Below are 121,896 nucleotides of genomic sequence, written 5' to 3' on the forward strand. Positions count from 1 at the left end.
ATATTTTATTTAATAATTAATAATCTTAAAAATAAGATTAAATTAAAAATTATTATAATCTTTATTAATAATTAGATTATAATGTAAATCTTTATTTAATCTTATTATAATTTTAATTAATATATATTATATATAATTATTAAATTTTTAGATTAAGTTTATAGATTCTAAAAGATTTAAATCTATTAATTTTTAGGATATAAAAATATTATTAATAATAAATATATTAATATATTAATTAAGAAAATAATAGAATTTATAAATAATATTATTTATATATTACTTCTTTTTATTATTATATATATAATTATAGATAAATAAATATTTAAGAAATAAACTTAAGAATAATAGTTTTTTAATTATAAAGATTATATTTATAATTTATTTATTATATTTACTAAAATTATATTCTTATTTTATAAATCTTTATATTATTTAATAAATATAATATTAATTTAGATATATATAAAAAAATTTATCTTATTAATTTATTTAGTAATTATTATTATTTAATAAGATAAGATAATAACTAAGATATTTAATTAAGAAGTTTTTAATTAAAATCTCTTAAATTATTATTATTATAAATATAATAAAATAAATATATAATATATCTTATTTATATATCTTAATTTTACTAAGCTTAGGATTAAGATTTTTAACTTAAATTAAGATCTTAGAGATTAAATAAGATAATTAATAATACTAAAAATAAGTCCTTAAAATAATATTATTTATATTTAGAATATATCTTTTAAGATAGTTTTATTATCTTTTAGAGATATTCTATAATATAATTAATAAAACAATTATTAATATAATCTAAATATATCTCTTAGAGTATTTATAAATCTTAAGATATTATTATTTTACTCTTTTATATTAATTTTAATTATATAAAAATATTATAATTTATTAAGAATAAAATATTATATATAATTAAATATTATAGAGAATATCCTTAATATTTAAATCTATTATTATTAGTCAATTAATCTATTTTTATTAATATTAATAATATATAAATTAGATAGATTATATAATATTAATAAATAATATAGATATATTAATAAGATATAAATAAGAAAATAAGATTATTAAGTATAAAAGAGGATACTTAGAGATTTTAGTATAGAATTTATTTAGTATAATCTTAGTAGGTCCCTATTTATATTATTTATCTTTTTTATTTTATTTATTCTACCTACTAATCCCTAATATTATATAATAATATACTTTATCTTATAATATAGTATTCTAGCTATCTTATAATATCTTACTAATAAATTAGGCTAGGAGTATAAAAGATCTATAAATAAATTTAAAAAACTTTTATATAAATTATTATTTTATATTTATTTTAATATTTTATAAATATATTTAATATATTTTTTTATATAAATAAAAAAATAAAAATATTATCTAAATAAATTATATAAAATATAAAATATATTTTATATAATATTTAATAAATATAATTTTAAAATATTAAGAATATATTAATAAATCTAAATAATATAATTAAATATTTAAAATATTTATATTAAATATAAAATATTATTTTTTAATTTTTTAATATAAAAAAAATAAATATTTTAAGAAGATTTTATAAATATTAGATTTTTTTTATTTTAAGATTTTTATTTAATATTATTATAAAAATTTTAATTTTATTAGAATAATAAATATATTAAATTATAAAAAAATTCTATTTTTTTAAATATATTAATTATAGAATTAATAAATTTATAACTAAAAAAGATTTTTATATTATTTATTAAAAATATATTTTAAAGTTTTTATAATTTTTTAGGAATTCTTTTAAAATTGTTAATTAATTAATATTTTTATTTAATATTTATTTAAAAATCTTTTTAATATAATTATTAATATAAAAATATATAATATATTTTTTATTTTTTGTTTATTTTATAAATTAATAAAAAATAATAATTTTATATTTAAACATCTTAAATTTTTATATTTATTAAAAATTTATAAATAAAAATATAAGATTTTAATTATAATTAAAATTTTTTTTACTATAATATATAATTTCTTTATTAATGAAAATACTTTTTAATTATTTATTAATATAATTAAAATTTTATAAATTTTATAAATTTTAAATATAAGAATTTTATATTTTTTTATAATTTCTAAAATTAATTATAATTAAACTTAATATTTATATAATATATTTTTTTTAAATGTGATTGTTTAATCTAAATCTTTTAAATTTTTAAGTTTTTATTTTTTATATAATTTATATAAATATAATTTAAATTTTTATAATTATAATAATATCCTTTTTTAGATTTTTTAGTCTTATTATTTTTTATAATTATTTTAATATTATTATAAAAATATTATATTATATATTTATTTATATATTTTATTAATTAATTACTTTTCTTAGAATAAGGATTATAAAGATATCTTAGGATAAGAATATCTAAGAATTATATTATTTAAATATTTAATAAGGATATTAGAGATTATTAATAATAAATAAAGAGAGATATTATATAAAAACTATTTATTAAAACTAAAAGATTTTTTTTTCTTTTTTTTTTCTTTTTTTTTATATTAGAATTTTTAGTTATATTATATCTAAATTAATTGATTTTATTTACTTAAGTAATATTATAATATAATTTTAGTATTATTTTTTTTATATATTATTTAATTTATATAATTAAATATTTAATTATATTTTAAGCTAAGATTAATAATAATATTAAAATATAAAAATTAAATAAATAATTATTATTATTATTTATAATAAATTTAAAAAATTAATAAAATAATTAATTTTTTACAAAATCCTATACTAAAAATAAGAATAATATATTATTATTTTTATTAAATTAATTTAGAATAATTATTAAAGTAAATTATTATTATAATAATATCTTAATATATAATTTAGAATTAATTATTTAAAGAGGATCTAAATCTAAATCTAAAATAAATAATTAAGATTATTATTAAAGAATTTAATATTTTTAATAATTTTTTATTATAAATATTATAATTTTATTTTATAAATTATATATATAATCTTAAAAAAAATATATAATTAAATATTATTTTAATTATTTTTTAAAAATATTTATTTTTATTTATATTTTTATTTTTAGATTATAATAAATTAAAATAAATATATTTATTAATAATAATTTTAAATAATTCAATATTTCTTAATATTTATTTATTTATTCTTATTTAATTATTTTTTTTATTAAAATAAAAAAAGATTTTATAATTATATTATAATTCTTAATAAATTTTTAGTAAAAATTATAAAATCTTAAAAATAATTATATTTTTTTTATAATTCTTAATTTTATTTATTCTTAAATAATTTTAATTTTTATTAAATTAATTATAATCTTTTTTATATTAATAATAAATCTAAAAATTTATATTTTTTTAATATAAAATTTATATTTTTATAATATAATTTATAATTAAGTTTTTTTTAATTATTTTAAGTTATTTCTTATATAAATTATATATTATTAATAAACTTTTAAAAATTCTTTAATTTATTTATAATCCTAAGAAATATTATTTTATATTTATATAATCTTTATTTATAATTAATTAAGATTTTATAATTAATTTTTTTTTAAAAAAAATTATATTATATTATTTTATTTTATAATAAGAATTTTAATTAATATTTTTTAATTATTTATTTTATTTTTTTATTAGAAATCTTTAAAAAATTAGGTTTTTTAATTAATATATTTTTTATTTATATTTAATAACTTTTTAGATAATTTTTAGATTTATTAATATATATATTTTAATTTTATAATTTATTAAGATATTTAGTTTAAAAAATAAAAAGTTTATTTTTATTTTTATATTAATTATAAAATTCTAAAATATTTTTTTTTAAATAAATTCTTCTTAATACTAATAATAATTTATTTTATTAAAATATTTAAATAAAAGATTATATTTAAATATAAATTTTTTTTAAATCTTTTTTTATTATATTATTTATTTTTTTAATTATATTAAATTTTTTATTTTTTATTATTAATATTATAATTAGGTTTTTTTTAAATAAATATTTATAAAATAATCTTATTTTTTATAAAAAAAAATCTTTTTTTAATTATTAATTTTAACTTCTTTTTATTGATAATTTTAATTAAAAAATTTAAAAAAATTATTAATATTATTTAATTTTTTTTTAAATAAAATATTTTTTATTAAATTTTTTTTAAATTATAAGAAAAAAAATTTTATTCTTTAGAATATTTTAATATTTAATTTTATTTATTTATTTTAAATATATATTTATAAATTTCTTAAAAATTATAAAATTATTATTTATTTTAAGAATTATTAAATCTTAAAATTTAAAAATTAATTTATTATAAAAATCTTTTTTTAAGATTTTAATTAATATTTTAGATTTTATAATTATTAATATAAAATCTAATAAAAAAATATTAAATTTATCTTTTTTTTATTTTTATCATTATATATTAATATTAAATATTAATATTTTAATTTATGTTTTTATAAATATTTTTAAGATACTTAATTATATTTTTAATATTTTAAAAAAATAAAATAAATTTAAATCTTAATCTAAAAACTAAATATATTTTTATTAATCTTTTTATTTAATTATTTATAAAAATCTTTTAAAATTAAATAAAATTAAAATAATCTATACTAATTTTTAGTTTATTCTAAATCTTAATTTTTTATTATTAAATCTTAGACTCTTTTTATTAAAAAAAAAAATTTATTAATTAATTTATAAGATTTCATAGAAATTCTTTTTAAAATTATATTATTTTATATATAATTATTTATTTAATAAAAGTTTAAATAATTTAGGTTTTTATTTTAGAATTTAAGAATTATTTATTTTTTATTAATTAATTAGATTTTTATACTTTTAAGTTTTTATTAAATTATAATCTTTTTTTAATTTCTAAATTTATAAATTAAATAAATATTATTTAAATAACTCTAAAAAGATTATTTATTTTTTAAATCTTATTTATTATTTTAATAAAATTAATAAAGCTTTCTTTTAGATTTTTATTTATTTATTTTAAGAATTAAGTTAATTTATTAAAATCTTTAATTTTTATTTTAATTTTTTTTTAAATAAATGTTAAATTAAATCTTATAATATTTATATATAAGATTTCTTTTTTAATAAAAATAATAATATATTATTCTTATTTTTATTTTAAAGATTCTATAAAAAATTAATTATTTTATTAATTCTTTAAATTTATTATAAATAATAATTATAATTATTTATTTTATTTATATATTTTAATATTATTATTAATCTAAGCTTAAGATATAATTAAATATTTAGTTATATAGATTAAATAATATAAAAAAATAATAATATTAGAATTATATTATAATATTATTTAAATAAATATAATTAATTAATTTAGATATAATATAACTAAGAATTCTAATATAAAAAAAGAAAAAAAAAAAAAAGAAAAAAAAAAGAAATCTTTTAGTTTTAATAAATAGTTTTTATATAATGTCTCTCTTTATTTATTATTAATAATCTCTAATATCCTTATTAAATATTTAAATAATATTATTCTTAGATATTCTTATTTTAAGATATCTTTAAAATCCTTATTCTAAAAATAATGATTCATTAATAAAATATATAAATAAATATATAATATAATATTATTATAATATTAAGAATAATATAATTTATTAATCTTTTTATTATATATTATATATTATTTTTAGTAATAAATAAATAATATAATTATAAGAATAATTATTATAATTATTAATATATATATTTAATAAAAGATTATATTTTTTACTAAATATATAAATTATATTATAATTATAGATTTAAAAATCTTTTTTAGTATTTTAGTAATAAGATTAGATATTATATATTTAGATTAAAATAATCTACTTTTTTTAGTTTATAAATAATTATAATAAGATCTTTATAAAAAGTGTATAAATAATATTTTAATATTAAATAAATATTAAAAAGAGTTATAATAATTTCTAAAAAACTAAAAATTTTTATTATATATTTTTATATAATATTAAAGAGTCTTAAAAAACTTAATATATTATATAGTATTAATTATTAAATAATAGTTTTAACTTTATTTATAAAGATTTTATTAAATATAAGAATTATATTTAAATAAATAAATCTAGAAATATTATCTAAATTAATATTAAAAAATATTAAAAAAAATATTATTTTAAGATAATATATCTTTTTTTAATAATTATAAATTTATAATTATTAATATAATAATAATATTAATCTTTATAATAAAATCTAATTATTAATTAAGATCTTTTTATTATAAGATCTAAGATTAAAAAGTTTTTTATTAAGCTTCTTAATCTATTATTTATTAATCTTATTATTTATAAATCTTTATATAAAAGATTTATATATTAAACTTAATAAATATAGAAATATAATTAATACTAAATTATTAATCTTAATATAATATATAATATATTATATAATCTATTAATAAGATTATAATTTTTATTAAATTTAATATATTTTATATATTATATATAAATAAAAGATCTTTGAATATTATTATCTTATATTTAATTAAGAGATTAATACTTAAATTATTTATTATATAAATAAGATTATTAATATTATTATTAATATTCTATATTTATATATTTATTAATTATAAGAGATAATATAGATTAAAATTATTAATTATTATATATTAATTAATAATCTTAAGTTATATATTTAATATTATATATAATATAATAAAATCCTTTTTATTTTCTTATATTAATATAGGATTATTATTAAATTTCTTTTAAAAATATATATTATAAATATATAATTTATTTATTATATCTAAATTAAATATTAATATATTAATATCTTTATAATAATACTTAATAAACTAGATCTTAAGATTAATAACCTTAGAGATAAAGAAAAAATATATAATTATATTTCAAATATTTCTTTATATAATATTATAAATATTAATTATAAAAATATATAACATTAATTATCTAAGATCTATAAATAAATCTTTATCTTAGACTCTATTTAATAATATATTTTTAGTTTTTAGATTATTAAGATATTATATTTTTATATCTCTTTTTTTTTAAAAATATATTTTATTATTATATTACTAGATTTATAATAATTAATCTATAAGATTATTAATAATTTATTTATTATATATATAATATATTATAAATAGATATCTTTTATAATAATTATAATTTAGATATATCTTAATTAAGTTTATTCTTAGATTCTTTTTTTATATATTTATTATAATCTTATATTTATATATTAATAGATTTTAGATTAATAAGATTAAGAGAAGTTAATATAATAAAATTATCAAAGATTTTAGAAATATCTAGATTAAAATCTATATTATTATTATTATTAAATAATGATAATATCTTTTATAATACTTAAGTCTTATAAGAAACTAAGTTCTTATAAAAAAAAAAAAGGATTAAGATTATAATCTTAGTTCTTATTAATAATAATATTAATATTAATATATAATAATATTTAGGAAGGCTTCTTGAATAAGTATAATTTATTTAAGATAAGAGTATTATTATAAGAGTATAAGAAGTAATAATAAGAAAAGAAATAATAAAAGATATATAATATATAAAAAAACCTTATATATATAAGATATAAAGTAATTTAAGCTTCTTAGTATAATAAGAATACTCCTATTAATATATAAAATAATTAATAATTACTTAATTAGTATTAATTATAATCTTATTAGATTAAATATATATAATATACTTAGTAATAATATAATTATAAGCTTAAATATACTTCTTAGAGTTATATAATCTTATATAATATATATACTAAGCCTATCTTCTATAATTATAAATAATATAGCTATATATTTAGTAGTAGAAGTATTATTATAGATATTAATTATTATTAAAAAACTAATAATTATAATTCTTATTATTTAGTACTAAGCTTAGTTAAATTACTAAATTAGTTATATTAATAATATTATTATGATATAATAAGATATTATTATTAAAAAGAATAAAGCTAATAAATATCTTAATAAGAGGAATCTTAGACTTAATAATATTATATATATCTTTAATATTATAATTAATATCTTAGATAATATTATTAAGATAATTATATAAATAGTTAGTAATCTTAGTATTAATATTATAGATAATTATTTAAAGATCTTTATATTAAATATATTATAATATAATAATAATATTATTATTAATATTATTTAAGAAGATTATATTATTAATATTAATCTTTCTTATCTAACTAGAGATAAATAAGATATTAGAACTATTATATAATATAATATAATAATCTATTAATTAATATTAGCTAGATAGGATAATAATAATAATAAAGATAATAATTTAGTAGTTAATAATATTCTATAATTTATAAAAGATATTAATCTAAATAATATTTTATTAATTAAACTAGGTTTATAAATACTAAAATTCTATAAAAAGCTTATTATTAATTATCTTTTTTACTAAAGAAATTATAATGTTAAGAAGATTATATAAAACCTTTATAAGAAATAGAAGAATATTATTATTAATAAATAGCTTTAATTACTTAGAGATCTTTAATATATTAATTATAAAAATATAAATATTATAATCTTTAATAAAAGACTAAGATTAATCTATAAAACTTATAATAATAATTAATAAATAATTAATGAATCTTTTTTTCTTTATTTTAATTATTATAAGATATATTAAATATTAAATTTAATATATAATAATTATACAATAATAAATATATAATAAAAATAAGACTAATTAATTTAATAAGAAATAATTATAAATAATCTAATTATTAAATAATATTTAAGATATTATAATTATAATTAATATTTTATATAAAAAAATTAGGAATTAATATTTTATATAAAGAAATTAAGAATTAATATTATAATTATTAAAATAATTAGATTTAATAAATATATTAAAAAAAAATAAAGATTTTTTTAAAATTCTTAAATTAAATTAATAAAATTATTATAATAATAATTCTTAAAAAAAGATCTAAGAAATATAGTTAAAAATCTTAATTAAATATATTAATTATATAAATATTTTTTAAAAATAGATTTAAATATTTTATTATTTAAAAAATTAAAAATTAATATAAAAGTTAAGATTAAAAAAAGGATTATTTTAAAATTAAATCTTTTTTATAATATAAACATAATTAAATTAAATTTTATTAAATAATATATTTATAATAATCTTAATAAAAAATTTATTATATTAAATAATATATTATATATTTTTTTAATCTTAATAATTAAAAAAATTAAAAAAAGATTATAATTTTATATAAATTATTATAAATTAAATATTTTAATAAAATAAGATTTATATTTTTTATTTTTAATAAATAAATTAATAAAATAAATTAAAAAAATAAAATATTAAATTAAATTAAATATTTAATAAAGATTTTATTAAATTAAAATAAATTTTAATTTATAATAAAAATTAATAAATATTTAATTTATATAAAAAATATCTTAGAATAATTAAAAAAAACTAAATTATAAATTATATTATAAAAATATAAATTTTATATTAAAAAAATAAAATTTCTTAGATTTATTATTAATATAAAAAATATTATAATTAATTTAATAAAGGTTAAAATTATTTAATAATAAATAAAATTAGAAATTATAAAAAAAATATAATTATTTTTAGGATTTTATAATTTTTATTAAAAATTTATTAAAAATTATAATATAATTAAAAAATCTATTTTTATTTTAATAAAAGAAATAATTAAATAAAAATAAATAAATAAATATTAAAAAATATTTAATTATTTAAAATCATTATTAATAAATATATTTATTTTAGTTTATTATAATCTAAAAACAAAAATATAAATTAAAATAAATATTTTAAATAAAATAATTAAAATAATATTTTTAAAAATAAAAAAATAAAAAATAATATTTAATTATATATTTTTTAAAATTATATAATTTATAAAATAAATTTATAATATTTATAATAAAAAATTATTAAATATAATTTAAATATTTTAAAAATAATAATTAAATAATTAATAAATTTAATAAATATAATTATTATAAGATTATTATAAAATAATAGAATATTATTAAAAAAAAATATATATATTAATTAATATTTTTTTATAAAAAAATTTAAAAATAAAAAAAAAAAAAAAATAAAATCTTTTTTTAAAAGATTTTAGAATAAATTAATAAAAATAATATTAATTATAATTAATAATAAAATTATTAAATAAAATATAAAATTTAATTTAAGAAAAAAAAATTAGATTTATATAAATCTAACTATATATTAAAAATTATTAATTAAGAAAAAAGATAATTTTTATATATTAAAAAATAAATTATTTTTTTATAATAAGAAATTAATAATATTAAATAAAAAAGAATTTTAAATATAATTATTTACTAAAATTTATAAAATTATAATTATATATATCTAAAAATAAAAGAATTTTATAAAAGAATAATCTATTTTTAATAAAAAAATAACTCTTTTTTAGTAAAAAAATAATCCTTATTTTATTAATTAAAATCTTTATACTTAAGCTTTTATTATTTTTTATTTTTTTTTATTATCTTTTTTTTTCTTTTTCCTAGATTATTTACTTAACCTTCTTTAATTTTATTTAGTAATTTAATTTATATATATTTCTATATTATAATTTATATTTATATAATTATTTTTTTATTATTATTATTATCTTTATTATAATCCTTATTATAATCTTATTCTTATTCTTCTTTTATAAAGGATTAAGAGGATATATTTATATAATTAGATAAATATATTAAGAGTTTTAATTATAAGCTCTATAAAGATATAATATTTAAGATTTAGATAAATAAGGAATATATACAATATATTAGATAGATTATTAATTATAATAAAGGGATTAATTAATAATAAAATATCTAATTATAAGGGATTAAATATCTTATTAAGAGCTTAGGAATTAATTAAATCTATTACTAAAATAGATATAATAAAAGATATATTATCTAATAGAGTAAGATTAGTTATTTTATTAGGATCTAAAACCTAAGTATTAATCTATTAGGCTTTTATTATAAACTTTTAGGTAAGATCTATGATATAAATATATTATATAGGAAATAAAGATAATATGAGAATAATTAATAATAAATATAAATAATAAAAATAAAAGATAATAAAAGATTAAAAAATAATAAAAACTAAGATATAAGAATTTTAATTAATAAAATAAGGATTATTTTTTTATTAAAATAAAATTATTTTTTTACTAAACTCTAAAATAAATAAAATTATAAAATTATTAAATATAAGATTTTATTAATTAAAATAAATAAAAAATATAAAGAAATATATAAATTATTATTAAATCTATTATAAATATAAAGTAATATAAAATAAAAATCTAAGATTATTATAATTATTATTGATTTTAGATTATTTTTAATAATATATTAATATTAATTTTTATTTATTTATAAAAAATAAAAATAAATTTAATAATTATATAATAATTATATATAAAATAATAATAAAAATTATATTTATTTTATATATTAAAAAATTAATATAAAAAAAATAATTAAACTTTTTTTAAAATATATTTATTAATAAATAAGAATATTTTTAATTATAATATTAGATTAAGAATTATAATTTATTTTAATACTTTATAAAAAATTTTAAAAATTTTAAAATTAATATTTATTATTAAATATTTATAAATAAATAAATAAATAAAAATTATAAATTAATATTTAATATAAAAACTTAAATTATATATAATTTATTTTTAAAATAATTAATTAAAATTATTATTAGTTTAAAATTTTATATAATAAGAATATTATTATTTAAAATAAAAAAGAAATATAAATTAAGAATATTTTTTAATTAAAAAAAAATTATATAATAATTAAAAAAATTATATTTAAAAATTATAAAAATAAAGAATTATTTAAAAAAATTAAAAAAATATAAAATTTAATTAAGAAAAATCTAATAAAATATAAAAATAATATAATATTTAGATTAATAAATATTAATAAAAATTTAATTTTAAGATTAAGAATTTTCTTTATTTTTATTAATTAAAAATCTAAAATAAAAAAAATTATTAAAAAAGTCCTTTAATAAATTTATTAATTTATTTAAAATTATTAAATAATTAAATTATTTTTTTAAATTAAACTTATTAAATATAATAGAATTTTATTTTATTTTTATATTAAAAAAATTAAGAAAAATCTATAAAAAAGATTTTTTTTTAATAAAATAAATTGAAAATCTAAAATTATTAACTATTATTAATAAAAAAAAAGAAATTAAAAAGATTCTATATTTTAAAAAAAAAAAATTTAATATAAAATAAAATAAAAAGATTATACTTAATACTTAAATTAATATATTATATTAAATTTTAGGAATATCTAAAAAAAAATAAGAGATTTTTATAATAAATATCTAAGAAAACCTAAATTATTAATATATTTATAAAAATAAATTAAAATAATAAAAATCTAATTTTATATAAATTTAATAATAAATCTATATTTAATTAAGAGATTTAATTAATCTTATTAAAAATATTATATAATAATATTATATTATATATTTATTTATATATTTTATTAATTAATTATTATTTTTAGAATAAAGATTATAAAAATATTTTAAGATAAAAATATTTAAGAATTAGATTATTTAAATATTTCATAAGAATATTAAAGATTATTAATAATAAATATAAAAAAATATTATATAACGATTATTTATTAAAATTAAAGAATTTATTTAAATTTTATTTTCTTTTTATTAGAATTTTTAATCATATTATTATAATAATAAATATCATTTATAAAGACTTTAAAATCTAGATTAAATAAGAATTCTTAGAATATTTTTTTTAAAAAAAATAAGATAATTTTAATATTATATATTAAAAAAAAATCTATATAATAATATTTTATAAAATTATATTAAACTTTAATTAATATTAATTTTAATATTCCTAAGAATATCTTAATATAATATTTTTATAAGAATATTAATCTTAAATTATAATAATAATAAATAGAAATAAATATTTAAATATTTATTTTTAAAAATATTATTTAGAAATTATTTAAATTTAAGATAAAAAAATATTATTTAATTATATTATATATTTATTTATATTTTTTTATTAATATATAAAATAAATTAATCTAAATATTATAGATTTATTAATTATATTAATTTAATTAATTAATTAAAAATAATTAATTATATTTTAAATTAAAAACTAAAATAAATTATTTTTATTAAATTATATTTATTATTAATATAATAAGATTAATTATATTAAATATAAATATTAAATACTATTTATATTAAAAAACTAAAATAATTAATTTAAGATCTTATTAATTATTTAAAAAAAGCTTTTTATATTCTTATTTTAAAAAAAAAAGATCTATTAAATCTTATATTTAATATTAAATTAAGATTATCTATCTAATTAAATAAAATCTAAATTAGATTAATCTTATTTAATATAAGATTTATTAAATATTATAAATAATTTTTTTATATATTTTTTAATAATAATTAAGATAAATAATAATAAAATAAAAATAAAAATAATAATTAATTTTAGATTAATTTATTTTTTTATAATATTATTTATTTTAGAAAAAATAAATTAAAAATCTTAAATCTATATCTTTTTTTATAAATTAAAAATTATATTACTAAATAATAAAAATCTATTAATTTAAGAATTTATATAATTATTAATATAATTATAAGAATAAATTAAATAAATCTATATATAAATTCTTAATTTTATTAATTATAAATTTATTCTTAATTATAATTTTTTATATAACTAAAATTCTTAGTTTAATTAAATAATCTTAATTATAATCTTTTATAATTAATACTAAAAAACTTATTAAATTCTATTGATATATAATATAAAAAATAATAATATCTAAAAAACTATTCTTAATCTTATATTTAGAAAATAAACTTATTATATATTATATAAATTATATATAAAAATTTATTTTTTATTATTTATAATAAAAATTTAATACTAAAAAATAAAAATAAGATTAATATTTTTATATAATAATATTTATATTTAAAAAAGAGTTTAATATAGAAATAATCCTTTTTTAATATAAAAATAACCCTAAATTAATAGAAAAATAACTAGGATTCTATTAGATAAAGTTATATAACTAAATACTTACTATCTTCTAAAAAATAATTTACTATCTTTTTATTCCTTCCTTTCTCCTAGATTACTTACTTAATCTTACTTAATCTTACTTAATCTTACTTAGTAATTTGATTTATATATATTTCAATATTATAATTTATACTTATATAGTTACTTCTCTATTACTATTATAGCTCCTATTATAGCCCTATTCTTATTCCTATCCTTATTCTTATCCCTATCCCTATCCTTCCTCTATAGATACTAATATAGATAATAAAGGTCTTCTTATACTCCTATATTAAATTACTTATCTACTATATCTATTATAACCCCCTATATTACTAAATACTAAGTACTCTTATCTAGATATCTTATATTATATTAATTAATTAAATTATAACTATATAGTTAATACTAGTATAGTAATTCCTATAGAGTATATTAGCTATTCTTTCCTATAAATAAGAAATAGGTTCTTATAATAGATTTAGGTCCTTATATACTAAGACCTTATGGTAAATTAGTCCTATTAGTTAGGACTTAAGACTTATATTTAAACTTAGGATTAAGTTACTTAAACTTAAGATTAAATAATCTAAACTTAGACTTAAACTTTAGACTAAACCTAGACTTAAAGATTAGATTAAGTAACTTAAACTTAGACTTAAACTTAAGACTAAAATAGAGTTAACTAAGTTACTTAAGTAAACTAGTCTTATTAGTTAAGATATAAGATTTATTAATAACTAAATAAGTAGATAGAGTAAATTAATATTATTAATTAGATATATATATATAATAAATAGATAATTAGATATAAGATATAATTTTAAGATAAATATAAATAATTTATTATATTTTTTAATTTATATAATATATTTATAATCTTTTAAATAATAATAAATAATATATTATAAAAAAATTTTAGTTAATATTATTTAATATATCTTAATAATATTCTTATTTTTTTTTAGTTAATTAAAAAATATTATAAATATCTTAATAAGATCTTATTATTATTATATAATTAAGATTTAATTATATAATTTATTAAATATATAATAATTATAAAAAAATTTAAGTTTTATAATTATATTATTAATAATAAATATATTTAATTAATCTTAATAAAAATTAATATTATTAAAAATTAATTAATATTAATAAATATTTATAAAATTAATTAAATTTTTAGCTTAATTATATATTATTATTAATTTATAAAAGGTTTTTTTTAAATAATAATTTTTTTATATAAATTTTTAATAAAATTTAATAAAAAATTATAAAAAAAATATTTTTAATTTATTTTATAGATTATAAATTATTAATTAATATTTATTTAGTTAAAATAAAATCTTATAAAAATCTTTATCTTAATTTAATTAAATTACTCTAAATTATTTATAATTAAAATAAATATATTTAAATAGATCTTAGATATTATTTTTTTCTAAATAAATAAGAATAATTTTTTTTATTTTATTATATTTAATAACTAAAAAATATAAGATATAATATTAAATTATTTAATTTAAAAAAAAAACTTTTTATTATTAAATATATATTATATTTATAAGATTATTTTATTAATAATTAAATAAAAATTTTAATTATTATTAATTATATAAATTTATAATATATATAAATTATTATTATATATTTAAAATATTTTATTTAGTAGATTAAGAAACTTTAAGAATATAATTTAATTATTTAATATTAAAAAGATTTTAAAATAATTATTTTAGATATTATTTTATATTAATTTAATAAATTATTTATATTAAGAATTTAATTATTTTAGTTTCTAAAACTTAAATAATATATTTTATTTTTAAATATAATAATTAAATATATATTTAGATCTTAAAAAAAAATCTAATATTATCTAAATTATTAAATATTATAAGAATTAAAAAAAATCTTAAATATAAAATTATATAATATATAATTATTATTAATATTTAATCTTTTAAATAATAAAATATTAATCTTATTAAATTTTTTTTTATTCTAAATAAGAATTATTAAATTATTATTATAATTAATTATATTATTAAATAATTAATTATAAAATAATCTTAAATATAAAAAAAAAGATTCTTATAAAATTCTTATATAATAATATTTATATAATATTTAATATACTAAAAAAGATTATTTTTAATAATAATCTAAATCTATTATCTAAAATTATTTATTATTATATTTAAATATTATTTATTTAATATTAAATAATTATTTTTTATTATTTATAAATAAATAATAAAATAAAAAATCTAAATAATCTATTAAATTAAATATTAATAAAATATCTTATAAATAAATTAATAAAAATATAAGATCTTTATTTATAATAAATATTCTTTTTTATATAAATTAAGAATTATATAATAATAAATATAAACTTATTTTATTTTATTTATAATATATATTTATATATCTTAAAAAATATTAATAATCTTAAAAAATTTAATAAGAATTATAATATTATTTTTTATTATCTAAATAATATATAAATAAAAATAAATAAATTATTATTTAATTATATTATTTATATTATATATATTTAATATTTATTAATTAAAAAGATTAATTTTAAGAAAAAAGACTAAGTTCTTATATAAAATAAATTAAAAAAAAGTTTAAGAATAAATAATTTATTTTATTTTAAATAATTAAATTATATTTATTTAATATTTATATTTTTAAAAAATCTAATAATTATATTTTTTATAATCTTATTAATAAATCTTATATTATTAAAATAAAAATATTTAATCTTAATAAATTATAAAATTTTATAATATAATAATTTAATCTTTATAAATTTAATATTTAATTTTATATTTAAGTATAACTCTTTTATATAAAATACTAATTATAGCTATAATATCTTAGATATTATTTAGTAGCTAGAATATTATTAATTACTTCTTATTAAGTTAATTAATCTTATTTTTATTATATATTTATTATTATATAGTTATTATATACTAATTCTAGTACTTAATATATCTTATAATAGCTAAAATAAAGATAAAGGGATTAATTAGCTATCTATTAGCTATTAATTATATTATAGAATAATCTTAATCTTCTACTAAAGACTATAATATATATATTTTTATAATTAATATATTAAAGATCTCTAAGTAATAGAAGCTATTTATTAATAATAATTCTCTATTCCTTATAAAGGCTTTATATAACCTCCTTAATATTATAATTTCCCTAGCTAAGAGGATAATTAATAATAAGCTTCTTATAGAACTTTAGTATCTTAAGGCCTAATTTAATTAATAGAGTATAGTATAAATTAATATCTTTTATAAGCTATAGAATACTATTAATTACTAGACTATCTTTATTATTATTATTATCCTATCTAGCTAGTATTAACTAATAGATTATTATATTATATTATATAATAGTTCTAATATCTTATTTATCTTTAGCTAGATAAGAAAGACTAATACTAATAATATTATTCTCTTTAATAATATTAATAATAGTAGTAGTAATATTATATTATAATATATTCTATATAAAGATCTCTAGATAATTATTTATAATACTAAGGCTATATTTATTAATCTCTTTTAAGATTATCTTAATAATATTATTTAGTATACTAATTATAATATTAAAGATATATATAATACTATTAGACCTAAGATTCCTCTTATTAAGATCTTTATTAGTTTTATTCTTCTTAGTAATAATATCTTATTATATTATAATAATATAACTAATATATAATAACTTATTAATCTTAATATTAAATATCTTAATAAGTCTTAGTATACTATCTTTACTCTTAAGGCTTATCTTAAATTATTAATATTTATTATAATAGTATATAGTATACTTCTTAATTTTAAGCCCTCTTTTACTAATATTATTATATATCTCTGATTATAGAATATATATTATATTCTATATAATACTAAGATTATATATCTAGACTAGCTCTTATTAGTTTATAAGATTAAGGAATTATATACTAAAGAATATATTATTACTAAACTTATTCTTAAGGTTAATATTATTGATATTATTAATTTAGTAATTTAATGAAAGCTTAGTACTAAATAATAAGGATTATAATTATTAGTTCTTTAATAATAATTAGTATTTATAATAGTACTTTTATTACTAAATATATAATTATATTACTTATAATTATAAAAGATAGGCTTAGTATATATATTATATATATTTAATTTAATAATATTATTATTAATCTAGTAGTTATTAATTATTTTATATATAAATAAGAGTACTTTTATTATACTAAGAAGCTTAAATTACTCTATATCTTATATATATAAGATCCTCTTATATATTATATGTCCTTTATTATCTTTTCTCTTATTATTCCTTCTTATACTCTTATAATAATACTCTTATCTTAAATAAATTATATTTACTTAGGAAGCCCTCTTAAATATTATTATATATTAATATTATTATTATTATTAATAAAAATTAAGATTATAATCTTAATCCTCTTTTTCTCTTATAAGAATGTAGTTTCTTATTAGAGTTAAATAAAATAAAAAGTATTATTATCTTTTAATAATATTATTCTCAGGAATAATAATAATAATAATATCATAAACTCTAATTTAGATATTTATAAGATCTTTAATAACTTTATTATATTTATTTCTATTTCTCTTAATCTTATTAATCTAGAATCTATTAATATATAGATATAGGATTATAATAAATATATAAAAGAGGAATCTAAGAATAAACTTAGTTAAGATATATCTAAATTATAATTATTATAGAAAATATCTATTTATAATATATTATAAATATAATAAATAAGTTATTAATAATCTTATAGGCTAATTAGTATAAATCTAATAATATAATAATAAAATATCTTTTTAGTAAGAAAGAGATATAAAAATATAATATCTTAATAATCTAAGAGCTAAAGATATATTATTAGATAAAGCCTAAGATAGGGGTTTATTTATAGATCTTAGATAGTTAATTTTATATATTTTTATAATTAATACCTATAGTATTATATAAAAAAATACTTAAAATATAATTATATATTTATTTTTTTATTTCTAAGATTATTAATCCTAAGACTTAGATTATTAAGTATTATAATAAAGATATTAATATATTAATATAAGAAGTAAAAGAAGGATTAGTTATATTATATATAATACTAGATATATATCTTAGGGCTATAGATTAAGATTAATATATAATAATTAGTAATTTTAATCTATATTATTTTTTATAATTAATTAATATATAAATATAGAATATTAATAATAATATTAATAATCTTATTTATATAATAGGTAATTTTAGTCTTAATCTTCTTATAAAATATAAGATAATAATATTTAAAGATCCTATATTTATATATAATATCTAAAATATATTAGATTTAATATAGATTATAATTTTATTAATAGATTATATAATATATTATATTTTATACTAAGATTAATAATTTAGTATTAATTATATTCTTATATTTATTAAGCTTAATATATAAGCTTTTTATACAAAGACTTATAAATAATAGGATTAATAGATAATAAATTAGGAGGTTTAGTAAAAGATTTTTTAATCTTATATTTTATAATAAGATTTAAAAGATCTTAGTTAGATATTAGATATTATTATAAAGATTAATATTATAATAATATTAATAATAGATATAATATATATATTATCTTAAAATAATATTTTTTTTATTATCTTTTAATATTAATTTAGATAATATTTCTAGATTTATTAATTTAGATATAATTCTTATATCTAATAAAATCTCTATAAATAAAATTAAAATTATTATTTAATAATTAATATTATATAATATATTAAATCTTTTAGAGATCCTTAATATTATATAAAAATATATAATAAAAGTTCTTAGCTTTTTAGAAATTATTATAGCTCTTTTTAATACTTATTTAATATTAAGATATTATTTATTGATTTTTTATAATAATCTTATTATTATTATTTATAAATTAAGAAAACTAAATTACTCTAATTTAAATATATAATATCTAATTTTATTATTAAAAATACTAAAAAAGATTTTTAAGTTTATAATTATAATATAATTTATATATTTAATAAAAAAATATAATCTCTTATTAAATATATATATTAAGAATTATAATAATTATTTTTATAATTATATTATTTATTTATTATTAAAAATAATATATAATATATAATAAAAGAATTAATAAATTATATTATTCTTAATACTAAATAATAATAATATATTTTATAATTTATAGAAATATTATATTCTAGAGATTTTTATTAGATTATTAATTAATCTTTTTATAAATTATATCATTATTTTATTATTATAAAAAGATTATTATCTAAATAAGATTATTATTATTAATATTTCTTAAGAATCCTTATTATCTTTAATCTTTTATTTATTCTATAATATTAATCTTATTAATAATATTTATATTATTATACTAAGATACATTCTTATAATAAGATATATTAATAATATTTATATTTTAATATAAGAGTATTATATATAAATAAATTATATAGATCTTATATAATTTTATAAAATAATAAAAAAATAGATCTTATAATATATTTTATCTTATTAATCTCTAAATAGATTAAGAGCTTACTCTTTTAGATTTAATAATAATTTATAATATTAAGATTAAGCTAATAATCTTATTATATTATTTAGATATAATCTTAAATAAAAATCTTATTCTTATAGATCTTATTTAGATACTTAATTTAGTATATATATAATATATATTAAACTAAAAATATTAAGAATAAGATTAATTATATACTTAAGTTTATATAATACTAAATATTATATTATTCTTAACTAAGAGATTATAATTATTAAGTATAATAAGATCTTATATATATAATATTATCTAAATATTATAATTATATATATAGATAAAAATAAGCTTAAGAAATATATTAATATTATTATAATAATATTAATTAGAAATATTTTAGCAATTCTTAATATTATAGATTTAATCTATACTACTAAGTTATATAATATTAAATTAGTCTTAGGTTTATTTAATTATAAAATTATATTTTATTTAATAATTAAAGATCTTAGAGATAAGACTAAACTAAAGATTATTATAATCTTTATTAATAATTAGATTATAATCTAAGCTTTTATTTAGTTTTATTATAGTTTTAGTTAATATATATTATATATAATTACTAAATTATTAGATTAAGTTTATAAACTCTAAAAGATTTAAATTTATTAGTTTTTAGGACATAAAAATATTATTAATAATAAATATATTAATATATTTATTAAAAAAAAAATAAAATCTATAAATAATATTATTTATATATTATTTTTTTTATTATTATATATATAATTATATATAAATAAATATTTAAGGAATAGATTTAAGAATAATAATCTTTTTATTATAAAGATTATATTTATAATTTATTTCTTATATTTATTAAGATTATATTCTTATTCTATAAATCTCTATATTATTTAATAAATATAATATTAATTTAGATATAAACTAAGAAATTAGTATTATTAATATATTTATTTATTATTACTATTTAATAAGATAAGATAGTTACTAAAATACTTAATTAAAAAGTCCTTAACTAAAATCTCTTAGATTATTATTATTATAAATATAATAAGATAAATATATAATATATCTTATTTATATATCTTAATTTTACTAAGTTTAAGACTAAGATCCTAAGCTTAAACTAAGATCTTAAAGATTAGATATAATAATTAATAATACTAAAACTAGTCTTTAAAATTATCTTTTTTATATTTAGAATATATTTTCTAGATTAGTTCTATTATCTTCTAGAAATATTCTATAAAATAATTAATAAAATAGCTATTAATATAATCTAAATATATCTCTTTTAGAGTACCTATAGATCTTAAGATATTATTATTATCTACTCTCTTATATTAATTTTAGTTATATAAGAATATTATAATTTATTAAGAATAAAAGATTATATATAATTAAGTATTATAAGGAATATCCCTAAATATTATAGATTTATTATTTTAATTAGTTAATTAAGCCTAATTCTACTAATATTAATAATATATAAGTTTAATAAATTATATTAATTTATAATAAGTAATATAAATATATTAATAAGATATAAATAAGAAAGAGAGATTATTAGATATAAAAAAAAGATATTTAGAGATTTTAGTATTTAGTTTATTTAGTATAATCTTAATAAGCCTCTTATTTATATTATTTATATTATTTATTTCTTTTATTTTATTTATTTATTCTATCTATTAATCCCTAATATTATATAATAATATAATTTATCTTATAATATAATATTTTAGTTATCTTATAATATCTTATTAATAAATTAGGCTAAAAGCCTAATAGATCTAAAAATAAATTTTTAAAGAAAAAAAAAAGATATTTAATTTTAATATTTAAAAGAACTCTAAAAGATTCTTAATAAAATAAAAATATTTTAATTTATTTATTTTAATCTTTTTATAATTATTTAAAAAAAATAAAAGATTATTTAATATCTAAGAGAATATCTAGATTTAATAAAAAAAAATTATAATTATTAAATATATTCTTATAAAAGATTAAATAATTATAAAAAAAAAGAAAAATTATAATTATTTTATTAATCTTAGATCTTATTAATAATAAGATTATATGAAATAAATAAGATTAAGAAACTAATAATTATAAATTAGAATTAAAAAAATTAAGAATAAATAATTTTATATTAAAAAAGAAATCTTATAATTAAATAATATTATAAATATATAATCTTAATTAATTTAATTTAATAATTTATTTATTATAATTATTTAATAATTATAATTATAATAGATTTTAGTTAATATTTTATATATAAAAAAAAGATATTTTATTATTTTTAATATTATAAATATAAATATTAAATAAATTTTAATTAATATAATTTAAAATATAAAAAAATATATATATTATTAAATATAAAAAAATATAATTAAAATATAATCTATATTATTAATTTAAAAATAGTTAAATAAAAAAAAATTATAATTAAATTCTTATTTATTTATTAATCTTCTTAATCTTATAAAAGATTTTAATAAGAAGATTATTTTTAAAAATATTTATATTTATATTTTTATTAATTTTTAATCTTTTATTCTTATTTTTTAAAAACTTTTTTTTATTTTTTTATAAAATAAAAATAAAAATCTATTTTTTAAATCTTAATTATATTATTAATTATTAGATAATTTATTAAATTTTTTAGAGAATATCTTATTTCTTTTTTAATAAATATAATTAAATTATTAAAAATAAAAATACAAAGATTTATTTTATAAAATAGAATATTATTTATATTTTTTTAGATAATAAAATAATTAAACTTTTTTTTTATTTAATTTTAATAAATTATTAATTTATTATTTTTATTTTTATTTTTTTAGTATTATTATTTTTTTATTATTATCTTTTGAAGATTATTTTATATAAAATAATATAATTTAGATTATTTTTTTTTAGTCTTAATATTTTTTCTTTTTAATAAAATCTTTTTTTTCTTAATTTTTTTATTAATAAATTCTTTTTTTATCCTTTTTTTTTTTTTAGTATTTATCTTAATATAAAAAGATCTAGAATATTTTTTTTTATTATAATAATAATAATATATATAAATATTATATTAATTTAATTAAATTAATTTTATTTATTATTAATCTTAGATTATAAAATATTTTTTATTATTTTTTTTTATAATATTCTTTATTTTTTAGTATTTTTAAAAAATTATTATATTTAAATTTACTTTTAATAAATAAATCTAAGTTTATAATAATATTTAAAAATAAAAATTATATTAATTATTATTTAAATCTTAAATATAATATTAAGGAATTAATAATTATTATTTAAATCTTAAATATAATATTAAGGAATTAATAATTATTATTTAATAATTATTAAATAAATTATTAATATAATTATAATAATTATATAATTATCTAAGAGATAATTAAAAGTTAATTTATTAATTATATATTATAATTTAATTAATTTAAATAATTATAGATTTAATAATATTAATCTATTAATTTATATATTATTATAAATAATTTATAAAAAAGATCTTTTCTAAAATTATATTAAAATAAATTATAAAAAGATTCTTATAAATATTAATATTAATTTATAAACTAAATAATTAAAAATAGATAAAAATCTTTAAATCTTATTTATTTATTTTTAAATAATTAAGATTATAGAGTTTTTTAAGAATTTAGTTAGATTTAATATTATATTAAATAAGAATTATAAGAATTATTATAACTAAGTTATTAATTTTTTTTTAAGTTATTATTTTTATATTTATATATAAATTAGGATTTAATAAAAAAAACTCCAAATTAATTATATAATATAAAAAAAGATTAATATATATAATAATATTATTTATATAAATTAAGATTAATTTATATAAATTATTTATAATAAAAAATAAATCTTAAGCTTATAATTATATTATTATTAAATAAATTAAAAATTTTTAATATTATAATATTAAGATTAAAAAATATATATAAATTATAAAGTTTAAAAAAGAACATAAAAAAATATTATAAGAAATAAAATATAATATAATAAAATTATATTATAAAAATAGAAAAAATATAAGATAATAAATATAATAAAAAAGATTTAAATATTCTTTTATATATTAAATTAAACCTAAAATAATACTCTTAGATATAAAATATATAATAATCTTATTAACTAAAATTAATTAAATAAGATATTCTTTATTAATTATTTATAAATACTCCTAAAATAATTAATTTTTTTATTATTAAAAAGATAATTTCTTAATTATATATAATAATATAATCTTTTATTTTATTTCTTTTTTTTATTTATTATTTATTATAATTATATCTAATTCTTAATATTTATTTTTTATATATAATCTTATTTATATCTTATTTAAGAGGATTTAGATTTTTATTTAGTCTTAAAGAATTATATAAAAATTATTATTTTTTTTAAAAAAATATATTAATAATTCTAAAAGAATAATCTTAGATATAAAGAAATATAAATAAATATAAAAAAATTAAAATAAAAATATCTTAAAATTCTTTTTCTTTTAAAATTTATATATATTTAATTTAATTATTTCTTTTATTTTTAATCTTATATTTATAAATTATAAGAATATAATTATAGCTAATAAAAAAAGATATAATAATAAATAATATCTCTTATATCTAGATTTATTTAATTATAAATAAAAATATCTAAATAAACCTATTATTATCTAAATAGATTTTATTAGATCTAAAAGACTTAGTTATTCTTAATCTATAATATATAAAAATCTATATATTCTTAATTAAATTATATTATATCTAAATTAATTAATTTTATTTATTTATATAATTTTATAATAATTATATTATTTTATTTTTTTTAATTATTTATTATTTAAAAATAATCTTTTTTATAAAATAATAGATTTTATTAAATTTTAATAATATATTATAATTTTAAATTTTTTTTTTAATTTCTTAATAATTATTAAATATATTAATAGATTCTTATCTTAAATATTAATTAAAACTTTTAAAAAAAGCTTAAGATTTAATTTCTTTTATTTTTTTAAGAAAATAAGTTTTTTAAGATTTTAAATAAATATAAAAAAATCTTAGATTTTTATTATTTTTTTATTTTATAAATTTAATTTTATTTTATATATTAGATTTAAAATTAATAATTTTTAAATTAAAATAAAAATCTAGTTTTAGAATAAATCTTATAATTTTTAATAAGATTAATCTTTATCTAAATCTTTTTTAGAAATAAATTTTATTTATTTATTTTTATAATTAAAATTTATATAATTTATATAATTTATTATTTTTATTATTTCTTTTTTAATATTGAAAAAATATATTCTTAAAATATATTTTTAAATTATTTAATTATTTTATTTTTTTTATATTAAGAATTTTATAATAAATATAAATATATTTTTAATCTTAATATTATTATAATAATTAAGATTTTAAGAATTATTTTTTATAATTTTAATAATAGATTATAATCTTAAAAAAAATAAAAAATTTAAATCTTAATTTAATTTGATTAAATCTCTTAATCTTTATTATTAATTAATATTATTATTAGATTTTTATTTTTTATTATTAAACTTATTAGAATTAAGGGATTATTATTATTAGATTATAAGTATAATATATATTATATTATAAGATTAATTAATTAAGGAATATCTTATTAATATTTATTAATAATATAATCTATAACTAATGAATAGGACTTATCTTATTCTCTTTCTTTTATATATTTATTATATATATTACTTCTTTTTATATTATAATATTATACTTATTTATACTAACTACTCTTTTATTAATTATACTTATTATATTTATATATTATTTATATTATTTAAATAACTTAAATCTGTTATTTAAATAAAATAAGAATCTTATATTTATTATAGAATTTAAGCTAAAGTTAGTATTTAATTTATATTATATATATTATATAATAAACTAGAATTTATTTATTCTCTTTTCTAGAAGCTTTTATTCCTTTTATCTCTTTATTCCTTCTTATTAAATCTAATATTAAGCCCTTTTTAATTATATAATATCTATATTTCCTAGTATTATATTATATAATTAAATTATATATTCTTAATTATATATATTATTATATCTTAATATCATATTAAGATTATAAAATAATCTCTCTTTTAAATCTTAATAATTATAAATCTAATATTTATTTAATTTAAAAATTAATCTTAAGACTAAATAAAATAATTCTTTAAGTCTCTTTTTTAAGAGTTTATTCTTTTTAAACTATAATTTAAAACTTATTCTTTTTATTAAATAATATTAATTTAAGATTCTTATTATTAAAAACTAAATCTTTTATTAAAATCTATTTTTTAGATTTTTTTAAAGCTTTTTTCTCTTTTTATTATTCTTCTAAAACTTTTATTCTTTTTTTATTAATCTTTTATTTTTTTTATTATATTATTATTTAATATTAAAAAATTTATTATTTTTATTTCTTATTTATCTTAGTTTTTATAGATTAATAATATTTAGATTATTATTATAAATATAAAAATATAAGATTAAATTAATCTTAATTAGATTCTTATTATTAATTAATTAATTAAAAACCCTAAAATCTTAGATAATAAGCTAAAACTAATTATTTAATCTTTTTTTAGTATTAATCTTTTTAATATAAATATAAACTAATATTTATTTATATCTTTTTATCTAAAAAATTAGATAAATTAATAAATAAAATAATATAAGATTATATATATTAATATAATTATAAATATAATAATAAAGATTTTTATTTTTATAAAAAATATAAAAATTATTAAATATAATATATTATTATATAATATCTTAATTATTTTTAAAAGAATATTTAAATCTATATATTTTTATTATATTTATAAATTTAATCTATAATATAATAAGCTTAAAATATTTTCTTAATCTAATATTATATCTTTTATTATAAAATAATATTTTTTTTTATTTTAAAAATATTAATTTATAGATTCTTAGATAAAATATATCTTAAATAATTATCTTATTTTTTTTATTAATAATATATTAGATATTATTTAATTTTTATATAATAAAGATATATATAAATAAATTATTAATAAATCTAAATATTAATAACTTATTTATTTAATATAAATATTATATTTATAAATTTTTTTCTAAATTAATAAATTAAATTATTAATATAATATTCTAAAAAAAAAGAATAAATAAAATAAATATTTAAAATAATATAATCTAACTAAAAAAGAAATATTATTATAAAAAGAATTTATTTAATAAGAATTATAAATTTAATAATTATTTATATATTAATCTTAATAAAAAATTAAATAAATAAATATTATTATCTAAAATCCTTAAATAATTTAAAAAGATATATAAAAAAAATCCTTAATTAAAAAAAATATTTTATATAATAAAAAAATATATATATAAATAAAATAAATAATAATAATTATATTATTATTATAATTTTATAACTTATTAATTTTATAGAATTTATTAAATCTACTAAGATTCAGATATATAATATTAATATTATAATTTATATTTATAATAATTATATATTTTTTATTAATTATATTTCTTTTATTAATTATATTTATATTAATAATATAAAGATATAAATACTTAAATCTAATATTATATATATATTATTCTCTAAATCTTATAATAATAAATCTTTTTTTTATATAATATTATATATTTTTTAGTTTTTATCTTAATATCTTTTTAATATTTTATAAATATAAAAATAAATTTTATTATTTAGATTATACTAAAATCTTTAAATCTATTAATAAATTATTAATTTATAATATTAAATAAAGATTAAGATTTTATATAATTAAATAAGATAAAAAGATCTCTTTATTTTATATTAATAATATTATTATTTTATTATTTAAATTATTTAAGATTAATATTTAATATATTCTTATTAATAAGATTATTAAGATTATTAATAAAAAATTCTTAAATTAAGTATTAAATTAAATATTAAAATAAGCTTTTATATTAAAAAACTTAGAAAAACTAAATTAGAATCTAAAAAATATTACTAAATTATCTTTTTATTATTTTATATATTATCTTTATTTTAGTTTAATTAATTAAAATATAATATTTAATTTATATAAATCTAAGATTATAATTATATTTTATAATATTTAATATTAATATTTAGGATATATAAATTATAAGATTTTTAAATATTTATAAGATATATTTTTTAATATTATTATTAATATAAAATACTTATTTAAATTTTATAAATCTTATAAATTTACTAAGTTTATTTACTAAATCTTATATTATTTTATATATATTAAGAATAAATTATTTAAATTATTATATTAAGATCTAATTATTATATAAAATAATAATAATAAAATATATTATTTATTTTATTTTATTAATCTTATTATTAAGATATAATTTATATATCTTTTTTCTCTTAAATCTTATTTATTTTATTTTATTAAAAAAATAATTAATCTTATAAAAAAATAATATAATTATAATATTAAAATATTATATATTAATAATAAAATATTAATCTTATTATTTTTATCTAAATTATAATATTTAAATCTTTATATAAAGATTATAATAATAAAAACTCTTAAATAAAATAATTATACTAAATATTATAATATTATAATTATTATAATTATATATATAATATTTATTTAATTTAATCTTTCTAAGGATTTATAATCTAAGATATATATTATTATTATTTATTTATAAAATTATATCTTTTAATATAATTTATAATAAAAAATACTTTTATAAATATTATTTAATCTAATTCCTAAATAAGATTAATCTTTTTATTTATTTATAAAACTTAATTTATCTAATTTTTATATTTTTAATTATAAATTATATATTAAATATAATAATATTAAGTTTAATAAGATTATTTTTTATATAAAAGAATCTTTTAATAAATTAATTAGATTATATAATTAAAAAAATAATAAGATTTTAAGTAATCTTATAATAAAAAAAATAAATATTTTATTTAATAAGATTAATATTCTTAATATAATAAAAAATATATTTAATAATAATAATATTCTTTTTTTAAGAAAAAGACCTAGATTATATCTTTTTTAATATAAAAAATATTATTTAAGATAATATTTTTTTAAAAAATTAATCTAATATATTATTAGATTTCTTATATAAAAATATAAAAAATAATAATAATAATAATTATAATTAAAATAATAATTAAAATAATAATTAAATTAATATTAGATTTAATAATTATTTTATTTTATTTATTAATCTTTTTCTTATTTTTAAAAGATTTAAATATTATTATTCTTTTTAGGATAAGAATATTATATTTAATAAATATTTTTTTATTAATATAAATTATAAGAAACTTTAAGAATATAGAATCTTATTAAAATATTAAAAAAACTATTTTTTTATTATTTTTAATACATATAATATACCTAAAAAGCTTTTAATCTTAAATATCTTAGAGTTTTCATAAAATATTTTTAGATTAAATATTTATTAATTTAATTAAGAATTTAGAATAATTATATAAATTAAATTTAATAAACTCTTTAAGATAAATATATTTAAGAATATTAATCTTAGTATTATATATAATAAATATAAATTAAATTATTTTTTAAGATTTATAAATTAATATTCTAAATATTAATTTATTTCTTAATACTAAATTTATAATTATAAATCTAATAAAAATAATTTATTTATTTAATTTAAAATATATTTATATTTATATAATAATCTCTAAATTCTTAATAAAAAAGATATTTATATATTAATATTAATAATAAATTCTTTTTATATTTTTATTATAATTATAATAATCTTTAATCTTAAGATATTCTAAATAAATATTATTAATATATATTTAAATTCTATAATTTAGAATAAAATATATATTTTTTATTTCTTTAGTTTTAAATATAATAAAATATTAAGATTAAAATATATAATTTATAATTTATATATATTAAATAAGATTTAAAAAAATAATATAAAATATAAGCTTATAAAATTAAGATTAAAACTCTTTTTTAATAATTCTTATATTTATAATAATTATAAATTTATAATTATAATCTTTATTAATAATTTTTTTAATATTTATTATTATTAATATATTAATTATATTTTTAATATTAAATATAAGTTTAAATCTTAATTTAAGATAAAAGATTATAATAAATTAATATAATTTATTAATATTTATAGTATCTAAGATTATATAAATTAATATATATATCTTAATTAATATATATATATATTAAAAAGATTATATTAAGATTCTATTTTAAATCTTATTAAAAAATCTATATATTAATATTTTTTTTTTTTTAATAATCTTATTAATATTATTTAGATAAAATCTTAATTTATTAAAAAATAATAAATAAAAACTAGTTTTATATTTTATATTATTATATAAATTTATCTTAATATTATATTTATAAATTAAAAGATCTTTTAATATTTTATAAAACTTATTAATTATCTAATCTTATATTTATACTAAATAAAAGATTTAAGTCTTATTTTTAAGATAAAAATACTAAATTAAATATTTATAATATTTTTTAATATTTTTTTTATTAATAATCTTAATTATAAAAGCTTAAAAAAATATATCTTTATTTTATTTAAAGATCTTATTAAATAATATATATATAAATAATATATTATTATTATATTAATAACTAAGATTAAACTCTTTTTTATCTTATTTTTTATATATTAATTATACTAAATTAAGTATTTATTTAAGTTTATTAATTTTAATATTAATATTTTTCTTAATTTATAATATAATAATACCTAAATAATTAATTTATTTATATATAAATATTTTAATTATTAGACTAAAATAAAATATATTAATATTTATTATTTTTAGATTTAGTAAGAAATATAAGCTAAGAGATTAATAATTATTTAGATTCTTATTAAGAATATAATTATAAATAAAATAATAAAGACTTATATTTATTAATAATAGAAGAAATTTATTAAATAACTTGGTATATATATTTTTAAGTTAAAAGATTAGATTAAAATAATTTCATATTTTAATCTAAGAGATTATATTAGAATTAAAAAGTTATTATTATTAGATTATAAATATAATATATATTATATTATAAGATTAATTAATTAAGGAATATCTTATTAATACTTATTAATAATATAATCTATTAATTAATATATAAGATTTATCTTATTCTTCTTTTTTTATATATTTATTATATATATTACTTTTTTTTATATTATAATATTTTATTTATTTATACTAATTATTCTTTTATTAATTATAGTTATTATATTTATATATTATTTATATTATTTAAATAACTTAAATCTCTTACTTAAATAAAATAGGAATCTTATATTTATTATAGGATTTAAGCTAAAATTAGTATTCAATTTATATTATATATTTTATATAATAAACTAGAATTTACTTATTCTCCCTTCTAGAAGTCCTTATTCCTTCTATCTCTTTATTCTTTCTTATTAAGTCTAATATTAAGCCCCTTTTAATTATATAACTACTATCCTTCTTAGTATTATACTAAGATTATAGGATAGCCTCTCTTCTAAATCCTAATAAAACTTAAATAAGATATTTTTTAAGAAATATTTAGATTTATCTTAATTATATAAGAATTATTCTTATTTTTATAAATTATTAATTAATTTATTATTATTATATATCTTATTAATTTTTAATTCTTATTTCTATTCTATCTTTTATAAGATATATTTAATAACTATATTAGAGTAAGGTTATTATATTTATTAAGTTTATTAGATTTATCTTATTTAAAACTTAACCTAAGCTTTTAGATATTAATTTAATACTATTTAGCTTTACCCTAATATAGAAGCCCTTATTCCTTCTATTTCTTTATTTATTTTATTAAGTCTGATATTAAACCCCCCTTTAATTATATAACTACTATCCTTCTTAGTATTATATCCCTAACTATATATATTACTATATCTTAGTATTATACTAAGGTTATAGGATAGCCTTTCTTCTAAATCCTAATAGTAGCTATATTATAAAGTATTTTAATTTTTAATATAGTAATTATATATAATATCTAAATATTTAAATAGATTTTTAATAAGGTTATATATATATTAAATTTAAATAATATTTAGTAGTATTTATTACTATTTAAATTTAATATATTATTTTTATATATAGGAAATTACTAGTAATATCATTATTTTAAGTATTTATAAGATATAAAAATTATTTTACTAGATAGTTACCCAAAACTTTAGTATATTATACTAATCAATTAATATTAACTTAAGTTGGAAGAAAAGCTTTATAGCCATATATCTACAGAGCGCACGGACTACATCAATTCACAGCATGTTAGCTCAGGGGAAGAGCGCCGGGCTCATAACCCGGAGGACCCTGGATCGAAACCAGGACATGCTATTCGCAATCTTCTTTTTGCTCTTTGTCCTTTTTGCTCCCTGGATAACCAGGACATGCTATTTGTAGCGTTTCTTTTTTCGCACTTTGTTCTTTTTTACTCTAAATTTAAAAGTTATCTTTATGCTCGGTACTAAGTTAGTTATTTTAATATAATTATTATGATTAATCAGTAAAAATCTTCTTGGTTTATATAGCCAAAATAACCCAATCTAATATTAACCCAGCATGTTAGCTCAGGGGAAGAGCGCCGGGCTCATAACCCGGAGGACCCTGGATCGAAACCAGGACATGCTATTGCAACCTTTCTTTTTTTTTTCCCCTTTTTTGAATTTTTTTTCCTTTATTGTCTTTAAGGATTTAAAGTAGCTTTTTTTTCATACCATTTCAAAATTTAATAGATAGCCTATACCTCGAGCTTCAAAGCCTTGATGGAGCGGTATTTTAATATAAAAATTCGTGCTATACTACTAGTTAACCAATTATTTTGTGCTACCTTATTTTTGAAGTAAAACCACGGCCCTATGCGAGAAAATTGGGTCATTATCTACAAATAGTCTGCCTTTACTTGATAGTATCGTTATGTACTAAGCCCGCCCACCCTAGTGACCTCTTACCTATTCATGCAAACCCGATATTCTTTATTTCTATCTGTAAACATTCACCCCGGATCCTTCGCCATGGCAGCGATGAACATCCCTCCTCACCATATAAGCAGAAGAGTACTGCATTTCCCAGCATCTCAAGATGACTTAGCCATAATTAAGATCATAACTGGTAAAATTTCGAGCCGTATACCTTCCCATGGTCTCCTCGTAGTCTGCATCGGCAAAGGGGCGTACTCCCGTAGAGACTTCATAGATGATGGAATTTGGCACAAAGAGGTCGGTTTTGAAAGTTTGTCGAGACCAAGGAAGAATTTGATATGCATGTAGTGTTTCCTCCTGCGCAAGAGACTCCCATTAATCTATACCCGATCCAGCGAAGTCGCATAATTTGATCGATAAATCATCAGCCACGAGAAAATTGCGCGCATTAATTTCGGAGTGGACCACGCCATCCGTGTAAACAGTAGCAATACCGCCGACAGTATTTTGTGTTTGAAAGCAGCCTTGATGACTTGGTCATGATTGAAGGCACCCTGATTTATACCGACTGGGCCCCCTAAAGCGACTATCCGTCGAAAGGTGCCACCAGGATTCAGGATCACAGGGATTCCATTTATAGCGAGAAGATAATACTTGATGAGCGCACATTTAGAAAGAGCTAACCCGTTACCTGAGGTGAGAATTTAAGACGGATGAAAGTAAGGGGCCTGAATGCTATGGACATATGACCTAAACACATCAGCGCTGTATCCTACTATCATTTACTATGTATATTATACCATTGGCTTAGATTTTGGAAGCATTCTTAAGCGCCCCCGCATAAACTAGTGCTTAAGGCAAACAATATTTGACAGGATAAAGCACTTCTACTGACTTTAATCGAAACATAGGAATTATTCAAAGTCAATGTTGTTCACCTAATCTAGAAGCCAACCTACATCATGTTGAATGTACTATCCGCCGGCTTGACCTGCTACAACGGATCGCGAATTTGGGGTTTAAAAAATACCATGACTCCATCCCTGGCGGTGTATGAAGGTAAGATTCAGGAAGTTAAATCAGCATAGTTCCATAGAGCTCAGTTAAAGACTCGGTCACCCTTTAATATATAGAGCATTTCTTTGATTTAAGGGTAGTGCTTCTTTCTTCCGGAAGCTGAACGGGACATGGTATTGCATCCCCGCTATTTTCTTGTTCGTTCTCTTTTCCCTGGGTGTTTAGAATAGGGTTTTCACGTCTGTTTCAATTTCATAAGCTAGAGTATGTATCTAGAGTTCCAAAACTCCGTCTGAACATGTTAGGCTCGAAAAATACCAAAGATAAATATGTGGTAATAAATGTCTGGATTGATGTGTTTAATTAATTAGAAGACTTTTGGATTATAGTTCCACAGTTGTGAGCCCTTACATAATCCCAGCATGTTAGCTCAGGGGAAGAGCGCCGGGCTCATAACCCGGAGGACCCTGGATCGAAACCAGGACATGCTATTCGCAACCTTTCTTTTTGATTTTTAATTTCTTTTTAAACACACAATCTGCTCCTGATGGATTAAAATATTAATATATGCCGTCCACTGCTTTCACATGTTATCGATGTTCTTTTTGTGCGTGGTCAACCCCAATAAATTACTAATGAAACATGTTTGTCATAGCACACACCACTCTCGGACCGTTTGCACGTCCGACTCCCGAAAGACTTATGACTTGAAATGGGTGCGGACTAGGGCGGTGGCGGTGGGACGTTGTCGAATTTGCCATTTGCTGAACACTACATAGATAAACATGAGGAAGAGCCCTGGAACGCTCAAGGCAGTACACTCAGCGGACACATTCTTCATTCTATACGCCGACGTAACAAGAGCAACACATAAGCACCGGGGGCAAAAATATCTCCGATAGGGGGAATCGAACCCCCGGCTGTCGTGTGAGAGACGACGATGTTAGCCACTACACCATATCGGACTTGTATGCGATTACAAAAAAGCTTTGACTACATATCCCTTTTCAAGGGGCGCTAGCAAAGAAACCCATAAGTGGATCTAGTACAGACGGGGGCCAAGATGGACTAGCAGGGACAGGCGGCGAAGACGCTGTGTAATACAAAACCACCAAATCTGCTGCCACTGAGACGGTAACGGAGAGTCAGAGACGACAGCGCAAATACAACAACGAACGCCATCAATGAAGCAGAAGATGTACGAGCCAAGAACGCTGGCAGTGGGTAAACACGGGGAAGGAAGAAGAAAGCAGGGTATGGGCTTTACTATAGGATTTTACGTGGACCTTGAGGATTAATTACCTGTACGGGTAGCCGCCCAGTCTATTGTCTCCAGTCATTCTTGCGTGGCGTTACTGGCGTACGGACATGTTCTATGCTTCAACGGAAGAGGCGCTTACATTACCACGGCGATGACTAGCTAGGTAGCATTAGGGTGATAGAATATCATCATCATCATCATCGTCATCTATAATTTAAACTGTAGAAAATTAACAGAAGGTGCTAGTCTAAATCAGAGTTCTGTAGGCTATATCTACTACAAGCTATATACTACTATACTAGAGGTTATCAAAGTCTCTACTCAAGCTAATCTTTTATGTTATAAAATAAGGCTTAAATAGTCAATACTATTACCAAACTTTTCCTAAGGCCTACTATTATCTAGACTAGAGTTTGAATTTGCTTAAGTAGTCCGAAGCCAATGCGACAGCCTCATCCACCTTGTCTGTGTTGATCCCATTACCAAGAGAGGTCGATCCCTTACCTCCAGCCTTACCTCCTAGAGCACCTGAGACAACGGCAGCCCAGTCATTTGCCGAGGCACCCTGGTTGCTGAGTTCCTATATTTGATATTGTCAGATTTGAAGAGAAAAAAAAAAAGGTCCAGGTGAACCAAGGAGCGATTGGTCAGATATTTACCTTAGAAACGTGGCAACCGTGAGCAACTCGTGTTTGTTCAGCGTCAACAGCCAAAACATATACGTTCTTGCCTTGCATTTTCGACTTGACGTGGCTGATAGATTCACTGACTGCTTTCGCGCTTGCCGGCATCGGAAGCTTGACAACGAGGCACGATGAAGTCTCATTTTCCGGCGACTGGAAATAAGCAGTGATTGCCTCCACAGCCTTTTTGACTTCTAGCTTTTGCTGGGCCTTCTGGCCATCCAGAACTAGCTTATTGATTGCAATAAACCTTTCCCGGAATCTGGCCTTCTGGACTGCAGAGATCACAAGTTGATTAAGATCGACCTGTACTTGCTTGGCGTCCCGTTCCTTCTCAGGGCCAAGCGGCAACGAGTCCAATCGGTCAAGACGTTTTCCGAATTCCTCTGCGACCCGTTGAACCTCGTGAGCATCCTCACCAGTCACGGCGATGATACGACGGATTCCCTTCGCAATGCCACTTTCTTCCAGAATAACCAGGTCTTTGATATCACCAGTTTTCTGAACATGCGTGCCACCGCAAAATTCAATACTCACCTCTTGCCATCGGGGATCTTGGACGTTTCGCAAGATCTCTTCCAGCTCAACACCGACGGAGACAACACGAACCGGATCGGGGTATGTCTCTCCAAAGACCGCTCTAACGCCAGAGATTTGCTGGGCCGTCGCCAGAGAGACCTCTTGGGAGTACACGGCACAGTTTTGGCGAATATATTCGGTAGCTTTTGCCTCGACTTTCTCCAAGTCGGCGTCCGAGATGGCTGCCTTGTGAGAGAAATCAAAGCGAAGCTTTTCCGCTGCAACAAGAGACCCTTTTTGTTCAATTCCATCTCCCAGGATTTCCCGAAGAGCAAAGTTTAAAATGTGAGTGCCAGTGTGGTTGTTCCGGATGGGCCAACGACGAAGCTCATCGTATTCACAGATTACAGCATCACCCACAGAGAGTGTTCCGTATTTCATGAAGCCGGTGTGAAGGACGTAGCCCGCGTACACTTGAACATCGCCAACTTCGAGCTCAGCCTGTCCATCAATGACAATCTTGCCTGTATCACTTTCCTGACCACCCTGTTCAGCATAGAAGTTGGTGCAATCAAGAATAACCCCAAGCTGCTCTCCATCAGGGGCGGACTTGGTACTATCGTAGAAGGTCTTCCCCTGGTAGATGGCTTTAATGTGAGCAGTGATATTGCCTCGTCCGAACTTGGCTGAATCCTCCGTCTTCTGAACGTCATCCATCTTCTCCAATTTCCCCAGGTCATGAACATCCAGTTTGACTGTATTCGCGGCAGTCTTTTTCTGACCCTTACTAGCCTCCTTGGCTTTCAGGCGTGCTTCTTCAAACTCCACGTCGTCAATAAGAAGGCCGCGTTCTTCGGCCATGATTTGAGTCAGGTCGACCGGGAAGCCAAAGGTATCATATAGCCTCCACACATCGGCACCGTGGAGCTTTTCGTCGCCCTTTGCCTTGGCTTGCTGGGCGTACTGCTCAAATTGACGTTCACCTCTATCCAGTGTTTTGGCGAAAGACAGCTCCTCTTCATCGAGAATCTCCATCACATCCTGTTGCTTTCTCTTTAGTTCCGGGAACATGTCACCGAGTTGGGCCACCACCGTCGGCACCAATTTGGAGAAGAAATTTCCAATGTCCACTTGGAAGTATTTGCGAGCATATCGGGCTCCTCTGCGCAACACTCGGCGAATCACGTATCCACGGCCTTCGTTGTTGGGTATGACACCATCAGAAATTGAGAACATCAAGGTCCTCACGTGGTCAGCTACTACACGATAGGCAGTGTCAATACCATCGGTATCTTCGGCTCCGAAATGTCCGCGGTACTCCCTAGCCCCGGTAACATCCTGAATGGCCTGGAAAATCGGGGTGAAGACGTCGGTATCATAGTTTGAGGACTTATCTTGAAGAATCGAGACTAGTCGCTCGAAGCCCATTCCTGTATCGACATGCTTGCTAGGAAGGGATTGCAGAGACCGATCTGCCTCTCGGTTGTATTGGATGAAAACGTTGTTCCAGATTTCCAGCACATTTGGATCATCCTGATTAACTAGGTGGGCAGCATTACGACCACCAATTCGATCGTAATGAACCTCACTGCATGGTCCACATGGGCCTTGGTCGCCCATTTCCCAGAAATTATCCTTCATGTTGCCAGGAAGGATGTGGGATTCCGGGACACCCACAGACTTCCATAGTTCCTTCGCCTCAAGATCCGGTTCCAGGCCACCTGCCTCACTTCCTTCAAAATAGGTGACGTAGAGACGATCGGGGTCCAGGCCATAAACCTTTGTCAGAAGTGTCCACGAATACGTGATGGCTTCTTTCTTGAAGTAGTCGCCAAAACTCCAGTTACCAAGCATCTCAAAAAAAGTCTGGTTTCAGAAGGTATAAGTGTTGTACAATTTTTTTTAAAAAAACAAAAAGAAGGAGAGTTACTCACATGGTGATAACTGTCCTTGCCCACATCGTCGAGGTCCTGCGTGTACGTTGTTAGTAAAGTTGGGGTTTCTTAGAGTAGTGAGTTTGAAGCGTAGTTACATTGTGTTTTCCACCTGCACGAAGGCACTGTTTGAATAAAAAAGATTAGCAGAGAGATCCTGGTCTGCAGTTATCAATATCAATACCTTTTGCGAATTCACAGCGCGGCGCAGTTTTGCAAAGTCTGACTGGGGATCCACAGTGCCCAGGAAGATCGACTTGAACTGGTTCATTCCAGCATTGGTGAAAAGCAAAGTCGGATCAGACAGGGGAACAACAGGAGAAGAGGGCACTATAATCGTGAGCCATGGTGGCGAGGGGTCAGTTTTTGAAGAAAGGAGGGGTAGTAAAGCTCGTATCGCGGGGTGACTTTTTTACCAAAAGTGTGGCCATTTTGCTTGAAATATTCGAAAAATGTCTCTCGGACACGCTCGGCCGACCAGGTGGAAGTATCAGACGCCATCCTGACAATGGGGGGAGACAAGAGTGTCGAGCGAATACGAACAAAGCGAGGAGGGGAGAAAGGTGGAATCCGCGCGAAAAGATGAGTCAAAGGCATTTCCAGGAACCCGCATCAACGGCTAAAGTGACTGGGCCCCTCCCCCCTCTCTTCTTCTTCTTTCTCTCCTCAACTTGGATCTTATCTTTCAAGGAAAGAGGGAAAAAATCACCAAAATTTCCTCTCAAAAATAATAAAATCAATCACCAAACGACTTCTCAGGTGGGACCAAAAAAAACCCCCAGAAAAATTAAAGAGAGAGAGAGAGAGAGAAAGAAAGAAAGAGACGCGGGAAAAAAGGGGTGGATGGCACTGAGTGATGAGAATCCCCAAGGCAAAAAGCGTTCCGCCGATGGTGATCCAGATGGCGCGCAACCACTAACTAAGAGATTCGGTTCTCTCCAGATCGGTAGGCTTTGCTTTGCTTTCTCTTTCTTTCCCTCTCTTTGAAACCAACCCACGAAAAGAAGAGGCAGGAGAGAAGGAGTTGAATTAGCAAAGAGTTAACATTGGGGCAGATCATGACTCCCGTGCTCGGACCAAACATGACACACCTTCCTATGATTCTGCTATGCTCTTGGACGACACCAAACACACCACCTACATCTATAACCTGGATCATGAATTGGCCGAACCAGACCCACCTGATACCTTGATCCTTCTGCCTCTTGCAGCCAGAATGATCTCGATGCCAAAATCAGTATTATCGTCCAACCCAGCGCAAGGCAAAGAATTAATTCTTTATTCTGAACCGTCCTCCCTGACGCTTCCCAAAGACAAGGATAGCGTGCGCAAAGCAATCATCGAATCGAGAGCCCGGGCTCGCGCATCCAAATCCCAATCTACCACTCACTCAGATGCGGATCAGAACATTCTGCCCACCGACTTGGGTGACCCGATGGATATGGATTTGGATCCATAAGGTCCCATGGTCAAGAGCATCGGGTGTATTTTGGCAGATGCTAATAATCATCACCATGGACCTTACTTAACCACTCATGTAGAGTGGTAGAGTGGTAGAGTGGAAGAGTGACCATAGTAGTATATACCTTACCTCTCTATTCTGGAATAAAACAGAATTGTATATAGATATATTGATTATTGATTATGGTATTAATATGGGGTTATCTTTCCTTTCCTCTTCTCTGATGTCTATCTGTTTTGATATAGCATTTTGCTTTGTATTATGAGCACTTGAGTTGTCAAAGGTCATTTACATTTCTCCACATTGCACAATGGTTACATCTTGATTTGGTTTGTCCCTTGTGGTCCGAGTATGTTCAATCATACGAACCACGTCCAATCCATCAATGACCTGCCCAAAGACAACATGTTTATTGTTCAAAAAAGGCGTAGCAGTCGTTGTGAGAAAGAACTGACAACCATTGGTATTTGGCCCCGAATTCTAAATCCTTTCTTAGCTGATATGAATCTTCAAAATTGGTAAGATAGCTTATTCCGGAAGACTTACAGCCATACTCAAGAGACCTGCACGGTCGTGAGTCAATGCAAAATTTTCGTCTGCAAACTTGGGAGTTCCATAGATGGTACACGATCCTGTCCCGTCCCCATTAATGAAGTCTCCACCTTGGATCATAAAATCCTTGATCTATTGTGCTCAACTTGTCAGTCCATCTGGCTCAAGTCGTAAAACCCAGAGAACATACCACACGGTGGAATTTGCTCCCCTTGTAACCCTGGGGCTGTCCTTTGGCGTTCTTGCTCTCACCCGTGCAAAATTGACGGAAATTCTCAGCGGTGCGCGGGGTCACATGGGCAAAAAGCTCCATTTTCACCCGGCCTAGAGGCTCACCTGTATTGGAAATCAGTAGATGAATTTGGAGAGAAATAACAAAGTATACTTACCCGCAAGGGCTACATCAAAGAACACCACCGGATTGGAGGGATTAATTACCATAGATTCAGCCATGATGGTGAACGGTTGGGGGATAGAATAGTTGGTTACAGATTCCGGGAGTGAAGAGCCTAGGCACGTTTGGTATTGAAATTTCAGGCGATGTATTCAATTTATCAACTCATTTCTTTTCCTCTGTCCGTACTACTATATCATCCCCAGTCAGCTTGACACTAATCTTGTTCATAGGAAAATAAAACACAGCAAACAAATCAAAATAAATCAAAATACAGTATGTATTCTTTTCTGGCCTACAGATAATATACAGCCTTTTCAGCTAGTATTGTATATATTGTATTGTATGTACTATACATATGACCTGTAATCTTCCTTTCTTTTTTTTTATTAGACTTTCGATCAGCTCCCGTGACTCCCCTACCCCCAACCTCCAAGTCCTTTTGATCCGTAATTCCCCTCTTCCACAGCCCTCCTTGGCTCTTGAAACCATTCAAGGTCATTAATTCCCAAAAAAAAAGTCTTCAAACAAATACAATTCAATATCTTTATATATATATTAAAAAAAGGGGGTGTATGGCTAAGTGACAGAAGACCCTTGCCTAACCTGTACAGAGAAATACAGTGACCCTAACGTGGTCGATCCTCCACTGTATTCGCCCTTGTCAAGGTGCTCGCCAGTCTGCTATATGACTCTCAGTGCACACTCTTGAGCTGTGGCTCATCAATTCCTGGCTTTTCCACAAAAGTGGCTATCCTGAACTTTGGGCGGTAATTTGGTTCAGGGATGCTGGAGAACGACATCCTTGATATCAGAGCGAATTACGCCCGCCACCATCCGCATCAATCTACCCCTGTGCAGTTCTTCTTCCTTTCTTCTGATCTTCCTTTTTATTTTATTGAATAAAAAAAAGACAGTAGGAAGGAAAAAATGAACGCAACCGCAACCTCAGCTGCCACTAGTGCAGCGACTACTACGGGTAGCACTGAAACTGGTTCTGGTTCGGCGACCAGCTCGCCTCTTCTGTTTTTTGTTGCCCTTGGATTCGGCGTTGTTTTCACCAATCTATGGTATGTATCTTCTCATTTTGTCTCTTTCTGGATCGATCCTAGCTCCCGCCAGATAGACGTTATGAAGGAACTAAATATTAATGGTAAATTAGGATTATTGTTGGGGTCAAGTATTGTTTTCGGTACAACCAACGAAATCGCCAGCTTCGCAGCGAGGAAACCGGGGAACCCATTGACCTGGTAGCCATGCCTCGACCTCATCGGAGACGACGGGAAAAAAGACTGATGACCATGGACGAAGTCAATGCGAGATTCCCCTTGATGAAATACAAGCTCTGGAGGTCGTCACGCGCCAACCAAGGTCTTCCCACGGAGGGAGGCATCACAGCCCCTAATAGCCGACCGCAGAGCTTGATATATGAGGAAGGGATTGTCTCCGCGGAGATAAATGAATTAACTCCGGCTAGGATGGAACATGAGAGTAATGGCTTCGAAACCCCACATCGTACCTCCGATCCACAGCCTACATCAAATATGAAGTCATTGGAGACTACTCAGCCTACAATTGTTTCTGAAGGAGGTACGGGAGCAGATCTTGCAGAGGAAAAATGGCGGCATAACTTGGCCAATGAAAATATTGACCTGGAGGAAGACGAGGAAAGCGATCATATCCGTAAAGCTGTCCCGCCCGAACAGCTTCCGAATCCAGGTGATTCATGTGCAATCTGTCTGGACGTTATCGAGGACGATGATGATATCCGTGGATTGACCTGTGGACATGCCTTTCATGCCTCGTGTGTGGATCCTTGGTTGACTAGCCGGAGAGCTTGCTGTCCTTTGTGCAAGGCCGATTACTATGTCCCCAAGCCTCGTGCACACACCACTGAAGGAGTCTTGACAGGGGATCGGCAAGGGCGTCGCACGGTATCAAGTCGCAATGAAATCCTACCGAGACCTCCTCGTGCAGCTCAACCTAGAAGCAACCAAACTCATCTATTTCGATTACAGTTAGCTCTTCCGAGGCGTGTTTTTCCAAGTGCGCAGTCGGAACCTCATGTGGAGCCTGCACAACCTGAAGGCCGATTAAATAGCACAGACCGGGACCCAGTGAACGTCACACGACAGCCATATTGGTCACGTTTTTTTCCGATGCGCCTACGTGGATCTTCTTCCAACGCTCATGCAATGCCCTCTCCTGGGACATCGAATGGTTTTGAACAGTCCCGCACCCCAGGCCAACTCGAAGCTGGACTTTGAATTTTTGCACCACGACTTCCATTTACGATTTCTTGGTTTTCTAAATACTTGCATGCTGCTTCAACATCTGGAATGTTTGTCCAGCTCAGCCCGCCATTTCTTTGTTAAATATTGTTTTTTGTATGTAATTTATCGACTCTTGGAGTACCGCCCCTGGGGCATTTATGATTTAACGGCAGCCTTTACCCTCCATTCTCCTCCCCTTCCTTCCCTTGGAGTCCTTAAGAAGCTTCCCGTGAGGAAGCATATGAGGGGGTTCATGAAAGCTGCCTCTGATATATAATGAGGAAAGCGTTCTATGATATCCATCAATTTTGATCAACTCTTAAGGATACTGTCTCCATCACCTACCAGGTATTATCTCCTTGTGACCTTATTAAAGTAACAAAGATTGAATTGATACTCACTGGGCTGCGCATAGCTTCTTTTCACCAGGGTACATATTTAACATTGAAATACCAGTTGACAAATCATCCCACTAAAAGCCTAGTAAAAACCCATTAGAGTCTAGTACATATTTCTACTAGTCAATATTCCTACATATGTATCGCCATGCTCAGGTGCACGGGTATAGCCCTCCCCCTCCCCCTCAATAAGACTTCTAAACCATCTAAAGATATTCGTGGCATGAATAACCTCCTAGACGGCCCTAGGGAGATGGATGTGAAGTATGTATCCATGTGTCGTTATTTTGGTATGAGGTATGGACTAGAAGATCTTACACGTTTGATGAACAAGCAAGAGCATTGGGCAAGGTGGTGGCATTATTTATTGGTAGTGCCCGATTCAGGAAACGCTCAAGTCTGGTCGGAATCGATATAGACATGTGGCAAAGATCGAAGATTTTGGGAGAGCCCAAACCCCCAGTAAGAAAAGTGCAACAACAGGCCTTCAGTAGTATACATGAAAGGTCGGAATCCCCGCAGAGGAACATAAAAAGAAACCGAGAAGCGGAGAGACGGAAAACGCAAGAGATTTGGTTTCATCATGTCTGCGCCTTCGACCCGCCTACTCCAGCTCCAATCACACTAGGTAGCTCTTGCTGGCCCATGCTGAATAGCATGCCAATTGCGGTGCTGACCATAATGACAGCAAAGACACTAACACCGGCAATCAGGAGGAAAGGTGAGCTAATATCCTTTTTCTGGCACGCTGGCCCACCCCACTGAACCTTCTGGGTAGTACCATCCTTTTTCCGCACCATGGTCTGTTGGCATCGGCATGCATAGCAGTTACCGGCGGTTGCATCACTACCAGATCCATACTTCAAATAACAGTACCCATGCCCAGAGCAGTTGTTGGTTGTCTCTGTGCAAGTTGAGTTGGATGCATAGCAGACAGGAGCGAGGTTCGAGTGCAGAGGCAGGTCCCGTGGTGAAAATTGAAGATCATCCTGTGCATCAGAGGGCTCTATCCGTGATGTTTCGCCCCGGCGGGAGATGTTCCCACGGACTTCCGAGCCATACTCCGAGGTGGCAAGCACAGCCGTGGCAACCCAGCTGTCAGTTGAAGATAATTTGGCCAGGTCTTGGAAAATGGACTCCAGAGGTTTGATGTACAGGATTTTATCACTAGATACGGTCTGTTCACAAGAGAAAGAATCAGTGCGCGTTTCTTTCAGTCAAGACAGGGGTATATATACCTTGAACGACAATCGGGAAGCAGTTGTTTTTTGATCCTTGCTCACCCATGTTTCAACCGAATCGATCAGATCAAGAAGATCATGACCGAACAACTTTTGATCACGAGAAAGGACCGGGCTCTTAGAAAGGCAGTCTTTGACGGTCTATGTGCGGCTGTCAGCTAGTACATTCATTGTGTGTGTGTGTGTGTGTGTGTGTGTGTGTGTAACACAGCTTTTTTGCTCGAAGGCCCCCTAGTAGAGTGGTGGGATTTCCATACCGAACTAGACTTCGTCTTGCCATCGTCACCTCTTTGGTAGATGCAGTGGCTCCCTTTACTATCACCTTCCATGATGGATATGAATGATTCGTCGACCAAGTTATTAGAGGCACCGGGGACGAGAAGGTTGGGTACATGCTTCTTGCGCATATTCATGCCTGGTGGGAAAGTTAGCTTTAAATTCTTGAATCCTAACTAACGTATTGGTACCATGCTTACCGGCCTCGACTGGGAGCCCTTCAAGAACAATCAGACTTCTACCAGGTACCTCGTGGTTGCTACCGAACAGAGGCATTTGGGTATCAACAAATTGGTCGAGGTGGTCCACTTCTGCCTCCATGCCGTGAAGAACAGATGCTAGAGATGATTCCACACCCATCTTCAGAGCGAGCTGTGCAAAATCTTCCGATACTGTTACAGATCCTGACTCTAGGTGCCCAGATGGGAACCTGAAGATCGAGACTTCCATCGCATTCGTCCCCAAAGCACCTGTTGCCGCAATGGCAAGGAGCTTGGAGACCCAGTACATTTTGTCGGTTCGTCTAAAACAGCCCGGGCAGGAATTGATTGAAAGGAATATTGTCGCAGTAAGTTTTCTGCGGGTCAGAGAACTGTGTTGATTCCACGTTCAGGGGAAAGACTAGAGCTTCCCGGACTGTCAAGCTACAGGAATCCTCCATCACCGAATACGTGGAGGTCTCCCGATAAGAGATCACGTGGCTGCCCGCCACATGAGCCACGCCTCAAATTATCTCCATCATCATATGTTCCAGGATAGTACATATATTTTGATTATCTCAATATATATCCAATGCTCCAGTTCAGGCACCTATTTCGAAGCCAAGCACGCTATCTTCGCTTCCACTCTGGCCCTCGTGAACGCATCCATACGACCCCGACCGTCCGGCATGTGAGATTCAGACGACCGTGGCTGAGGTGAGTTACATTGACCCTCATCTACATTGACGTGGACACCTTGCTTATAGAATTTTGTCCTCCTAGGTCTTTCGTCACTAAGTGTTTCTGCTACTATGCTGCCTATGAATTATGGCACTCCTTTGTTCTAGTCCGCTTATACGGTGATACTCACGATACCGATGCGCCACCCAAGCCAACAGCAGAAATCACCAATTTGCGCCGCAGTCAGTATGGCGGAGAGGATCTAATGGAAGATGAGGAAGAAACCGGTACACCCTTTTTCATTCCATTGACTTGGTCTTGGTTGGAGGAAGGGGAGCTCTATACTGCTTCAGATCCAGAATGGCAAGAGTTTGTGCAAATATCCAAGGATCAAGGGAAACTCAAGAAATTAAGAAGTATGTGATTATCTGCGGGGTGCGGAGGGTTTGTATAATTTACTGATCATCTCAGATGAACTTGCCGCCATCGTTCGGGACAATGCATCGAGCCAGTTGTCCCAGATACTCGGCAGTCCCCTGTCCTTGACTGGGTTTTGGCTTGTACATCAATTTCCTCACCGTGCTCCTCCAGAATATCTACGGTCTGGGTATGTACTTTTAAACACTTCTTATCTTGGGGTTTACTGATTTGTTTGAATTAGTATCGAGATTTCAGATCATGGTGTGGCTTGGGTTACCAGGCCTGTCGATTCTGAAGTGGGCGATCAGGTACAGACTTATATGAAACCTATTCATGTGGCACTTGCTATCAAGGATGCCTATCTAGTGCTCTTAAAGAGGCAGCTGGCTCGCTTTGGAAACCATGACCCTCTTTCTCTGGAGATTTTGAGCGGACAACGCATTCTATCAAATAACGAGAATCTCAATGCCACCAACCTTCATGAACAGCCCAGCCTACAGCCTGCTGTGTCTGAAGAGCCGTCGGGTAATATCGCCTCAGATGGGGACACTCAGCTCCATCCCTCTTCAATCATATCGTCATTACAACGACTTCCTTTACCTGATCTAAGCCCCGGCTCAGGATTACACCTGGCATCCCTTGCCTTTCGGTTACGATTAAACCAATATCAGGCCATGGCCCCACGAACACCTCTTAGGGGAACTTTCTTCATCTCGGGCCCTGTTGGTCTGAAAGGGCCCAATGGGTTCTGCCGCTTTGAGGTACGTGGTGAATATGACCCTGCCAAGCCTGGATGGCGCACAATTGAGATGGAACTGCGAGATGTAAACCTCAGGAAGCAGAGGCCGCTAGGGGGGCGCTGATTTTTGATTGAATAAATACCCATTCGTTTTTGTTTTTCTGCTTCTTGTTCAGGTCAAGCGATTTAGAGAAAGAAAAAGACCCCATCCACCTACCATCTCTTCCGTTTTCAAATGGAAAAAAAAAAAAAGAAAAGAAAAGAAAAGAAAGAAAGATGCCATCGTCAATTTAAATGAGGCAAAACTCGATATCGGCCGTTTTATGCTCTTCGGAAGCAGATTGATAAGATCGATCTTTGAAGCCTTGGCATGGCGTCCTGTTAAATGCATACTAGTATAGTATACTACTATAGTATACTACTATGTATGTTACCCAGGGGGAAGAAGAAGGAAAGATCTAGATCTCGTCATTGACGCCGAAGCGGGGTAATATGACGCCGCACGCTGTACTTATATATAGACCGAATAAAGTCCGCGTTCCGGATCTCTTCCATCCCGAGGTCACAGCCCACCTTAATACCAGTTGACAAATATTCAAATTTCACCTAGCAAACCATGTCTGTTCCCCCTAAATTTTCAGGGCTCAAACTCTCTGCTGGAACACCCCAGGAGAGCCAGCATACGTTGGAATTGTGTATGTCTCAATCGGTACCCCCTATTAACGAACCAAATTGAGAAGCTTACCAACTTCAATGTTTAGATCTTGACTATGTTTGCCCGGTAAGTTGACTTCTCGAAACAAGGGAAGCACATGTGCATTCATTTTTGACTAAATTTTTTCCCTTTCAGTTCTCTGCTAAGATGTTCAATACCATCTATGCGCTGAGGCCTCAGATTGCTCAGCAATATGGGAATCGGCTCCAGGTAATTCTTCGACAACATATCCAACCATGGCACCCCTCGTCCACGCTCACCCACGAAGCTGGAGCAGCGGTCCTTCGCCTCGCCCCTGAGAGGTTCTGGGATTTCAGTGCCGCCTTGTTTCGGCACCAGACGGAATTCTTTGATATGAGCGTGGTAAATGAAACCCGTAATGCCACATACGGCCGGTTGGCCAAAATTGCCAGTTCTGTCGGTGTGGATGAGGGGAAATTCCTGGATCTGTTGAGGATTCCAGAAGCCCCCAGCAAAGATGGACACCTGAACGTGGGAAACCAGATCACCAACGATCTTAAGTGGATCATCAAAGTGAGCGACAGACCCCCTTCCTCTTCCTCTTTCTCTCGAAAAATCGTCTAATACTAGCCAGACGGATCGAGTGATTGGAGTTCATGTTTCCCCCACTGTCTTCTTTAACGTAAGAAAACCCAACCCAAGCGATTTGCAGAATTGCATGAAATATTGACATCCAGCCCAGGGAGTAGAAGAGCGAGGAATCAGCAGCAGCTTCACGGAGGCTCAATGGGGGGAATGGCTGGCCCAGAACGTGGTTTGACCAATCAAAAGTGGCCTATCTAAGACAGGTTGGGTGGGTTCACCTTTGCGCTTAGATGAAGCACCCTTACCGAGCCCATAGGCACTGGGAAATTTTTGAATCATATCTCATTCCAGAACTTCCATTAAGAAGATGTTGTGGACCCTAGTGAACATACTGGTCGGATGCATGTCCATGTAATAAAACAAAAAAAAAAGAAAAGAAAAGAGATTCATCGCATTTGTGAAGTCCCCCCAGAAAGGGAAGACGGGGAGGAAACATCCGCTCGCTGCGCAACCGAATTCATCATAAGTCTATTGTGCCATTGGGGGTTGGTAATTCAGAGGCCGCCTGAAAAGAGTTAGTTAAAAGGTCAAGGGGAAAGGGATTGTGTGGACAACCGACTTGAATAAGAGAATGTGAGGCTCTGGTTCATGCACCTCATAGTGTTCCCATCCCAAACTCTGGCAACTCTTATATTAGCAACATGGTCAACAGACCGAAATTTTTCAATCACCGTACCTGCGTTATACCCAATGCCCGCCATTCCTCCTCCCACAGCAGTTTCAGAGTCCCTTTCGAGCTGTCAAAGTAGTCTGCGGGGATCTTTTTAAGCATGTTCTTCGGAAGTTGCACATGGCGGTATTCGAACTTGTCATCCGAATATCTACTTATAAGTTAGTGCACCAGCCAAATATTGGTGATAAAGGGCGAAGATTCATGCCTTGCCGAATAATGAATAGAGTCGATAAATTCATCTAGGCGATCGCGCTCCGACTCCAGCAAGAGCCGTGGTTTCTTATTTCTTCTGACCGGATCGATATCCATTGGGAACGGAGGATATTATGAAATGAAGCGTGAGTTGAGGATATGGATTATCTGCTGTGTCTATGGCTTGTAGGTGAGTAAGTCAATGTCAAGTTCTCCGGCGCAAGGTATTCCTGAGTTTTTTTGGGGGGGGGGGGCGATATGTTGAGGATAGGGTTATCTGTTTCTCTCTGGGGTGCTTGGGAAGATTTCCTAGATTGTTGGGATATGAACTCACCGAGATAATTCAGTACCTAGAAGACAAACTGAAGATTGGAGGTTCGTGAAGTGAATATTTTGGAGACACGAACCAGTTTGTTTTGCGGGATTGCGGAAGTGCAAGAGCAGACGGAGATGGAGGGGAAGCGTTGTGGCCTGAGGCGTCAAACTCCGATTGTTCCCCAGGCAGCATATTCCCAGATTAGGTCTAGCTCATACTCTCTGTATTTGATCCCCGTTATTTTGCTTCTTTGCTATTTTTGCCCGGTTGGGTAGGTGGATAATAACGTAGAATATCTGAAAACCTGGACTTCTTTAATTATGCTGAAACGGTTTTGAGACATTCATCTATTGATTCACAATTGACTTGCAAAGAACCACAAAAGAGACATAAGGGCGGGAGGAGAGAATCATTAGTGACCATCATCATCGCTGTATTTATTTTTTTATTCACAGTCAATACGCTGACGCGCCAAATACCACTTACCTAAGACGGCGGGTCCCTTCGGACGATCGCAGCGCGTCTGCACACGTCGAGGTATGAATATCTGGGGCATCCTTTAGTTCTCTTATTTTTCGATTTATTTTTCGATTTATTTTTCGATTTGCTTTTCGAGTTGCGTTATATTCCTCACGAGAGTCTCATTCTAACAATCTACCCCACCTCTGAGATGAGTACCAAACGGCGCGTGGCGACCACAATAGCTTCCCCCGAACTGAAGTTGCGCAGTCAGAAGCGTCGCAAATTATCCGTAAGTCACCTTGATGTCAACAATTCCCGACTGCTGTTATCTACTGTCTTAAAGAGGATGCATTCGCGACATGATACTCGTGATAAGCACTGTGTCCTTGCCACATGGAATGCTCTTTCTTTCATCTATGCTGGTGGCCTGACTCAAGTCGCGACTAGCTGCGCTTCTTATCGCGATGGGTGACTAACTATATTCTCTGCCAGGATGATGATGTCGTGGATCCCGAAGAATCGAACCGTGAATCCTCTGAGCCAGTAGACGAGGCCGAAGCAGACGCTAGCTCCATATCGCAGAATGACGAGGATGAACCCGAGGTGGATTTTGAGGGTGATAGCCTTCAAACAGCCCAAGATAAGATCCTGTTGGAACTATTCAGACTCAAGGATTCCGAGTAAGACCCTGCATGGCCGAGGCTATTAAATTGACTCAAGACTTACCAAGCACTCTGTAGTGGCGAAGAGGTAGCTTATCCGTTTGTCGGCAAACCAGACCGCAACAAGTATCGGGATTATTATGAAGTCATTCACCACCCGGTCTCATTGCGAAGCATCCAAAAAAAAGTGCGCGGCACCGACGGAAGAAAGAAGGGCACCAAAATGACTGCCTTTCCTTCGTGGCTCTCTTTTGAAGAGGAGGTCAGCTACCTTTGGCGAAATGCGCGAGAGTACAACGAGGATGGTAGCGAGATTTCCCTTCTTGCGGGTGTGCTGGAAGTAAGTGTCTCCCCAGAACTTAGAACCTTTCCCTTCTGCTATTTAAGGAAGGTTTAACGAGACTGACAACCGACCAGGATTATTTTCAACAGCGCGTGGCAGAGGCCAAGAAGCTTGTTCCGGATCCCATTCAGGTAGATGGCCACCCCGATTTATCTCGCATCAAGCTGAAAATAGCCTCAAAAATTCCGGAGCTGGGGCCGCAGAGGTTAACCTTGAAGATGGCTGGACAGGTCTTCGAAACACCAAGAGACGATAAAGCGTTGTCTGGGGTCACCGTCGATAGCGATTCTCTAAAAAGACAACAAGAGCTAGTTCGCACTGGGTCCACAAGCCAAGAAATTGACGCACACATGTCACCTCGGACGAGATCTCTTCGCAGAAATTTTGGAAGCCCCAAATCCAGTGCGGCTACCACCCCATCGGCATCTGAGCTACCACAGAGTCTGTCGAATGGCCGAGACAGGGACACAAGTGGTGCCATCAAAGATGAAACACCCTTGACATCATTTCAACGAACAGAGATACGTTCTTCCGCCGGTCCACATGGCAGTTCCTTAGACTCCACAGGTGGAGTGCCCTTCCAAGATGGTATGACATGGCTGGTCAATAATTGAAATTTGGATTAAAAGCAAAGGTTTAGATGCTGACATATTACCAGCCATGATACATCCACCTCCCGAGATATCACCTATGGACTCGCTTTGGAGACGACCAGGTCAAGGTAGAGTCTAATTTCCCTGCCTTCCCCCTGAATTGCTTTCTTTTGTGATTACAACTCGCTGACCAAGAACCCAGATGTTAATTCAGCACTTATTCGGAACGTTCAAATCCTCACGCATCCCTCGTTATCTTTAAACGATGACTTTTGCTTGGACATCCCTCCATCACCCAAAGTGTCACAACAAACTATCACTATTCCTCTACCACCCTCCCATCATTTGTTGACAGTCAAACCCACATTAACGACTGGCACAGTGCAACGGCAGGTAAAGATTGTTGCCCTAATGGGCATGCAACGCCTTCATTCGACTGGAGATGAATCTGCGCTGGCGTATGATATTCAGTTACATCCAGGCACCACTAAGGTCGAATTGGAAGCCATTGCGGGACCAGCCAGGGGAGCTGCTAAATCTGGCCCTCCTGGCTCTGAGGTGGATTATGAACGGGTCACCATCTTCTTTAATTTATTACGATAATTAGCGGATTTATAGGCCAATATCACGATGGGTATAGGATCTGCTTGTCCATATATTAGAACCATTGGTCATTTTGATCTTCATCTTCATACGCATCTTTATTTTTTTACTTCTATTTTCTATTTTCTATTTTCTATTTGCGATTTTCTTTGTTTTTCTAAATCTTTTTTTTTTTTTTACATTTATGTTTTGTAATCTCTTATACCCTGGATTTTATATGCCCCAGTGCCCGTTTACTTGCTTGGGGCATATGTGAACGGGTAAAAAGTTCAGGTGATCAGTGATCAGTCATCTTCGGCTCTTCCCACACCACGTGATACACCGCCACCGCAAAGTTTTCTGCCCTACCCATATGTGGGCAATTTGCTTTTATAAAAAAAAATTTCGACCCGTCCAAACCCCTCTTTCCCACCTTTTTCCATTCCTCCAAATCTACCACCCAAAAATCACAATGGCGGACCTTCCGGTGTACGATGGAGCGATCGGTATCGATCTTGGTATGGCTCATGCAAAAATCCCACAAATCTCAATTTCCCCTCTAACGAAATATGTATAGGCACCACCTACTCTTGCGTTGCCAACTACGAGGGCACCAATGTCGAGATCAGTGCGTCCCTCCTTCCGAAATCCCTGAGATAACTGTGCATACTGACTGAGGATAATTCAGTCGCCAACGACCAGGGTAGCTACACCACCCCGTCTTTCGTTTCCTTCACTGAGAAGGAGCGTTTGATTGGTGAGGCCGCCAAGAACCAGGCTGCTATGAACCCTACCAACACCATCTTCGACATCAAGTGAGTCTTGACTGTTTATCAGAATCCCTCCCACTTTCTTCTTTAGTATAATTTGATCTGACTGAAATTGGAAAGGCGTCTGATTGGTCGTCGTTTCGATGACCCCATTGTCAAGAAGGATGTTGAGTCCTGGCCCTTCAAGGTTGTCGAGCAGGGTGCCAGCCAGCCTGCCGTCGAGGTTCAGTACCTCGGTGAGAGCAAGACCTTCACCCCCCAGGAGATCTCCTCCATGGTCCTCATGAAGGTAAGAAATGATTATCATCTAGAATATTTACGGTCATTTTGCTCACAATTGAGAATAGATGAAGGAAGTTGCCGAGACCAAGCTCGGCAAGAAGGTTGAGAAGGCCGTCATCACTGTGCCCGCTTACTTCAACGACAACCAGCGTCAGGCTACCAAGGATGCCGGTGCCATTGCCGGCCTGAACGTTCTCCGTATCATCAACGAGCCCACCGCTGCTGCTATCGCCTACGGTCTGGGTTCCGGAAAGTCCGACAAGGAGCGCAACGTCCTGATCTACGATCTGGGTGGTGGTACTTTCGATGTCTCCCTTCTGAACATCCAGGGTGGTGTTTTCACCGTCAAGGCTACTGCTGGTGACACTCACCTTGGTGGTCAGGACTTCGACACCAACCTGCTTGACTTCTTCAAGAAGGAGTTCCAGCGCAAGACCGGCAAGGACCTCTCCGGTGACGCCCGTGCCCTTCGTCGCCTGCGTACTGCTTGCGAGCGTGCTAAGCGTACCCTGTCCAACGCCACCCAGACTACCGTTGAGATCGACTCTCTCTTCGATGGCGAGGACTTCAACACTTCCATCACCCGTGCCCGTTTCGAGGACCTTAACGCCAAGGCCTTCTCTGGCACCCTTGACCCCGTTCAGCAGGTCCTCAAGGACTCTGGTATGGAGAAGAAGAAGGTTGACGAGATCGTCCTTGTTGGTGGTTCTACCCGTATTCCCCGTATCCAGAAGCTCCTGAGCGACTTCTTCGACGGCAAGCAGCTCGAGAAGGTAACCTACTCCCCCGTCTCTTTATCTTGAAAGTTTTCTCAGTCGCTAATTTATTATTTTACAGAGCATCAACCCTGATGAGGCCGTTGCCTACGGTGCCGCCGTCCAGGCCGGTATCCTCTCCGGAAAGGCCACCTCCGCTGAGACCCAGGACCTTCTCCTCCTCGACGTTGTCCCCCTTTCCCTCGGTGTTGCCATGGAGGGTAACATCTTCGCCCCTGTCGTCAACCGTGGCCAGACTGTCCCCACCATCAAGAAGCGTACCTTCACCACTGTTGTTGACAACCAGAGCACTGTTCAGTTCCCCGTCTACCAGGGTGAGCGTACCAACTGTGCCGACAACACCTCCCTGGGCGAGTTCACCCTTGCTCCTCTCCCTCCTATGCGTGCCGGTGAGGCTGCTTTGGAGTGTGTCTTCGAGGTCGACGTCAACGGTATCTTGAAGGTCACCGCCACTGAGAAGACCTCTGGCCGTTCCGCCAACATCACCATCTCCAACGCTGTCGGCAAGCTCTCCAGCTACGAGATCGACCAGATGGTTGAGGATGCTGCCAAGTTCAAGTCCAGCGACGAGGCTTTCACCAAGAAGTTCGAGTCCCGCCAGCAGCTTGAGTCTTACATCTCCCGCGTTGAGGAGATTGTCTCCGACCCTGGTATGTCCATGAAGCTCAAGCGTGGCAACAAGGAGAAGATCGAGTCTGCTCTCAGTGACGCTATGGCCCAGTTGGAGATTGAGGACTCCACCCCCGAGGACCTCAAGAAGAAGGAGCTGGCCCTCAAGCGCCTGATCACCAAGGCCATGGCCACCCGCTAAATTTAATCGATGAACATCGGATGGTCAACACTTGTCTATTCCTCCATGTCTCCGGATAGCGTCTGGAGGAGAATCTGCGCCGTATAGATCATAGGCGGTGGGACATTCATGTTGGCCCATGTTTTGGTGTTTAAAGCCGGGCAGACTTTGGGCGCAGTGATTTTTTCTTTTATTATTTGTCTTTTTTTTTTCACTTTGAAAAAGTATGCTTTTTATGTAGACGAAGATCGACGTTGCAAATTTAATGTGTGACGAATCTGTGTTCTGGAATTACATTGTGATTGAGAGTGTATTCATTGTTCTTGGAGTTATTCACAGTACGCAGTAGTAGTAGTTACTAGGTAGTTGCGGGTATTCTGACCAGCCAAACTTTTCTTCTCCTTCACACTTCTTCCACCTCCACAATGTATCGTACCCTCCGTTTATCTTTCGCCTTTTCCCGGCAACAGATGATTAGAAATCCTCGAGTTTCAAGTCCCCAGCCGTTACGCTCTTCCCTTTCCCCCCGTGCCGGAACTTTGCGTGTTCACCTACCTTGTATAAAAAAAAAGACAAGGCAAAGAAAGCCCCGGTAGACACAGAAGCCAATCCCGTGGCTTTGGAGGATCCTTCCGATCTATCCCAACTTCAGGTTGGCATCTCAACAGCTGTTGCTCGCCTGAAAGATGACCTGTCGAAGCTTCGCGCCGGTGGGCGATTCAACACTGCATCGCTCGAAGGGTTGAAAGTCCAATTGAGCAAAGACAGTCATGAATTTGTCAAATTACGTGATTTGGCTCAAGTTGTTCCCAAAGGAGGACGCATGGTGACGATATTGATAGCTGAAGAAGAGGTGAGTTGGGATTTCCTTGAGGGTTAACGTCACTGAGTTTCGCTAAAATTCCCGTCTTGCTTATACAGCATATCAAACCGGTCACATCAGCGATTGTTTCTTCGAATATGTCCTTGACTCCGCAACCAGACCCCCATAACGCTCTTCAACTCAACCTTCCGATCCCACCACCGACCAAGGAAACTCGGGACCAAAGTGTCCAAGCGGCCAAGCAGGCCTTTGAGAAAGCCGCAAGCATGGTCCGGGACTCCAGAGGGGCTATGCACAAGCGTTTGCAAGATTTGCAGAAGAAGAAATTGGCTCGACCGGACGATGTTCGTAAGGCTCATGACCAGATGGAAAAGACGACCGACAAAGGCCAGAAGGAAGTCAAGGATCTATTTGACGCGGCTAGAAAGACATTGGAGCAAATATAAGAATGCTGCTGCATTTGTAATATAGTCATATTTGTAATTCTAGATACAGGAGCGTGGCAAAAAGTGCCACAAAACCTCCATGAGGAGATGGGAAAGCAGAAAAGGAACAAAAAGCGCCAAGATAATTCAGCCAATATAGTACAGACCACTTGCATTTCTCAACTTGCAATTTCTCAACGCTTGACCCGACTGGAGGCCAGTAAGGATTCGACTTTGGCCAAGAACTGTGGCCTCTTGCCCGCAGTCTGGTATGTTCCATTGTTGCGGAGATTCTTTGCTACCTCGCCGAGAACAGCAGGTTGGCCCTGAGCAATCTCCACGCCGGGGTACTTCCCAAGGGCATATGTTTCCAGTAAGATCTTGGAGTCTTGTGTGTTAATGGCACTGAACTCGATATTACGAGGCTCCACAAGATCTCCCTTTTGCTGGGAGATTTTATCTGCGCGAGCCTGGGCCAGTCGCTTGACCTCCTCCAAGGCCTCCATCTTTTCTGCCTCGCTATGAAACAAGACATTTTGGCCCTTCCAAATTCGTCGACCTAGTTCGTAGGGAGGGACATAACCATTCGGGAAGCGGCCACTCAGACTGGTGATTTTTTCTAGAACTGCAGCCGATTGAGCGTTGATATCGGTTGGAAGAGAAGGCCATGTCTGTTGGAGCGTAGAGAAATCGATCTCCCGAGGCTCGTAGCGAACCGGCGTCGGCCGAGCCTTAATCACTTGCTCTTGTTCGATCTTTTCGATACCAGCAGCATTCACATCCTCGCCATCATCTGCTTCCGCCTTCCTTGAGGTTCTAGTTCGCGTTTTCCGTAGACCTTTCTTAGGCGCAGGCTTGAATTTGCCCTGGGGTTGATTTCCACCTCGAGCAGTGCGAAGCCGGGGGTTACGAATGATCTTGGATTGCTCACCACCAGCTTTTGGCGCAGCGAATGCTCTCGCATCTAGAGCTCTGGCGGGGCGAGGTCTGTTCTGCGGTCCGGATCCTGGAGGCTTGTTCGAAGGGCGAGGTTTGTTCTGCGGCCCGGATCCTGGAGGCTTGTTCGAAGGGCGAGGCTTGTTCGGAGGAGTCGTGGGGAGCTTTGGCTTCGACGCAGGTTTGGCTGTCTCTTCAAAATCAAAGTTAGTTCCAAGTGTACCGAAACTCCCCAAGAACAATTTCTGTATATCTATGCAATCGCAAATTTCAAAGGTTGCCGAAGAACATACGCGGTGGTTGACTGTCGCCATCCACGGCGACAGTACGAGAAACAGAGAAGTGGCGAATGGGGGTATTCCACCCCAGACGCACTCTATTGCATTGGCGAGTGAATTGCCTAAGTGGAATCATGGTGCAATGGCTTGGACGCTGTGGTGGGAAAAAGCCAAAACCGACGGGGAAAAGGTTCGGGAACTTGAGACCTTTCCAGGGTCACGTGGGTGGTAGTCTACGCGCGCTATCTTTCTCTCTCTCCCCTCCCCCCTCTCTTCCTCTTCTATGACACTCTCACGCAGCTTGTCTCAGTGCCAAAAATTTAAACGTTATTGAAGTCAAAAATGTTGCGCCGAAAGCCTACTGCGATCACAGTCACATCGGAGGACATCGCCGCTTTTGAAGAGGCGAGGCTTCGCCAATTAGAGGAGAATAAACACCCCGAGCAAGGGAAAGGAAACAACTCCAACTCCAACAAATATGATCCGAATGATGAGTTGAAGCCTCTTCCAGGTGATAAGGCCCGAATTGTTCGATCCCGTGAAGAAAGAATTGGCATTGGCCGACAAGGTTGACAAGACAGCCTACGTGAATCAGCTACATCCTACATTCACAACTGCTGGTCTTAACCCCCTTGCGATCCTCGCATTCTGAACCCCATCGCTTTAAGAACCTCTAACAACAATAACTACAACACCACCACCAACAACAACAATAACGCCTCGCGAGACATACCCTGATGGGCACCTTGCTCTTATTCTTGACCCTGTCCACTGCACGGAATCAGAGCCGACAAGGAGCCCAGACTTCAACATACTTATCAGATTCCCTTCCCTCTTTCTAACGACAAGCTCCCATTCAAAATATGAAACCACTTGATCGTCAAAGTGAGGATGGAAGGAAGGAAGGGGATTTCTACGTGTGGGGCTTTGAGAGAACTTGTTGGACATGTCATCGGAGCCACAATTCCAAAATTGGTTGGTATTCAGACATAACCCATTCAACAAGGCTTTTGAAGCCATAGCTTGTTATGATGTACAAAGAATTTTTGTGTATTCAATCGTCATTTCAATCCACAATGTCTTCGCCGAGGTCATCTTTACCGATAGTTCATTCCGAATCCCAGAGCCATAGTCCAGTGCCAGTACTTGTCCCGTGTGTAGAAGGAGAGGTGGTAAAAGACGAAGAAGAAAAAAGAAGAAAAGGAAGACTCTGAATGCGCGAAAGACTGGAGGGGGAATCAAGAAGAGGAAAGGAGATATTCGTTCAACACAGTAATGCTTCGGTCAATGATGGGCAATGGTTATGAAACGTGGAAGAGAGAAGTGGGACTACCCACGTTGACGTTTGACCATGTTGTCGGCATCCATGTCAACTGAATAATTCCATCGTCGCTTTAGGCCTTGGGGATCATATACGCTTGCCACACTCTGTTGCCAATCACGAGCGCTGAACACGATCGGGGGTGCTTGGAATTGAGGCGGAGAGACTGACTGTGTCGGGGGGAGGGTCACCTTGGACGGCGAGTCGTACTGGATTGGGTACTGGTGATTTACCATGTTTGACATAGGTTGAGCTGGGTTACTCATCTGCATCGGGGGAGAGTTGGCGCTGACGGTAGAGGGATTTACGGAGAAGGCCATATCCCATTGACTGATAGGTTCACTAGGTTAGGGAAGGCATACTTTTAAGTTGCAGGAAGACTTTGGTCACTTACTTGATGATTCGGGTCGGGTCCCAGGTGTTTTCGTCAACTAAAGGCTGGTCGAGGGGGTGGGTGGTCGGTGGTTGATGGGGAACCATGCCAAGGGATTGCAACTGGGAGGATGTGTCGGACTTGGAGTCTTCAGCACCAGCGGAAATCGGAGGAGTAATGGGATGTGTGTTAAAACCCACTCTGGATTGGACATGACTTGACACTTGGCCAAGGTGCGGGTGATAATGCGCATCCATTGGCGGGCTAGGTTGATAGCCTTCCGAGGGACTGCCATATGGGAAGCTTGGCTTAAGCTCAAAGGACCGATTGGTATCAGCGGAGAAGGCCAGCCTTAAAGAATCAATCTGTGCTTGAATTTCCGGCATAGGCCAGGCAGTAGAGCATCGCTCAAGAATACGCATGTGGCGGGTGAAGAATTCCCGAGCATCTGAGTTGAATTCGGGATCGGGAGAGGTGATTGCGACCTAAAGATATCAGAAATAGCTTCGGTCAGATTGCTGTATAAAAGACTTACCAGGTGAAGCATGGTACATGTGAGAATACAATAAATGGCGAAGTTGATCCCCCGCTGCATATACAACAAACCAGATAGTCCAAATCGGTCCAAAATGGCCTCTTGTAAGCGACAAAGGCTCTTAGCCGATGAATAGCACAAGGAGAAGTGTATTTTCCACTCGCCCCCCGCGGCAAAAGATTGAGACGCCTGAAGCTGTGGTCGGTGGAGCAGAATGATCGCCAGATGACAATGAGAATGCATATTGCCCACAAAATGAGAGGGGAGCCACGGAGGAGAGCCATCAGGCGGATAATTGACCTGTAAATCGGGTGGCAGATTGCCAAGCCAATCGGCGAAAAGGGGGTTCTTCTGCACGAACCGAGGATCGGCACCCCAATCTTTTTGCTTTTTGACCTTGTGATAAATATCTGTGATGATGCGAATATGGTGTGCGTTGCGAACAAAGTAGGCATATTGTCGTGAGCGATCAGTCTCATAGGCATCCAGGCCCCTGATGTCTAAAGACGGACGCATGTCCACGGTCAAGGGGTCTACACCATAATCCGAACGACCTGAGCATATCACGTTAGAAACAAGGTAAAGAACAATTGGCTGACTGATACTTACCCTGAGGTGCTCCAATCATCACCTCTACCACCAGAAGAGCCTGCCATATACGAGTTTGAATTAAACATTCGATTGGGCTCAGGTCACAAGGTCGTCCTTCCGCGTGATTACTATAATGTTCGTGGATATCCAAATCTTTAGCCATTGAGACTATTGTTTTGACAGTCTGCCAAGACCGGTAATAATATCCTTTCTTAGGTAACGACTCCCGGGCTTTCAGGAGGAGAAGCATGGCCTGGATTGTGCTGACACGTGGAACATCCATGAAACTCGATTCATGTCCTGCGAGGGGGGCGTAGTCAGCAAAAAGAGTTATGATTCTATGTAAGTTCTCCGACAAACTCACTGTTTGCTAGCGCAAGCCACTGTGCACCCTCCGCAGGCTCCTCTGATAATCGTCCAGCACAGGCAAACAGGGCTTCAAGGAGAAGGGGAGAGATAGAGCGCCGATCATTTTGCCATTGATAGTAGAAATGGGCCCTTGGTATGACAGGCACATAAGGGTGAATCTCATCAAAGTAAATTTTGAAATAGTCCATCACATCCTCATCTGTAGGCATGAGCTCTGGAGGAATTCGAATTGTGGCACCTGCACCTGTGCTAAGCGGCGGTAACCTTTCTTCCGTGTCATCTTGAACAGGTGCATCAGGCTCAATGCGATCCGTTCGTTGTCTTCGGATATAAGGGGCTTAACAATATTAGCGTTTTCAAGTGATTGAATCTTTAAAAAAGCGACTTCATACCGATGCCCGACTCGTCAATTTTCAGTTCACCTAAAACCTCACTGAGGTTCTCCGCTGTGGATGACTCAGTATCTACGAAAACTGCCCGATCTGTCGTCCCGATGGACGATGGCTGGGTCCCCGGGTATATTGAAGCCTGTTGATAGCTTTGAGGTGGTATAACCATGGGAGATGATCGCATGTCGTTGTACATTCCAGATTGACCAGGAGGAACGAACTGGGAGTATATACCCATCCCATCATAATTAGGCAGCCCCCCGAGGGAGGCTTGATTGCCATCTCTGTAGCCTGGAGATACCGAGAATGAATGGTGAGAAGCCTCTTGACCAGAGCTACTCCCCGTCTCGGTGGGATCCATGTCGTGGCCCTCTGGGCCAAATTCCCCTTCCTGTCCGATTGTCGGAGGAACACAGATCAATTTCAATCTAGTGCATGCCGAACATGGCCAGGTATTTGTTGTTGCAGCATCACATTTGATCTTTCTTTTTCGGCAGCCATTGCACGCTCGCATTACTGCTTCAGGTTAACTCGAAAACAGGCTCACAAGACGAATGATACGCTTTACCTTTTAACCTCTTGTGACGATTATGCTCATCAACAAACACGTAATCTATATCAGGACCAGATCAACATCTATTCAATATTGGCCTTTTTTTTTGGTATGCCGGGATTCGGGAAGAATATACTTTTCTGGCCCTCTCGGGGAGGCCCCGTCGGAGGTGCAAATGAGTAGCCCTGCATTTCGAATAAATCTTTTTTTTTTGTTCTTTTTCTTTAAAACAAAAAACCTCTTTCCTTTTCACCCTCTCTTTATTTCTCCACTTGTTGCCTTTTTGGAGATTATTTCCCAGTGATTTCAGAGGGGAAATGGGATGTGGTAGGATTATCCGCCAGGACCGGCCGCGGGATTCGAAAGTTAGAGAAAGAGAGAGAGAGAGAGAGAGAGAGAGAGAGAGAGAGAGAGAGAAAAGCGGATTACACAACAGAACGGGCTCTCTGGAAGATGACCGTGTCTTGTAGTTGAGTCCAGTACAGGTTCAAGGGTGGTATTAGGCGACGCGATTGGTAGGGTATAGCGCAACGTTGTTGCGCCGGCACGTCGATCAACGCACAACTTCAAAGACTTGCGACAGCTTCCACACAACCAGGAAGATTTTCCCCCCGAGTAAAATTGGGGTGCTCGTTAGGAGCCGAAGGTGTCGCAAAGGTCTCCAAAAAAATCGTTCAATCGGCACAGGGATGCGAATGCTTGAAGCAATTGTTCAGGTTAGACGGCGAGATATGCGATCGCATCATGCAGAACCGAGGCCCAGGGGAAAGTTCAAGCTTACAGCAGACACGCTCAAAGCATCATGAAGCATCAAGGTGGAGACATCAGGGGCGCATTTGAAGGGAGGGGGAGAACAGATTGGAAAAGGGCGGAGAGGAAAGCTGAGAGGGGTGCCAAGGTGGTGATGAACATCCAATAGCGCCCGCGTAGTGGATTCGGTGGGTGGAGGCGGACGATCCGGATTCTTGCCTCCTGGAAAATTACTGCGTATGTAGGCGGTAACGGTATTGATGACTAACCTTTACGGTTAAATCCAGCCTTGGAATATACATGAATACACAATATGAGTACTATGATCAACGCCAAGTCCAGTCTTCGAGTCTTGAATAGTTCAATATCGCTTGACCTTTGTATATATAACCTCGGAAGCTTGAAACTTGGACATTCGGAAAACTTATACCTACTACGGAGTGCCTAGGTAGTAAGCGTACGATCATGTATCCGTAATGTATCTGCGTAAACAGCACTACAGCCTGCCTAGTACATACGTTCAAATGTTGTGCTTCGAGGAACAATGAAAACCCACGACAAAAGCACACAAGGAAAAAGAAAAGAGGATAAAGAAAAACCTCGGAAAAACCACGGAACAGTGTACATGTCTCCACATTAGCATTCAATCCATTGAGATTTCGCCATACGGGAGAGGTGGGAGTATACCATGGATCACATTTTCTTAAGGCTTCACCGGAACAATTTAAAAATACAATACCATGCAGGAGAAAAGAAAAATACCATTCCCCTTTTCAATTCTTCACGGTTAAGTTCCGAGGTACAACAAGTACGAATGTATGTATGTGTTTCCTCTCTTCCTTGTCCACTTCTTCTCAAGCTGAAACCGTCGTGTTTTATCATCTTTTCCCCTCTCTGATATAGTTTGAGAGAGAGAAAGAGAGAGAGAGAAAGAGAACTAGTACGGTCACATACCAAGTTGTTTTGAGTGTGCGTAGTTTTGATCCCCCAGGGCGCTAAAGGGGCCAAAAAATCCCAAACTAAGAAGTGGACCCCCCTTAGTTAGGGTTCTGGAAGTACACTACACATAGGCAAGCTGGAACCGCCATGGTTACAAGATAGGTTCCTAAAGTGGAGTTCAGGTACCTGTGCAGAGAGGTCCAGGGCAGTCCATGAAGTCAATTCCCCTCTTGATAACAGCTTATTCCAAGAGAAATGGACAACTCGTCTTAAACAATGCCTTTATCTCTCTCTCTCTCTCTCTCTCTTTTTTTTTTTTTTTTTTTTGGTCGATCCCACTTCTCTGGTTCCCACCAGCCAAGCCTATGAACGGTGATCCGGCAGTCTGGCAAGGCTCTTTTTCTTGTTAAACTCATCCCCTGAGTTGATTAAAGATATGATATAATAATCCATTCAAAATGATGATTAAAGATATTAAACATCCCGAGGGGCTGGGTCTCCGAAAACACTAATAAAATACTGGATTTACCCAGAAATTACCCATACCAGCCCACATCAACTCAGATAGAAATTCCATATAAGCTTGTAATTGCTCCGTGAAGGAAACTTTCGATTATTTTTAATGGGGTTGTCAAAATCTTTTTTTCTCCCCAAAATCCCAGAAACAATGTTTAAAAAGATATTTTCCAAAATCCGGCATGTCGAGTACCAGAAATCTTACTAGTCAACCGTAACAGAGTCTTTACCCAAATAGGAAATGGACCGAGGATCTACCGACAGGCACGTGAGAGAGACGCGATAAGCACCTTTATCGAAAATCTTCCTAAGCTTTTGCCCCTCCTATTAACCCTCTCATATCATGGCGGAGATACAGAATTCCAACCCCACGATCCTGAACGTGGCAGATCTCCCCACTAGGAATCGCTCCACTCTCAAACCAGGAGATCACAACTCTGGCATATTTGCTGCCGTCCCGAATCCCGCTGACTTTCTCTCGTCGGACTCGGAAGATGACGACTTACTGGAGGAGCCAATTGACGAACAAGAGATTTATGGTAAGAGACGAGACTGGCTTTCCTCTCTCACTTTGTAAAAAGAAAATGAAAAAAAAACTCCCCAATTATAAGAAAACAACTCAATCTAATGAAATGGGATATCGTCCCCTCCTTTCTAGACTTGATCAAGTCAATCTCGGATCCAGAGCATCCCCTGTCCCTAGGGGAACTGGCAGTCGTCTCCCTTCCTGATATCTTTATTAAACCAACCCTTCCCAATGTTCCGGATTCACCCCTTCAGACCGTCACTGTTCTGATTACTCCAACAATCACCCATTGCAGTCTTGCCACCGTCATTGGTTTAGGAGTTCGTGTGCGATTAGAACAAGCTCTCCCACCCCGTTTCAGAATCGATGCGCGCATCAAAGAAGGAACCCATAGCACGGGGGATGAGGTGAATAAGCAGCTAGGCGACAAAGAGAGAGTTGCGGCGGCTTTGGAGAATGGGGCCCTGATGCAAGTCATTGCTAAGATGATGGAGACTTGTTAATAAGAGAAACATCTCCGCTCCAACCACCCTAAGCTTATATGAATGTATGTAATATTACTGGCAGTAAGCCGGGAGCCATTGCGGCTGGAGCCCTCGGTCCCGGTTTATAACGAGCCCCATTTTATGAATTAAAAGAATTATCAATTTGGTCCATAACACTTGCATAATTTGTTTTTCTTCTTCCAAAAATGCATCACAATTACAGTAAAATGTAAAATACACACATACGCACCCGACATCCATGGATACTCGTATACATACTAGTACACGTACATGCATACGTTGGTAGAGAGACATAGGGAAAGGGAAAGGGAAAGAGAAAGAGAGCAACATGCACAATAATCAATGACTCCACCCCCCCCAAATTCCCTCCCAGACTTGAGTAAGATTGGTTTCAAATCATGAGTCCAAAACACCACTCTCTTTCAGTCCTTTCCACAGTTCCGGCTCTAGGAACTTGCTGACTGTCACATCCTCTGCTAAACCCTTGCGCCGTCTCGTTTTCAGGACAAAGTCCCGGGCAGTGGCCATGGCCCCGGCCATCTCAAGTGGCTTCAATTGAACATCACGGTCCAGCGGATCTCCAGGTACTACACTCCATTTATCAAACGCAAGACTGACCATGGCCTGGCCTTGGGTATGGATGCGAAGATCCGTCTCGAAACCGAACGAGTCAATCACCGGGATAAGGCCTCGCACGGAGTAGAGGGGGGTTCCGGCAATAGGGCCGTCGGACAAGACGTGGCCTCGCCGGCGTGACAAGACGGTATACACCGAAGCTACCGCATCCGCAGGACCCGTCATGGTGCAGGAATATATCGGCTCCATAAGTCGGGGAGAAGCCATCAAAAATGACGAGTATACAGCCCGACGAGCCGTGGGGATAATCTGGCCTCCGCCACGATAGATGGCTTGATCAGCAAGTGATACATCTGTGAGTTTGAACTTGGTGTTCCGAATGGCTAAATCATTGTCAGTATAGGAATGTAAAATAGGGAGAATGGAGGATGCAAGAATGGCGACTGACGTTCTTCACACAGGGGGCCTTCTCTTGCTCCCCAGCTAAATCCCTGAGTAATGGAGTCTCGGACGGTTCCTAGAAGCTTTTTGTCCACCTGGGAGGGTAATGTGTCGTCCTGGAGAATGTTTGGGCCCATCTCCTCAGGGCCAAATGCCCAGATGCTGCGAGCAGCAAGCTTATCCCAGTCATAATGCTCTTCAAAGTAGCGAGCGACCTTGCGGATCGGATCTTTGATGTTGACCTTGCCACTCTCGATGTCCTCTGCAATTCCCTCGTCCAATGGCTCGGCGATCATTGTTATTTTGTTCTTTTTGTTCGGGGTGATTGAGTAGCACATCATGGCAGAAGTTTCAACCACCGTCTCACAGAAACGGGTGACCGGGTCAGAGACCTTGATCTCCATCTCGGAGTACAACCGCCGAAGATCATGAAGCACACAGTCCATGTATAGTTCACCTGTGCCTAAAACAACGTGCTCACCAGATTCCTCCACTTTTGTGGAGATCAAGGGGTAGCTCTTGTTGATCTTGCGTAAGCCATCCAGCATCTTAGGCAGTTCCGATGGATTGACTGGCTCCACCGCAACCTTAAATACAGACTCAGTCATGTGTCGAATGGGTCTGAAGATATATGGTTCTTCATCATCTTCCAGCTTCTGAGGCACTAGAGTTGCTGTTTTCACAATAGAGTTGTCTACACCTCCAAGCAGAACCCAATTACCTGCGGGAACACCATCAGTAGAGATGTTGTAAGCGGTTTCCGCAATCCAGGTGTCTGAAATAGTCGCGATGACCATGTCTTCCTCATCTTCGGGGGTGTAACCCTCACCGAGAACGCGAACCTGCTGGCCGGGTCTGGCAGTACCACTCATAACCCTTCCAAAGGAGGAGAAGCCCGTGGCATCGGTGGTGCTGAACAATTTCGTGACGTGAATGACGAGAGGTCCATCGTTATCACAAGAAGCCATAGATGACGCAACCTTCGAGTCCAAGGGACCAGTGTAATACCGCTCCAATAGTCTTTGAGACCCATCAACTGGGGAAGGAACGTGCTGGACAACCATGTCCACAAAACCAGTGGGAGGCCCGAAGAATTGCTCACAAACCAGGTTCAGTAGCTCCTTCGCATCGGTCTTCAGTTGGGACGGCTTTAGACTGACACCCACGCTAGCAAGCGTTTCTTTGAGATCTTCGGGGCTCTCACTAAGTGTATGTGAATAGAGCTTGTAAATTGGCTCCAGGACAAACTTGACAAAGGAACGCTTTGAGTTCTCTTCCACGCCCTTGCGGGTAAATTTCCGACTGCGGGGATTATAGAAGATATCTCCCCAAAGTCGAGCAGCGAATTCAGTGGAGTCAAGGCGGGGGTAGGTGTCCGCATACATTCTGGCGAACGACTGCAGAGTGAAGCACCAATTCATTGAACTGGATGCGAAGGCAACGTTGCCCTTCTCCGGGCTCACTCGGCGGCGTTCACCTTGGCCTGGCAAAACGTTCTCGATGATTGTATTGACCTCTTCAATTACATGCTTCAACTTGAAATAGGCATCATTTGGCGGCAGCTTAAGCTCTAGGATAAGGCGATCCATTTTATTGACGACCAGGGTCAGTGGAAGATCCTCCAAGACAGCATGCTTAATGATTTGCTCCGTATTCGCCTGGACGCCCTCCACAATATCGACGATCAGCACGATACCGTCAGCCAAGCGAATTGACGCAGCGACCTCGTCCACAAAGTTCACATGACCGGGAGTATCAATGATGTTGAGAAGATGGGACTTGCCCTTGGTTCCAGGAAGGACTAAGCTCATTGGCGCTGCCTTGACCGAGAGACCACGCTCACGTTCTAGGAAATGCACATCGGTGTATCGAAGCTGTTCTTCCTTGCGCTTGCCTATCCGCTTCTGTAATCGCTCCGTCAGGTCGTGGGTCTGTTTCACGAGCATGTCCATAAACGCGGTCTTGCCATGGTGCAGATGGCCCACAACAGCGACATTTCTGATTTGTTCCGGAAAATTGAGAAGGTCGGACATAAACTCCCGAGAGAAATACACCGGAGGAAGGTCGGTCTCTGCGAGCGCAAATTTCTTCTGCTGAACGGGGGCGATGATCGGCTCAGACAGAGGTTGCGCATCTTCTTCCTGGACCATAGTCTCGACATCGGCGCCGTATACTTGTTGAGCACTTGGGTAGTATTGTTTGTCTTCGTGGAGGATCACGGCATTTGAAGGTCCTTCTGCGATGAGAACTGGGTGAGCATTTCATGATTGGAAGGGGCAAGACTCTTTTTTTTTCTCTTCCATTTCTTCTTTCTTTCTGCTTCTTTTTCCTCTTCTTCTCTCCTGTTCCTCTATGAAGGGCGCAAACTCACCATCGACCTCCATTAATTGCTGATCATTGATCTCCTCATCTTCCTCCTCGTCTCCAAAAGCCTCGTCGAATTTGAAAGCTTGCGGGACCTGGTCATTTTGCTCCTCGTCCGACTCGGCCTCTCCGATGTAATTACCGAACCTGGACAGCAAGTTAATCAAATGAATCAAGGAGAGGGATATGAGTATCTGTAGATGTAGGTATAAAGAAGAACTTACTCGTCGTAGAGGTCGTCCATTGTGGTCGAGAAAGAAGTGGAATATGGGTGACGCGCAAAACTAGAGATCCGCAGCGCCCGATTTGGTGCTGGCGTGACGCCGGAGAAGGAGTTGACTGATCTCTTCCAACTTGGCCCGAGCGTCTCAAGTACTCCCGCCTACACCGTACAGCTCCTCACTCCCCACTATAACCCATAAATCGCCCCTCCATATTTCTTGTTATATATTGCTCTTTTCTCTCCCCCTTTTTTCCCTCTTCTTGTTATTCTTATAATCCCAAAATTCATAATCAAAATGTCTTCCCTTCCCCCCGTTTACATTGTGTCCACCGCCCGTACTCCGGTGGGCTCCTTCCTTGGGTATGTTTATATCTTCCAATCTTCCAATCCTACAGGTGTGACACCAATCTCTAATATCTTTGATCTCGTATAGCTCCCTTTCCGGCCTGACTGCTCCTCAGCTTGGTGCTCATGCCATCAAGGGTATGTTAACTCCCCTACCTGGTTATCTATCATGAGCAACGAGAGCGAAAGAAATACACATGTACCTATATTGACTCACGACAATTATAGCCGCCGTGGAGCGTGCTGAGGGTGTCAATGCCTCTGATGTTCAGGAGGTCTTCTTTGGTAATGTCCTCTCTGCTGGGTAAGCCTCAATCCTCCTCTTTCTTTTGATTTTTTCTTTCTTTCTTTCTTTTTTTTTTTTTTTTTTATGCTTGGTACTAACTCCGGCTCAGTGTTGGACAGAACCCTGCCCGCCAATGTGCCATTGGCGCTGGTCTCCCCGATTCCACCGTCTGCACTACCGTCAACAAGGTCTGCGCTTCTGCCCTGAAGGCAGTCATCCTTGGAGCCCAGACCATTATGACTGGCAACGCTGATATCGTTGTGGCTGGCGGTACCGAGTCCATGTCGAACGCCCCACACTATGTCTCCAACTCCCGTACTGGTACCAAGTTCGGCCACCAGAACCTGGTCGATGGAATCATGAAGGACGGTCTGCAAGATGCCTATGGCAAGCAGGAGCTCATGGGTCTCCAGGCCGAGGAGTGTGCACAGGACTACGAATTCACCCGCCAACAGCAGGATGATTATGCCATTCGTACCTATGAAAAGGCTCAGGCTGCCCAGGCTGCCGGTGCATTTGACTATGAAATCGCTCCCATTGAGCTTCCTGGCTTCCGTGGCAAGCCCGGTGTCACCGTCTCTCAGGATGACGAGCCCAAGAACGTACGTCAATTGTCAAATGAAGCTTTTACTTCTTTCATGTCCCTTGCTAATGCATCGTTGTCACTATAGCTCAACCCCGATAAGCTTCGTAACATGAAGCCCGCTTTCATCCCTGGCACTGGTACCGTGACTGCCCCCAACTCTTCCCCCCTCAACGATGGCGCTGCGGCTGTTGTTCTGGTCTCCGAGGCTAAGGTCAAGGAGCTTGGCCTGAAGCCCATTGCCAAGATCTGTGGCTGGGGTGATGCTGAGCAGCAGCCGAGCAAGTTCACCACTGCCCCCGCTTTGGCGATTCCTAAGGCTCTCAAGCACGCTGGCGTGACCCAGGAGTCTATCGATGCCTTCGAAATCAACGAAGCCTTCAGTGTCGTGGCTCTTGCCAACATGAAGTTGCTTGGTCTTTCTGAAGACAAGGTCAACATCCACGGTGGTGCAGTTGCCATTGGACACCCACTGGGTGCCAGCGGTGCTCGTATCCTGGCTACCCTGATTGGTGTCTTGAAGGCGAAGCAGGGTAAGCTTGGTTGTGTTGGTATCTGCAACGGCGGCGGTGGTGCCAGTGCTCTCGTGATCGAGTCTCTGCTATAAAAGCCATATTTTTAATGATGTACGGATACATATGACATGACTATTGAACTATTGCGAAATACCACTGAACGCAATGTTCGAAATAGATAGTGGAAGTGAATTTTAATCTCCGAATCTCCCACAAATCTTTTTTTAAATGTTGTAAGATGAGAACAAGACTTTCAAGGTTGTGAGATAGTCATCTTTGACGAGAAGGGGCGAATTGGGTATTATATACGTACTACCTGATTCTGAACTTACCAACTTAGTATTATGTATGTACTGTGTAGGAGGAACTTCGACCGCGTATTCAAAAGTCTACTGTAGTCTATCATGTGTACATATATGGTACCTGCACAAGTGGAGCAGTACGATCATTTGAATTGAAGATGAAACATGGAAAAATAATTATACTGAAAGGTTCCAGCTTTCGATGAAAGTTCAATGTTACATTAAGCCCAGAAACGGGACAGAGAGACATCAACATTGCCACTCAGGCAAAAGCCCCGACGAAGGCCATCAACAAAGAACCACATGCAACCGATATACATGCCTCTACACGCCGTCTTCCTTTGAGGGTCTCATAGCTTGGCTCGCTCAAAAAATCTTCCGCAAGGAGCTCCACAAGACCTGCGAAGAGCAGGAGACCAGAGCTGATCGCATTAGTGATACCAACCATGAGTAAGCCCGTCGTACTGGCCGGATCGTAGAGATTATGCAAGACTAAGCCAATGGCCTGACCCAAAGGAGTGGTGGTTCCGTACGCCAGGCACATGAGCCAGGGTTTGGGGGACGAGGGGGAGAAAAGATCGGGGATAAGTGATGCAATGCGTGAGCCCAGCGCAAACCCTTCAAATGTCTGGTGAAAACTAATGGCAATGAGTAGAACAATGAACGAGGTCCCGGTTGCGACACTGAGGGCCATACCAATGAAGATACTATGGAAAAGAATACCGGCTTCCAAGAGGAGACATTGGAGAAGCTGTCGTTGCGGATTCTGCATTGGCAACTCGGAGCCGGACTGCTGTCGAAAGTGACCACTCAGATGCGGTCGGTGTCGATGAAGAGAATGTGACCGGGATCGGACACGAGGTGGGGCATCATCCGTGTATGCATCAAGCTCATCAAGATCAGTGTCCTCATCCTCTTGCTTATCCAGCTGGGAGCTAGCCGAGTGCGGCCGCCCAGATCCTTGAGAAGAAGTAGAAGTAGGTTCTTCAATCTCGGTATGACCACTTTGTCGTACGTTTTCCAAACGAATGTTCCCATGAGATCGTTGCGCCTCCAAACGCGAATAATCTGTGGCATCATGTTCAAAATCACTCAAAGACTCGCGACCAATATCGCTCATCAGAGTATCGTAATCATTGCCATGGACATGCCCTGCACCTTTCATGGCAAAAAACATTTCTACCACCACCACAGCGAAAACGGATATCATGGCCACAAAGCCAGCCATTGCACGGTATGTATGGCTCCAGAATCGAGGGAGACAGGGATCCGTCAAGGAGACAAATGCAGTTGGGAGCAAGTGCACAAACGCTGTCGCGATCAAGACTCCCGTCCCGAAGTGCCTGGAGATGAACAGGAAACGGCGAGGGATCGGAAGACCTGGAAAGCGACGAGCAAGGACCGGAAATGAACATGCTAACGTAGGATGACACTATTAGCCACCCAGTACAGTAGCGGGAAGGAATGACTGGCCCATACCGAATGTACTCAGCCCTAGGATGAGGAAAAGTGCCATAACGTGCAAAGATGTATTATAGACGCCTTGTGACTGGGAGCCACATGAAGGGGTCTCTACTGAATCCAAAGAACCTGTTGCATCTCGTCGTTGCAGCTCGGCTCTTAAATAGGATTCGGGGATCTCTGAGATGGCGGAAAGCGCGCGCTTGAGGTCTATCATTATAATTAAAGGGTTAGTTGTAATCGGATGAATATAGTTCCAAGGTATACTGACTAAGGGACCCTTCGCCGGTATTCTGCCATGCCTGGGCATTCTGCATGTTGTTTGGGGGATTTTAAATGCGGGTGGGTTCCGGCCACATCACCAAATGAGGGAAAAAAGAGATAGGAGGTTTAGCTCCGGGTTTTGAGACAAGGGAAGATTCCGAATGAAGCTTCCTCATGCAATTGAACTTAGTCCGGAAGTTTCCAAGAACACACTTCACCACGATGCAGAAGGTCCCAAAGTCGGGGGAAGCACGACAAAGTGCCTGAGTTTCCTAGCGGAGTGACTCGGGCCACGCGGTACATACAAATCTTATCTCGGCATCTCAGTAACTCCGCAAACCCGCAAAACCGGCATATAGTACAACGTTACTAAGATATTACTAGTAGTATATTCGAAAGATGTTTACGGCCCCAATACATGTAAATAGTAAGAATGTCATGATTTTGAATGGTGTAATCTTAGCTTGATTCTTTTGTATTTATTTATTCTCGCGGATGGGAAAGAATGTAGAACAGTTATATCATCTACTGTTCAGTTTCGTCCAGCCACTTGTGCCCTTTGGTCTTGATGATTGATTATTAACTTCCTCATTTGGCTCGTAGACTCTGGGTGAATGTGTGGCTTTGCTCTCTGGAGCTGATGATTGATGAGGTTCTAAAGTCCCGTCATCCCATTCCTGTTCTTCCAACAACTCCCATTCTGCGCTGGCCATCTCGCCAAGGAGATTGGACTTCAACTTATCCGCAATCTTGGTTGGAGTTGGTAGCTTCCATGTTCGCATGAAATCAGAACCCTCAGATGCACCCAAAAATGAATGAACGGTGCCGTGAGAATAATGCCCGAGCATAGGGAATGATTTCATGCGCTGAATTGTGGTCTGGGGAATATCTTTAACAGGTTTCACCTTGGTCTGCGTGTCCCGCCCGGCGAAAGCCCGCATCAAAGTGGATGTCTGAGCTGGTGGGGCAACCAATAGTTGCCATAGCCCACTTCCAATGTTACAGACTTCTTCCCAAGAGTCGGAAGCTAGGTTGATGCCTTGGGTCCGGCACAGCCATGCAGCGTCCCAAGCAAGGAGTGTGGCACCCTCAAGAAAGAGAGCATAGGTGGCGGGGTCTTCTTTGGCTAGACGTGGGAGAGACTTATCGATGAACAGTGGCCTTGGCCGCGGCTGCGAGCGTGTATCCGTAGACCGGGACCCGGAAGGAGTTGATGAAGGCCGAGAAACCTGGCTTCCCTCTGAGGCTTTATGGGAGTCGTATGATGCGGCGGGGGTATATACGGTTGGATTGGGGTGGTTTCGGTGAGGTAGAGTGATTTCAGCGGGGAGTCTCAGTGAAAGATAATGCGAAACGAGGACTAGGAGTAGGGCAACGTTGGAGAGTGAAGTGGATATCTGAGCTGGTGTGGAACCTGCATAACTGTTAGTATTGAAGAATACAATGATGTAGGGACTATGGAGATCTTTCCATTCATGTCCCGAAGGTCTACAATTGCTAGGCCTCCGAGAACGTAGGTTTGGCTAGCGTCGCTTTTCTTTGCTGCTCTTTGCCGCAAGCCATACAGATGGGCCGCCTCGCGACAGAGGAAAATCCGAGCTTCTGCCGTTTTACTGTGTAATGTGTGCCAGAGATGCTCGGTTCTTTTGGTGGTGTTTTGTAAGCCTGTCAAGATGATAGCCTCCCGCTCCCCAAGTTGGTACTGGGCCGATTCGGCATCAGAACGCCTGCGAGCCAACCGCGCCTTGCGCTCCAAGATATCAGCCCTTTTCGCCTCAATGTCCCCTCTCAGTGTTTCTATATGATGCGTCACATCTTTTTTCCTGGAGACCGAGCCAGCTTGCTGACTTAAGACTGCTTGGAGGGCCCAGCGACGAGAGCTGCTGTGATCAGTTTCAGAGGTTTCTATCTCAGTCTGAAAATGCCGGTTAAGAGAATCACCGTTGGTGACCAAGTTCTCAATCTGATTGCATAGGGTCTGTTTTTCAAGAAGGATCTGGGTGTGTTCGAGGCGCAGCGGATACAAACGATTGCGGGCACATGTCAGGCAGAGAACTGGCAAGCGGGGGTTGGCAGATGTGCATATGTGACAACTCATCGCAGACAGTTGAAGTGATTTAGCTGGAATACCGAGAGTCGCATGTCCATGGTGTGTTGTGGAAGCCACGAGAGCTACCGACAAAAAACCATGGTGTCTAGCAAGAAGATCTCGGGGAAGGGTGCTTGTGATGTCGTCACCTGACGCGGTGTGTGGGCAGCTGTCTGTTTGGCTCAAACCACGCCGGATTATGTTGATAGACATACAATCAATTCCCTGCACACTGCAAAATAACCTAAATGTTTTCAAAATTTCCCCTAATTACTAAGTTGAACTGCTAGGAAGGATTCGTCCAGAAATGGCGTCCGCAGATGATGGACAGGGTCCTGCTTCGCGACCATCAGCAACGGAAGGCCCCCAGCAAACCTGCAGCCCAGAACCAGTCGAGCCCGTCCTTGAAATGGAAGAAATGCTAGTGGCGCGTTTGACACAAGGGTTGGACCATTGTGATTGGGATCAGCTACAAGAAAAATACACCTATGCTATGGATGAGCATAGTCGCGTCGAGGAAAATTTTCGGGTGCAGACTACCAAATTGCTCGATGTAAGGGTATTAATGCATCTGCGATTCTGTTAAACCCACTAATCACCATTCAGGCTTTCACATCATGGTCCCAAACAGCCGTGCTAAAGGACGAGCAGCGGGCCTTGAAGAGGTAAGGTTACACCCAATGAAAACTATAGAATAACGAGTTCTAAAGATCATCTAGATTTAAGACACAGATGGAACACGTCCAGAACTCCGAGGTCAATGTGGAGAATAAGAAGAAACATTGTAAGTGCAAGAGACCTACCTCCTCCTTTACACAAGTGCTGATTACTTGGATCCAATTTGAAGATATGGAAGTGGTGAAAGCATTTCAAAGTGCGCTGGCCTTGCTGAATGAGCAGTCGAGGATTTGAGAATTTGAGAATTTGATCATATTACGAGGTTACGGAACGGTGATTCATCCGCTGTTTGCGAACCCAGGCTCTATTGACTTAATGTGCGCTAGTACATGCTGGGCTATGCATGTCACACTGCGGTTGATAGCTCGAGAAGATGTATTGCATAGATTAACTATTAGACCAACTACGCTTAAGCCCATCAGATAGTAATGACACAAATATTAAGAGGACATATCTTCATTCTCTTCGTAAAAGCAGGCAGCATGGTCATATCATAGCTTCAATCTCGTTCAACCAAACCTCCTTAATCTCCACTGCTGTTGCGGTCAGCTCGACCGGTAATATCTTGCCAGGTTGCATTGAAGCGTCTTCCTGTGTTAGCAATGAGACCTTCTTCCTCAGCCTCCTCGGCGTCTTCGTCAAGTTGTCTCTCGTCCAACTTTGGTGATCGGAAGAGGGACGTGACAAAGACGATAAGATATAGACCTGTGAACAGGTGGAATGGTTAGCAATGAAACGCAGGTATTATGTTCCTAAACAGATTGATATTCGTTGGAATCCATACCAAGAAAGAAGAACTGGGCCCAAAAGAACACAACTCCAAAGAAGGGGAAGTTGAGAGTGATACGGTTGAGAAAAGTGCTCACAACACTTGGGGTACACACTCTCTGCGCGGCGGGATTTTCTGCTAGTTCAGAACATGGCTTGATGAGATCTTTGTGATTAGAGCAATCCGGCTGCTCCAACCGTCCTACCGTAGCCCGGTCACAGAAAGTTTGCGGCCCGAAAGTGGCATATTGTGGAGCAACGACCATGGAAATAGAATAGTTAAGTGCCAGGATGATGAGCATCAACATCGCAGTCGCTAATAGGAGAGCTTGAGGCGAAGTGTGGCCTTTTCGAATTTGGAAGATTCGAATCCAAAGGAAGCGAATTCCGACCACAGCAATACCAGCAACCGAGCTGCAGAACAGTAGAAGTACAAGAGCAGAAAATATGGCGTAATCAACTGGAAAGACTCTGGCGGATCGAACAAGTGCCCAGTTGACCGGGTTGAAGACATTGATATGCCCAAGAATATATCCACAGCGGTGCTTACAGACTGAGTTCTTTGCCTTGTCGATTGCTGTCAACAGCATAGAAACCCATGTGATGAACGCAACCAACAGGAGTAGCAGGCCTCCTAGCAATTTGAAAGGGCGAAATATTGCCTCAATTTTGAACCATGCTCGCATCAACCAACTCCGACCTCCCCTCTGAGTGTCATCAAAAAGACGTTGGCGCCGGATCAATGTTCTCTCATCTCGTGTGAGCGTATCGAGTTCCCTGCGATCTTTAGACGAAAGAAGGTCAGGGTTTCCCCCACACCGCCCTTCAAGCTGTCTCTGTCGCTCTTGATTTGCCTCTAGCTGATGAGCTGTAGAAGCGCGCAGGTTGGGGCTAGAGATTGATGGGGCGGTTTTGATCAGACTGATAGGCAACAGAGCAAGCCCCACTGAGGTATACAAGACATAAAGACAAATACCGAGGGTCATCAATAGACCCAAGGCAAATGTCAAGGCACGCTCGCCATCTAATCTGAGTTAGTTTTGTTATCTGCAGTCCCAGGATACCGATACCGATACATACGGTTCTCTGTCAGCAGGCGCTTGAAGTAATCCAAGTCCGTACCGACCTTGTCTTTGTTGGAAACGGGGACAAAAAATCCAACCAGGAATAGAATTACCACAATCGCAATAAATGACAAGGTGTATTTGAAAGACCCCCAGAGCCGCTGTCCCAGTGTTTGTTCCCCTGTCTCACTGGCTACCTCATCATATTCTTCATACCAGAAGTAAGTGAAAGGGATCACCAGGAGACAGAGCAAGGCATCCAGTGAGTACAATATGTAGTAGATGATTGTCAGCGAGAAAGTGATGTCATCAACAGTATCTTGAGTGGCCCAGTCCTTCCGCTGGCCCAGACGAGATGACGTGGTTGATGATGTGAGTGCAACATCAACAGGAAGTAAAAGCACAGTTGCCAGAAGACAGGTAATGGCAATTATGCAAGTCAAAGTTACAGATGGAGAGCGATCTCGAGGGGTTTGGTAAACATAAATGAACACTGAGGCTACTGCCAGTAGGACTGCAATCACGACTGCATACACAATCCATATCAGTGAGGTTTGGAGGAGCGCCATTGTGGAGACTCCAAGTGAGGAACGTTCCCCCCGTAGGCCGTAGGTACTAGCCTCTAGGGATAGGTCAAACAAAGATGAATCTTAAACCCTTCTCTCTTCGCTTCTGATTCTGTGAATTTTCAACCTAGAGAAATCCCAAAAGAATAATAGGTCAAAGGGGGAAGAAAAAGTGAGTGAGAGAGAGAGAGTGGGAAAGAGTGAATAAACCAGAACCAAGTTGGATTTACATTGTCGTCATAGCTAAACCCGATCAGGTAAACAACACGTGACCCGGAGCTTTGTTTCTGGAGTCCGCCCTGGATGCACATCACTTGACTGCATTCTCGCAGCCATTGAGAGGTTCAAAAAGTCTTTTCTTTCTCTCATATCCCCTACCTTTGCTTTATTTGTTCCTGTGCTGGTGGATTGAAGGTTTATTTTACCATGTGCACTGCGATTTCTGCTTCTGTAAACTGCTGATTGGAGCACTGAAACGTACCTGAATCTTTTTTTCTTTTACAATGCAGTGCTATACAGAGCTTTTGCCTCCAACGGGGGTCACCCATGCACTTGCACTTCCTTTTCTATCAGCCACAGCTAGCAATTTGATTGTGGTGCGATCGTCCCTGCTGCAGGTGTTTTCCCTGGTCAAACCTTTATCGAAGGGCGCCGAGACCCACTTGGCACCTTTCCATTCATCTGGTCCGAAACTGGTCTTGGAAAAAGAGTACGCTCTGCCGGGAACTGTTACAGACGTGAGTCGAGTGAAGATTTTGCATTCTAAGAGTGGTGGAGAGGCCATCCTCTTGGCCGTTCGAAATGCCAAGCTCAGCCTGATTGAATGGGACCCCAAGCGCCATAATCTTTCCACAGTTTCTATCCACTACTATGAAAGAGACGATCTGACTCGAAGCCCCTGGGTACCGGACTTGAGCCGGTGTGGAAGTATACTAAGCGTGGACCCAAGCAGTCGATGTGCAGTCTTCAACTTCGGTGTTCGTAACTTGGCCATCTTGCCTTTCCACCAGGCAGGGGATGACCTTGTCATGGATGGCTATGACTCTGAGCTGGATGGTGAACTGCGTGCTCAAGCATCGGATGGAGCAACAGGGCTGGAGAAGAGCAAGGAACGCTCTGCACATCCCACTCCTTATGCCGCTTCATTTGTTCTACCTTTGACAGCTCTTGACCCCTCATTGTTGCACCCTGTCAGTCTGCAATTTCTCTACGAATACAGAGAACCAACATTTGGCATCTTATATTCTCAAATTGCAAACTCCAACGCCCTTGTTCACGAAAGAAAAGATGTGATGTTTTACACCGTCTTCACGCTAGATCTAGAGCAACGGGCGTCGACAACCCTCCTCTCAGTCTCCCGGCTTCCAAGCGACTTATTCAAGGTTGTAGCACTGCCGCCTCCTGTAGGAGGGGCTTTGCTCATCGGCTCCAATGAAATTGTGCATGTGGACCAGGCGGGCAAAACAAGTGCAGTTGGGGTGAATGAATTCTCCCGCCAAGTTTCCTCCTTTTCTATGAGTGATCAATCCGATCTAGGCTTTCGCCTCGAGGGCTGCGTTGTGGAGCGACTGGGAGGTAGTAGTGGTGATCTTCTTCTCGCGCTTGCCTCGGGTGATTTGGCACTGATAAAATTCAAACTGGATGGTCGTTCTGTGTCCGGGATGTCGGTTCATTCATTGCCAGCTTCAGCAGGCGGCGGTATTTTGAAATCGGCTGCTTCATGTTCTACCTGTTTCAATGACGGCAATGTCTTCATCGGTAGCGAAGATGCAGACTCGGTGCTTTTGGGGTGGTCTGACTCGGCTTCTAACAAAAAGACCAGAGTGGAATCGAAGCAAATTGATGATGGTCTCGAAGATGTATCGGATGAGGATCAAATGGAAGATGATGGCTATGAAGATGACCTTTATTCTTCAGTGCCCGAGCGAACTCAAACCAACGCACGCCCGATTTCGGAGAACTCAACACCGGGATTCTATCATCTCCATCTAAATGATCGACTCTCCAGCATCGGTCCTCTCCGAGATATTACCCTGGGCCAAGTTGTTCCGGCTTCGAACGATTCAGGCCCATCGGCTGGCGAAGGAGATTCAGCCGAACTGGAATTGGTTGCGTCTCAAGGTTCGGGCAAGAGTGGTGGTCTCGTTATCATTAACAGGGAACTTGATCCCGTGACGACGATGTCAATGGAAATTGAAGCTGCTGATGGTGTCTGGTCTGCTACCATGACCCAAGGCAAACCAGGCTCTTCCGTCAGTGATTCCGAACGAGATGATACATGCCAATACGTGATCGTCTCACGGCTCACTGGCACAGACAAAGAGGTATCAGAGGTCTTCATGGTGGAGGGAGCCACGTTAAACCCCCTCAAAACCCCAGACTTTAATCCGAGTGAAGATATCACTATTGACATTGGGCTATTAGCCAAGAAATCTCGCCTTGTTCAGGTCTTGCGAAACGAAGTCAGAATTTATGACCGAGGTATGTTCACAACGTTTTCCGTAGATCGATTCCATTGATTGACATGGCATGGCTTTCAGATCTGGGACTAGCACAAATTTATCCCATATGGGACGAAGACACCGACGAGGAGCGTACTGCCGTGAGCGCAAGTTTTGCCGATCCATACCTAGCTATCTTGCGGGATGATGCTTCGCTTTTACTGCTCCAGACAGATGCTAGCGGCGATCTTGACGAGGTGTCACTCTCAGATGAAATGATCAAGTCAAAGTGGCATTCGGGCTGTCTCTATTTTGATAAACACCAATCGTTCAACGCCTTGAACTCAAACTCGAGTGGTACAGAAGGAAACGTGCTTCTTTTCTTGTTAAATAAGGAATATAAGCTCTCGGTTAGTGTTCACAACAGAAAACGAATAATTACGGCCTTCCTAACTGGTTTTTTTTTTTTCACAGATATTCAATCTTCCAGATATGAGATTACTATCGGTCATTGATGGCCTTGACTGTTTGCAACCTGTGCTCTCCGTGGAGCCACCTCGAAGATCAAATGCACGGGAGTCACTGAAAGAAATCTTGACAGCAGACCTTGGTGACTCCTCATTTGTTCAACCATACTTAATTGTACGATATTCGCTACCATTGGCTTTTTGGACCCTTGTACTAACCTAAGAAATCCAGCTTCGAACAAACAATGATGACTTAGTCGTGTACAAGCCCGTCTTCATTCCTTCCGAGGCTGGAAGCGAACAATCAAATGAACTTCAATTTGTCCGAGAACCCCACCATTCTCTTGCGAAGCTCTCCTCAAATCAATTACCCACAGAAGCAGAGAAGCCACTACGTGAAAGATCATTACGAGCTCTGCAGGATGTGTCAGGACTTAGTGCTGTTTTTATGCCCGGTGACTCCAGTAGGTTTATCGTGAAAACTGCGCAAAGTCCACCGCATGTAGTTCGCCTTCGTGGGGAATTTACACGATGGCTAAGTGGGTTTGATTCACCGTCAACTGGTTGCGCAAAGGGCTTCATATATGTGGATTCTGAGGTAAATGTTACATCGTCCCATGATGAGTATATACTCCTACTTACAACCTATGAATAGCATACCATTCGAGCGGGTCAAATCGCCCCGGAAACTCAGTTTGATCATTCATGGATCCTGCGCAAAGTCTCGTTGGGCGAACAAGTGGACTTCCTGACCTATTCCACGGCATCCGAGACATATGTTTTGAGCACCAGCTCTAACGTGGAGTTCAATTTACCTGAAAATGATGAATTACACCCCGAATGGCGCAATGAAGGTTCGATTTCTAGCACTCACCCCCCCCCCTAATTATATTTCTAACTTGATTATAGAAAAATCCTTTCTACCTGAAGTTCCTCAGAGCTTCATCAAAGTTATAAGTCCAAAAACCTGGGAAGTGATCGATAGGTAAGGCCCGAGGATCCAAAATATAAGGCTGATATGTGATCTAACCATGTGTAGCTATCCTTTGGAGCTCGCCGAACATGTGACTGCGGTAAAAAATGTGAATTTAGAGGTGTCAGAGAACACACATGAGCGCAAAGATCTGATCGTGGTGGGGACAGCGATCACCAAGGGTGAGGATATTCCAGCTCGTGGCTGCATCTATGTATTTGAGGTGATTGAAGTGGTCCCCGAGCCCGGTAAGCCTGAGACGGGTCGCAAACTCAAGCTCGTTGGGAAAGAGGTTGTCAAAGGTGCAGTGACCGCCCTGTCTGGCGTTGGTGGTCAGGGCTTTGTGATTGTGGCCCAAGGGCAGAAATGCATGGTGAGAGGCCTTAAAGAGGATGGGAGCCTACTTCCCGTAGCTTTTATGGATATGCAATGCTATGTCAATGTTGCCAAAGAACTCAAAGGCACGGGCATGTGCATACTGGGCGATGCAATCAAGGGCCTTTGGTTTGCAGGCTATTCGGTATGAAACCCCCTTCCTCCACAACAGAGAAACACTGTCAATTGCCTTTGCCCGAACACACGCTAATCCATTCTATACCGTTGTGTAGGAAGAACCGTACAAAATGACGCTCTTCGGAAAAGATCCCGAATATCTGGAAGTTGCGGCTGCAGATTTTCTGCCGGATGGAAACAAGCTCTATATGCTGGTAGCAGATAGTGATTGTAACCTGCACGTGTTGCAGTACGACCCTGAAGGTGTGCTTTGAATATGAATGGGGCTTAAATCATGAATCCATGCTGACATATATACTCCTTGCCAGACCCGAAGTCGTCCAATGGTGATCGACTACTCAACAGGAGCAAATTCTACACAGGCAACTTTGCCTCAACGGTTACCTTGCTTCCCCGCACAGCGGTCTCCTCTGAGCTTGTTGAGTCTGCAGAAGATGAAATGGACGTGGACCTGACGATTTCGACTCACAATGTCCTGATTGCATCTCATAATGGATCTCTGGCTCTGGTGACGACCGTCGCCGAAGAATGCTATCGTCGGCTGTCTGCTCTGCAGTCACAATTGACAAACACAATTGAACATCCCGGTGGACTGAACCCTCGAGCGTTCCGAGCCGTTGAAAGTGATGGTGCTTCTGGCCGAGGAATGGTTGATGGAACGTTGCTTCGGCAGTGGCTGAGTTTGGGGAAACAGCGTCAGGCGGATTTCGCGGCTCGGGTTGGGGCGACTGAGTGGGAGATCCGGGCCGATCTAGAAGCTATCGGTGGAGACGGACTGGGGTACTTGTAGGTGTCTACATGTATAAGTCTCCCAACATTGAAGGCGCCAGAGATATTTTGCAAAGCTGTCGGGATCATCAACTGGGGCGGGAAAAAAAACTGGAAATTTTGTAATGTTTAGACAAGTTCATTCAATGTTTCCCCTCTACCAGTGTGCATCATCAAATCGTATCAATTGATCCATGAATATAGAGATATATTTTAAAATATCCAACATGTCCAAGTATGTGTTTACACAGTATATAAATGTCCAGAATGCACGTGTACATGTGCACATGTGTATGTATTTACATTAGCAAAACATTGAAGTTTCCATACGGCCTACACCTACAGTAATTCCAAAGTTGTAGGGCGTATCGTATGGGAACTTTTTGCTCTATAAGTGTCCAGGTATCAATACATACCATGTATGTAGTATATATATGTAGCATATTTTTTAAGAAAACTTGGAAGAAATAAATTGAACATGACGTGCCATCAATATACCTGAGATAGATAGCTCTTGGGGCCAAATCCGCAGGGTAAATCCAGGTTGAGCGGCAGTAAGTATAGCAGCGTAACATCATAACACGATGGGATATAACCAGAAATCACAAACCAGATCCATAAATCAAAAACCACTTGATGTGCCAAAAAGAAAGAAAAGACTCAAGCAAACCCAATCCATATCCCGACATGGCTTTCTTTGATTGGGTTCAATCTTTTTTCTTTTCAAGTCGAGGATCGTGGTTTCAAAACTCCACAGGATCACTGAAAAGCGCCATTAACCGGGTACCACAAAACAAGTCCATCAAGACTCCCAAAAGCCAAAAAAAACTCCTCACACGCCACAATTGCCAAAGCTTGCACCGGGGGACTTGCAAGATCCAAAAAAAAAACTAAACAAACAAAGATAATGGTACCACACCACGAAAACTAAAGTATGCCGAGTCCCGAGATCAAACATCAATCCCATAGTCACGACATATCAGCATAGACTGAGCACATGACGCCTACTTCTCCAGTTGCATGAAATAGCAGAGATGGATGATAAACAAGAAGGCAAGGAAGAAGAAACGAAAGACAGAAAAAGAAAAAACACTCTAGAACAGATGGTAAAGAAAGAAGCAGGAACTGGAAATCGGTTACCCCCTTCCGGCAAATGCAAATGCGACCCAAGTTGAAGCCCCAAAGAACAAAACACCCGCACTCTAGTGCCAATGCACCTGGAAAGATTAGAAGACATCCTCGGCGGCAAAATAACGCTTGCTGCGACCTCTGGATGCCACAAACTTCATTTCAGGCATGTTGGTATGATGTACTACATGGGGGCGGTAGACGGCGTCGACGGGTGCCTGCCAGTCATCCAACCCCAGTGGGAAGTATTCGTAGAGAAAATCGGTGCCCTCATTAGGAAATGGCAGTGAGGACACAAATTGTTGGGGTAAATTGGCCGTCTCCAACAATGGGACGGATGAAGTGACACTCCGAGATGGGGTCTGAGAGATGTTATGAGAGAGCTTACGCATCTTGGCCGGTGGCGCAGTATGATCCATAGCTCCAGGTTGTTGTTGAGGTAAGTCATTGGGATATGGGGTGGTCATGATCTTCTGATCTAGCTGGAGACCTGCATCGCCTCCGTCGTCTTCGTCTAAAAGAGACAGGTTGATAGGGGCAGAGGCGGTGGCGGTTGTACCACTGACCCGGCGCTGTTGACCGAGCTGAGAAAGTTGCTCGGGACTGGAATGAGGGAAGAGAGGCTGGTGATGGGATATTACGGAGTTAGAGACGGCATGGGGCATCGGGGTCCAATCCGGGGTGGCTTGGGGCTGTTGCATGATCGTGGGGGGTGGAACCGAGGTGGTCTCAGGGGAGCTGCTCTGGACCGTGGTCGATGGAGCCTTGGCCTTGGCTGGGGTGACACTAGCCCGGCGGGGTACAGACTCGCTGGTTGGGGTGCGGTTGAGGGCCGCTGAGTTGGCCTGATTCTTTCGTGATGCCGCAGCGCTTCCACTGAGAGGAAGGTCCTTTCGGGACTGGAAGTTACGTGGACTACGACCCCGAACGATAACGGGGCCCGACTGCACCTCCGAGATGGAGATCTTGGCGCCAGTGGACAAGGTTGCGACTACTTTGAGTCTAACGACAAAATGTTGCTGCAACTCCTTGCGGCGACCATTGTTAGCCGTAGCCACCCGAAATTGGAGACGTTTCCAAGCGATGGGAAAGGTGGCGTAGTCCGTATCTAGATCCTGGCCCGCCATGATATCCAGTGGGATCGCTTGAGGCTCTTTCTCAACCTTGGCAGCCCCGTTATTGTGATCCTCGATGGCACTTCCAGCGTTGGCTGCCGCGGCAGAGGGGGTCTTCCAAGGCACGGAGATGATCTTGACGGGATTCCCTTCGACGGATTCCGTGGCCGAGACGGTGAGTTCCTGGGCCAATATCGGGATGCGATCGCCATTATCTGTCATTATGTAGCGCATGCCTCGTGGTAAGGTGACGGAGCCAGTGATTTGAAATAGATTACGACGGTAGCAGGTCAACTCGGCTCCCTGCTGCGGTGGGGCATTGTCGGAGGGCGATGTGGTATAGGGTGACTCGGCCAAAAAAAACATCCCATGCAACTGGGCAGAGACGGATAAAGATGTCCGTCGCATGGAGTAATCGAGCAAGGTAAAATGATAGACGGGAAGTGAGAAGCTTAACAATTTATTGTTGTGATCGATGGAAGCGTCCTGTGGTTGCTCCGGTGGGATAGGATCAAACGAAGGAACCATGTCGGTGAAAGGGTCCCCATCGTATCCCGAGGAGAAGCGCTCCAACGCGGGCGGAACATTGGAACGTGAAAGTCCACCTTGGGCGAAGGCAAGATCATCCCCACTGTATGGATGAATTTTAGTTAGTTTTTATTTCAATGGTCCTTTTGTTTTCGTTTCTTCTTTTATGGGGGAGGGGGAGGAGAAGGAGGGGAAGGGCTTAAGGCGGTTTCTCTCATCCTTTTCCTTTCCTTTGCCTCCTTTTTCTTCTTCTCCAGCGGTGCGAATCAAGGTATAAGATTTACCTAACAAAAGTCTCAGAGTCAAAGTTGGAACGGTGGTCGGGAAGATCGAGGCCTGACATGGCATTCAGATAGTCGGTGCCCTGCAGATTGCCGAGGGATAGCGGACTCGCCAGATAAGGCGGCATAGCCATGGTATCGAAGCCCTCCATGGCGGGCAAATAGAAGATAGGACTCACACGGGAAAAGAAGAGAAGAAAGAAGGTCAAGGGGAATGGAATGTCGGTTTGAGAAGAGGGAAGAGGAGAGAGATGCGAACGGATTCGGGGAAAAGTGGAGCCGCGGTTTTTGCGGAGAACGAAGACGGGTTTTCCGTAATTGGTACAAGGTATCCATACCAGGTAATTATGGGTCTTTTGGTTTTTTGTTTTGGGAAATTTTCTTCTTCTAGATTTTCCCTTGTATTATTTTATACTTGAATATTTAATATTTCACGACATTTTACAGCATTTTAAAACACCGGTTTGGGGTGTGAAGAGTTGTTTAATCCTCGGCTGTCGGCAACATGGAAAGGGGGATTCTTTTGATTTTTTTTTCACAGTATTAAGCAATAAAGATAAACATTTGAAAGAGAGAGAGAGAGAGAGATATTGTATATACATATGTTTAAAAAGTAAAGGAAATTCCAGAAATCTCGAAGAAATCGAAGAAATCGAAGAAATCGAGACTGAGTTCCTTAATATTTTTGTGTATCATAAATAGACTCGATAATGGTACTATTTCTGTATTGTATTTTAGGCCCTGAAGATCATGCAGTGAAGAACTATGAACCCACCGATATAGTCACCGTCATTTAAACGCCACAAAGTTCTCATGGAGAAATGGGGAATCATATAAAAGTATTCTATATTTTAAGGGGTTTTTAATTACTTTTCAAAGTTCTGTGAAAAAAAAAACATTATTCAGTGACGATAGAACGATTGAAATGGGTATATATTAAGGGTACTTTTTACCCCTCTCATACATCTCATACATCTCATACGCTGTTTTCGTTTTCAATTTCTTTCTCTTTCCCCATACTTAAATTCTCTCTTGTTCTCTCCCCACTTTTCTCCTCCCCAAACCTGAACTCAGATAAAAAGCAAATCCACCTTTCTCGATCAATTCCAAAGGATCGATGATCAACATAGGTTCCGTCTGACATGCAGCGCCATCGTGGATTGAAGGGGGTGGCCCACCCAATTAACGCCACCATATGCATCGATCCAGCAGGACACGAGCGCGAGGCAAAAAGGGTAAAAGGGGGGAAAGAAGAAAAAAAAAAAAGAAAAAAAAAGGAACAGAGAAGAGAGAAGAGAGAAGAGGGAATAGGGAACAGAGCAAGGGTCAGTGATTCATTCTCCTGAAGGTGATTGGTAACTTGAGTAAAAAAATGACTAAACGGTATTGGGACTAGAAGGGACCAAAGAGACTAAACTGACCGGGTCCCACCGCGAACGGGCAAATCCACTTTTCTTTTACCCAAAGCTGGAGGTCCGCATCCAGTCGGAGTCAGGAACCGAGAGAGAGAGAGAGAGAGAGAGAGAGAGAAAGAAAGAAAAGGAGAGATGGCTTCAGCTCCCAAATTCTGATTGCAGCTCCATCTCTATCTTTCGCTATCTCTATCTCATCTCTCTCCTCTCCCTCTTTTTTTCCGCTGTGCCTGTTTGTGACCATCTCTCTTCTTCCGGAGGAACTTGTTACTTACCTAAATTACCCGTGGGGGCCGAAAAGAAAACAAGACCATGTCCGTCACGATGATTTAATTCTGGATTCTCCAATGATCTTCTGCTTCGTTTTGTCGGGTGATGCATCCAGGTCATACCCGTGTAATCCCTCACGCGGCATCACAAGCATGTGGAACAGTGGAATTAATTTACTCTGAATTTGCCAACTTGGCCGTTGAGAAAGTGGGACATATAATGCCGAACGGGGTAAATGGGATCTAACGGGAAATCAAATAGAAAGCCAAAGTGCAAAACAAGTCGGTACCTTCATTTACCCGATTCGTTTTGATTTTGATTTTTGTGAGACAAAAAAGAAAAACAGAAACCAATCAGAGAAAGTGTTGAGTGGAGACTTGACCACAAATCATATGGGGTTTAATATAGAACCATTACAGTAGTGGGGGGGGGGGAAGAGAGAAAAAGAGAGAAAGAGAGAAAAAGAGAGAAAAAGAGAAAAAGAGAGAAACCACCATCAATTCTAATTCTCTATACAACTCAATTGTCTGCACATGTGGTATCTTATACCAAGCAAAACATGAAGAATGGCCTAATTCAGTTAATTCCATTGAGGTCTTCAGGGTCCGAAGTGGAGCCAGACCAAAGCAGGTAATCATCCAAATTACAGTACAGATACAGTATAAATACAGATAAATACAAAAAAGTCAGATCTGATCCCGGATGCAATTGTGCTTCCGAATCCCGTACTTGTTCAAAAGCTCATTCATAAATTCTCTTTCCCCTTTTTTTTTTCTGTCTTTATCATTTGCCCTTGGGGTCGGGAATTACGGATATATAAAATATATAAAATATATCTGGATTTTGATTTTCACCATGTTTGATATACAGTAATCATATCGAAGCACTTGAGCTGAATTTCCCCTAATTTCCCCATAGCTCCTGCGGACGTCCGGTCCAGTAAACGACTCTCATTACCCTGGTGCCTCGACTCTCGAGGTCCACTTGCATAGATGCATTCAGCAATTTTACGGGCCTCAAGCTTCCGGCCCTGTCCCATCTGCATTTTCATTTGTACACAGTCTCCAGAAAATACCCAGCTTGCGGATCTCCCGTGATCGCCACTCGATCGCTCAATTCGAATTCCTTTCCTTTGTACTTTTTTTCATCTAAGGGGGAAGAAAAAAGTGAGAAAACACGATTTTTTTTTTCTTTTTTTAAAAAAAGATGTCATATTGGTCCGAATGACGCCGTACAAAACCTCTTTGTCCCACCCACCGCGCCCGAGTCTTTTCGCCCGTCATCAATATGCACAATAGAAAAAGGGAAAAAAAAGACAGGGAAAGGGTGGGGCGAAACGGGGCAAATCCCCCGATTTACATAGCCCCTAAAACAGAACCAAAAAAAAGTGACTCCAGGGCCTGGGCTCACCGTGTTATATCCCAATGGTCCCGAGGACCCAGAACAGTATAATCAATGCCAGATTGGATATCATAGATGCGATCAAAAGAAAAAATCAAGACCAAAGACTCAAAACCAGAACCAAAAAAAAAACCCAGAAGAAGGAAAAGGGCAGAGGGAAAGAGAAAGAAAAACAGCTCCTACTTCATAATTGCAAGGGAAATCGCCCTCTTCCATATAAGAGTATATAGCAATTCAAACTTGGAACTCCGGGGCTCCAGTTAGGAGGTGTGCATCATCGTCCAAGTCGTCGCATCACAGTTGACTTCCTCGAAACTATGTAGCATACTAAAACCCAAGGAAGATATACAATCAAAATTACCGTCACCGTCCACCTGCGTATAAGAAACCCGTGTCAGTTCCGGGAAAAAAAGAAAAGAGAAATAAAAAAGTCTTACACAATCCATCACCACAGCCTGTGCACTCAGCTTTTGGATTTGTTTAATGGCCAGCAGGATCAGCCCCTGCATGACGATCGAATAATCATCCGCACAGGGGGAGATAACGGGCGACGAGATTCCCCCGACCGGACCCTGGGTGGCGCGTAAAGCCGGCATATGTTCCGCCAACGCCGACCGTTCATTGTAAATCACAATGCTGCCTAAAATCGTCTCATCCGATGGTCGCTTGGCGCGGATGATGCCGCAATTCGGCGCCCCGCCGAGAGCGATCCGGTAGATGTCCGTCACCCCTTGCCGCGCATTGGTCTTGATATGGTCGAGAATCTCACGGCTGTAATCCCACCCGTACACCAGGTCGTAGCTTACGCTGGCATTTTTCAACGCCACCGTGAGTCCGTCTGGTGGGGTCCACGTGCCCAGATTACGCAGAATCACGCTGCAGACTGGGCGAGAGAGTGCGGTGTTCCATCCCAGATTTGCAAACCATTGTCGCAGCCGCTTACGCTCAACCGAGCTCACGGTAGGAATCCCTAAGTAGATCCCCGGGAGTCGGGATCCAAGCTGGAATCGTTTCATGCCCTTTCGCTGAAGAAGAGTACGAATCGCCCGACTGTGGAGAGAATGTCCAATTGACAGCTTTCGTCGAGAGGGATCCACTATCAAGCATCCAACGACACCAGTCCCGGTAGACCGAAAGAAATATGTTGCACAGAATCCATACAATGCCTGTGTACTGCTATTGCGAACCACAAAATGGGCTTCGTCAATGTCTTCCTTTCGAAGAAGGAAGCTATTAGATGTCGCGCCAAGAAGCTCTGACCATTGACCCTGGGTACAATCCTCGCGAACTGTGTCTAATAGCGCATCTAGAGCATGTGCGTCCCGATCTTCATTCCAATTCTCCACCAACCAATGCTGACGGGATTGGTGGATTTTCTGGCTGCGGCTGATGGAACCTGGCAGACACCCGGTCGGTGTCAGGTCACCATACAGCACTTTAACCAAAGTCTGTAGCGCAGTCTCGGTAAAATCATAGGTACATACGTAAGTTCCGATGGAGGAATCGGTGACAAAGTCGTATGGCGAACTGACAGCAACCACCACCAGGGGCTTCTCCACACGTTCACCGGATAGAGAGTACTGGGACTGGCAGAGCAACGAGATGTGCTTGGAGAAAGCTTGTTGATATATATTGCGGTTTGCATCCGCCGTAATGACAATCACGGCGCTAGCTCGCTTGATGAGATCTTCGTGGATGGGTCGTACCCCATGGGCCGTATAGGAAGTATGTAAAACCCGGCCATTTCTTTGCCGGGAAATGGACCTTCCCAGCTCTTTGAAGACACTTTCTCCGCTGACCACTGACGCAGTCTGATCCAATGCAGCTGCCGGATCAAGAGACCCATGCATGGACTCATTCGTCGATAGTGTCACGGCAGACGCTGCAAGTGGCTTTACTAAAGGTGTCAGGAGCAAGAGCTCTTCATTAGCATCGACGACGTTGGAAAGAGGAAGCAGGTTGTCGTTGTCACGCATGACGGTTATTGAGTTGTTATAGGCCCTCGTTGAGAGATTGGTGTGGGAAGGTTGCATCTGGGCGAGGGACAGGAGACCGGGAGGATTCAGTGCCTGTTCCCAGGAGGTGCAGCCTGATTTCAGACTCAGCACACGCCGTAACGACTGCCGTATCCGAGGACGCCCAATAATGCCATTCTCCACACCCAACTTCAGTCCATTGATGGCCTCTTGTTGTACCGGGAATGACCGACAAAGCAATATGACATCGCAACCGGCATTTTTGGCCATTACCGTGCCACCTCCAACGCCGATGTTGTGAGTGAGGGCCTCCATCTCTAGACATTCTGATACAACGACGCCTTTAAACTTGAGATCCTTCCGCAACAGTTCATCCACGACTTGATCGCTTAAGCAAGCGTGCATGACGTTCATTCCCGCCGACGACATGGACACCCCGCCTACCATCATAGCGTCGAGACCATGCGTAATCGCATTGCGAAAGGGCACCAATGCACTCAAGCTCAGTTGCTCCAGGGATTCTGTTATTATAGGAACATCTGCATGGGAGCCCAGAAACTCCAGGTTGCCATAAGAAGGAAAATGCTTGCCGCAGGTGGCCAGTCCTGCCTCTTGATACCCTTTCATAAACTGGACTCCATACTGAGAGGCCTCTTGGGGATCATCTCCACTGGTACGCACACCAAGGGGTTGATTCCGCACGTTGGTTAAGACGTCCAAAACCGGGCCTAAGATCCAATTGACACCAACAGCTTTAAGCTCCTGGGCGGTGGCTACCGCGACTTCATGAGCCAATGCCTTTGATCCCGTTGCAGCCATGCCCATGGCGCTTGGGAACTGACGCACATATATTTCATCATATAAGCTATTCACTCCGCCATTCTCCTGATCTAACGCGATCAGTAATGGCACAGGATGACCAGCATTGCGGGCAATAGTTTGCAGCTCGAGGACCAATCGAGTTGCCTCCTCGGCAGCTATTGATGAGAGATCAGCAACCTATCATGGAAAGGAAAAGATTAGAGATTACATTTAAGATTTTTAGCGGATAAGAGGATGGAGCCTATATGGTAATCTTCGATGAGCGAACGAATCTCTGGGCTGACCGAGGTACCATCGAAGCCCATCATAAAGAGCTGGCCCATTTGTCTGCCATATGTCCAGTCAGCATGGTATACTTTATTTCGATTTGATTGAAGCTTTCTTCTGCCTATGTCCTTTCTCCCTTGACCGAATTTACCAAACAGGAAATAGTCTAAATGGTCCGAAGAGGGGGGTGGGGAAAACGTTGGGGTTCCACAACGCGTGAGAATTGAAAGGGTGGGCAGGGCACAGGGTTGAGAAACATCCGGAACAGGAGATCAACATACCTGTCTAGATCCTCCCAGCCCGGGGGCAGCATGTCCTCTTTCGGGGCCATGGCCCTAGGGGAGGGGAGAGAGAGAGGAATGCCAGGAGGCGTGGGGGCTAGGGAAGACCTGAAGAGAAGGAGCTGCAAGCAGGAATAGGATCCACGCCCCAAGGTTTGTTTCTTTTTTTGGATGGAGAGAGGTTTGGAATGAGATTGGGGAACTCCGAGGTCGCAGTCAGGTGACGGAGAAGAGGAGTGTCAGACCCTGTGTCAGGCTGGAATAAGCAGCACGGCCCCCAGAGCCGCAATCGGGGGGGGGGATTCGGAACGAAACAGAGTGAGCACAGATGGGGAGATAAGATAGTGCGTCATTAGGGGGAAAACTGAGGATCACATAATAATTTTTTTTTCTTGGAGATTTTTATTTATTTTTTTAAAGCTGTGCCTATAACTGATAGGGTTAGAAAACCGTTCCAGTTTACTTACCTAAGATGAAACAGCTACTGAGTCATCTGTGCGCATACACAGAAACTTCCAAAGATGCCCAGATGTGTCACAGGTGTGTGCATAAACAGCCTGGTGGGAACAAGGAAAATTAATTTACCCTGGCAAATTGGAGAAGCAAAGTGTTAAATGCCATATTATGGTGAAATCTGAATACAACCGGCAGAAAAATAGCTAGCAATTTTGTATTCTCATATGCAGTTATAATCAGTATTTTTGGGTACTTTGGTGTATCAGGTTCCCCGGTAATCTATCGCCCGTGAAGTTTGGTACGCAGATGACAATACCTGGTAAAGTCCCCACCCAATGTCACATCCGCACCCGATTGCTCTGATTAGTCCGAGGGTTACATCTATACCCGTTTTCAATCGCCAAATGTCACCTGCAGAAGACAATCAACCATATTCAACAACAGTTACATCATCGTGCAGTCCCTTCCTGATACAAACTACTTCTCTCTCTGTTTTCCTCTCTGTTTTGATTCTTGAACTTGTTATTTGTTTTCGCCCCTGGTGCCTGATAGAGAAGACGAAAAACAGACTCCAGAGAATACAACTCAAAATTCGTCAATATGCCGGGCAAAACAACCACTACTCCTCGTATTACCAAGTTCACCAACTGCCGCATTGTTCGCGGCTCATCATTGGTGGAGCAGGATCTTTGGATCGACTCACTGTCCGGAAAAATCCTCAAGGACCAAGAAGCGTTTTATGGACTGCACCTCTCCCCGGATGAGATAATCGACCTTGGCGGCCGCATCCTGGCTCCGGGGTTGATTGATGTACAGTTGAATGGCGCACATGGCTTTGATTTTTCCGTACCTTGTGAAACCAAGGAAGAGTACGATGAAGGCCTGCGCATGGTGAATCACGGTCTGGCTCGCACTGGTGTCACCTCCTACCTCCCGACAATAGTTAGCTCACTGCCCGAGGTCTACTGGAAGGTACGTGACAGATTGTATCTCCACAGAGGCAAGAAGATATTCCAGTACTAATAGTCCGAGAGTAGGTTCTTCCCTCCCTTGGTCCCTCAGCTGCCACCCACCTTGCGCAAGACGGCGCCGAATCTCTCGGAGCTCACGTCGAAGGTCCCTTCATTAGCCCGGGCCGCAATGGCATTCACAAAAAAGAGGTTCTCCGTGCCGCCCAAAATTTCGAGGATATTATCCACTGCTATGGTGCCGATAATATGGGTGCTGAATGCCCCATTAAGATGATCACGGCTGCCCCGGAGGTTGGAAACATGATGGCCCAGATCCCCGAACTCACTAAGCGCAACATCGTCTACTCCATCGGTCACTCCGATGCCACCTACGAACAGGCTGTCTCGGCCACGCACCAGGGTGCCAGCATGATCACGCATTTGTTCAATGCCATGCGCCCCTTCTACCACCGCGATCCTGGCGTATTCGGCGTGCTTGGCCGAAGCGAGCGCCGCCGTCCTTACTACGGCGTTATTGCCGATGGAATTCATCTGCACCCAACCTCCATTAAGATTGCCTACAATGCTCATCCGGAGGGCATGGTTCTTGTAACCGATGCTATGCGCCTGTGTGGACTGCCAGATGGTGTCTATGAGTGGACCAACGGCGAGCGTATTGTGAAGACTGGAGCTCGTTTGACTCTGGAGGGTTCGGATAAAATTGCTGGTAGTTCAGCAACCCTCATAGAGTGTGTGAACAATTTCCGTCGCTGGTCAGGCGCCTCAACCGTGGACGCTATTAATGCTGTCACCGCCACCCCTGCACGCTTGTTGGGTATCGAAGGAGTGAAGGGATCCCTGGAAAGTGGTGCAGATGCCGACTTGGTTGTCCTGGGTGAAAAGGAGGACCCATTTTCAGGTTCCACTCTGACAGTGGACCAAGTATGGAAATTCGGGGTGAAGATCCATGATTCCGAGAAGGCGACGGTTTAAATGGCATCGTCTTTCACCTTCTGTCTTCGACACATCTTTTTCGGGTTCGCTCTTTAGGCTTTGATTTTGGGGATTGATTTCGGCGCAGCTCTCTCTGCTTTTTTAGTATCGGTGCTCCAGGAGTTCAGGCATTCATTGCATTCATTCAGCATAGAGAAGTATCGTACAACGCACTGTGATAGATTTAAATTATAAGAGCTACACCCACCAAGGCTTCCACATGCAACCTTGGAAAGTTAGCTATGAAACAAGTTTTCTTTCCAGATATCTGTAATGGGGAATCATTCACGAATAAAGATTTGCTTGTATTCATACTATGTATGTTCATTTGATTCAAACATGAATGTTCATGGAATGTTGCCAGGCTTCATATCCCCGGTAACTTTGAACGATATGGTTGATATTATATACAAATATCAACCCTATGTGCAGACGAAGCTCTGCAGCGCTCGCTTATATGCTAGACTAAATATTACCAAAACGCCCAAAAAAAAGTCCAAAGTCAAAAAGCTAAACGACGAAGAACTTTTTTTTCATCGAAATGTCGAGTCTGGCTCAAACATATCATCGGTTCCTTGCATCATTTACAGACGGGGCTGGGAGTGGGACCAGCCGGCCTCCTCAGCAATCAATTCAGCCGCACGCTCACCGATAGCCAACACGGTTAACATGGGGTTAATGCTAGGCATATCCGGGAACACACCAGCATCGGCAATACGGACATTCTTCAAGCCGCGAACCTTCAGCTTGGGGTCGACAACGGCCATAGGGTCACGGACAAGGTCACCCATCTTGGTGGTACCAGCAGGGTGGTACACAGTGTGAGCCACACGACGACCGTACTCCGACAGATCCTCGTCAGACTGAACGTTAGGACCAGGGGCGACCTCACGCTTAATCCACTCCTTGAAGGGCGACTCCTCGGCGATCTTACGAGCAGCCTTGAAGCCCGCAACGATAGTAGCGGCATCGTAGCCCTCCGGGTCAGTGAAGTAACGGAAGTCCAGAGCGGGCTTGACGGAGGGATCGGCAGAAGTGAGGTAAAGGCGACCACGGGAGCGAGGACGAGGAATGTTGGGGGTCATGCAGAAGGCATTGATGGGCTCGTCATAGCCCAGACGAGTGGTGTTCAGTGTGAAGGGAATCTGGTAGCAGTGCATCATGAGATCAGAGGCGCGGCCGTCAAATCCAGCAGCATCGGGACTCTCGCGGCGGAGGAAGATACCGGCGTCGGAGTCCATGGTTGTCATGTCGTGGTCCACGGGGTGGTTCAACTCCCACATAATGATACTCTCGGGGTGATCAACGAGGTTCTCGCCAACACCGGGAATATCCTTGACAACGGGGATGCCCAAGGCAGACAGTTGCTCGCGGGGACCCAGACCAGAGAGCATCATGAGACGGGGAGTGTCGACGGCACCAGCGCAGAGGACGGTCTCCTTGCGAGCACGGAGGGTGTGCTTCACGCCGGACTTGAGGGTCACGTTAACACCGGTTACGGAATCACCTTCAACGTTAATCTTAGACACCCAGGCATTGGTGAGGATGGTCAAGTTGGGGCGCTTCTCATCGCCTCGCAGGATGGGATGGATATAGGCGACACTGGCACTGCTCCGACGGCCATCATCGGGGTTGTAAGAGACGTTAAAGAAACCAGCACCCTCAGTGAGTTCACCATTCTTGCGGATGTCTGCGTTGAAGTTGGGGATGATAGGGATGTTCATGGCAGAAGAGCATGCCTGGATCCAATCCTTGCAGAGCTGGTTACGGTGGCGGCCGTGTACGGGTTGGAAAGTGTTGCGGAGGCCATCGATCAGACGAGTAAAGGTCTCAAAGTCCCAACCCTGGCAACCCTTGGCCACCCAATTGCGGCAATCGTACTCAAATGGGCGGAAAGAGATGAGGGTGTTGTGACTTGAGCAACCACCGAGCACTTTGGCGCGAGAGTGACGGATATGGCTGTTGCCTTTTGAGAAGAGAGAAAAAAAGGAGTAAGCTTTTTTGATTTCATATATTTAAATCGATTCCACCAATAGACATCACACCCCGCAAACTAGGAGAGCTACGGAAGATTGGGTCGCGTGAGGGAAGTATGGTGATAATATGGACGTACCATTGGGCTGTTCGGTGGTCGGGTAATCGTAGTCCAGCTCGCCACCCAGGAGATTGAGCCATTCCTTGAGGTTCAGGACTCGGTCATCGGAGAAGTCACTTGGGCCACCTTCGATAACTAAGACACGCTTGTTGGGCAAGTACTGTGCCAGACGAGCGGCGATCACACAGCCAGCAGTACCACCACCTACGACAATGTAGTCGTAGCTGTTGACATCCTGGACAGGAAGCTCATCGACACATGTAGCAGCCATATTGAAAGGTATCAGGATAGAAGGATAAGTAGAGATTGAAAAAAAAAAAAGCGCTGAAGAAGGATTCCTTGGTACTGCTCCTATGACCTCTTATATAACAGGCAGAAAAAAAAAGAGTATTAAGTAACCAAGATGAGTTGGATAGTATCAACGGGGTTGAAACCTTGGAAATCAGATCGGAGGTTGAGCACTTCCAAAATCTCAATCTACTTGCCTGATTCGGTCATGGGGCTGATGATTTTTTTTTCAATTTTTCCATTTTCAGATTTTGGGTTTTTGGGGTTTTTTACATTTCCAGAGATCTGATTGGATGTTGATAAGGTAAAAAGTGGAGACTTGACGATAAGGAACGGGATCCGCTGGACGCTAGTCCGGATTGGGCTCTAGTCCATTTTTCTCGTCGAGGTAATGATTACAACCACGCAGAAAATGCCAATGTCTTTGGAAAATAGGAAAGAAAGGCGAGAAAATAAAATGAAAATAAAATGAAAGGATTCCTTAACTCCTTACGGGCTTACTCTCAAAATCCAGCTTACAGATAAAGGTCCATCATACGATAGATAAGCCATTATCGTTGCTTATCACAGATATGATTTTTTTTTTCTTTGCTACTAGCTAACATGCATATAAAGTACAATTCTATACCAACATAGTTGATCACCTCCAGTAACTACACGTACGTCACAGGCTTTTTTAGCAAATCCCCGCTATGGAATTCCATTCTTAGTCCGAGTTTCCCGCAGCCACGCCGTACATCGAGAAAGCCACTTAGCGAATATGATCCCCGCAGTCTTTTTTACGTGATTTAGCGTGGACCCACAATGCCGTTTAGCGTTGAAGCCCGGGCGGTGTGAGGGGAGAGGCATGCATTAAATCCAGGAATTAATCAGGAATTAATCTGGGTCTCCCCCCAAAAAAAAGAGGAACTGCTTGTCTCAGTATTCCTTTCCTCTCTCTCTCCTCAAAAGTTCCCTTGTTTATTATTCCTCTCTCACCTTTAATATACATATCCCAACAAAATGGCTCTCTCATTCCCTCCCCGTCAACTCTACTACAATGGTCAGGCGCAGGCCGCCTCCTCAGGGAAGACTTTCCAAACTATCAATCCCGCCACAGCAACCCCATTGGCCGACATTCAGATCGCTTCTCCCTCCGACATTGACTCCGCCATTACTTCTGCAGATCGCGCTTTCCCCGCGTGGTCGCAAACCCCTCCCATTGCTCGCGCTCGTATCCTCCAAAAGGCGGCTACCCTTCTGCGGGAGCGCAATGATGAGATCGCCCGCGTGGAAACTTTAGATTCCGGTAAGGCATACACCGAGACCAGCACTGTCGATGTGGTCACCGGTGCGGATGTTCTCGAATATTATGCCAATTTCATCGGTGGTGGTGGCCTGAATGGTGAGACCACACAATTGCGAGAAGATGCGTGGGTTTACACCAAGAAGGCTCCCTTGGGTGTTTGTGCCGGCATTGGTGCCTGGAACTACCCAATTCAGATGTAAGTGACAATCGGGCTAGGAGATGAGATAAACAACAATAACTAATATTCATTCTTGTTTCCAGTGCTCTGTGGAAGTCAGCTGCTTGTCTTGCGGCAGGTAATACCATGGTGTACAAGCCTAGTGAATTCACCCCTCTCCACGGCCAGACCCTCGCCGAAATCTATACCGAGGCGGGCTTACCTGCCGGTGTCTTCAACGTGATCAACGGCGCTGGCGACGTTGGCGCTTACCTGACTAGCCACCCCACCATTGCTAAGGTGTCATTCACCGGCCAGGTATCGACCGGTATGAAGGTCGCAGGCTCGGCTTCAGGCAACATGAAATATGTGACCATGGAACTGGGCGGCAAGAGCCCCCTGATTGTCTGCCCTGATGCAGATCTGGAGAATGCTGTCAATGGCGCGATGATGGCCAACTTCTACAGCACAGGCCAGGTCTGCACCAATGGTACCCGGGTGTTCGTACCGCGGTCCATGAAGGCAGCCTTTGAGAAGCGTCTTTTGGAGAAGATTCCCTTTGTACGAGCTGGCCCTCTCTTTGATGAACAGACCAATTATGGACCTTTGAGCTCCGCCGTACACCACGAGAAGGTGATCTCATACATTCGACACGGTATTGAGACGGACCGGGCCACTCTACTCTGCGGTGGACCTGAGAAGCCCGTCGTGCCCCAGGACCTGCAGGCCGGATACTGGGTCAAGCCCACCATCTTCACCGACTGCACAGACTCCATGCGCATCGTACAGGAAGAAATCTTTGGTCCCGTCATGACTCTGCTGTTCTATGACACCGTTGAGGAGGCAGTGAAGCGCGCCAACACCACCGAGCATGGTCTCGCCGCGGGTGTCTTCACCAAGGACTTGAACCAGGCTCACCGAGTCATTGACCAGCTTCAGGCTGGTATCACATGGATCAACACCTGGGGTGAGAGTCCAGCGGAGATGGCCGTGGGTGGTTGGAAGAAGAGTGGACTGGGCGTGGAGAATGGCCGCCGGGGTATTGAGGCCTGGTTGCAGAACAAGAGTACCCTCGTTGATATGAGTGGTACCGTTGCAACTGTGTTTGCCAAGCTGTAGTATTTGTTTTTCTTTAACGCCATGCATGACACTCGGATATAAAGTGTATTTAAGGGAAAGAGCCCCGACTCTTACGCATTTGCCAAAACTTTTTTTTCCATTGAAGCCATCAGTAACCTTGGAATCACTTATTCCTCGCAGACGAAACATTTGAAGATTCAAAATGGAATTTGGGGCAGGGAGAAACAGATTCCACCGCATTCCATATATGTTGTGTAATAACCATAAAAGTCAGAGTAAGCTCAAAGTAGGAGTAAGCCGTGGAAGATGTAACATCAGAACCGTGCTAGTCCTTAAAATGAAAACAGCACAGACCAAGTCAGAGAGAAGATAAGAAAAACTTTGGAAGGGGATTTAAAGAGAAAAAGCAAGTCTGATTAATACTAGTAGGCTATGCGCAATAGCAAAACATCAATTCTAGGTACAAGGTTTATTTGCTAGCGCTTCAATGAGTTATTGCATGACATATCGAACACGATCTACCATGTCTTATCTATCAGTTTCAAAATATGCGAAAACAAAAAGAGAAAGAAAAAAAAATAGAGAAACATGAAATAAAGATAACTCCGCGTCCGAAACGAGTGAAACCCATGCAGCAAATATGACTTGCGTAAGAAAGAAGACCCAGACACCCCCATTCCCCAGAACCAGAAACAGTGACAAAAACGAAAGAGATGAAGCTCAGAAAAGCATGGCAGTGTTTTGTTTCAAAATACCAAAATCATGGTATTTAGATTGCGGTCATTCTGCCTCCCATGCGATCGAAAATCAGGTCATTCTTCAGAGTCCCATCCAGGCCACCAATGGCCGAGTCAACCATGCGCGAAGACATGCTGTCCGGAGTTAGCTCGTCATCTTCTAGAGACCGACCAAGCTCAGTATTGATTCGGAGGTCCTTGGGCACCTTTGGGGGTGTTGTATCAAGGGCCGGCTCCTTGTGTGTTTTCTTGATAGGCACCGGGGCCGGGACATAGGTGCGAGGACGATAAACCAGTGCAGGGCCCTGAGTACGGGCATCTGTTCCCGCCTGTTCAATGGACTCAAAGTAGCGCACGGTCTTCACCTTCAGCTCCAACGTAGCGTCGCGATCACAGACCATAAGCGGATGAGGGTGCAACTGCAACGCGGACAGAGTCCACATGTGATTGACACCTTCCTCCAGACCCTTTTGTACCGCGAACGCCTTGTGAGCACCGGTGGCAACAATGACCACCTCCCGCGCATCGATGATGGTCTGGATACCGACAGTCATAGCCATGCGCGGAACCTTGTTCACGTCGTTGTTGAAGAAGCGCGAGTTAGCTAGGATGGTGTCGTAGGCTAGGGTCTTGACACGGGTTCGGCTGCTCAACGAGGAGCCCGGCTCGTTGAAAGCGATGTGACCATCTGGTCCGACGCCACCGAGGAAAAGTTCGATACCACCGTAGCGCGCGATACGCGCATCGAAGGAGGCGCACTCTGCGGCGGGGTCTGAGGCATTGCCATCGAGAATGTTGATGTTCTGGGGGAGGATATCCACGTGCGAGAAGAAGTGCTTGTACATGAAGCTGTGGTAGGACTCGGGGTGGTCGCGAGGCAGGCCCACGTATTCATCCTGTGCCATGTTGAATCAGTATATCAGTTGCGCCGGTGAAGCCCGTTGCATAATGGGGTCTTACCATGTTGAAAGTCACGACATTCTTGAAAGAAATCTCTCCAGCACGGTGACGCTGGACCAGAATCTTGTAGATGAGCTCGGGGCTGCTACCAGTTGGTAGACCGAGGACAAAGGGCTGGCTTTCGGTAGGATTGAATGCTTTGATACGGCCTAGAACATGTTAGTCGGAGTCATGGGGGTCTATGGTTCACAATGGATGCCTCTTCACTTACTGACGATGTATTCCGCGATATACACGGAGACCGTCTGAGGATCTTCTCTGATAATCACACGCCTATCAGAACCAGGACTCGGATTAGCGATGGGAAGGAGAAGCCAGAGATAAAGCGACACACTTACATGGTGGCTACGTCAGAGGAGGATTAGAGAGTTGGAAAGACGGTGGTAAAATTCTAGGTGTGTGGATTAAAGAGGGAAAGATTAAGGAGAAGGGAAAGAAGGCAAGAAGAAAAGAAAGCAAAGAAGCAAAGAATTGGAAGCGATAGGAAATCTTGGTTACGTTGGAAGAGGGCCCAAGGTGTGCGACGGCAACAGAAATCGTAACACGCCCCTCTACTACATGGGATCTTCGTTCGAGAATGTATCGTCGCATGCGCCATGTGGGCGAGACCGGATTTCGATGGCTTTTTTCTTTTCTTTTTGCCTTCCCCCTCCCCCACGAGATTCTCTGAATGCATCTTATTCGTCCTTATTGTTCTTTGGCCTTCTACCATGGATCTGGTTGAGCAGGCAAAATACAAAGTATCTAGGCACCGACTTGTATCTCTGAAAGTCCATGTGTACAGTGGAGTGTGGACCAGGTAACCAACGATGGGTGGATCCTGATGTCAAGCTGGCATGACGGTACCATCGAGCTATAGAAGTTGCATTCGGTTGATAGAAAACAGAAAGATCAATACAAAGGACCCACGTTACCCACGTTACCCACCACAATCCGGGGCAAAAGAAGTGTAACCTCAGTTACCTCACAGGCTCACAGCGTCGCAGTCTGATTACTCATGCCCAGGTGGGGCCAAGTGGCTTGTTGTATTATGTAATAGACCGCCTGCTGTTTTCAACCAAAAATACACAGACCGCCTACCTGTTTTCAATGTGAGATGCAAACAGATTATACATGATCATACCCGGTACAGGATGAATACTCAAGTGCAGAATAAATACAGAAAAGGCTGAACCCGTGACAGAGACGAAGTTTCCAATCAAGTCTTCTGGATAATGGAGATCCTTATCTTAGTAATTCTTGCTAGCATCTATGTGTGCGGCATCAGATTGCTCAGTGTAGAACACAGCATTCTTGATTTTGTACGTATACGGATGCGGGAGTTGGAAATCTAGTGATCCTCCGCCTTGAGGCTCTCTGAGTAAAGAAGTAACTACTAGTATGACTACTATGTGTTTGATGACCTCATGGAAGATTATCCAGATCGATGATGAAATAATTAATTGACATACAAGATTGTGGGGATGACTAAAACGTGTTCTTGTAGAAAAAGAGTTGATCTGATGACTCTTATCAAGTGGATCACGGTAGTAGACAATTCTTGGTGCCGTCACAGGCCCCAAAAGCATCAAGACGAGACGAAAAGAGGTGGAAAGAGGTGGAAAAGAGGTGGAAAGTAAGTGTAATTAAACTTGATGGACTAGCCCGATTTTGACCAAGTCCAGTTCAGTGGCGCCTTTAGCACTTGAGGTGTTGCATGCCAAGTGCCGAATGCGACCGCGATTAGAGTCACATCTCGACCTTCTTCTCTGGCAGAGAAAGACTTTTCCAATTGGTTCTCCTTCTCCATAAACTTCCCTTCTCTCTCCGTCTTTTTCTTCTCTCCCCGCAATTTATATCCACTTCAAAGTCATTCACGAACCCACTTTAATTACCCCAACGTATCATTGGTTTCTCCTTTGACTCTGTGAAACATTGATAAGCTAGCGCTATATAGTCTTCCACAGAAGAGAGAGAGAGAGAGAGAAAAAGAAAGAAAGAAAAAAATTCTTATCACCGGCTTCTTTCTCTTTGAACATTCTTCGTCTCTGGGAGGTTAGAAATCGCCCTTTTTTTCCTTCTCTTTTCTCACGTGGACGTAGCATTCCTTCCCAGATCTCATTCTTCAACACTTTGGTTGATCTGGTCTTTCCTCGCCCCCAGATTCTTCTTTTCTGTCTTATTGGTTTTCCTTTCGCTCCCCTTTTTCTCATCAATTTTTTTTTTTAATTAAAAAAAAATAATTTAATAATGGCTACCCCCGAGCCTGAGCAGCTACATGCTCCAGATCCTCCGGCTGCCCCGGAGAAACACATTGAACAAATGAATATGGAAGATCCAGAGACTGCCATGGATCATGCGGTGGTGGGAAAACCGTGGATGTATAAGCCGATGCTGAAAATTGGCAATTGGGAGGCTCCCTGGTTCGCATCGCCCGAGACCCAACTGATCCTCGTATCTTTTGTCTGTTTCCTCTGCCCTGGCATGTTCAATGCTGTCAATGGTCTGGGTGGTGGCGGTCAAGTCAATGCGACCGATGTGAACAATTCCAACACCGCCCTCTACAGTACCTTTGCCGTCGTCGGCTTTTTTGCGGGCTCCATCGCCAATCGTATCGGTCTCCGCCTCACCTTGTCCCTCGGTGGCTTCGGATATTTCCTTTATGTCGCCGCCCTTCTCTCCTATAATATCAACCAGAATGCGGGCTTCCTCATCTTTGCCGGTGCATTACTCGGTGTCTGTGCCGGTCTGCTCTGGTGTGCCCAAGGTGCCGTGATGATGAGCTACCCCCACGAACACGAAAAGGGTAAATATATCGCCATCTTCTGGGTCATTTTTAATCTGGGTGGAGTCATTGGCAGTTTAATCCCCTTGGGTCAAAATATGCACAGCACAGCTGGTAATGTCGACAACGGCACTTACATTGCTTTCCTGGTCTTGATGGCCCTGGGATTTGCCCTTTGCTGGACCATCGCCGACTCCAAATACATCAAGCGAAAGGATGGTTCACGCATCATTGTTATCAAGAACCCTACCTGGAAATCCGAGTTTCTGGGTCTTTGGGAGACCTTACGTTCCGACTCGTATATCGTTCTGATGTTCCCCATGTTCTTGGCCAGTAATTGGTTCTATGGCTATCACTTCAATTCTGTCAACCTCGCCTACTTCACCGTTCGCACCCGTGCTCTCAACAGTCTCCTCTACTGGCTGATGCAGATGGTGGGTGCCTTCATTTTCGGTCAGCTGCTCGATATGAAGTTCCTCTCCCGTCCCGCCCGCGCCAAGGTCAATTTTGGAATTCTTCTCGCCATCACCATGGGAATCTGGGGTGGTGGCTATACCTTCCAGAAACAATATACCCGCGCTACCGTCAAGGCCGATATGGATTTCATGGACAGCGGTTATGTTGGGCCCATGTTCTTGTACATGTTCTATGGCTTCTATGATGCCGCATTCCAGACCTGCACTTATTGGTAAGATCTTGCCGAACAAATTCCCACATGGAGATATGGGGGGTTTTTTATATAAAGAGTTCTTTTTTTTTCTAACTGTAATCATGCAGGTACATGGGCTCCCTTTCCAACAACAGCCGCAAGTTGGCAAACTTTGCTGGTTTCTATAAAGGTATTCAGTCTGCCGGTGCAGCTGGAATGTGGAGGTATGTATCTCGTCTTTCATCTTTTATCAGACTTCATTTCTAATTCAGATTTTAGAATGGATGCCCAAAAGACCCCCTTTATGACAGAGTTCGCCTCTTGCTGGGGTCTTCTCGTTGGCAGCATGCTTGTTGCCTCGCCTATAATCTTCTTCAAGGTGAAGGATAGCACTGCCATCGAGGATGACTTGCGCTTTTCAGACGAAACCACTGCCGACGTTCTTGGAGACACCACCGTACAACATGACGACTATGAAAAGCCCGAGTCCCACGAGGATACTTCCAACAAGACGTCCCACGAAGATACTTCCAACAAGTCTTAAAATCTATAGATGCTCAAAAGCTTTGAGCTGATTACGTGTACCACCACTTTACCTTTTGTATTTGTGTGTGCGTGAGAGAGAGAGAGAGCAGTCGTTATTGTTTGCATTCTTAAATGAATGCCATGACCTGTCAGTTGCATTTACGAGGCGTGTTTTTTTTCCTGATTGTTTTCCCAATCATTCATCGATATCCCTTCCTGGCTGGGACTTCACTGCTTTAACCCGTCGGGAATAACTGAATTTCGAAATTTCCTTGACCTAATCCTTTTATTTTCCCTTCTGCCCTTCTTGTATCTTTTTCTCTTTGAACTTGAACATAACGTTGTATGGGTTTTGTTTCAAGGAGTCGGCGGTGATGAGGTCTTGACCAGTCTTTTGGACAAGGTCGGCTAATTTTGTAATGTATTAGGATTAGATTCTGGAATACCATAGACTGAGACTTGAAATTTCCGAGTTATTGACTATGTAAATGACAAATGGTCAACCTAAATGTACCTGTTGACCTGAAAATTTCATATGGTAGATCGGAATAGACTCAGGAGAGATCCCCAAGTCGAAAAAAAAAAAACCGAGAAAAGCCAACACTGAAATCCTGCAAGGTGAACAGGTCAACTAGTCAATATGAACAATCAACATGCTCGACCCTCCAGCTTGGCAGTAACCGATAAGAATATTCCATGCAAGCAATCCAGATCAGAGCTCCTTCAAACCAGCGACCCAGTCGCAGTCACAGTCGCAGTAGGCAGCGCAACCGACGACTCAGTGTGCGTCGCCTCCGCAAGCCCACCAGAGCCAAAGCGATCAGTCAACTTCTTCTCACCAGTCGCCAACTCCCAGCCATTCAAAGTGCGATTAAACAGCTGCAACGCGGCAATGGGCTGATAGTACGGCACCTCATGGCCCGACTCGTAGATACGGGTGAAAGAAAAGTTACAATACTCGCGCGTCTCGCCATATTCAACACCATCCACCATGAACGGCGTGTACCCGGCGGCTTGGAACTCTGCCTTATGGGTGTGGTTGACAGCAAGGGAGACGGCCTGCCCTCCGAACCAGTTACAGATGTAGTCTGCATCGCCGTAGATGAGAGCTACACGGACAGGGCGGGTAAGGATGTCCTCCAGGTCCTCGACGAAGTTGGGCCAGACGAAGTCGCCGGTGGCCTGGAAGGCGTAGAAGATGTCGTCATTGGACTCCGTGTAGTTCAAATCCACACCAATGGCCTCCATGACGGAATCCTTAGCGAGATATTTAACGTAATACTCGGGTGGAGTGGGATCGGCCTTTGGATGGCGGATGTCGTAGGTACCGCGGCCGCTATACATGTAGTATGGGCTCTCTGTAGGAGGTGTTAGAGATGTCATATGTGGATATATGACAAGCAGAACTGAAATGAGAGATTTTATTCCACATACCGACACTGTCGCGGCATATGTCGCCTGCCGCGGCGCAGATTGCGTAGTCCGCTAGGGAAGTGCGGTTAGTAGTCTTGCATTGAGTGATCTGGTCCTGGCAACCGTTTGACATCTCGTTGGCGAACTTCATGTACTCATAGACGGTGTTGTTGACCTAGAGTATCTCGTTAACATGTAGCACAAGCACGACTGGATTACCAGCCAACTTACTGCTTCAATACCATAGGTGTTGTGAACTGCAAATTCGGGGTAGTAAGGAGCCTGGATTGCCTCATCGATAATTCCATTGATGATACCAAGAGTACTGAACTCAAGGTGAACGCCTTCGACCGAGCCGTTGGCAATTCTCTCATTCTGGTGATAGAAATAGTCATAGAACTGGCTCATGTTAGAACAAACAGAATCAAATCAAAAACACTCAAACTTACTGCCGGGCCATAGTGTCTGAGAAAAAGCATTAGTGTTGTGAAACCAAAGAAGAAACCCAAAGTACTTACCCGCCATAGCTCTCCGTCCAGAGATTAAACTCCTTTGATTTGATCTTAGAGTCCAGCTGGGGTAGTTCTCCAAGGAACCCTTGCAGAATTTCCCAAGTAGCCACGGCAGCGAGATCGGTAGTATCTTTGAGTGTTAGTTCTTCTTTCTGTATACTTCAGGCATTGCACACTTACCAATCAGGGTGGCATTGATGACTGGATAGCGGCCTTGGTATCCTGCGAAATTGACATCCTCAAACACACCTGTGTACGGGTTGATGGAGCCAGGTTCTTCCTCGGCATATGAGAAACCTTCAAATGCGATGTTAGCTACATACACGCGTACTCACTAAGCCCTCTCAATATGCTTTACCTGTGCCGAGAGGCTGGGAAATGAACAGCATGTTAGAGACCTCATTCCACGACTGTGGGTTCAGATAGGTCTCCAAGCTCTTATTCACGTGGCAAGGTCCCAATTCTGATTTTGAGCATCAGTAAACTATACAAGTAGTGTTTTTTTTTTTTTTTGCTTCACATATCATCGAAGTCTCACCTTGAAAAAGTCCAATCAGGGAGTCACTTCCGGGGCCACCATTGAGCCAAAGAGTAATGGGGGCTGTCTCTGGCTCGTGTCGGGCCTCGAAGAACCAGAAGAAAGTGTGAGACTTGGGTGAAAGATCCACATATCCCGCGTACGAGTTGACACCCGGGGTAGTCTCACAAATGCCTTCCTTTCCAGGCTCTTTGTAGCGAATGGTGACGTTGTTGGCAGTCGTGATGGTCTTGACATCAGTAGGCTGAGTTGGCAGGTTCTCAGGCAGCTGGCAAGCAGATTCGGCACCACGAGGCACAGAATAAGCTGCCACAAAGGGCAGCAACGGTGCAAGCCAGGCTTTGAAGCGCATGGTGTTTGAAGCTTACGAGGGAGGACACTTGAGGTAGGAAAGTAGAGGTAGAGGTCGAGATGTGGGAACAGGAAGAGGAATGAGGGAAGAAAGAGGAAGAGGAAGAGGAAGAGATAGAGATCGAGGGGAGAGAAAGAAGGTACAGACAGTAGTCTCTGTAAGTTGAGTCTATCCTAGGTGAGAACTAAGGAGATAAATACAAATAACCGGAGATCTCCTGACGACCAACGTGATGAGGATCCCTCGCGAGTCTAGTGATATAGAACTTACAGCTACAAATCTAAGTGATAATTACTGTCATTCTCTCACCAAGAACAAAAGATGGACCAGCCAAGACGTCCACGGGTATTGCTAGAGAAGCCCGTAGAGAGAGTAGGCACACGGGGCTATCTGGAGATCGTCTGCATGTGTTCCAGACAAAGCTAGTATTTTACTCACTCGCCTGGGGTTGAGTCAAAGAAGGAGATGCACGAATTACAGTCTTGATGGAGCGATCGCCGCTAAGATGAGGCACAGTGGGGTTGACTGCTACTCTAATCCAGCTATTTGATCATCGAGGGTATGTTGTAGACAGCCAGATATCACCTAGAACCAACGTTTCATCCTACTTGAGTTGAAGGCTCATTTATACGTGGAGATATTCCTGGGGTTGACCAGGAAAGATTGAAGAGATAAACGCAAAGTGTATCAAAGAAAATTAGAAGAGCACTTGGGTTTAATATTAAAAGTAAGTAACATGTTCCAAGTGCTGGGTCAAAAACTGATTTCCCGTATACCACATAGGTCCAATGTAGCATGCGCACAATATAAAACGGTATTATATAACTCATCTATAAGAATAGAAATAGATAAAGTCAAAAAGAACACAATAGAGCACATCCAACCGATCTAAACGGACAATATCAATCCCGGATCCGAATTCCGAAGTGATAACGGTGGTTAGGTATGGAGTCAGCCCCAAATCCCAACCCGTGGACCTCGGCTCAGAGAAACTGCATATCGCGCATGACCCTAGCATAATGAATGCCCCTGTCGATCCCCAACCCTGCAACCGTTTGGCTGGTACACGGAAAGACCAGAAATTTAGCCGTCGATCACTGCGCGATGACGTGAATTCAGTCTACATGTGACATGTGATGCCGATAAAAGCGACCATTATTATCGGCATCGATACATTGACCCACAAGAGGATGTGATAATTGGCATGATCCGCATATAGATTTAGAGTATGTAGTACGTGAAAAATACTAGGCTATAGGCTATACTGCGCAGCTCATTCAATGGAATAGTCATCATATTGCTCATGCTTTTTTGGAATCCCTTCTCTCTATCGAAAGTACAAAAGAAACGTCGTCATCATCATCATAGAGAAACCAAAAAAACCAAAACCAAATCAATCCCGGGATATGCGCCATATGAACACCTCCCCGATCTTTCTCCGATGTGCAAGGCTTGTAATAAGACAGTAATTAAATAATTCCGCTAAGAAAGAAAAATCCAATCGACCAAAGAGAATCATAAAAAAGAAATATGATAAAAAAAGGCGAAAGGATAAAGAAAAAGAAAATAAAAGAAAACCAAAGAAAATAAACAGTGCACATGTTTATTCATCCAGATCAATTCCAAGGTCTGTGTCCAGATCAGCCGTCAGGCCGGGCCGCAAATGAGCCTCGGCTGAGAGCTCAGAGCCCGAGCCATGATCACCATGGAGCTCCGTCAAATTGGCAAAGTCAATCGACTTGGGCTCAGTGTCAAAGCCCATGCCATGCATGCTATCAACACCGAAATCGTAGCCCTTATCTTCATCAACGGCTCCAGATTGGCCAGACTCATCGGTGAAGAATTCATTGCTGGCATCATCAAAGTTGATCAAAGCATCGAAATCATTCTGGTTCACTTCGGCATCGTTGGCCAAGTCCATCAGTTCGGTGAGACTTAGCTCCGAGTTGAGCTCTGGGATCGCAAAAGCATCGTGATTGTGGGTCAGGTTGAGGTTATTGGTGCTGCCATTTTCGCTACCGTCGGAGTGTGGCGGAGTCGAGGCAAAGAGGCTGCCAGTGGACCGCCCGCCTGCGGGGGCCTGGGGGTAGGTGAGGTCCGGGATCTTCTGGGATAGAGAGTCGGGAGGAGGGGTCAAGGTGTTGTTTCGAGAAAGCGAATCAAATGGATCAATGCTGGTACTGGTGGTGGTGGCGGTCTTGCGGGGTCGCTTAGTTTGTACCTCCTGGGGTGCGACCGTTAACTGAATACCGGCCTTGCGGATAGCTGCTTCGAGGAATGAGGTCGCAAAGTCGGCCGATGCGTAGATCTCGCGCAGACGCTGTAAGATACGCATGCACTGGTAGAATCGTTGGAGACTGGTCATCCGCACGCTCGCGTCGCTCGACTTGATATCAAGTAAATGAATGATAACGGCGGGGAGGAGCACGGTCACTCCAGTCGTTGGGTAGTATCGAGTCAAGTCCAAGACATGAAGATCCTGGGCAATGCTGGTGATTTCCACGGCGGCGAATCGAACTTTCTGGCGAGAGAGTTCTTGTAACTCGGAATCCATGGACGGGTAAGGAACGGCGGGGAGGACCTGTGGGCGATGAAGGGCACTGGATGTAGTGAGGTAAACCATCTTCAACAGGGCCCGGTGCGAGTGAAGAACTTCACGAGCCTCCGGCAACTTCGAAACCCCCGAGGGCGTATATTGTGTTTCGACCGGGAGATTGGCCAGCCAGTCTTCCAGCTCCTGGTCACATCGTCGTACTTCAAAGGACTCTGCGGTCGACTTCTTGGGGACCAACATCATGGTGGTCTCCATGGTGCCGCCAAATTTATGGCTGAGCACCGAGTACTGTGCAGAAAGAACATGGCTCACGCAGAGACACAACCTGGCCTTTTCGATAAACATCAGGGCCAGCTCTCGCTGGTGACTGACATTCTGCAAAATCTCCGAATCTCCAACCATCTTCACAATTTCGGGTGAGAAGGCCTGGAATTCAAAGTCGTCCATGGTTAACATCGGCACATCACAGTCGTCGTCCTTGACGCGCATCGGTCGTCGCATGCCGAGGGCAATCAATCGGTCTCGAGTATATGTGCTCCACCAAATGCGTTTCCACATTCTCTGGCGGCGAACATCCATCCGCGAGTTACCGGGGTCCCGGTGAAGACCAATGGTGTGGGCGAGAGACAGGCTGACGCCCATCCAGTGCCAAGTATCCTTTTGATCATCCGGAGTCTCATACCAGTAAGTCATGAGAAGCAGAGACTGAACCAGTGAAATACGATCCACCTCGTAGTCGAAGTCGTACAAAAGGCGGGCTCGCTGGAAGAAGATCTTGCGAGCTGATTTCCGAGTTTGGTAGCCAGCGGCTTGCAAATGTTTCATGTCGACAAAGGCCATACCGGCAAACATGACGGCCTGGAAAAGTAAGAGACTGATGCGGTGAACTCCGTCATTCTGTACAACTGTCTGGAGGAATTCCTCCAGATCTAACAACGGCATATACGAATGCACATAGTGTATGTAGGCCTTGAGAAGCTCGTTTCGCAATGTCACGTCGGGGATCGTCAATGCTCCCTTGGCGGCCAGGTAGTCAATATCCTCTTTCTGGAATCGTGCGGGTAGGCCTCGAATGTAATCGGGAAGGAAAGCATTTGCGGTTCGAGGGCTTCCAAAAGAGGGATCGAGCAGTTGTTGGATTTGCAATGTGGCATTTGCTAGAGGCATTGAGGCGGGCACGGCGGGGTTGGAGGCCATGCGACGACGACTTTGATTATCGTCGGAGCCAATGCGATGAGCCTGCGTTTGATCTGCAAGTTGACAAAAGTCAGTTGGATAATCCCAATTGGAATGAAATAGCTTTCTCTCTCTGAGCGTCTGTCTGGTTTCTCAGATTGGGTACGCACATAGTAAATGCGGAATATGCTGTCCGTGATCCAGATCAATGGACGCCTGTGAGGGAGAAGTGGGTGCCATTTCAGACAAACCCTGAATGCTTTGTAGCAGATTCTCCTCTGACGCCTCAGGGGACTCGGAATGGGCAGCATGATCTACCTCCACACGGGACTTCCTATAGCAAGCGGAGATGCACCGTTAGCTTGAGCGGACTCGTTGGGTTTGACAAGTAATGCTGGGTCTTATTTTTATCCAGCTTAGTGTTGACGAACTTTCTCCGTTTGCTTTCTGTGACGACACATTCGACCTGATCTAATCGACAATTGGTGCAAGGGGAGCCATTTTCTACCACGTCGCAACGGACCTTGCGAGCGCGACAGCAGCAACAGGCCTTGGAAGCCCGGCGCTTGACGGGGCGGTTATGAGCGGATAGCCCGGCGGAGGAGGCCTTGCGTTTGCTTGACTCGGAATCGGCCATGGTGTTATTCATAATGACCGGGGGAGTATGGGGTACATTCGAGGAGTATAGTTAAATATCCCCGTGAAGAGTGGAGTATTATTTTTTTTTTTATAAAAATTTTAAAAACGAGTCGAACTGAGGACGCTGGGGGACTGGGGGGGGGATGTGGATTGCTTAAGTATATCCGGAGTAAGGATACTCTTCCCCCATGAACTTAACAGTTGGGGCAGATCCCAAGACCAAAAATCCCCCAAATCGCGCATCCGCTATTCGTTAGAGGCAAAACTGGCAGGGGAGATTCCCCACACGAGAGGCATTTCCACTTTCTGTCTGGGCTCGTGGCACTCCAATGGACCCGGAAAAGCCCCAAAAATCAAAAATCCTCTACTTTTAAATTCCGTTTTCAATTTCTTTTTTACTCTTTTTTATTCTTTTTCTTTTCCTTTTTTCTTTTCCTTTTTTCTTTTCTTTTCTTTTTTCCTTTCTTCTTGCCGTGTCGTCATTGGCCTCTTTCGGTTTAGCGTACCAGACGCTCGGCCCGGTCACGGGACAACGGAACCGATGCGGTGCCGGTCTTGCCGTCATAATACACTGTCATTACGGATGTATAGAGGCATCGTATAGAAGAACCTAAATATATTCATAAGCAAAGAAATTAGGATATTAACAGTTGAGACAGAAAGAAAAGGGAGAAGGAAAAATAAGCAAGAGAAAATACAAGGAAATCAGAGAAGAGGAGAAAAACCCGCTCTACCCACTAAGTGGAGTCGGGGGTTTGTGTGTCATAACAAGTTCCTTTTTTTTTCTCCAGAAAGACACTTGTCCCTGCAATTGGATATGAACGGAGTAACCCGTACCAGATTTAATCAAACACTAAAAACCTTACTGGATTTCTCTAATTCTTCGTTATACACGTTAATATCCCAATTCCGTGCCAATCTTCTCTGTGACATTCGGCACTCACATGCAGAAAATCCTTCAAGTCGGCTGTATGGCCCTCTTTCAAGCTTATCATATTATCATATACTTCTAACATGTACACATGCATTTTGATTCCGAACCAATCCGACAAAAGCCGTTGAATAGATTACAGATTATGGAGATTGACATTGCGCATCCCTTCTAAAATATGTCAAATAAAAAAACTTCATTGAAATGATCAAATGTAATTGGTAAAGTAGTAAATTCCGAATTACGCCGAAGTACCCCATACATGTACTCCGTAGGTCCCACGACCAACTTTTCCCACCCCTCAACCCTTGGATCCTACTGACCAGGGGTAGATCCCAGCCGCTAATTTACATACTGAGCGGAACCTGGGGTCTGGACGGAACCGAATCTTTCTCAGGTGGTAAGCGGTCCAGCCAGTGTGGATTTTACTGGAAAATATGGAAAAAATGAAAATTTAAAAACTTAGACAGGAGCCGTCTCCAGTCGCCGATGGCGGAGAATAAGTGGGACCATGTTCACTGTTAGTGTGGTGGAGGCTTGTCGCAGGCTTACCGTTTTTGGAAGAAAGGGGAGCTGAGGTGATCAGCGCGGAAATCCAAGTATTCTTGAGTGACAAGTATATAGCTTTATGCCTAGGAAATGGATTTTAGAACAAGAGAATTCATAGGCAATTGTATATGTACAAGGTATACTCCATACTGGCACAATAGCCATTGTTGTGTCTGACTTATTCGGTACATATAAAAGATCGAGTATAAAAGCCCTCAACATTACTAAGAGAAGCGGGTCTGGACCAACAGTTGCAAGTCCGTGAATCCTCCCTTGTCTCAGTCCCCAGAACACGAACGCCCATTTCCACTCCCCACAAAAGTCAATATCTGCCGATAACCGGATCGGTTATATCATCCCTGTACGGATATACTCTTTTCTCACTGAAAATAGGTATTCATTAAGATCAAGAAATATAAAGTTTGTTAAAAGATGCCGTAGGCCGAGTTCTCGACATAAAGAGTAAGTAAAATCCATCGAAATTAGGAACATGTAACCATTTCTGCAGTCTACACCAAGTACAAGTACCAGGTCTAATCTGATTCTTAACGTCGTCCGTGCATACTACCGATTACCGGAGGATACCAAACAGGTTGCAATTCAATAATTTACTTAACAATATTGTTGATCACTACAAGTTACTCTACTAAGGACCTCATGAAAAAGGATAAAACATGAACATAAAGAATAAAGAATAAAGGAAGAGAAAAAAAATCACTCCCCAAGAGAGAAGAAAATATAGCACAGTTTCATGGTGAGCTGGTTTTGCGGTTTCAATGTGGGGAGAAAAGAATCACGGGGGAAAGGCATCAGCCACTTTACGTTGAGAATTCTGGCTTCTCACGAGGTCAGAAAGCGGATCCAAGTGGAATTCAGGTGGAATTCAAGTGGGACTCCAATCAAGAACCTGGCAAAGGTCAAGTTCCCGAATCCTGTTCCCGTGCGCACGATCCTTGGGTCTACATGTACAAATCTTGCCGACAATGAAGTCCGGGGCCGGTAATGAATGAATTTCCGATCCATGACGGAGTCCGTACGGATTACAACAAAGAAAATATCACCTGTTCAAACAATTTCCCTAGATACAGACCATGCATACGGGTATTTCTACCCTAATTCTATAGCTTAGTACTTCCATCATGGCAAGCCGAAGAGGTTCAAATGGTACAAGCCGATCCCGATCCAGCCTAGAGCGTTGCGTTCGACACACCTTTAGTTCCTAGTGCGGGCTGTTGCGTTTCAGCAAAAAAAACCCCCCCCCCAAAACAAAACAAAAGTCGTGTTAGCGGGGTCAAGACTCGAAAAGGCATCGGGCGCCTAAGCCTATGCAGCGGAAATGTTATGCAGCTCCAACCAGATCCAAAGACACGTAGGACATAAATAACAGGAAATTGCGGAGAATAATAACTCATCGGGCATCACGCCGGTCGCTCTCATCCCCAGACTTGTCAGAACGAGAAGCCTTGGCATTCCCCAATCCAAAAGCTGAAAACCAAATAGATAGAAGAGCCCGAGCTCAGGGGGACTAGCGGCATGAATTGACACGAGATGAACGGAAACAAAGCTCAAACGGAAATAGAGCGCGGTGGCTTGGACACAATATCGCCCTAAGAGACTCGCCCCACGTTTCAAATCGGACACAAGCCGACATGACAAAAAAGAACAAAGCCCAGAGCCCAAAGCCCAAAAGCCCAACGTGCGTACGAAGTTGCAGAGGGGTTTTATGTACAACCTAGTCATTAGTGCTTGCACCCCGCGCTAAACACTTGGTTTTTAGTACAATCCACGAGGGGCAGGTTGATCGTGGCGTCATTATGCATGGCCCCTTCCAATTGTCTCGAGATAATGTAGGTTGAAAGATAATAGTTGACAGGATAATCATTGGCCGGAAATTATGTCGCATTATCATATTGCATTGTCAAGCACTTTATCCGTGTGACTTCTTTTCACGCCGTGACTCGTGTGGCGGGCCGGACGAGGGGAATCGGTCCGGATTAGGCAAGGCTGTCGAAGGCAAATCGGTACCCCCGCGATGGAGGGGGAATCTCCGGGGGTGGGGGCTTGACTTTCAATATGACCCTTTTGCCCCCGTTGACTCAGATTCATCGAGTTGCCACAAGGTGAAGGTGGCTTGCGGTTTAAAGTATGATGATTGGCCCGGTCAGGATATGGACCATGCACACTCTCGGAAAGTTCACATGAGTGAACTATGAATCTGAAGGATTATGCATTGTTGTCTGAATAGTATCAATCCATATTGCAGAGAAAGCGACAGTCAAGTCCATCAATCCCACACAAGACATACGAATTAGTAAGAACATTTGAATGTCTAAGTCGAAGAATGGCTCTGATCAGCTGATCTCGTATAGACAAATTTGACTTCACGTCAAAATCCATAATGCCCAGGCGGCAGCCTAACAACATATCATGACATAAAAGAAGCATCTAAATAACTCCTAGAGTGGGTAATCCAACAAAAGTCTTCAATTCCTATATTCCAGTGCAAAATCAGGATATTATCCCAGGATGAAAATCATCATCGTGGGAGCCGGCATCAGCGGCTGCACAACCTATCTTTCACTCCAAAAGCATCTTCCCCAGCCACCCTCACCTGCAGAAAAGCATACCTACACCATTTATGAGGCATACGATACAGCCCGGGACACCACATTCCGTGAAAGACCTGCCTCTGTCACTGGTGAAGGAAGCACGCGATCCGCAACTCTAGTCGTAGGCGGTGGCCTAGGTCTCGGGCCCAATGGCCTGAACGTACTGCGCCGGCTGGACGAATCCTTGCTACAGGATGTTGTACGCGGTGGCTATCCGTACTCAGCGTTCCATATCAAGAGCGCCTACGGATGGACTTTGATGCAGGTGCAGGCCTCGGCAGAGGTAGATGGGCACGCGATGAACTCGGTAGCCATGAGTCGACACTCGATCTGGCAATGTCTGCGGGATCGTATCCCGGATGGTGTGATTGTCAATAAGAAGATTGCCAAAGTTATTCCGAACGGAAGTCACACGGGCAAACATCTTATCACCTTCGTCGATGGAAGTGAGCCCGCGGAGGCGGATCTGGTGATAGGTGCCGACGGACTGAAATCAACGGTGAAGAGGGCTCTCTTTGATGTTGAAAACGCCGAAGATGACCCATACCCTCCAAAATACGAGTAAGTTCAAGTTTCAATGGGTATCATGCATTAGAAATGATTAGACCTAATGAATAATTTATCCAGAGGTCTCGTGGGAGTGGGTGGCTTCACTCCCGTTACGGAGACTCTGCGCCGCAAGATTCCAAATGGCACCATGACAATCACATTTGGTGGATCCGGCATGTTCGGCTACGTCTACTCATCCAGCTCACAGACAGACAAGCACCGGGACTCAGCGAACCATATATCCTCACCTGGCGACACGCTTACATGGTGGTCCACATACGGGATGCAAGAATGCCCCGACCCCAAAACTGTTGATCGAGCTGCCATCACAGAGGACCTACGGCAACGGCATGCGAGCTGGAGTGATCCAGTCATACAGGAAATCATCCAATCAGTCAACGTAGAGACGATGTGGCCGACGTGGACGACACCCGAGTTGCCAATCTGGGACCGGAATGGCATTGTGCTACTGGGCGATGCAGCACATGCACTTCCACCGACGTCGGGGCAAGGCTCAGCGCAGGCGCTGGAGGATTCAGAATCATTTCCGATGATTTTGGCACATTACCTGAAACGGGTATATAGGCATAATGATGGCCCTGTGTCCTCTGATGCAGAGTTCACGGAAAAAGATGCTATTTTGCTTGCTGCAAAGAAACATACAGCTCTGCGATATCCGCGGGTCAAAATGCTTCTTGACGAGGCTCAGAAGCGCCAGCGGAAAAAGCAGCAGAAGGGCCTTGTGGAAGAATTCATGATGTATTTGATACTGTGGTTAGTTGGTAAGTGGTACCTGATTCACGAATGTTAGATTTTTTTTTTATGAGCGTAGCTAACACCGAACAGGTCTTTTCACTCCAGCAAACTCCGCGAAGGATGTACTCGAATACAACATTGCAGATGAAGTGCAAAAGGTGCTCGCCGAGGAGAATTAATACTACTATACTACCATCTTCTTGTAGTCAGTGGCAACTCCACTCAATTAATAAATATCCAAATTTCATAACAATAAGTAACTCAGAAGCAACCACATGAAGGGTTTCATAGCACGTTCAAGCATAGAATGTCATATCAAAACAAAAAGGCACCTGCTAAAGGGGAATCAAGACTCGGAAAACAGAAAACAAATAAACCAAAGTGCCCTGAACCATCAAAAAGATAAACTCCAAGCTCATAACCCCCTATCTAAGCGCCTCCACGTCCCATCCGCTCAATAGAGCTCATGATACCCCCTCGACCAGGAGTGAACATAGCAATACCCGATTTTCCTCCGCTGTTACCCCGGGAATGGCCACCAGGGGCCCCGAAGCGAGGACCTTTCTTTTCAGTAGTTGAAGGAGGGCGAATACCACTGGAGCCAGAGCGGCTCACACTCCGGCGAAGGTTATCAACAGGAGGTTCACTGGCCGATTGGTAATTCTCTTCAGGAACACCCGCAGAGGCAACGGAAGACTCTCTTTCCCGTTCCTGTTGCTGAATCGGAGCAGGTTGTGTTTGCTGGATGTTCAACCACTCATCGACAGCGGCAACAAGCTCTCCCTTCTCGGCACGTTCGGTTTTGAGCTCATCTCGTAGTCTTTCACTATCCTCCTTCAATGCCACCATCTCATGTTGTAGACCCTGAATCTGAGCCTCAAAGACACGCTTGGCGGCTTCGTGCTCGTCATTTTCACGGGCGATCATGCTGGCGTTAGCATTTGCCATGGAGTCGGAGTCGGCAGCATCACGCTCGGCCTTGAGGCGTTCATTTTCCTTGCGGGCGGCAGTAAGCTTGTTATCAGACTCGCGAAGGCGCTTTTCCCAGCGAGATTCATAGCTCTTCTTCAATGCTGCAACCTTGGTCTCGTGCTTGCCCTTGTATAGAGTATGAAGTTCACGGGCAACCTTCTCAACCGCATCTTGCACTTCCCGCGCAGTGTCTTCGGCTGACTGTGAGGGCCGTCGTGACCCTGGAGCGGTTGTAGATCCCGGCGCGGCAGAACGTGCGGTAGAGAGTTGAGTTTCAAGTTCTACCACTCTGCCTTCGAGTTGTTCCCTGCCCTTCTCTGCCTCTTCGGCCTTTCTGGTGAGACGATCTCGCTCACGTTCCCCCTCTTCTAACTCGTCACGGACAGACTGCAGGACTCTCTCCATGTCCTTGCCTCGACGGTCCCATTCGGCCTGCTCGATTTCCAACGTCTCTCTCCGGGCAGCCTCGTTGCGAATTTCTTCCAAGGCTTCTCCAACTCGCCTCTCTGCGTCTCCGACTGCAGTCTTCAAGCAGGCGACCTCTGCCTCTTTGCCACTCAGAGTAGCCTTGAGCGAAGATATCTCCGACATGAAGCCAGATTTCAAAGACTCTAATTCACGAGGTGTGACGGTGGGAATGGAGCGCGGTGTCGGTGCAGGCGGGATATCGAAGTCCAGGAGCGAAAGTTTGGACGGTGACCGCATGGATTGCCGCATATTTCTCATCGGAGATCGTCGGGGAGAGTACTGGGAAGCTTGTTGCGTTGACTGGCGGGGATAGAAGTTCATTTGATCCGAGAAATCGAGCAAGTTGGGAGTCCTATCAGGGTGACCGACGTCCCGAGAAACTCGTCTTCTGGGAGTAGGTGATCCCATCTGTGATCCAGTATCAAGCAGGGCACTAGCCCTATGCGATCTGCGTGCGGTGCCTGGGGTTCCCGGTTCAACACTGCGACCATACATGTCTGCGGTACGAGCTGGGCTGGGCCCGACACTACCACGCATGGATTTCAAAGGTGAATCTGCGCGCAATTTCGCAAAAGAGGTCATGTCTGGCAGAACAGAGAAGTTGCTCAGACCAGTATCATCCATTGGATCGTGATCATCTTCACTCAACATGACATCACCCGCCTCGTGGTGATCTTTTTCTTCATCCGTCATCCCAGCATTGTCGTGGAGAACTGTGCTCATACCCTCGTTGTGCTTGTCTTCAATCATACTGTTTGCGATTGCCGACCGGTCTTGATTGGCGCTCGTATTTGAGAGCCAGCTTTGATCGTGAACGACGCTAGACTCGTCGTCAAGATCAATGTGAATATCAGGACCCTCGGTTCGATTGAGCATGCCCTTTTTGGCCCGCTCATTGGTCTGTGCGTCTTCATCGTGATCTTGTGGAGTCTGGTCAAATGATCGTTTTCGAGGCGTGGCGGCATTGGAGTAGTTGCTCTCTACACCTGGTGATAAACGAGGCGTTGAGCGCAGTTTTGGCATATCGATCGTATCGGCTCTGGCATCGGGTCGCAAAGGTGAACTATGAGCCACTATAGGAGCATGTTCATGGTTGCTTGCAAACCCTTGTTCGTCATCATTCTCTTGTGATTCATGTAGTTCGTGATCGTGTTCTCTGACGCTAGGACGAAATGGAGAGCTGACTGGCCCGGGCGACTGTTGATCAAAACCAGGGGATTCGGCCTGCAACTCGCGTAAACGATCGTAATCCACCGTCTCATCCTTTCCTTCGGTTCGGAATGGAGAGCTAGCCGGGTTATCGATAGCAAGGCGTTTGCTAAAGCCAGGGGACATTGGTTGTATCTCGCGCAATCTTTGGAAATCCACAGTCTCATCTTTCCCCTCTGGTCGGAAGGGAGAACTCATGGGATCTTCTACCGGGCCCATGCCAAATCGATGACGCGGTTGTGAGGGTGTGCGTTGTTGAAAATCTCGCATTTTCTGAAAATCAACGGTCTCTTCGCGTGCATCATCCCGGAATGGTGAGCTATCGGCAGCATCTTGAAAATCGTCATTGTCGTTCGCATCGATCTCGTCATGGTCATTATAGATGTAGTTTTCATTCATGTCGCCGTCATTAGGGCCAGGGGATTCAAGTCCTGTCCAGGCTTTTTTCAACGGACTTGAAGGAACGCGAAACTCTGAGTCGGTTTGTTCATCGATTGTTTTGGTGAGGAACGGCGACGAGCCGATCTTTGGAGAACGAGCCCGCGCATTCTGGAAAGAGGAGGAGAGGGGTGAAAGAGGATTTGCCATGGTTTCAAATGAGAGCGATGTGTGGACAATCGCAAGAACCCTCGTGGTGTCGGGTGGAAGTTAGCAGGATCAAATGTTGTGAGTGTTTTGAGTTGATCGTGACGGTTGCTGTGTAAACAGAGCTAATCCATATCTGGACTAGCTTAACACTAAAGTGTATGCAGACTTTTCACCGCCCTGGGTTGCTACCGAGAAAACCTTATGTAATCAAAAACACCTCCAATTTTGAGGTGAAGCCCTGTGAGACTTGTGAGACGTACGTACATACTCCTTG

At 37.0% G+C, this 121,896-nt stretch overlaps 32 protein-coding genes across 32 annotated transcripts; 16 read left to right on the plus strand and 16 right to left on the minus strand.

The window, feature by feature from the left end:
- Window positions 1-36,739: 36,739 nt before the first annotated feature.
- N7466_011272 (alanine--tRNA ligase) lies at window positions 36,740-39,970 on the minus strand (the record flags this gene model as incomplete). The annotated part of the gene is made up of 5 exons (XM_057170661.1): window positions 36,740-36,913; window positions 36,993-39,401; window positions 39,470-39,505; window positions 39,654-39,799; window positions 39,886-39,970. The coding sequence occupies 5 exons, from the start codon at window positions 39,968-39,970 to the stop codon at window positions 36,740-36,742; spliced, it is 2,850 nt and encodes a 949-aa protein (XP_057015382.1).
- Window positions 39,971-40,577: 607 nt separating this feature from the next.
- Window positions 40,578-40,928, plus strand: N7466_011273 (uncharacterized protein; the record flags this gene model as incomplete). The annotated part of the gene is made up of 1 exon (XM_057170662.1): window positions 40,578-40,928. The coding sequence occupies one exon, from the start codon at window positions 40,578-40,580 to the stop codon at window positions 40,926-40,928; it is 351 nt and encodes a 116-aa protein (XP_057015383.1).
- Window positions 40,929-41,459: 531 nt separating this feature from the next.
- Window positions 41,460-41,936, minus strand: cyp3 (putative peptidyl-prolyl cis-trans isomerase; the record flags this gene model as incomplete). The annotated part of the gene is made up of 3 exons (XM_057170663.1): window positions 41,460-41,615; window positions 41,674-41,819; window positions 41,873-41,936. 3 exons carry the CDS (start codon window positions 41,934-41,936, stop codon window positions 41,460-41,462), a joined length of 366 nt encoding a protein of 121 aa, XP_057015384.1.
- Window positions 41,937-42,807: 871 nt separating this feature from the next.
- N7466_011275 (E3 ubiquitin-protein ligase RNF103) lies at window positions 42,808-44,144 on the plus strand (the record flags this gene model as incomplete). Its single annotated transcript, XM_057170664.1, has 2 exons — window positions 42,808-42,947; window positions 43,040-44,144. 2 exons carry the CDS (start codon window positions 42,808-42,810, stop codon window positions 44,142-44,144), a joined length of 1,245 nt encoding a protein of 414 aa, XP_057015385.1.
- A 985-nt stretch (window positions 44,145-45,129) lies between these two features.
- Window positions 45,130-46,575, minus strand: N7466_011276 (DUF3844 domain-containing protein; the record flags this gene model as incomplete). The annotated part of the gene is made up of 4 exons (XM_057170665.1): window positions 45,130-45,726; window positions 45,787-45,930; window positions 46,047-46,204; window positions 46,266-46,575. 4 exons carry the CDS (start codon window positions 46,573-46,575, stop codon window positions 45,130-45,132), a joined length of 1,209 nt encoding a protein of 402 aa, XP_057015386.1.
- A 282-nt stretch (window positions 46,576-46,857) lies between these two features.
- N7466_011277 (uncharacterized protein) lies at window positions 46,858-48,229 on the plus strand (the record flags this gene model as incomplete). Its single annotated transcript, XM_057170666.1, has 4 exons — window positions 46,858-46,982; window positions 47,049-47,362; window positions 47,418-47,553; window positions 47,608-48,229. 4 exons carry the CDS (start codon window positions 46,858-46,860, stop codon window positions 48,227-48,229), a joined length of 1,197 nt encoding a protein of 398 aa, XP_057015387.1.
- A 492-nt stretch (window positions 48,230-48,721) lies between these two features.
- N7466_011278 (DsbA family protein) lies at window positions 48,722-49,601 on the plus strand (the record flags this gene model as incomplete). The annotated part of the gene is made up of 4 exons (XM_057170667.1): window positions 48,722-48,800; window positions 48,867-48,886; window positions 48,956-49,354; window positions 49,524-49,601. The coding sequence occupies 4 exons, from the start codon at window positions 48,722-48,724 to the stop codon at window positions 49,599-49,601; spliced, it is 576 nt and encodes a 191-aa protein (XP_057015388.1).
- A 1,676-nt stretch (window positions 49,602-51,277) lies between these two features.
- On the plus strand, window positions 51,278-53,270 carry N7466_011279 (bromodomain-containing protein; the record flags this gene model as incomplete). Its single annotated transcript, XM_057170668.1, has 6 exons — window positions 51,278-51,358; window positions 51,562-51,749; window positions 51,810-52,071; window positions 52,149-52,662; window positions 52,733-52,795; window positions 52,870-53,270. The coding sequence occupies 6 exons, from the start codon at window positions 51,278-51,280 to the stop codon at window positions 53,268-53,270; spliced, it is 1,509 nt and encodes a 502-aa protein (XP_057015389.1).
- Window positions 53,271-53,721: 451 nt separating this feature from the next.
- Window positions 53,722-55,888, plus strand: hscA (putative Hsp70 chaperone (HscA); the record flags this gene model as incomplete). The annotated part of the gene is made up of 6 exons (XM_057170669.1): window positions 53,722-53,767; window positions 53,827-53,877; window positions 53,938-54,064; window positions 54,140-54,308; window positions 54,367-55,074; window positions 55,139-55,888. 6 exons carry the CDS (start codon window positions 53,722-53,724, stop codon window positions 55,886-55,888), a joined length of 1,851 nt encoding a protein of 616 aa, XP_057015390.1.
- A 244-nt stretch (window positions 55,889-56,132) lies between these two features.
- N7466_011281 (ribosome-recycling factor) lies at window positions 56,133-57,136 on the plus strand (the record flags this gene model as incomplete). The annotated part of the gene is made up of 3 exons (XM_057170670.1): window positions 56,133-56,205; window positions 56,440-56,720; window positions 56,789-57,136. 3 exons carry the CDS (start codon window positions 56,133-56,135, stop codon window positions 57,134-57,136), a joined length of 702 nt encoding a protein of 233 aa, XP_057015391.1.
- Window positions 57,137-57,309: 173 nt separating this feature from the next.
- N7466_011282 (uncharacterized protein) lies at window positions 57,310-58,465 on the minus strand (the record flags this gene model as incomplete). Its single annotated transcript, XM_057170671.1, has 2 exons — window positions 57,310-58,244; window positions 58,345-58,465. The coding sequence occupies 2 exons, from the start codon at window positions 58,463-58,465 to the stop codon at window positions 57,310-57,312; spliced, it is 1,056 nt and encodes a 351-aa protein (XP_057015392.1).
- Window positions 58,466-58,671: 206 nt separating this feature from the next.
- N7466_011283 (CDC26 family anaphase-promoting complex subunit) lies at window positions 58,672-58,902 on the plus strand (the record flags this gene model as incomplete). The annotated part of the gene is made up of 1 exon (XM_057170672.1): window positions 58,672-58,902. The coding sequence occupies one exon, from the start codon at window positions 58,672-58,674 to the stop codon at window positions 58,900-58,902; it is 231 nt and encodes a 76-aa protein (XP_057015393.1).
- A 756-nt stretch (window positions 58,903-59,658) lies between these two features.
- Window positions 59,659-62,268, minus strand: N7466_011284 (fungal specific transcription factor domain-containing protein; the record flags this gene model as incomplete). Its single annotated transcript, XM_057170673.1, has 6 exons — window positions 59,659-59,980; window positions 60,045-60,508; window positions 60,559-61,112; window positions 61,168-61,449; window positions 61,514-61,855; window positions 61,911-62,268. The coding sequence occupies 6 exons, from the start codon at window positions 62,266-62,268 to the stop codon at window positions 59,659-59,661; spliced, it is 2,322 nt and encodes a 773-aa protein (XP_057015394.1).
- A 2,740-nt stretch (window positions 62,269-65,008) lies between these two features.
- On the plus strand, window positions 65,009-65,694 carry N7466_011285 (iron-sulfur cluster assembly protein CIA2; the record flags this gene model as incomplete). Its single annotated transcript, XM_057170674.1, has 2 exons — window positions 65,009-65,204; window positions 65,324-65,694. The coding sequence occupies 2 exons, from the start codon at window positions 65,009-65,011 to the stop codon at window positions 65,692-65,694; spliced, it is 567 nt and encodes a 188-aa protein (XP_057015395.1).
- A 399-nt stretch (window positions 65,695-66,093) lies between these two features.
- On the minus strand, window positions 66,094-69,322 carry N7466_011286 (U5 snRNP component Snu114, putative; the record flags this gene model as incomplete). The annotated part of the gene is made up of 4 exons (XM_057170675.1): window positions 66,094-66,656; window positions 66,722-68,950; window positions 69,086-69,225; window positions 69,303-69,322. 4 exons carry the CDS (start codon window positions 69,320-69,322, stop codon window positions 66,094-66,096), a joined length of 2,952 nt encoding a protein of 983 aa, XP_057015396.1.
- A 274-nt stretch (window positions 69,323-69,596) lies between these two features.
- erg10B (acetyl-CoA C-acetyltransferase) lies at window positions 69,597-71,122 on the plus strand (the record flags this gene model as incomplete). The annotated part of the gene is made up of 5 exons (XM_057170676.1): window positions 69,597-69,661; window positions 69,735-69,784; window positions 69,875-69,950; window positions 70,042-70,534; window positions 70,604-71,122. The coding sequence occupies 5 exons, from the start codon at window positions 69,597-69,599 to the stop codon at window positions 71,120-71,122; spliced, it is 1,203 nt and encodes a 400-aa protein (XP_057015397.1).
- A 472-nt stretch (window positions 71,123-71,594) lies between these two features.
- On the minus strand, window positions 71,595-73,110 carry N7466_011288 (putative ZIP family zinc transporter; the record flags this gene model as incomplete). Its single annotated transcript, XM_057170677.1, has 3 exons — window positions 71,595-72,748; window positions 72,812-73,003; window positions 73,065-73,110. The coding sequence occupies 3 exons, from the start codon at window positions 73,108-73,110 to the stop codon at window positions 71,595-71,597; spliced, it is 1,392 nt and encodes a 463-aa protein (XP_057015398.1).
- A 468-nt stretch (window positions 73,111-73,578) lies between these two features.
- Window positions 73,579-75,155, minus strand: N7466_011289 (Atg14 domain-containing protein; the record flags this gene model as incomplete). The annotated part of the gene is made up of 2 exons (XM_057170678.1): window positions 73,579-74,479; window positions 74,500-75,155. 2 exons carry the CDS (start codon window positions 75,153-75,155, stop codon window positions 73,579-73,581), a joined length of 1,557 nt encoding a protein of 518 aa, XP_057015399.1.
- Window positions 75,156-75,453: 298 nt separating this feature from the next.
- N7466_011290 (uncharacterized protein) lies at window positions 75,454-76,058 on the plus strand (the record flags this gene model as incomplete). The annotated part of the gene is made up of 4 exons (XM_057170679.1): window positions 75,454-75,699; window positions 75,753-75,811; window positions 75,866-75,930; window positions 75,994-76,058. The coding sequence occupies 4 exons, from the start codon at window positions 75,454-75,456 to the stop codon at window positions 76,056-76,058; spliced, it is 435 nt and encodes a 144-aa protein (XP_057015400.1).
- Window positions 76,059-76,347: 289 nt separating this feature from the next.
- On the minus strand, window positions 76,348-78,225 carry N7466_011291 (uncharacterized protein; the record flags this gene model as incomplete). Its single annotated transcript, XM_057170680.1, has 3 exons — window positions 76,348-76,529; window positions 76,609-77,616; window positions 77,673-78,225. 3 exons carry the CDS (start codon window positions 78,223-78,225, stop codon window positions 76,348-76,350), a joined length of 1,743 nt encoding a protein of 580 aa, XP_057015401.1.
- Window positions 78,226-78,725: 500 nt separating this feature from the next.
- On the plus strand, window positions 78,726-83,406 carry N7466_011292 (cleavage/polyadenylation factor CFT1; the record flags this gene model as incomplete). Its single annotated transcript, XM_057170681.1, has 8 exons — window positions 78,726-80,703; window positions 80,763-81,073; window positions 81,363-81,728; window positions 81,786-81,984; window positions 82,040-82,115; window positions 82,170-82,623; window positions 82,712-82,859; window positions 82,925-83,406. The coding sequence occupies 8 exons, from the start codon at window positions 78,726-78,728 to the stop codon at window positions 83,404-83,406; spliced, it is 4,014 nt and encodes a 1,337-aa protein (XP_057015402.1).
- A 1,204-nt stretch (window positions 83,407-84,610) lies between these two features.
- Window positions 84,611-86,588, minus strand: N7466_011293 (NDT80/PhoG-like DNA-binding family protein; the record flags this gene model as incomplete). Its single annotated transcript, XM_057170682.1, has 2 exons — window positions 84,611-86,258; window positions 86,440-86,588. The coding sequence occupies 2 exons, from the start codon at window positions 86,586-86,588 to the stop codon at window positions 84,611-84,613; spliced, it is 1,797 nt and encodes a 598-aa protein (XP_057015403.1).
- A 3,191-nt stretch (window positions 86,589-89,779) lies between these two features.
- Window positions 89,780-92,915, minus strand: N7466_011294 (putative beta-N-acetylglucosaminidase; the record flags this gene model as incomplete). Its single annotated transcript, XM_057170683.1, has 4 exons — window positions 89,780-89,893; window positions 89,957-92,472; window positions 92,526-92,644; window positions 92,866-92,915. The coding sequence occupies 4 exons, from the start codon at window positions 92,913-92,915 to the stop codon at window positions 89,780-89,782; spliced, it is 2,799 nt and encodes a 932-aa protein (XP_057015404.1).
- A 1,006-nt stretch (window positions 92,916-93,921) lies between these two features.
- Window positions 93,922-95,264, plus strand: N7466_011295 (N-acetylglucosamine-6-phosphate deacetylase; the record flags this gene model as incomplete). The annotated part of the gene is made up of 2 exons (XM_057170684.1): window positions 93,922-94,293; window positions 94,359-95,264. 2 exons carry the CDS (start codon window positions 93,922-93,924, stop codon window positions 95,262-95,264), a joined length of 1,278 nt encoding a protein of 425 aa, XP_057015405.1.
- A 584-nt stretch (window positions 95,265-95,848) lies between these two features.
- Window positions 95,849-97,630, minus strand: N7466_011296 (GMC family oxidoreductase; the record flags this gene model as incomplete). The annotated part of the gene is made up of 2 exons (XM_057170685.1): window positions 95,849-97,230; window positions 97,378-97,630. 2 exons carry the CDS (start codon window positions 97,628-97,630, stop codon window positions 95,849-95,851), a joined length of 1,635 nt encoding a protein of 544 aa, XP_057015406.1.
- Window positions 97,631-98,649: 1,019 nt separating this feature from the next.
- On the plus strand, window positions 98,650-100,211 carry N7466_011297 (betaine-aldehyde dehydrogenase; the record flags this gene model as incomplete). Its single annotated transcript, XM_057170686.1, has 2 exons — window positions 98,650-99,131; window positions 99,197-100,211. The coding sequence occupies 2 exons, from the start codon at window positions 98,650-98,652 to the stop codon at window positions 100,209-100,211; spliced, it is 1,497 nt and encodes a 498-aa protein (XP_057015407.1).
- Window positions 100,212-100,941: 730 nt separating this feature from the next.
- On the minus strand, window positions 100,942-102,467 carry N7466_011298 (uncharacterized protein; the record flags this gene model as incomplete). Its single annotated transcript, XM_057170687.1, has 5 exons — window positions 100,942-101,805; window positions 101,870-102,018; window positions 102,081-102,142; window positions 102,208-102,214; window positions 102,428-102,467. The coding sequence occupies 5 exons, from the start codon at window positions 102,465-102,467 to the stop codon at window positions 100,942-100,944; spliced, it is 1,122 nt and encodes a 373-aa protein (XP_057015408.1).
- Window positions 102,468-104,098: 1,631 nt separating this feature from the next.
- N7466_011299 (unc-93 family MFS transporter) lies at window positions 104,099-105,826 on the plus strand (the record flags this gene model as incomplete). The annotated part of the gene is made up of 3 exons (XM_057170688.1): window positions 104,099-105,321; window positions 105,411-105,506; window positions 105,562-105,826. 3 exons carry the CDS (start codon window positions 104,099-104,101, stop codon window positions 105,824-105,826), a joined length of 1,584 nt encoding a protein of 527 aa, XP_057015409.1.
- A 704-nt stretch (window positions 105,827-106,530) lies between these two features.
- On the minus strand, window positions 106,531-108,622 carry N7466_011300 (S10 family peptidase; the record flags this gene model as incomplete). Its single annotated transcript, XM_057170689.1, has 8 exons — window positions 106,531-107,165; window positions 107,242-107,395; window positions 107,452-107,619; window positions 107,670-107,685; window positions 107,739-107,862; window positions 107,913-108,029; window positions 108,091-108,195; window positions 108,271-108,622. 8 exons carry the CDS (start codon window positions 108,620-108,622, stop codon window positions 106,531-106,533), a joined length of 1,671 nt encoding a protein of 556 aa, XP_057015410.1.
- A 1,603-nt stretch (window positions 108,623-110,225) lies between these two features.
- On the minus strand, window positions 110,226-112,989 carry farB1 (putative C6 transcription factor (Ctf1B); the record flags this gene model as incomplete). Its single annotated transcript, XM_057170690.1, has 3 exons — window positions 110,226-112,426; window positions 112,604-112,682; window positions 112,708-112,989. 3 exons carry the CDS (start codon window positions 112,987-112,989, stop codon window positions 110,226-110,228), a joined length of 2,562 nt encoding a protein of 853 aa, XP_057015411.1.
- Window positions 112,990-116,997: 4,008 nt separating this feature from the next.
- Window positions 116,998-118,564, plus strand: N7466_011302 (FAD-dependent oxidoreductase; the record flags this gene model as incomplete). Its single annotated transcript, XM_057170691.1, has 3 exons — window positions 116,998-117,641; window positions 117,708-118,411; window positions 118,476-118,564. 3 exons carry the CDS (start codon window positions 116,998-117,000, stop codon window positions 118,562-118,564), a joined length of 1,437 nt encoding a protein of 478 aa, XP_057015412.1.
- Window positions 118,565-118,814: 250 nt separating this feature from the next.
- On the minus strand, window positions 118,815-121,622 carry N7466_011303 (uncharacterized protein; the record flags this gene model as incomplete). The annotated part of the gene is made up of 1 exon (XM_057170692.1): window positions 118,815-121,622. One exon carries the CDS (start codon window positions 121,620-121,622, stop codon window positions 118,815-118,817), a length of 2,808 nt encoding a protein of 935 aa, XP_057015413.1.
- Between the last annotated feature and the right edge of the window lie 274 nt (window positions 121,623-121,896).

The sequence above is a fragment of the Penicillium verhagenii genome (assembly GCF_028828195.1).
Source record: "Penicillium verhagenii strain IBT 33310 chromosome Unknown utg000013l_segment0_segment0, whole genome shotgun sequence".
Classification (NCBI taxonomy): Eukaryota; Fungi; Ascomycota; class Eurotiomycetes; order Eurotiales; family Aspergillaceae; genus Penicillium; species Penicillium verhagenii.